This window comes from Cornus florida, unplaced genomic scaffold (genome assembly GCF_030987335.1).
Source record: "Cornus florida cultivar Cherokee Brave unplaced genomic scaffold, ASM3098733v1 CherokeeBrave_3.0.0_Hap2_Chr06, whole genome shotgun sequence".
Classification (NCBI taxonomy): Eukaryota; Viridiplantae; Streptophyta; class Magnoliopsida; order Cornales; family Cornaceae; genus Cornus; species Cornus florida.
Window position 1 is genome coordinate 80,626,828 of NW_026775576.1, and position 144,179 is coordinate 80,771,006.

At 35.7% G+C, this 144,179-nt stretch overlaps 9 protein-coding genes and 2 pseudogenes across 13 annotated transcripts; 7 read left to right on the top strand and 4 right to left on the bottom strand.

Annotated features, from left to right (window-relative positions):
- The first annotated feature begins 6,904 nt into the window (after positions 1–6,904).
- LOC132315233 (small nucleolar RNA R71) lies at positions 6,905–7,002 on the top strand (annotated as a pseudogene).
- Positions 7,003–31,231: 24,229 nt separating this feature from the next.
- LOC132312281 (desmethyl-deoxy-podophyllotoxin synthase-like) lies at positions 31,232–37,191 on the top strand (annotated as a pseudogene).
- A 41-nt stretch (positions 37,192–37,232) lies between these two features.
- LOC132312282 (uncharacterized) lies at positions 37,233–41,874 on the top strand. Of its 2 annotated transcripts, none has more exons than XM_059810584.1 (3): positions 37,233–37,795; positions 40,233–40,300; positions 40,417–41,874. In XM_059810584.1, the coding sequence occupies exons 1-3, from the start codon at positions 37,696–37,698 to the stop codon at positions 41,350–41,352; spliced, it is 1,104 nt and encodes a 367-aa protein (XP_059666567.1). In that variant the 5' UTR covers positions 37,233–37,695; the 3' UTR covers positions 41,353–41,874. The 2 variants fall into 2 exon arrangements, with proteins under 2 accessions (XP_059666567.1, XP_059666568.1); XM_059810585.1 differs by having other exon boundaries at positions 37,234–37,795; positions 40,420–41,873.
- A 4,881-nt stretch (positions 41,875–46,755) lies between these two features.
- Positions 46,756–70,390, top strand: LOC132312280 (E3 ubiquitin-protein ligase UPL1-like). Its single transcript, XM_059810583.1, has 16 exons — positions 46,756–47,185; positions 51,861–51,956; positions 52,034–52,240; positions 52,460–60,484; positions 60,558–60,875; positions 61,269–61,470; positions 61,562–61,848; positions 61,946–62,232; positions 62,475–63,606; positions 63,784–63,930; positions 64,028–64,102; positions 64,303–64,528; positions 64,618–64,757; positions 65,134–65,240; positions 65,367–65,538; positions 69,919–70,390. Exons 1-15 carry the CDS (start codon positions 47,153–47,155, stop codon positions 65,467–65,469), a joined length of 11,385 nt encoding a protein of 3,794 aa, XP_059666566.1. The 5' UTR covers positions 46,756–47,152; the 3' UTR covers positions 65,470–65,538; positions 69,919–70,390.
- Positions 70,391–71,597: 1,207 nt separating this feature from the next.
- On the top strand, positions 71,598–74,756 carry LOC132312283 (protein NOI4). 2 transcript variants are annotated; one of them, XM_059810586.1, is made up of 4 exons: positions 71,598–71,736; positions 73,635–73,817; positions 73,964–74,038; positions 74,417–74,756. In XM_059810586.1, the coding sequence occupies exons 1-4, from the start codon at positions 71,731–71,733 to the stop codon at positions 74,459–74,461; spliced, it is 309 nt and encodes a 102-aa protein (XP_059666569.1). In that variant the 5' UTR covers positions 71,598–71,730; the 3' UTR covers positions 74,462–74,756. The 2 variants fall into 2 exon arrangements, with proteins under 2 accessions (XP_059666569.1, XP_059666570.1); XM_059810587.1 differs by lacking the exon at positions 73,964–74,038 and having other exon boundaries at positions 71,601–71,736.
- A 1,192-nt stretch (positions 74,757–75,948) lies between these two features.
- On the bottom strand, positions 75,949–80,836 carry LOC132312284 (cellulose synthase-like protein E1). Its single transcript, XM_059810588.1, has 8 exons — positions 80,473–80,836; positions 79,753–80,071; positions 78,760–78,900; positions 78,530–78,661; positions 77,906–78,118; positions 77,576–77,800; positions 76,915–77,262; positions 75,949–76,699 (listed from the first exon to the last, which is right to left on the bottom strand). The coding sequence occupies exons 1-8, from the start codon at positions 80,745–80,747 to the stop codon at positions 76,148–76,150; spliced, it is 2,205 nt and encodes a 734-aa protein (XP_059666571.1). The 5' UTR covers positions 80,748–80,836; the 3' UTR covers positions 75,949–76,147.
- Positions 80,837–83,512: 2,676 nt separating this feature from the next.
- Positions 83,513–93,338, bottom strand: LOC132312285 (cellulose synthase-like protein E6). The gene is made up of 8 exons (XM_059810589.1): positions 93,035–93,338; positions 89,496–89,814; positions 87,870–88,010; positions 87,636–87,767; positions 85,774–85,986; positions 85,399–85,623; positions 84,963–85,310; positions 83,513–84,134 (listed from the first exon to the last, which is right to left on the bottom strand). Exons 1-8 carry the CDS (start codon positions 93,319–93,321, stop codon positions 83,583–83,585), a joined length of 2,217 nt encoding a protein of 738 aa, XP_059666572.1. The 5' UTR covers positions 93,322–93,338; the 3' UTR covers positions 83,513–83,582.
- A 4,496-nt stretch (positions 93,339–97,834) lies between these two features.
- On the bottom strand, positions 97,835–104,014 carry LOC132312286 (cellulose synthase-like protein E6). The gene is made up of 8 exons (XM_059810590.1): positions 103,673–104,014; positions 101,784–102,102; positions 100,286–100,426; positions 100,051–100,182; positions 99,658–99,870; positions 99,259–99,483; positions 98,829–99,176; positions 97,835–98,708 (listed from the first exon to the last, which is right to left on the bottom strand). Exons 1-8 carry the CDS (start codon positions 103,957–103,959, stop codon positions 98,160–98,162), a joined length of 2,214 nt encoding a protein of 737 aa, XP_059666573.1. The 5' UTR covers positions 103,960–104,014; the 3' UTR covers positions 97,835–98,159.
- A 7,368-nt stretch (positions 104,015–111,382) lies between these two features.
- LOC132312288 (cytochrome c oxidase assembly protein COX15) lies at positions 111,383–116,561 on the top strand. 3 transcript variants are annotated; one of them, XM_059810593.1, is made up of 8 exons: positions 111,634–111,758; positions 112,497–112,634; positions 112,826–113,124; positions 113,347–113,572; positions 113,674–113,919; positions 114,003–114,113; positions 115,611–115,742; positions 115,912–116,561. In XM_059810593.1, exons 3-8 carry the CDS (start codon positions 112,853–112,855, stop codon positions 116,080–116,082), a joined length of 1,158 nt encoding a protein of 385 aa, XP_059666576.1. In that variant the 5' UTR covers positions 111,634–111,758; positions 112,497–112,634; positions 112,826–112,852; the 3' UTR covers positions 116,083–116,561. The 3 variants fall into 3 exon arrangements, with proteins under 3 accessions (XP_059666574.1, XP_059666575.1, XP_059666576.1); XM_059810591.1 differs by lacking the exon at positions 112,497–112,634 and having other exon boundaries at positions 111,383–111,758; XM_059810592.1 differs by lacking the exon at positions 112,497–112,634 and having other exon boundaries at positions 111,621–111,758; positions 112,849–113,124.
- A 4,724-nt stretch (positions 116,562–121,285) lies between these two features.
- Positions 121,286–123,932, bottom strand: LOC132314425 (disease resistance protein RPM1-like). Its single transcript, XM_059813293.1, has 2 exons — positions 122,175–123,932; positions 121,286–122,071 (listed from the first exon to the last, which is right to left on the bottom strand). The coding sequence occupies exons 1-2, from the start codon at positions 123,930–123,932 to the stop codon at positions 121,286–121,288; spliced, it is 2,544 nt and encodes an 847-aa protein (XP_059669276.1).
- A 3,719-nt stretch (positions 123,933–127,651) lies between these two features.
- Positions 127,652–134,811, top strand: LOC132312290 (probable amino acid permease 7). The gene is made up of 6 exons (XM_059810597.1): positions 127,652–127,915; positions 128,189–128,298; positions 132,346–132,435; positions 133,237–133,451; positions 133,631–133,764; positions 133,877–134,811. Exons 1-6 carry the CDS (start codon positions 127,886–127,888, stop codon positions 134,138–134,140), a joined length of 843 nt encoding a protein of 280 aa, XP_059666580.1. The 5' UTR covers positions 127,652–127,885; the 3' UTR covers positions 134,141–134,811.
- Positions 134,812–144,179: the final 9,368 nt, after the last annotated feature.

The window sequence follows — 144,179 nt, forward strand, 5'->3', positions numbered from 1 at the left end:
CGCTTATTCTTTTCACTCATATATATTATTTTTTTTTTAAATTTTTTTTTTTATTGAGGATCAAAAATGGAAGTATGGTGCAATGTGTTGATCTCTTAAGCTTTCTAGCGATTCATGAAATCGAACGTTAGGTCAATGACTCCCAAACTAAACGACTTTAGGGCATTAGGTGTTAAGATACCCCTACGGACTTACAAGCTCAAATCAACTAGGCTACAAATCAAGACAACAACCATCTAATCATTTCCCACTTCTCACCTTTTGGGAGATGTCTCACTTTTTAGTTTGGGCCCTCTACCTTTCAGCGCGAGAAGTTCAGTGCTTGATGAGGCTAGAATCTCGGCTACTTAGTGAAAAGGGGTTGTTATCCACCTTTATCAAGAATGAAAGCTTTCAATGCACTACTAGTCCAATTGGGATATAACCAATTCAATAATCAACAAAGCATGTAGCCCACAAATGAATGCTAGTGTGCACCTGTGCTATTGTAGAATCCTAGAATGAATCTCAAAACAAGCACAAAATCAGGATGATGTGGACCACAAATGCAAGTAAGATATCAATCTTTCAAAAAATTTACTCCTAAATGGAATTCATAAAGCATACAAGGAGTATTGGACACTCAAGTTAAGCAATTTTTAAATTTTAAGCAATATAGTCCTCAAAAGATCAAAATCATGGCTAGATATGGACCAATCATAGAAATATCCCTCAAATACACAAGTCATGCTAAAAATTTGAATTTAAAACTAACACTGTAGAGCACCATTCCCCCCAAACTTAAATTGCACAATGTCCTCAATGTGGAAAGAGAACAAAGGAAAGAGTATACCAGTGCAACTAAGCAAGAATGATCGGGACTGAAGTTTCCGAAGTGGGTGGCATGGCCCCCCCAAACTTGGGATGAACTGTGGTCCTGAAAATGGCACTTGGATAAACTTATCAGATAACAAAATGGGATAATCAGTGCACAGTGAACATGCAAGTGTAAATGGGATGAACAGATAACGAAATGAGAGAGGTATAAGGGTGGTCCTAGAAATTAGGTAGCACTCTCTCACTGAAGTCACTGTGATGCACCTGATGGAGTCAAACATACATATATGAGAATACAATCATATGACATCCATAGCAAAAATAGATATATAACATAGAGAAAGTGCAGGTACAACAAAAATATCAAAGCCGACAGATCGACTGTAAAAATAATACAGTAACAATAATAAAGTATCAAAAGGAGAGAGGGATTATAAGATAGAAAAGAGTGGGAGCTCAGGAAGATGAGGTGGGACGGGCAGGTCTGGCTCCGCGGATGTCTCTAGATAAATCTCTGAACATGGTCGCGACATCCATGCGGAAGGTAGCAAACTCTGCTCTGTGGGCCGTGAGGTCAGCTCTGATGGCAACAACAGTGTCTTCGAGCATCTGCAGACGCACTCCGAAGCCGGGGGTCAAGTCTGGTATGGATGAGTCAGAAGACAGCTCCTGCTCGTGAATAGGTGACCCGGCTGGAGAATGTTGAGCTGCGTCATCCGCTGAGTGCTCCAAGTCAATGTCTATATCAATGTCATCATGCTCAGCAGCTGGATCGATTGGTGCATCGTCTGCTGTGGGAGCTGCTGCTGCTGGCTCTACTGGTGCCGGGCTGCCTGTGTTGCTGCCTTCTCCTCTAACTCCAGCTCTGCAGCCGCCAATACGACATGGATTTACAGGCGAGTGATAATAGCTCTGTAGCTCTTGTCCCAGTCCTTCTTGAGAAAATGACAGGAACCTTTCTCAGGGTCCTCCTGAGGGTGGATAGGATAACGCTGGTCAATGAGAATCTGGGTGATGAGGTGGCTGAATGGAAGAGACTTGGCCCTTCCGGGCGCCTCTTTGCTGACATACTCATCGTAGAGCTTCCTTATCACGCTCCAAATAAGCGCAGGAATAGACACCCAGTGGCCGGTATAGAAGGCGTACAGGGCTGCTAGATAGTCGCCCCGCCTCTGAATTTTGTGTCCCGCCATGTATATGTTTCGGTAGAGCACTGAATCTGTAAACCACAGGTCATCCGGCAAGAATGTCCAGGTGGCGAAGGTCTCGCCACCGGCATGGTGACCTGTAAGAAAAATGGCCATATCGGCGTAAGAAGGCCTGTGGAGCCTGGGATAAGTCTTCTAAAGCTCTGGCGGGCACCGATGTGGATAGCGAGTCGAACGAGCTAGAGTATCCACTGTAATGGTGATCTCATGGCCATCGATAGAGGTAATGAGCTCGGCTGTAGTGCGCGGCGACGATCGGAGGTTCTGGTAAAACAACCATACCAGTCGCAGGTAAATCGGCTCTGTGATTGGGGCAAGAATAGCTGAGAGGCCCCACTGAATGATGTCCTGATAGGCAGATCGAGTCAGCACCGATCTGGAGAAGAATGCGGTGTCGAATGCTGACTCATGCTCGATAGTCATGTGTGCATATCTAGGCGCGAGTCTGTCATGCCGTAGAGGAGCTGGCTGGGCATGTGGAGCCGGCTGAGCTGGCTGCTCAGTGTCTCGATATGGTGGTGACTATGATAGAGTAAAGGCTGGATAAGCCGGCGACTGGGGTGGAGTGGGATGTAGTGGCTCCTCTGTATGGGAGGGCTATGCAGCCTCCCCAGTCCGCTGTCAGACTCTCCTCGGTGTATGCTCTGAACTAGGATCCCTGACACGAGATGAACCGACTCCGTCATCAAGTCTATGGCTGGAGCCGTGACGATGTTTGTGTACTACTGTCTTGACGGGAGCCATAGTCTGCAAATATAAATTCAAGAGTTAGTGCTAGCATAAATTGAGTATAAAGCACAATATAAAAACATGTATGTCAAATAAGATAGACAAAACAAGATATGACATGAATCTATGCGAGTGACAGAATATAAAACATACTCAACAACGTAAGTATGAAATGCATCCAATGTGGAATATCACAGGCATTGGGCATATATAAGATAGCATGAATATAAGATAGGATGAATGAAGTGTGAGTATGAGATCTGTGAAATTCGATCGATCAGAAAAAGAAATGAGATCGATCACAAAATTTGGATCGATCGAAGGTGGAGTTGGATAGATCAAAAATTAGGTGAGATCCACCACAAAATTTGGATCGATCAAAAGTTAGTTGGATCGATCTCAAATCTTCGATCGATCATAAATTTGTTCGATCGATCGAACAGTGCGATGAAGAAACCCTACAGTCACAGATCTGTGACTGTTGAAGCATGGGGCCCACACGAATGAGTTTGTGGGCCTTCCAACAACACAAATGAATTCTAATTCCATCCCAAACATGGCCCAACATCTAAATCTAACCAAAATCCCCAAAACATATACACATATATATATACAAAGACATGGATGCTCAAGCTTGGAAAATGGCAGATTTAACATGAAAACAACACGATTAAGTCATTTAAAAACAGCTATTGATGCATGATAGTTCGAATCAAGGGAAGGATGTGTCGGATCTTACCTTAAGAGAATGAGAGAAGTAGAGAACGAGCTTGTGAAAAACTAAGATGAAGAAGATGAAGATGGACTGAGATTCAAGGTGCTTAGGTCTCGCCGGAGTGGTGGCCAGAGCTAAGGGAGATGATTTGCAGTAGAAGGGAATGAGAGGCTAGGGTTAGATGTGTTGAGATTGATCCAAATGATCGATCTCAGAACCCTTGGTTCTGTTTTAAAAAATATTTCCCGACTAGTTCGATCGATCGAAGATGGGTTGTGATCGATCGAACTTTGATGAACTCCTTTCAAAGTATTTTTGGATTTTAGGTTTTTGAAATTAGCAAAAATAAAATTAAAAATTGGAAAAGAAAGTAAAACAAAATATTTTTGATTTGCTTAAAAAAAAAATTAATATAATTAATCAAAAACTAAATATATTAATTTTTTTTTTGAATTTTTGAAAAGTTGTTGAAAATTGAAACAAAATAAAATGAGAGTGAAAATAGAATAAAATAAAAATGAAAATATTTTTGGATTTTTGAAAAGTTGAAAAGTCAAAAAATCAAGTCAAAATTATGAAATGCAAGAAGTGTGATCGATCAAAATAAGAATTCGATCGATCATAGAAAGGTAAGAATGTACAGGTTCTTGGTTCAAAAATTGGCTAACTGCTGGAACTTGAGATCGATTTAACCTCAAGGTTAGATCAATCAAAATATTCTCAGGTCGATCGAAAAATTTCCAGATCGATTTTGAATTGAACTCGAACGATGGGACCGAGAGCTGAAATATGTAGGTTTATGCAGGTCCAAAATTTTTCTAAGTGTTGGATGCAGAATGGAGTTCGATCGATCGAACTTGGAAGTTGGATCAATCGAAGATATATGATCGATCTAAGAATGAGTTCGAATGATGGGATCGAGAGCTGATTTTGGATGCAGGTGGATGCAGGTTCAAAATTTGGCTAAGTGTTGGAATACAATCCAAGTTCGATCGATCGAACTCCAATGTGAGATCGATCAAACTTTGCTAAATGCTCAATTATGGCATGAAAACTTATGCAATGCTCACCAAAGTTCTTTTCAATGCATGTGAACCTAAAACAAGTATCTAGACTTCGCAAGAAACAAAATGAAAGATAGAAATGGGGGAGGAATAGGGTTTTGACACCCTACGAATGTCTTTTTGTTAGTCTTTTACGTCTCTAGCAAGACATTGGGCACTTTTAGCCCGGATCAAAGATCTTGTAGTGCATCCCCTCCTTGTTAGGGTGATGAATGCTTTAAACTCTACCCAACAAATGGTCATTTGAAAAACTTGTTGAATCAAGCTCAAAAGAGGCTTTTGATCCTTTGTCTATGCCATCAAAACTTTTGGGCTTCCATGCCCTTTCAAAGCAAGAGTTTGAAACAAGACTTTTAGAATGCAAGGTTGAAGATGATCCTTTGGAAGTTTTGGTTTTACACGAAAGCTCATTTCCTTGGCAATGAAGATCATAACACTTTTCTACAACATTGACCTCTCCTTCATACTTGTCAAGTGAATTGGGTGTGGGATTAAAGATATTCAACTTCACCTTCATGTGGCCAAATGAAATCTTCATTATCCCCATCCTACAATTTTTGTTGGCATTAGCGGTTGCCAAGAAAGGACGGCTAAGGATAACGAGAATTTGGCTCTTAGGATTAGAAACCGGTTCTGTGTCAATGACAACGAAATCAACCGGGAAGAAGAATTTATCGATCTTGATCAAAACATCCTCAATGACACCCCTAGGTTTCTTAATGGATCGGTCGGCAAGTTACAAAACTACCGACGTCGGTTTCAATTCACCTAGGCCCAATTTAACATAGACCGAATATGGAAGAAGGTTAACACTTGCTCCTAAGTCAAGAAGTGCCCGATTAATGATATGATCACCAATGATGCATGATGTAGTGGGTGAACTGGGGTCCTTAAACTTTGAAAGAGTGTTATGTTGCAAAATTGAGCTTACTTGCTCGGTCAAAACCACTTTTCTTGGTGTTTGGCTCTTGTTCTTCTGCTTTTGGGTGCATAAGTCTTTCAAGAATTTGGCATAAGCCGGAATTTGCTTGATTGCATCCAAAAGTGGAAGATTGACTTTCACTTGCCTAAACATTTCCATGATTTCATTGGTTTCTGCCTTTTGCTTATCTTTTAAAATAGACCCTTTTAAGGCATCCAGAAATGGAATCTTTGGTTCAAACACTTTTTCAAAATTTTCTTTTGAACTCTCTTCAAAACAAGAAATTTTCGAATCATTTTGTTTCAAATCATTTTTCAACAAAACTTCTTTCTCAACATCATTTTTCAAGACTTCTTTGTCAAACACATTTTTTAAAACTTTGTCATTTACAAGATCATGTGTATGCAATGAAGGAGGAATGTGATGTGAAACAGGACGGGTGACAACTTGAGGTTGCACCGGTTCACTCTCTTCATTGGACATTTCAACTTGATTATCCACAACTCTACCACTCCGCAAGGTAGTCACCGCATTAACATGTTCAATGGTATGGCCTTCCGATGAGGAATGGGTTTCCACAACACATTGTTGTTTAAGTGGGGCATTAATGGGCATCTTTCCATTCTCTCTTACATTGAGAGTGCTTGCTATTTGCCCTACTTGGGTTTCTAGCTTTGCAATAGATTGAGAGTGAGAATGAAGCAATTGAGTGTTAGCCTCAAGAGTCCCCAAAGCATTTAAAACTTTTTCTTTAAAGGCGGGACTTCTAGTGTTTCCTTGGGAATAAGATTGGTTGGGAAAATGAGAATTAACAAATTGATTCCCTTATGATTGATAAGGTCTATAACCTTGGGATCCTTGGTTTTGAAGTGGAAGTGGGATGTATTTCCCTTATAAACAGCCTTGGGAAGGGTTTAAGCCTTCTCCTTGGTTTTTCCAAGAGAAATTCGGACGATTCCTCCAACTTGGATTATAATGAGTACCATAAGGATTGTTCCCTTGGTTTACAAAAGCCGCATTGACTTGTTCATTAGGTTCATTATGCACTTGTCCATGAGGACAATGAGAAGTAGAATAAAGAACACTAGAACAAGTCATACATGTTTCATTTGATGCACGATGAGAATGGTTAGGAAAGGAAGATACTTGGTTCGCCGAGTTTTGGTTAATCAAAAATTAATCAAACCTTTGAGACAAAAACTTCATTTTGGCGGCTATTTCATTTGAATGTTCGACTTGATGTAAGCCTACGCTCTTCCTACCTTGTGAATTTCTACCATTCTTGGATGATAGTGTTCTATGCAAAGAATTTTCACTCATGCTTTCATAAAGACGCCACACGTCGTTCTCATGCCTATCAATGTAAGAGCCACCCATGGAAGCATCAACCATACCCTTATAGTTGTCCGATAAGCTCTTAAAGAAGTATTGAACTAATTGCCATTTGGGAATGTCATGATGTGGACACTTCCTAAGCAATTCATTGAAGCGTTCCCATGCCTCATGAAATGTTTCTCCATCCCCATGTGAAAATCTCGAATTGAGGTCCTCATGGCATTGGTCTTAGAAACCGGATAGTACTTCTTCAAGAACTCTTGTTGCATTTCAGCCCAAGAAGTGATTGAAAAAGGCCTAAGATTGTTAAACCAATACTTTGCCTTGTCTTTTAAGGTGAATGGAAAAAGTTTGAGTCTTAAAACCTCTTCCGGCATGTCCGTATATTTTTCGGTGGAACATACTTCAAGAAACTCATCCAAATGCTTGTAAGGTTCTTCACTAGGAAGTCCATGAAAGTTAGGAAGCATTTGAATAGTTTGCGCTTTAATTTCATAATGATGTGCTCTAAATGGTGGCAATTGAATGCATGTGGGTGCATTGTATTCATTAGGCACATAGTGATCTCTTAAAGCAAGAGGTGGATTAGCTACTTGAGGTGCAACATGAACACCTTGGTTATGAATTCCTTGATTAATGATGGGAGGTTGTGGAGCATACATTGGCCTTGGCATTCCATACGGAACATGGCCTTGTTGTTGTGGTGGTTGGATGAATGGCCTTGGCATGCCTAATGGTACTTGCATGTTTTCATTGTGCACATTGGGATGAAGGATACCTTGTTGGTCTATGTGACCAATGTCCTCAATATGGTCATCATTATGGTCATCCATTGATAGATTAGTTTTATTTGAACTTCCTCTTCCCCTAGGATTTCTAACGATAGATTCAAGATGCAAATCAAGAGGGGCAAGAGTTGGTCTCAATGAACGACGTCCATGCATGCACAATGCAAAACAACAAACACAAAGAATGACAAACTTTTCAACTTCACAACAATGCAATTAAACTTCCTCCACAAACACTTAACCCATATTCCTATGCTTTAACAAAGATGATGCAAAGAGCAATAAAATTGCCTCTACGCGGGCTCACGATTTATCTAAGAATTGAATTACAAGCCTCCACGCGGGCCGACTATTTAACTAAGGAATTGAGTAAAGAAAGTCTTACAAAGGTCCTTTAGCACTTCAACTCCAAATTTTAAAGCTTAGCTTGGCAAAAAAAAAATTAAGTTTTTAACATTTTTCCTTTCTTTGCTTGCTTGAATTGAATGCTCAATGGCTTCTTTGCTTGCTTCTTCTCCAACAATGCACCTAGTTAAGTAAGAACAACACAATAAGTAACCAAAACGAAAAATAAAAATAAAGTAAAAACACGATCAAAAGAGTACTAATCCTAATCAATTCCACAAATCCAACGTGCCAAATCTAATCAACAAATCTCCGGCAATGGTGCCAAAATTTTGACGGTTACTTCCAGTGGCCATTCCTTACACGCCAAAATTGATGTAATGAATGTGCGGTTCAAGGAAAGCTTTTTGGGTCAAGTTTAAATTTATAAAAACCACTACCAACACTACTACTAACGTAGCAAAAGTGAGTAGGGATCGTCCTAAGGGATTATGGGGATTGAGCAATGTCGGAGTTGATTGTGGAATCGCAATTAGGGCTAGTAGGTCGAGTGATCAAATAATTTGTTGGTTGGTTGATTAAAGAGAAACTAAATTAAACTAAGTAATAGCAAAAGAGTGCAATTAAGAGTAAGAAAGAGAGAGAAGAGTCTTGGGGTTTAGAGATCACCACCAAGCAATACATTTCTATATTATTGACAAGTGATTAATGAGGGCAATTAGGGTGTTGCAATATTGGTGTGTGTGTATTTGGTTGATTCAATAAGTAAGGATGACTAGTTAAGCATATATTGTCTAAACATCATGTGAAAGGCATAATATATCTAAGCAATGAAGCATATATTGTCTAAACAACATGTGAAAGGCACAATAAATCAAAACAAGTCATTAATCCTTTCATTAGGCTCACAATCCAAATACAACACAAAATTAGAGACATATGCTACTTGTATTCAAAAGCTTGGAACATCAAACAACAAGCATGTATTGTCCTCACATTAACACTACTCTACAACTACACTAAGTCTACACTACTAGCATGAAAGTAAACTAGGGGAGAGGAATAATCCATCAAGGAATAAGCATGAACCATCAAGAGAATTACAATAGCATTCCTTTAAGCACTATGTTATGACAATCTCTAAATCTATGGCATCAATACACATAGACATGCATCAACAACATAAAATCTAGAGACAAGAACATGAACATCTTATTCTAGCATACATAGACATATGGATAGAATGAAATGATCAATTAAAAGCATTAAACCACATAAATCATTGAATAAACAAACATATCAAAGTGTCAAAACATTAATTACAACACTAATCCCTCAATAATACACAAGATAAAGATATAGAAAGCATGTTTGGGGCTAACTCTAGCCCCAAGAGGATGTCTAGCCACTCATGGTGGGGATGCTCCAACCCTCAAGGGCTAACTCCATGGAAGAGATTTGCTCCTTGTTGATGAAGATCTCCAATGGTGTCTCTAGCCTCCTCCTCCTCTAAACTTCCTCTCCAAGAGATGATATGAAAATAAAAATGTTCCTCTTTGAAAAAGCAATCCTTATCCTTATATAGGTAGGTCAAAATGACATCCAAAATGAGTTGGGGTCGTGCACACAATATTCCCTAATGATTGGATAAAGGGCAACTTTCAATAAGATATAATTTTAACTTTTTCGCACTGGAGGAAGTTCGATCGATCGAACCTTGACTTTGGATCGATCGAACTTGCTGAGATCGATCATATTGAGGTTGGATCGATCCATCTGGCTGAGCTTTTTGGGAAAAAGACAAATTCGAGATATTTTGGGAGATATTTGTGGGAAAAGGACAAAAGTGGTTAGTGGGTGGACAGCTACGGATAAGATCAATCATTTGGATAAGGACAAAGGTGTTCAATCGATCGAAGAATGATATTGGATCGATCGAACTTGGAAGTTATGCTTATGGGTCAAGGCTTAGATCTATCAAGAAATGCTGAGATCGATCAATGTTCAATCGATCGAACCTTGGACTTGGATCGATCGAACTTGCTGCCTTGTTTCCTTTTGCTTCTTCCTTCCTCCACTTTGCTCCTTTATTTGTTTAATCTCAGAATTGCTTCAAATAAGCTGTTATTTGGCTGAGTTAGCTTATTTTCGGGATAAGTGCCTGAAAATGGAAATAATACGAAATCAATCTAAAACGGCAAAGTAAGATAGATAAAGGTATTAGAATGCCTAAGCTTAAGGGGTTTAAATATGCACTTTTCAGTGCTCATCACCAGACAATATCCTATAGCCATACAAGGACAAAGACAGGGATAGGGACAGCATGTGCAGCAGGGGCAAAGGGCGCCAGGGCCTTTGCCAGCTCCACAGGTTCCACGGATTCAGGGACAGACATATCCGACTTTACTGCACCGCCGCAGCCTCAGGGACAGGCACCGCAGCGGTTACATTATGGTAGGGTGTACAACCCTATGCCACAGGATATGCAGTCACCTCAGGCTATTGAGGGTAAGTTTTTTATTCATGGTTTACTTGGACATGTTTTGTTTGATACGGGTGCTACACACTCATTTATAGCTAGGACTTTTGTTGCTTTGTCTCGGATGATGACTCGGGTATGCAGTAGACCACAGGGTATTTCTACACCATTGGGCGATACAGCCATTTTACATGAGAGTGATGGGCCTGTGACACTAGACATTGATAGACTCAGAATGTGATACTTGAGATGGATTGGTTATCTCACTACCATGCCCAAGTTAATTGTTTTGATAGGTCTATTGTGTTTACCATACCTGGTCAGGACATGTACGTCGTTGTTATGCCACGTTCTAGCAGGGTCACTAGTACCTATTTGTTTCATATGTAGGAGGAAACGGAGGAGGGGATTACTGTATCTTTGGATAACATACCAATTGTATAAGATTTCCCGGATGTATTTCAGGAGATTCCAGGGTTACCGCCTAGTCGCGAGATCGACTTTGTGATAGGCTTATCTCAAGGCATTACGCCTATTACTAGGGCACCGTGTAGGATGGCATTAGTGGAGATGCGCGAGCTGAGGGATCAGATTCAGCAGCTACTCAGCCAGGGTTTCATTCGCAGGAGTACTTCACCCTGGGGAGTATTGATTTTATTTGTGAATAAGAAGGATGGTTCGCTCCCCTTGTGTATAGATTATAGGGAGTTGAACAAGTTTACGATTTGTAACAAGTATCCTTTGCCCAGGATTGATGACTTGTTTGATCAGTTAAAGAGAGCTACTTATTTCTCTAAGATTGATCTGCGGTCTGGATATCATCAACTTCGGGTTCGGAAGCAGGATGTTCCAAGGACAGCGTTTCTCACTAGATATGGATCTTATAAGTTTCGGGTGATGCCGTTCGGGTTGACTAATGCACCAGCGGTTTTCATGAATTTGATGAACAGGGTCTTCAAAGCCTATCTGGATTAGTTTGTCATTATTTTCATTGATGATATCTTGATCTATTCTAAGTCTGAGGACGATCATGCTAGACATCTACGGATAGTTTTGCAGACGCTTCGTGCACACCAGTTATATGCCAAGTTTGAGAAGTGTGAATTTTGGCAACGGGAGGTGAAATTTTTGGGTCACGTGGTGTCAGAGAGGGGAATAGCGGTGGATCCAGCCAAGGTATCAGCGGTGGTTGAGTGGGGACAGCCTACATCCCCTACCGAGATTCGGAGTTTTCTCAATTTGGCAGGATATTACAAGAGGTTCATCCAGGGGTTCTCAAAGATAGCAGGACCACTCACTCATCTGACTAAGAAGGGTGTACGGTTCGTGTGGGATGAACATTGTTAGAAATCTTTTGATGAGCTGAAGACTAAGTTAACTTCTGCACCAGTTTTGTCTACCCCACAGAGCGGAATAGAGTAACTTGTCTACACAGATGCTTCTTTGCAGGGTCTTGGATGTGTTTTAATACAGGAGGAGTGATCGATTTCGTATGGATCTCAGAAGCTTAAACCTCACGAGCTTAATTATCTAACACATGATTTGGAGTTGGCAGTTGTGGTCTTTGCCTTACGTATTTGGAGGCATTATCTGTTGGGTGAGTCCTTCAGATTATTCAGCGATCACAAGAGTTTGCAGTATTTGTTCACTCAGCAGGAGTTGGATATGAGACAGCGCATGTGGTTAGAGTTTGTGAAGGACTATCACTTTTCTATACAGTCGTCAACCTGTCGGTAGTCTTTCCGTTCTATTCAATACTGAATGGAATGCATTGAAGAAGGTTGATGAATTGTCGGATGCTTTCATGGCTTTCATAGTAGTTACACCTTCTATCATTCACAAGGTTTTGAAGGCAACTAACGGATCAGCAGTGCATTGACAAAGTTGCAGAGATAGCTTCCGCAGAGGTTCCATTCTACTATGTTAGGGCTGATGGAGGTTTGAGGTACAAAGGACGGTTAGTGGTACCTTCTGCTGATGATTTGAGGAAGGATGTGATGACTGAGACTCACCACTCTGAGTTTTCTATTCATCCAGGAGGCGACAAGATGTATCAGGATATGAAGCGGCAGTTTTGATGGGCAGGTATGAAGAGGGACATTGCTCTTTTTGTCTCACGACATAGTACTTGTCAGATGGTTAAGATTGATCATCAAAGGCCGACAGGAGCTCTACAGCCACTGCCGATACTGGAGTGGAAATGGGAGAGCATTTCCACGGATTTTATAGAAGGGTTGCCAAATTCCTTCAGGGATCACAATTCCATTTGGGTCATCGTGGACAGATTGACGAAATCAACTCATTTCTTGCCTATTCACACTGACTACACTTCGGAGCAGTTGACAAGACTTTACATTACCGAGATTGTGAAGTTACATGGTATTCCATTATCTATTATATCAGACAGAGATTCGAGCTTTGTGTCTGGATTCTGGAAGAGTTTTCAGCAGGCTTTAGGTACAGAGTTGCACCTTAGTACTGCTTATCATCCTCAGACTAATGGACAGACTGAGAGGGTGAATCAGATCATGGAGGATATGCTTAGGTCGTGTGTTCTATATTTCAAGGGCCATTGGGAGGATTACTTACCGCTTGTGAAGTTTACTTATAACAATAGTTTTCAGAAGACTATTGGGATGGCACCATTTGAGGCGTTATACGGCTGACCGTGTCGATCGCCTATTTATTGGATAGAGGTTGGCAAGAGCAGATTATTGGGTCTAGAGTTCATTAAGGATACTTCTGAGAAGATCGCTCTTATTCGGGATCGCATGCGCACTGCCCAGAGTAGGCAGAAGAGCTATGCTGATCGTCGCACTCGTGCTTTAGAGTTTCAGGTTGGGGATTAGGTTTAACTCAAAATGTCTCCTATGAAAGGAGTCATGCGCTTTGGGAAGAAAGGGAAATTGTCTCCGCGATTTGTCGTTCCATTCATGATTCCGGATCACGTTAGAGCTGTCGCTTATCCGTTGGCACTTCCAGATAACTTGGATCGCATCCACAATGTATTCCATGTTGTGGAAATTTCTGCGAGATGAAGATCGGTATCAGCATATTGATGTTGGGGAGATTGAGCTGCATCCGGATGCAACTTATTTGGAGCCACCGTGTCGGATTGTCGACCATCGGGATCAAATCCTTCGTAATAAGGTTATCCCGTTGGTCCGTGTTCAGTGGAGTCACCACAATGAGGCTGAGTCCACTTGGGAACGGGAGGATGTCATTCGCTCACAGTTTCTTGATATTTTAGAAGAAGGTAAGAGCGAATTCCGATAACAGAATTCCTTTTGTTATGGGGGAAGAATGTAATACCCCTAATTTTACAAAGGATAGTCCTGGAATTTTATTAATTATTTAATTGCAATTTTTAATGGTTAATTGTGATTCTTTGATTTATTTAAATTACTTATTATTTGAATGATGTGTCAGTTTACTTGATTATTTGTTTAATTGATTTTAATTGCATTCATTGTTTACGTTAATTAATTAATGGTTTTATTTGGGTTTATTTAATTAAATTTCATTATTGTTTTGCCTTAACGTGTCTGTTTATTGTTGCATATATATAGTCACATTAGGTTTAAACTTTATATGGGTAGCTGACGTTGTTTATATCACAGGAAGGTTTATGGGCCGAGTTGGGCTCTATCTCTAATCTTACAGGGATTAGGGTTTTAGGGATTAAAGCTTATAAATACATCGTAATAATATAAGTCAAAGCACTTAGTTCACAGACGTAACCTAAGTTCAGTAAACACATAATGTGATACCCCTCAGATCCGAGATGCTGGTTGATCAGGTCCGAGCCCAAACCTGAGGGATATCAAACAATTAAAGTATTCTATAACGAACACGTAGTACAAAATGAATTAAGAAATAAAAGTAAATAGCTAAAAGAAACTAAATTAATAAACCTTGAATTATAAATATTTTAAATCCGATAATCCAAACCACCAATCCATACAACTCGGGAATCCTTCTAGAGGACCCTTAATAAAAAGTCTCGAACTGGAAATAAAACATAAAGCTAAACATAGAGAGTGGTCCTACGTAGTCGGTGGAATGGAAGTCTGTATCTGCTCTGCACGATCAACCTCTAATTCTGAAACTGCTGAGCACCTGAAAAATAAAGGAGTGGGTCAGGCCCACATGCAAGTCTTGATCTACTACGATCCAAACAGTAATCCGATACGCAGATACATCCTAGAAAGACTCAACAATATCTAGAGTAGCCCATATATATATATATAGTACATACTATAGGACGCTCACTAGTCCAGTAGGTCTGTCTCAGCCTGAATAGAAGGCAACATGCGAATACGCACCCAAAGGTAGGCATGAGTACCTAGACCTACCAGGGATCAACACCTATGTCCAGTTATCCATCCTAGGCGATATACGCGCCCTAACCATGGTCTTGAGACTCAAGCTCAAACCATGGCACATAAAATAAATATATAAAGTCCGTACTCCTATCACAAAATATCAGCCATCTATGTAGTGGTCTGATATATGAAAAACTCGATCTTGAAACCATAGTAGATCATTCAATTTATTTGATTGACATGACATAAGTAGGTGATGAACTTAACCTTTATGATAAATCCATACCTGAATCCAAATTGGGTCGGACTTAGTGTTTTGAACTAATCCATTCCCCATATAGGTAAGTCTTAGTGTTTTGAACTAAGCCATCCCTAATATGACACCGTCCCATACCGGTTCATATACATCCATATAAGTGGGACTTAACCTTTTTATTGTTAATCCAACTCATTCCAAATTAGGTAGGATTTAGTGTTTGAACTAATTTATACCTAATATGTCACCATCCCATACCGGTACATACAACCCTCCAGTTAACATAGTTGATAAAACAATATTAGATGCAAACCATCCATACTCCAGTATAAGCGTACATAACAATCTAACAGGTGTAGTATCGAATTATGCACTCAATATAAGGTTTAGAAGTCCTAAACCAACCCTTTAAACTGATCAAGAATAACTGATCATTTAACTCCTCCGAACTGCGTAGTTAATTAAACCACACTATATAATCAATATCCATCCTCCAAAATATGCATCAATATATATACATACATATATAACAATGGAAGGTAATCACAACAGAACCTAAATATCATACTCCAACAAATTTAAATAGCTAGAATCAGTCATAGCATTTAAATTCTCATGAAATCCATAAATTGATAAAATTAACAGAATGTATATATCAATTTATTTTAAATCAAGCACAAATGATTTCAAGAACTTACCATATTTATAAATCTGTTTAAATATAGTTAAACAGAAATAAATTATATACCACAGAAAATCCAAGTTCCAAAAATAAATTTAAGTATTCAAAACCGTACGCAACCTTCAAATTTTCCATAGGTTCATCCTGATTCTTTTCTTAGTCCAGTTAGGAATTAATGTTTTCCAAAGTATTATAGGTATATTACAGTCTCAAACCATATTTAAAACAGTTTAAAAGCCATGCCAATACACTGTATAATCTAAACCCACGCCCAAAACAACATACTGTATGCAAAACTGGGCAAGAGCAGGCTCTAAAAAAATTGAGCCTACTCTTTTATTGATTGAGCCGGCTCTAAGGCTGCCAAGAGCCAGCTCCATCCCTTGGGAGCCAGCTCTAAGGGTTACAGAGCCGGCTCTGTCCCTTTTGGAGCCTGCTTTCACTAACTTAGATGTCGTCAACCGTTTCTGCTTCATCTTTTTCGACTCCGGTGTTTTCCCAGGTCTCTGTAATATTTTTAATAGTTATTCTAATCTTTGTCTAAGATTAATCCTAACCCACTGATATGCAACCATGTTCTAAATTAAACACCAGTTTTGAAACAACGATTACAGAACTTCTGATAGCAACTTTAAGCAACTTACAACAGATTTATTTAGTAAAAATCAAAACTGTTTTAAAATCCTGTTCTAGAGTTTAATCTTAAACTCATATCAATTACAAGGCATCCATTATGATCTCAATTAATCAAAACTAAAACGTATCAATAAAAGGAAGCAAATAACAGAGCATCACGAATTTTGCAAACCAATTAATTCAACGAGGTAAATAAAATTCATTCATGCATAAAAGACTTGTTATATGTTTGTTTAATTCGTTTTAGTTTTTCTTTAATCCCTGGAGCCTACCTTGGCATGCACAGAACACGAATTAAAGGGAAAGAATAGAACAGAGACTTGCCTGTAGTTTCAGATTTTGAAACTGTAATCCACCGTCTCTTAGAGTTTCTGACAACGTCCTAAGCTGCCGTTCCACTCCTCCGGTGTTCTTAGTTTAACCCAGAAGCACCCCACTCCTTCCACCTTAAGCCTCCCTGTAAATTTCTCAAACTCCCTCTCTGTTTCTCTGCCCTCACACTCTCTGTATGACTCTGTTACGTGAATAGGGTTAACAAACCCTTGGCAGACGTATGTTTATATTTATAGGTTTTATATGAAACCCTAAATTAAATCCTAAACCAACTATATGTCGGCTTCAATCCTAGACACAATGTAAAACATAAAACCCTAATTACCAAAACAGTGAAAACACCTAAGCACATAATTAATTAACTTGAGAAATATATTTAAATTAATGAAACAAACCAAAACACAAATTAAGCAATTAATTAAAGAAAACACAATTTAATTGAATTAAAAATAAAGTAAATCAAATAAGCAAATAATTAATTAATTAAAACAAACAAATAATCAATTAATTTAATAAAAAAAAATAATAAATAATTAAATTAAATGCCAGGACTGTCCTTTTAAAATTAGGGGTATTACACATAAACAGGGGGTTGAGAACAGAGTATTGAAAGGTCTGCCAAGGGGAGAAGTCAGGAGGGCAACGAGGAAAGGCTAAAGGCAAGTTCTAACCTCATCTCTTTGCCTTTTACTCGTATTCTTTGCATGCGTAAGTAGTTCCAGGAAATCATTAAACAAAAATAATTGACTATGCATGTTTAGAACTCATTACATCAGTGTGTGTTGAAACTTGTTGTAAACTGTTTGTCTTGTGTTCAACTGTGTAATTGTTCTTTTAAATTACTGATAATCAATGCATAAAGGAGGTAGATGGGTTCTCTCTGGGTAGGACTAAACATAAATAAAAGTGGTAGAAGTTGTAACAGAGAGGGACGGAAATAGTGGAGTCAACCGAAGACGAAACAAGCAGACAGATGAGAGGAGGAAGAGAAGGTGGCTCCAAGGGATGATGGAGCCGGCTCTACATGGTTAGGAGCTGGCTCTACCATGTTTGGAGCCGGCTCTACCATGATTAGAGGCAGCTCCACTTTGTGGGAGTCTGTTCTCCTTGCGTTTGTTCAGTTTTTTTTTTAGTTTTGCGAGTTTTGGGCTGGTTTCTGACATGGTAGATGTGTGTAGGAGCTGTGAATGGGAATTGTGGTTAATGTCTGAGTTTAACTTAGGTCTTCAGAGGGCTTGTTAATACATATTCAACCAATTAATATTATTGTTTGGACGGTATACAATTTCTAAGAAAACTAGTAGACTATTTTGGAGACTTAGGATTTAAACTACACCACTTTAGGTGTAGCAGTTTTATTTAGGAATGGGGTTAAGCTATGATCATGGTTCTATAATGGACTATAAGCATGCAGGAGTATAGAATGAACTACATGTTTATAATGGATGAAAGATGTATACTTACATTAACTGTTTTATTCACTCCGGAACACCTGTGTAGTATTATAGGATAAGTATGTAAATTTGTAAAACAAATCTGTCATGCATACTTGGATTTAATTAAGGGTTATATACATGGTCTGTATTATCTATCGTGGAACTGCGTGGAGGAGTGTTGAATAGACTTGTTAAATAACAAAGTTTTAACATGTTTAATGTGAAGCAATTGATGTTTACAATTGAGTGATTTACTGTCGATTGTTGGATATTCTGTATAGTTGATAATTATTTTTATTACTCGCATTGTCAACTGTGGATGTTGGATTATTGTTGGATATACTATAGTTGATAATTACATTTATTACCTGTGTTGTCAACTGTAGATGTTGGATTACATCCACCGGTATGGGACGGTGGCATGCCTAGGTTTGGATTAGTTTCAAAATACTAAATCCTACCTACACGGAATAAGGGAATGGATATCAAAATAAATCCTACTTATAATTGAGTCAAATAAGCTACATAAGCTGAATGACTACTCGGATTACTCGTAAGTTATGTTAAGTCAAAGAAGTTGCACAAGCTGAATGACTAACTAGACTTTTTATGGTTAGGACGGACTTTAAGTATATATTATGGTACTGCGATCTGAGCATGAGTCTCAAAGTCGTCGGTTAGGGAGCGTATATGCAATAGGATGCGTAGCTGGATATGTGAGGTTGAGGTATACCTTATTAGGTCTAGGTATTCATGCTCACCTTTGGGTGCATTTTCGCATGTTGCCTTCTATTCAGGTTGAGACCCCCTCCGTAGTCCAGTGAGAGTCCTGTAGTGTGGATATAATTATGTATCGGATTATTAGCTATTGTTGAATTGCTTAGGATGTATATTCGTATCGAGTTTCTGCTTGGATTGTAGTAGGTTAGAACTTGTTCGTGGGCCTGACCCACTTCTATTTTTTCAGGTACTCGTCAGTTCCATACTTAGGCTTGATCGTGCTGAGCAGAGACTACTACTCACTCTTCCAACGACGTAGGACTCTCTCCATAGTTTATTTTTGGATGTTCCTTTTAGTTATCATTATTTTTAATTTGGATTATTATTAGGGATCCACTAGAGATGGATTCCCGAGTTGTTTAAACTAGTGGAGGTATTTAGATTATTGGGATTTAAGTATTTATTTTAAAGAACTTTATTTTAGTTTCTTCCAACATATAATATTTATTCTTAATTCATTTTGTCATCTGTGTTCACTTTTAAAATATTAATTGTTTGATATTCCCTCGGGTTTGGGCCTGGCCTGATCAACCCGTGTCTCGCATCCGAGGGGTATCACAGACCTCCAAAACTCCTTTTGGATCTTTTTCTTCAAAACCCTAAAAGCTGTCATGAGAGAGAGATATGAGAAAATCTATGGATGAGAGCTCCCCTTTTCTGTGGCCTTCTCTCCTTTTTTTTTAGTGGAGAACAAGTCCCAATCCCCTTTGGATTGGTTTTCTACCTTTTGGTAACAATTGGGCCATAAGGAAATAAAAAAATATGATTTTTGGTAATTCTCGAATGTATTTTCAACTTCCAGGACGTCCAGGCTCGAGCTTTTGGGTTCAGGCTCGAGCATCACCTGCCAGCTGATTGTTTAGACTTTGTAACGCGATTTTAACCCATTTAGAGTGCGAATCTCGAGATGGCTATTAGAGATAAAAATATTAGGCTTCAAGTCTTCTTTCCATAGCTACTAAGTTTGCTTAATTTGGAGTTCTGAGTCAAAAGTTATGGCTAAATACTAAAGTGAGTTCAGAGTTTTTAGCCATGCTCGAGCCTAAAGTGTTGGTGCTCAAGCTTTTTGATTCGTGCTCGAGCCTTAAAGCTCAGGCTCGAGCTCTGGGAGAAAAATTATTTTGAAACGTCTTTTTATTGATGGTGTTCAATCCTCTCTTCATGGTGATCGATCCCAAGGTGTTGGGCTCGAGCTTTGGGGCTATGGGCTCGAGCTATAGGTGTTAGTGTTCGATCCCTGAGGCTTGGCACGAGGTCCTGGGAGCTTGGATCCTTTAAATTCCGACGCCTTATGCTAGAGCTTAAGGATCATGGCTCGAGCACCCTATGGTCCGGCTCGAGCACCCATTTGGTCCAGCTCGAGCCTAAAGGTACAAGGCTCGAGCTTTGGATATTGAACTCCTCCAAACTTCACCATTAAAGCTCTCGGCTTGCTCTGAATGACCGACAACGACGTGGTAAACTTCATTATCATTCTTTTCATCATAAAAGTCCGATTTTAACTGATTCTTTGGGAAAACACCTGAAAACATGAAACAAACATAAATCAGTATAAAACAGGATAGATATATCACTTTAGGTCTTAACATATGCATATTTAGGAGCTCGAATATGCAATATTTAGCGCTCATTAGTGCACACTATATGTTGTAAGGGGAGCTCTCATCCCCCGTACTAAAGCCATACCCTAATTGTAACATATTACAATGTCCTTGTAAGCTTTCCTAAAATCATCAAGTTGTGCATCAAGGTATAATACATATACACAATATATTAGTCAACTACCATGCACAAACAAGTCAAGTAAAACACACAATATTCATCTTAGGTCTTCAAGCTACAATGACTTACGACATGTCAAATATATAATGTGTATATAAGTAAGTTATACTATAACTTCTACTCATGGAATACTATAATGTAATCATACAACAAGTTTCAAATTTATAAGTTAAGCATGAAAATAACTTCAATACCTAACTACTTCAATGGAAGCATATAATGGAATTTAATTAAATTAAATAACTAAATTCTCAAGATTACATAGTAACTCCAAATATTCTAAAACTAATACAAGTCAAAGGTCATAGCAAAAGCTAATTTAATAACACTTTACAAGTTATTTCTACCTAACTCACAACTAGGTAAATTAAACTTTATATAAGAAAATAATTAAATAAAGTTCTCCACACTCATTCAAATATTCTCATTTTCATATATGTTAATGAACATATTAAGGCCTAATTTGATATCACATTGTAAGTTCATTTCAAGCTAGGTATAACCATGTGGATTAAATTCCATACAAAGAAAATAATTAAATAAAAGTCTCAAAACTTATTTAATTATTCTCAAATTAATGTATATGATAAAACATGCCAAACTCATTAATAATATCAAGTTAAAAATCTAATTAAGTGAGTAGAACACTTAAAAATAAAATTAATTGACCTAATTAATTAATTTTCTCTAGATGTTAAAACAATTCTGAATATTCTCAAATTCACCTATGTTAAAGAACATACTAAGGCCTAATTTAATATCACATTACAAGTTGATTCCATGCTAGCTACACCCATGTGAATTAAATTTTCATACAAGTGAATGATTAAATAAAAGTTGCAATACTTATTCAAATCTTCCCAATTTAATATATGTTAATGAACATATCAAAGCTTAATTTAATAACATGCCACAATTTAATTCCAAGCTATATACAGCCATAAGAATTAAATCTTATACAAAGAAAATAATTAAATTAAATTATAGATTAATTACAAAGGCATGCATACATGTTATATAAGCTTATAAAAGAATCAATACAACAATTATATAAGCCTAAAACATCCCCTACCTTACTTTGAGAAGAAATCTCAAATCCCCACCGAAAAGAAATCGCTCCAAATCCGACGATACTTCTAGGTTATGTCAGTGACTACGAGGGAAGCAACTTTAACCCTTTAGGCACCATAAAAATCCAAACCTGAACTCAAAAATGGTCGGAATCAGCTTCTAATGAGGGGGAAAGGAGCGCTTCGCCAAGGCCTGCGATAAACACTAAGGTACTAAGGCATTTTACAAAAAGGAAGAAGGTTAATTTGGGAAAAGAAGGGTGGCAGCCATGAAAAAGCTTGAAGATCAGATTTGCAACAATGTAGAAGAAGGGGAAATGAAATGATTTTAATTTTATAACCCCCTATTTATAGTAAAACCCTAAAAGGGCCCCGAAAGAACCCCGCCGAGTCCGAAAAAGTGAAATTTGCGCAGACACGCTCAAACGGTAAAACACCGTGAATGAAAAAGAACCAAAATGAAAAGAAAAAAAAAATGAATAACGGAAGAAACAGCATTGAAAACTGAGTCCTGTGCAGAAAGATATGCCCCCAAACAAATTCGGCGGCAACTAGGGCCGAAAACCCTAAAACTGGGGAAAATGACCGTGAGGAAATTCTAAGAGTACACAACTAGCCATAAAGTGAAAATAAATCCCATACGAGGATCCAGGCTCAAAACGAGGCATTTTGCAATAACTTTCATTAATTACACAATAACCCCTATAAAAAGGGATAACTGCAAAACTGCCTAGAATGAAAATATCTTCCAAAAGATATTTTCTTAAAAACCCCTAATCAAAATATGTCCAAAATATATTTATGAAAATGCCCCAAGAAACATCAATGTTTCTGAAGAATCCTTTCTTCCACGCCCTTGCGAGAGAAAGTAACAACCGGCAAGCTTTTCTCCAAAAGTAAAGCTACGCGTTTTGAGGAAATCAACTGAAATGAAAACTCGTGAAGTTAAAACTCAACTCCGAACATGAAGAGTGAGGTTGTACCAACAAAGTGACAAACGGGAAAAAAAAGAAAAATGAATAGTGTCCAAAAAAAAATAAGAATGTGGAAATAACTCGGTCCTTAAAGGAAGTTATCAATCCAAAGGAAAGAGTCTTGGAAATCATTTTCAAGCACTCGAGACGACATTAAGTGATGAGTAACCGAACTCAGAAAGGAAAATTCCACAGAAAAAATGTATCCGTAAAATTTGAGGAAAAAAAAAAAGGAAGGAAAATGACTAAGTCATTACAGTTACTAATGCCATGTATTGTTGATTCTATTATTTTCCCCGTAATAGCATGATCCTCGATCTTACCTAGTTCTCCCTATTCTATCTGTGTTTACTCATAAGACTTTAAGAGCCATGCCTTAGGCATACTCTAATGAGCGGTGGTGTTCACCCTTTTACTTTAAACATTTTTCAGGAAATGAGTAGTTTGGGAAGACTTTTTGAGTTGAAGACTCGATCACTTTAAGTCATTGTGGAGTTAGATATATTTTTGATGTTTATAGAATTTAATGTATGTTTTAGGGATTTCAATTCCTATGTTGCACTTCATTTCCTTAGCAGTTGTAATGAAACGAGCTACTTATGTATCATGTATATATAAGTGACTTAAAGGCAATATAATGTAATGTATTAAGGCCATAACGCCACCACTATTTAAATGGGTGCGTTGCTTCCATCCTATTTTCATGCTTTATAACATGTTTATAGGGTGTTTAGGATGAGTTTTAGACTTAGTTTGTGGCCATGGTTCATACCAATGAGGTTCCCAAGATTTTAGGCACCTTAAACAGGCATTTTGGGGCATTCTGGTGCCCTTTGAGCACTCCAAGGATAACGGACGAGCTCTCCATAATTCCAGCAGTGCACTAGGGGCTAACCTTGAATGCTCGCAGCTCAATTCACGAGTGCTTGTAGCCCCTGACTCAGTCTCAGCACTATCGCTACGACTTTAAACAGTGATAACTCCTTCGTTTTAACTCCGAATTAGGTCATTCTTGTGTCTAAACTCACCACGTTGAAACGATATTTCCAATGGTGTAAGTATTATCCAAAGATTCTAAACTCAGAAAGAGTTATGTCTATTTTAGTGAAGACTGGTCATGTTTTCTATATGTTAGGAAGTGCCAGTTTGTTTCTAAACCATTCCTTTTGGGATTAGAACTCTATTAGAGGTTCCCTTATGTTTTCTATGACTTATGTAGACCTATTAGGTACTCCACTTAGGTCAGTTTTGCCATTTTTATTTCATTTAACCATTTTTGCCCTTATGACCTTTGGACTTCCGAGTTGAACTTTAAGTATAACAATGGGTCTTATTCATTCAAATGTCATCATAGCAAATCAGTATGGCACTAATGTGGGTTCTAAGGCCTCAAATAATTTAGAATGATGGTTTTGCCCCTAGTTGACCTCGGGTTTGGGTGAGGACCAGTGTGACGATTTGGACCCCCGAGTTCGGGTTGTTACACTGTTCGATTGTTGCACACTACAAGCTTACTCCTTAAATCCTTGAAAAAGGGTTATTGGTAGATCACGAACACTCCAAGAATGCTCTAACCCCTTTGTAGCTCGACCGATTCCTCATTTTCTTCAAATCTGAATTTAATAAAGATAAAATAAAAACCCTGATAGTCTGAACGGAATTAACTGAAGCTTCAATATACTTGAACTCCTATCAGATTGAGAACATCACCATAAGATCACTTTCGTGTAATAGTGTGTGCTCTCAAGTATATAAAAATATACAAAACAATCAAGGTTATTTTCTGTAGAAAAATATTCACAAAAAGCTGTAAATAGTCAAAATATTTTTCTCTTTTAAACCCTAATTATTAATGAGAGAAAGAGAGTTTATATAGACTTAGAGAATCCATACAATAGGTAAAAAGAGATTTCAAAATCGTGCAAGGATTACTCTACAAGTTTGGGTAAAAAAATGAAACTAAAAAGTTACCAAATTTTGAATTTTCGAACATTCAGGCAAATGTAACGGATTGGACTTGAAGTGTAACCGATTGGAGAAGCAACGGGTTGGACCTCAAATGCAACCGGTTCCAAAAGGCCAGAGGGCTGTTTTTGCTCAAAAAATACAACCGGTTCTAAAGTGAATCGTAACCGGTTGAACTTTACTGAATGTTATTTCCAACCTAAGCTCTCATACCCAACTTTAAAAATACTCATAAGTGTTCCTCACTCACTTACCTATTTTAAATGATGTTCTTATTGGATCGAAGTATGTTTACATGTTGCAACACTTGTAGTTCCGCTTCCAACATCAAGACTCAAAGTAAAACAAAAAAAATTAGAATTCGATCCGACACATTTTGACACCAAAATTTGTCAATTACAAAATTTATATATGATATGACTTAATTTCAATATCTACTATTCGGTGTTGGAAGGACAATATGTCTCTTTTCGGTCAGTTTAGCTAATTTTGAGCTTGCACTTGCAAATTTATTATATCACTTTTTACTGAAAACTTCCTGAGGGAGAAAAGCAAGAAGATCTTGACATGACTAAGGCCTTTGGCGTAGCAATTAACTGAAAAGAGTATACTTTAGTTATTGAGGTTTTTACTGCAAAGTTTGTTTTGTATCTTAATCACAAAAGCTTAGCTCTTTAATAAGTTCAATAAACCTCTAAAACAGTTGAACTTTACAAGAATCTTATCCATGCTTAATAAAGAGAGCTCGTACAACTCCTTACATTCCATTACTAACCGGAGATTTGCCAAACCTTTTGGATAAAAGAATATTATTTATTGAGTAATTTATGTTCTATATAAATATTAAATACAGAAATGATAAATGTCTTATTTCAATTGCATACTAAACAATACTAAATTAACTAAATGTCCTATCCTATAAAATATTCTATCAAATATCTGTCGAAGGAATTAAATATAAAAATTACATTCTCTTCCATAGTTTAAATTTTTAGAGTAAATGATTGTTTTTTTTAAAAAAAAATGGTAGAGTAGATGATTGTTAATAGGTATAAGATCTTATCGTCACCTTTGATAATTAAAATTAAAAACATATGTTGGACCAAAAAAACGCCATGCATGAGGAGACATGTAGAAGAATTTAAATGTTAAAGTGACACCCTCTCGCTTCATATATATTTTTATATATATAAAGATTACACAAATTACTATCATTGTGTTGGTGTAATTTTTATCTAATTAAATGCATTAAGAGTAAAATAATATATACTACACTAAAAAATAAAATTTGAGTTCATTAAACTTCTTAGGATGCATTTAGTTAGACATGAATTACATTAACATAATAATAGTAATTTGTATAATGTAATCTTATGGCAATCTCTCTCTCTCTTCTTTTTTTATTTTTTTTTATTTTTTTTATTTCAAGCTAATTTAACCAAAGGGCTTCTACCCAATGGTATAATTTCCCTATCCTCAAAGAGGAGGGAAGAGGGAGGGAAGAGGTTCGAATCAGCGCATTGGCAAAAAATGTGTGTGGGTTTGTTACACTAGGATATGGACACGAATATAAATTTATTTTGTTTTATATTACTGTGTTACATAAATATATGCACATTTTTTTTCCCATCAATTTGTATGAAAATATCTTGCTTAATATGAAAACTGGCTGAACACCATTGTAAATATATTCAATCGGAATATTATCAATCAAATATTAAGTTGCTATATTTCTTATTTTATTCCAGAACATCTGGATTGAAATTGCCCTTCTAGAATGAATATTTGGCTCTATTGTTGTGTGACATTGGACATAATATATATTCTATTCGTCCCAAAAATTTTGACCATCTCCTTATTTTTAGATGTTCCAAAATTCTTGAACCTCAATTTATAAAAGTAATTCACTCCTCAAAATATCCTCAACTTTTTTAAAAGGTACCCCCAACAAACACAACTTAAATGAGGAAAAATGCTTTAAAAAATCACCAAAGGAATTTCTTGATTTTATCACCACTGATGTGGCTAAAAAAAAAAAAATCATCTTGCAAATTGTGTTGCCTTGTTCATCTATATATATATATATATATATAAGATGAAGGGGTTACGTGCATTCAGAATGTAATCTAATTGGACGGATGGAAAATCAAAACAAATTCATAACAAACTCCAAATTACGCAAATGATTCATAACAAGTCTCTTTTGATTACAGGATGAGGTGTAGATGTAGATGAACCAGATACTCATTTTCGATCCGAAAACATTACATCTATATCTGTTTGTTCCAGAGACCATTTTCAACACAAACACTACTTTGTTATTCAATCTAAACTAGGGTTACGAAGATCTAGATGAAGCATCGAACAATAAAAATCATATATATACATGTGTGTATGTATATATACATAGAGAGAAATAGATTGGGTGAGATGGGAGAAAAACAAGTTAACAAATTAATATGAGGACTGTATTTGCGGTTTCGTGATACATGCCACGAAAAAATTTTATGACATGTAACACTGCTCTTAAATGAGTAGTTTTGTAATTTTAATGGGAACAATGTATTAAATGTTTGTCTCCTTTAAAATTTGGAATCAGGAAGAAGCTCGAGAATTTTGGGAGTAATTGTTTTTGTAACAGTCCTCACCCTACATAGACACAAGAAAGAATTGATCGATCAGCAAGTGAAGGGGCAAAGTCAAGCAAGAAAAAAAGATGTGATGGGTGCGCAACCCATCCTGATACTACTCCAAATTAAACACGCTTAACTTCAGAATTCTGATGAGTTTATGGCCACCATTACTTTTCACAAGTTGTATGAAAGAAGTGTTAAACCTTACATATAACACTTTTTCTTCCCCAAGTGATGTGGGATCGTAGTGTTCTATAACATGCAAGTGTGATAATTTGTCCAATATCTCACACCTGTCCACATTACCTCTGCCCACAAAAGTCATCATTGTTTTATTATCATACTCAATGGAACTCATAAACTGACATTTTTCCTTTGTAAAATTGTGGAGCTGATATATATTGCCGACATTTTCTTTGTAAAAGTTTACAAAGAAAATGTCGGCAATATATATCAGCTCCACAATTTTGCAAAGGAAAAATGTCAATTTTACAAAGAAAATGTTGGCAACGGCTATACCTGGCCATCTTTCTAAAAGTCATACATTGGACTGGACTAAGAGGAATTGATTACTAAATTTTATTTTAACTTTCTCCTATAAAAGTCATACATTGAACCGGACATTCAAGAAGAAAGAACAAAATGTCACATTGTTTGAAGATTTTAAAAATAAGTCGAAGGTTTAAGCCTTATGTATTTATGACAATTTTACAAAGAAAATGTTGGCAACGGCTATACCTGGCCATCTTTCTAAAAGTCATACATTGGACTGGACTAAGAGGAATTGATTACTAAATTTTATTTTAACTTTCTCCTATAAACGTCATACATTGAACCGGACATTCAAGAAGAAAGAACAAAATGTCACATTGTTTGAAGATTTTAAAAATAAGTCGAAGGTTTAAGCCTTATGTATTTATGACACATGGAACAAATTGAGAGCCTAGATGAAGTTCCTCTTTCTTATTCTTATGCAAGTCAGATATATAAATCATATTAAATTAAGCTCAAAAAGTCAGTGCTCGTGACAAAGAAAAAATATATATATATATTAAACTTACTTTTCCATCTTATCCACCGAATTGAAATGGCGTGTGTTGCTCGCAAATATCTGTAGGGCAATAACATTTACAAGTATTGGGTCAGGATTTTCAACATAGAGGGAGAAATATATCAACGAGCTATATAGTTTTTGAAAAGAGTTATGATTGAGTGGCTATGATATTATTTGTAATAGATTACTTCTATGATATATTATTTAGAGTGTGTCAAATAATATATATATATATATATATATATATATTTTCCTTCCATACCAAGAAGAATATATACAATGTATTCGGTGCACCGGGCACATCGTAACCGTCTATGTGGATTGTGGACGTGTGTATAACAGGAACGGTTACGATATGCCCGGTACACGATACACCGAACACATTGTATATTTTTTCCATACCCAAACATAAGAGGATGCAGCCGTAGTTTGTTCATGCTTGCCCCCACAAACTCATTTATGATTCACTTAAATAACTTATTTAAAAGTCAATAATTAATCGGCCAGTTTAAGAGAATTGACATTAACACTCTGAAATGTTTGAATTTCCTTTGAAAATAAGGCGGTAACACGACTAAAGACTTTTTTAAAGATATGTGGGAGCAATTGTCTCCCCTCAACTGCTTAATTTTCTACTATTCAAACGCACGATACATAGAATTTTTGGGACTGATTACTATTAAATTGTTTTTATTTCTTTATTTGATATAGAAATTACTCTCTTATTTTAGAACACATTCCGGCTATTAGTCATAGCGGACGGACACGACTGCTCAAAAAACAATATATATATATATATATATATATATATAATTTTTTTTTCTTTGAAAGAGCCACATTCAGTCAAGCGAAACAATGGTCATATCTATTTTCTGCAATCCACAATCAGGGCAGCTCGAGCCTTAAGCGACTTAGGCGGTCGCCTAAGGCCGCAGCCAATAGAAAGGTCCCAAATTTTTAAAATTTCCTTATATTAAGTTATACTATAATTATTTCTTAATACGGTAAAACTCCGACAAATATAAAATTTTTATACTAGGCCTCAAAAATTTATATCCTAAAATTTTATTTTATTTTATTTTTTATTTTTTTTGTCTATCCCACTCGTTTTGATTATGTATTAGGCCCTCAAATATTTATATCCTAAAATAACTTTTCTTTTTTTCTCTTTTCTCTCTCTCCCCATTCATTCCGATTTTATAGTAGGCCTCAAATATTTATATCCTAAAACAACTTCTTCTTTTTTCTTCTTTCGCTCTCCTCCTTCTTTCCATTGAACTCTAATTGATGCATAAATTTAATATTGGGCCCAAAGATTTATATCCTTGTATGACTTTTTTTTCCCTCCCTTTTTCTATTCTCTCATATATGTTTTACAATAAATCCTAACCAATATAGAATTTTAATATTGGTCCCAAAAAAATATTGTATGATTAAATAAGTTGTTTTCCCTCTTTCTTTGTCTCTCTCTCTTTCACGTTTTTTACACCAACACTAAAAACATTTTTGGATAAGTTACAGCAACACTAAAATATTAAATATCTATTTAACATTGTTGTTTGGGAAAATGACAAAAACTTTCCATATATATTTTTTTTATGTTTTATGTTTTTCTTTTTCAGCAAGTTTTCTCCTCCACATCTCATTACAAGTTTACAATTGTTATGAATACATTTTTATTCTATTGAAAAATTTGTAAAAGTATTGGATTTGAGTTTTCTAATTCAATGGTTCTTTTTCTTTAATTATTTTTTAATTTTATTAATTTTTGTTATTATAAATTTGTGTGTATATATATTTGTATATTTTGTTTTTGAGTTATGACTAATTTTATTTATATTTTTGAAAAAATCACTTTTTATTTTTGGCCTAAGACCCCAAATTAGATTGAGTCGCCACTCTAGCTATTCTATCTTTCGATATTGGTGGGGCTTCTGTAGCTATCATACTAAGTCTAGGTCTTCTAATAATTTCAGGCAGGTCTTAGTCTTATCAGTAAGCGCGTATTCTTAACCATGCAAATTATGAAGAGGGAGAATATGGACTGAGTAACATCCAGAAAGCATACCTGGACTGAAAATTATAAGTGGATATGTTTGTAATTACACAACTCTCTATTGTATCTTTCTATATTGGTAGGGCTTCAATAACTATCATACTAAGTCTAGGTCTTCTAATAATTTCACGGACCCTTCTTAACCATGCAAATTATGAAGAGGAAGAATATGGACCGAGTAACATCAGAAAGCATACCTGGACTGAAAATTATAAGTGGATATGTTTGTAATTACACAACTCGTATCTTTCTATCTTGGTAGGGCTTCTGTAACTATCATACTAAGTCTAGGTCTTCTAATAATTTCTCCTCATTCACAATTTTTTTTTTATCTAGATTTTGTAAAACTTTCCATATTTTTATTTTAACTTTTAGCTCTTTGTTTTTTTTTTTTTTTTCCTTCTAATTTCTGACAAATTTTTCATTTCATTAAGTATAAGTTGCATGGCTCTAAGATCAATTATGTGACAAGAAAGATTAATTGAATTGACTATATATATATATATATATATATTATATATTAAAAGGCCACTTTTATATTTTTCCCTTAAGCCCTTAAATTATATTGAGCCGCCCCCGTCCACAATGCATGAAAATAGGCAAAACAATACATGAAAATAGGCCAGACTTTCATGATGAAATAGCTATTCTCCACTCTCTAAAAAAAAAACCTTATCTTAAATAGTATTTAATCATCTAAGGTAAATTTAACTATTTCATATATACCGGAAACTTTGTTTTAAATGTTCATATTACTATATATATATAATTCTCAAAGATATATAGGAGCCACACACCATTCATGATACAAATCCTTAATTTCTTTCAAGATGCGTATCACTGCTAGTCTTATTAACCTTGTGCATATTATCATCCAAAAACAATAAAATAAACAAATAAATAAAAAACAAAATTTGTACACTCTGTCTATTTCTCTATAAATACAGGGCAAAGTTCTCTCTATATTCACATTCGCCAGAGACTTTGTTCTCTGTTTCTCCACTCTGCACCGAGGAGGCATGGTAACTAGAGCTCCAGCTCATTAGAAGTAAATCCCCAACCGTGTGAGTCCTTCTCTCCTCTTGCTCTCCCCATGCATGCGTGCATTTTTTTGTTAATATATATATATATAGTATATATTTCATTTATTATAAGCAGAGAAAGAAAGTAATAAACAATAATATTCCAAGTTAGCTAAACTAATTTCTCATCAGGCCACTAGTGTGGTTAGTATAATTTCTCTTCTTCAAAAGGGAAGACAAAAAGTTCCAGTCCGGTTAGGGACATGTTAGGGGTGTATACATTTTCTTTTAAAAAAATTGAAAGTTGGAGACCAAAGCACTCATAAAGGTTACGAAAACAAACAACTCTTTGTGTTTTAGCGACTGAGAAAAATTTAAATCGAATTTGATTATTCCGTAATTATTAATTCGAACCAATTCGAACTGAATAGGAGTGGTTTTTGACTTATATTGATGTTGCAGTTTGGTTCATAACTAGACCATTATCAAACGAAGTACTCCCTTACTTTCATAAAAAGTGTCGATTTTTTTTTTTTTTTTGTCCCAAAATAATTGACCAAATTTAAAATGTAATATATATATATTTTTATTTTATAATATTTTATTTCACTCTTACCTTGATGTTATAAAAGCATGTGATGTAGGGTATACTTAATAATTCATTCTCTATTAATATAATAAAAAAACATTGAAAATTTTACTCTAAAAAAGTTAAATTTCTAAAAAGAGACACTTTTTATGGATGGAGGTAATAGAATGAGCTACTTATTAGCTACACTTCTCTCTATAACTAACAGAACTGACTTTTGCCTTGAGAGTTTTGTACTTAGATTTTAAAATTTATATAAACCAATAATTTGTACCGTCTAAAGAAAACACTGAAAATTAAGTAACGTCATTAAATTTGTTTATTTGTTTATCCTTAACTTCAATCTTTCTCTCAAATCTGTAGAGTTTACAAGTAAATAAAAAGGGTAATTTAGCAATTATAGTCTCTACAATAGAAATGATAACTTAAAATTATGTGAGAAAAGGAATAACATCGTGAAAAAATCATCATATTTAATGACATAACGATGATTTAATCTCTACTCACATCAAATACTCAATAAATTCTACTCTTCAATTACTTATAATTATTTTTATAATTCTTATGCCCATAATATGCTCCTTCGAATAAATCTTCTGAATCGACTTTTACTTCTGGACATGTCTGAACTACATATGCATATGCTTTCAGCAAGAACTTCGATGTATTTATAGAGAAATAGACAGATATGATTAACCTGTTCATGCATACTTCATTTGTAACATGTATCTAAATGTCTTTCTTGATTCAAAGCTAAACATTTACATATATATTTGAATATGAAAAATAATGTCAACAACTTAGAGCATCTTTATTCATAAAACAAAGAAACCATGCAGACAAGCTAGGAAAGAAAACTGAAAATGCTAAGAATATCTTGCAGAACTTCAAGGCTAGCTCTACAGCAAGCATATATCTGGATGGAAAGCAATTATTCCACTGAGACAGGGGAATTCCCGAACGCGGCTTTACAATTGATGATGGAGTTCTCATTCCTCTCCTTCCCAATGATTTTCACATTCCTGCTCTTTCTGCTCATGGTATTCAAAACCAAGATCAGTTCAAGTCCTCCAAAACTGCCTCCTGGGCCATGGAAGCTACCTATAATAGGAAACCTTCACCAACTTGTTGGATCTCTACCCCATCGCGGCCTAAGAGATTTGGCCATGAAATATGGACCTCTGATGCACCTGCAACTAGGACAACTTTCTATTGTTGTCATTTCTTCGGTAGAATATGCCAAAGAAGTGATGAAAACACATGACGTTGTCTTTGCTAGCAGGCCGCCTTCTCCCACTGTAAACATTATGTTTGAGAATAACATTGTCTTTGCACCTTATGGGGATTACTGGAGACAACTTCGAAAACTTTGCATATCGGAGCTTTTAAGTGTCAAACGTGTCCAATCATTCCGATCCATCAGGGAAGAAGAGACCTCGAATTTGATCAAATCTATTTGGATGCAAAAAGGATCTCTCATCAATCTCAGTGAAATGATTTTCTCATTGACATACAGCATCACTGCAAAGGCAGCCCTTGGTAAGACATTCCATGGGGAAGAAGAATTCGTCTCTCTTATCAGGGATTCCTTAGTGATAGCAGGAGGTTTCACGGTTGCTGATCTCTTTCCTTCAGTACAAATGCTTTCTTTGATAACGGGGCTGAGGCCTAGAGCTGAGAAGATTCATCGAGAATTTGATAGGATATTAACTACCACCATTGCTGAACATAAAGAGAGGAAGATGGAAACACAGACCGGTGATGGTGAAGCTGATCATGAAGACCTTGTAGATGTTCTTCTAAATCTTCAATAGGAGGGTAACCTCAAGATTCCCTTAACTATGACAAGCATCCAGTCAGTTCTCTTGGTTAGTACATTTAATTACTTTCTACTTCTATCAATGATCAATTAAGTTATTTCCACAAATTACGTACTTTTACCTCTAGCTCAGCCAAAATTCAAAACCCTTTTTAGATACTAAAATTTACTTTTAGACGTTTGATCTTCTCAAACACCAACTTCCACATTGTGTCAAAAATGGCTAATGCCCAAAATTGCTTCTGTTAAGGGCAAGCTCTCAAAGTTGCAGATGATATTCATTGAATTGTTCTACATATATTATATACTCAATCTATTCTTTTAACTCAGTTTTAATGCTCTTTTAGGACATGTTCACTGCTGGGATTGAGACATCATCTACAACTTTAATCTGGGCAATGTCAGAAATGCTAAAAAACCCGAGAGTTATGGAAAAGGCACAAGCTGAGGTGAGACAGGTTTTAAGTAAAAAAGGAGATATTGTTATTGAAGATGACCTCCATGAATTGAGTTACTTAAAGTTGGTTATCAAAGAAACTCTGAGGTTACATAATCCTCTCCCCCTCTTAGTTCCAAGAGCGAGTAGAGAGAGATGTGAAATCAACGGATATGAGATACCTGCGAAAACCCTAGTCTTTGTCAATTCATGGGCAATTAGTAGGGATCCTGAAAATTGGAGTGATCCAGAGAGCTTTATTCCAGAGAGATTCCTTGACAGTTCAATTGATTACAAGGGAACTCATTTTCAATATATCCCATTTGGTGCTGGGAGGAGAATCTGTCCAGGTATGTCGTTTGGGATGGCTAATATTGAGCTTCCACTTGCAAATTTATTGTATCACTTTGACTGGAAACCTATTGAGGGAGAGAGGCAAGAAAATCTTGACATGACTGAGGTATTTGGTGCATCAGCTAGCAAGAAAAGAGATCTGTGTATAATTCCCATTGCTTATACTCCTTCAATTGGTGAATAATATATTAACACAAGAAGGTAGAAAGCATTGGACGATAATAAAGAGAAGATGGATGTTATGTGTTCTTCCACAAATAATTGAATAAAGAGTAGGCTTCACTTATTGTGTTTTTTAAAAAAAAGTTTTAAAATGTTTTGATCTCAGAAGCCATAGATTTTTATGCATGTGTAAGTAAATTGAAAAAAATCTTATTAGCCTTTACGTTAATAGAAATCTCATGACTTTTGTCAAGTGGGTGACTTCATTGTAGCTCCACTTTTGAATTTGGTGCGATGCGTAGTTGATCATACAAGCCATACATTCCATACAATGAGCAATGATTCTCTAACTGAAATCTGAGATTTTTGACAAACTTTCTGGGTAAAGAATACTGAGTAATTTATGGTCTACATTAATAATTTAAATTACAAAGCGTATTACTATCTTATTGCAATAGCACTTTAGAAATATAAATAATTAAAATAAATGTCCCATCCTATTAAATATTCTACCAAATATCCGCAAGTGATCTCAAGAAATTAAATATTGTCTCTTCAAAGGTACACAATATTATTTTCATATTCGAAATATTGTTTCTTATGTGACTTTTAGACTACAGTAAAGCAACCTTACAAATTTTGCTAAGACTCACTCTTAATTTTTCTACATAAACAGTAGAATAATATTTTAATACATGTTAGACTAAAACACATCATTTGAATTCATTAAAACTCTTAGGATTAAAAGCTTAATCCATTTAATTAGATAAGAATCACATTAAAAAAATGATAGTAGTTTGTATAATGTGATCGTATGACAATATCCCATTTTTATTTCATATTCCAAGCCCTACAAGACACTATTTAAAGTCAATTACTCCAATAATTGAGACATACCACCTAATCTCGATATGTTATAATTTAAAATACAGAAGTGTCCAATTTTTTAAGGATAGGGATACATGGGCCAATGATTTTAGCCGATTAGTTTAGCAGAATTTACGTGGCAGTCCTGATAAGCAACTATTTTTCCAACGTAAAAACTACGGGACTATTATGTCTGGCGATGAAACTTTCTTACTGAGGTAAAAGGATGACGGCTTACTTAGCCGTGTGGATGTAGACGATGGGAGTTGTGTCTATTAAACACAACCGGCGGCGATCTGGGTTTGGTGTTGCAGAGAAGGTTTAATTTTTTATTTTTTTTCAATTGGAGTTGGCTTTGTGATGGGAATAAGTGGTGATTGTGGAGGAATCGGCTATGGAAGGCTCGGCTATGGATGATCTCTGCCGTGATGGAAGCGGACTGGCGCAGTGATGGCCGACGGTTGGTGCAACGGTCCAGACAATTTATACTCAGTCAAAAACCTACTAAAGCGAAAGTTACAGCTTGAAAATAAGCACAATTTCTTAAAAAAATTTATATATAAAACAATGTAGATACTTCTTGTCCTGGAAGAGTCAAGAAGGTCTAGGAATATACCACTCAGCAATATGAAGAATGCAGAAGGGTAGGAAGACGGGTGAGAAAACCAGTCCAGAAAAAGAAACTTGAGCAATGGTATGGAAGGAGCTGCCGTCAGTTCTTACCCGATTCTTTTTGTCACTACCTCCTTTTATAGCCCTAGGTCATCTAATCATGCCTCCTTGGGTCATGTTGCCCTAATCCCTATATTTTTGGATCAACTGCCAAGTGTACCTTTCCTGTTGAATAATCCAAGAATGACAGGCTGCAAAGGCGATTGTACTATTCCAGCTGTCCTTTGCTCTTATCCTCAAACTGGGTCTTGCCTTAGTGGGCAAGACATTGCTAATTTCCCATCCTCCATTCCAAAATCCCTTCAATATCCCAGTGTCACTAGAAGAACACTACCATAGCTCTTCGTTGCTTGAATAAAGGCTCAAAGCCCATCAATTGATGATTTGCTGCTACATTGATTTGAGGCTCAGGATATGTCGGTCGTCAAACTGTGACAATCACAGGCCCAAGGCCCGTCGCCTAACAAGCTGTGAAGAGGTCGAATCGAGGTTCAAGGCCCGTCGATCGACAAGCTGTGAAGGGGTCGGATCGACGTTCAAAGCCCGTCGATCGACAAATTATGATAGAGTCAAATCGAGGTTCAAAGCCCGTCGATCGACGAATTGTAATGGGGTTGGATCGAGGTTCAAGGCCCGTCGATAGATGAATTATGATCGGGTCGGATCGAGGTTCGAGGCCCGTCGATCGACAAATTGTGATGGCGTCGGATCGAGGTTCAAGGCCCGTCGATCGACGAATTGTGATGGGGTCGAATCGAGGTTCAAGGCACTTAATAAATTTTATTAGTTTAGGAGTTATTTTAATTCGATAATTTATGCAAGGTTTTAATAATAGATGGAGATTTTATAATTTTAACTCTATTATTTACTAGAGTTACTCTCTCTCTCTCTCTTTATAGCATTGCGCGCGCGCGCGCGTTTATAGCATTGCTCTCATTCATCTCCCTCGGTCCAACTTGCTACCGAAGATTGGTTGCTTCATTTAATGAGACAATATAGATGGTGGTCCTATATCATTTGGTATAGGTGACTATGGGCTGGGCTAGTCTTTACCGTCCAATCTGGCCTTGTGGGCCTATACACAAAGCCCAGACCCTGTGATAGACTTAGTAGCGTTCATATGGTTATGGTGTGTAATAAATGGAACCGGTCTATCAAGCCATCAGATGAGACAGTGCTGATTGATTCGATGATCTCTGACAATTATGGACGGTTTCGATTAAAGACTATCTAAACAGACGTTGAAGATCAGTGGACCCACAATTAGTGGACCAAAATTTAAATACTCCAAAACCTTCCGTGTAAGTGACTCGCGCAGAATTCAGTAGAAGAGGAAAGTAGAGAGAGAGAGAGAGAGACCAGAGGAGATCATTCGGCGTTCTACGCCTTCAATGGGTTCAAGTGTTGAAGTCCCAGTGTTCGTGGACACTAACTTGGGCACTCGTATTGCTATGGCTATTAGTCCAGACATTACAGCTTGTGATTTCAAAAGTGAGTCATATTTATATTCATTTATTTATATGTGCCCAGCAATGTAATTTTTGGTAAAATTATGTGTGTGTGTGTGTGTATATATAGTCTTACACATTAGCATATAATGAAAATGGGTTCTTTATGACAGTTGGTGACATGGGTTGTTTCTTCTATTATTGCTTTGGTTGTGTAAATTATGAAACATAGCTTTAGTTTAGCCCTTTGAAAGTGAAATTTATATAACAGTGTGAACCTTTTTGGGTCATTGCAGTTTCTATACCTAACACATGACTTTGTATTTTATAATGGGTGTTTGTTTATGTTGATTCTCTTGCATGTGTGTTTTTGTTGTGCTGAATGTGATGAGATTTGCTCCGGGGACTGGCCTATGTGGCTAGATAAGCATATGTTTGAGGAATGACAATTGGAGTAGAGTTTTGAAATTAAGAAACATAATTTGTAGGATTTTCTGAAATAAATTGTAGGTTTCTTATATATATAATATGTGGTTCCCGCCATTTTAAGGCATAGGGAGAGGCTGTTTCCTGATTTGAACCCGTGACCTCCATCCAGTCAAAATGGAGCAACCTTACCGACGGTTTTGAAGTTTCATTTATCATTTCATTAATTATTAATTCAATATTTATTCATGATTCATTGTTTGTGCATTAAATTTCAAGACCTGATATAGTATCCAAAACTTCTAAGATTTAGCATTCAGTTGTATCATTTATGTAATCGACAATGTCAATGTGGCAAAGCGGGTTTGGGCATTAGACATATTTGTGATGATGATCTTGTAGGAAGGGTGTTAAATCTACAACACTTAATAAATATTTATACCGATTCCTTTTAGAGTTGCCTTGGTGCTTACTACATAGGCAAAGATAATCTGTAGAGTATCTCCTCAAAAAAGAGAAATACCGGAAGAACTCTGCCTTTTTAGTTGGATTTCACCATTCCAAATTCTTCTACTTGGACATATTGTCAAGCTCATGACATCCAACTTTATGTCTTTGCTTTAAATCCACCGTTGGTGAACATGCTAGCGCACTTATCTGCTCTGCTCAATTAATTTTCTCCAACATTCCCGGGCTTATCTACATGCAATCTCACTCATTATTCAACCAACCTCTTGATTAGAGTGAATCCATCAGTGTAAGCTTAATAGGCTGGATACCTAGATTATGGAGTCGAACAATGGGTTAGGGCACTAACTTTGATTTAGTTATTTTCAATGCCTTAACCACATGCACGGGTGCCCATATGCATATGACCAAGGTTGAGAAATATAAAATGAAAAGCCTAGTACTTTGGAGATGTTTCACCCTGACAAAAGGTTAAGCTGTCAAAAAAAAAAAAAAAAGACATAAGGTTAAGGGATATAAATTCTCTCATCATGCCTCACACGTTAATGTTTCTGCCAGTGTCTTATTTGAGTCGTTTCTCAAACTTGATGTGACCATGACTTCACGGCACTGATCTTTAGTGTGCACAATTGAACCAAGCTTGCTGTCTGAGATTTGGCTTGCTGAGTAATTTGGCCTTGTGAACAGGCTACCTAATATTTCAACCTCCATCAGTAACTAATACCGTCTATTGGCCCAATATCATGTGAAAGGACCATAACTTATATCTTCTTCTTTTTTTGATAAATAGAAGGACTATTAACTTATATCTAGACAATGTGGCCGTCAATGTTGGCAGATGCATATATTCAAAAGTTGAATAGTTACTATACCACTATAGAAAGGATTGGCTAATGAGTCGTGCAAAGTTCGGCATCCATGACATTTTTCTTCTTTTTACTTGTAGAACCTTTAACGTGCTACAAATCACACTGCCTCAACAGCTGTCCACACTGTGGCCAAATTCATGGATTGGCTTTGCCCGAGGTGTATATCCGCCCTAGTGGGCTGATGCAGGAGTATAGGATTTATAATTTATAGAGTAGAAAAATTGTCAGTTTGTCACTAACACTACTGCTTCCACCACTCCTGGGAAAAGGACTCGCTAACTCATATAAACCTCAGTGACAGAATAGAAATTCAAACTTACAACAGTCCCCTATCAACTTTTATGACGGTTTTAGGTTTGCAGGTGGATCCTTGTAGTATAGTTACATCTCCCTTTCATGAAACTGCATACTTGCCTCTTGTTTCATTTTTGCTTTTTGGTTGTTTGTTTCCGTAATGTAGCTTCTTGTGCATGCCATGGTCATGGTGCCACATCTTATCCTATTTCAACTCATTCAAAAGATTTCCGTACTTAACCTCAGCAATAGAAGGGATATTTTCATAATTGTTTGTAATGAGCTATTTGTTTCAGTTAATGATGGTGGTGAAAGAGTTCAAATATAGTGACACTACATAATTTTTTTATCATCCTATGCTTGTTTGACTTTAAAAATAAAATAAAAAATCAGCATCACCATTCATCACTGCTCAATTTGTAGGAGAGGTTGAGAAAGCGCACTTGGATTGTTTCCCGGAACTTGGAGAGATCAGGGTAAATGGATTAATGGTATGTTTCTAGATTGTTTTTTCCACCATTTTAATGTTATTATCAGGTTATCTATTCTATGCTCTTCTTGGAACCAGTTCATTACATTGAGCGCTTCATTTTCTCGTTGCTTCTAGCAGGTGAAGCGGAAAACATGCTTTTACCACCTGCCTGAGTCGTTGCTCATTAAGCATGCTTTCCAGAGTTCAAAAGGGACATGGTTTCTTCACATGGAAGCATATCCTTGGAGTGCTTCTGATAAGTTGGGTTTATGCGAATGTTTGGCTGCAGAAGTCGGGCATAATACTTCTAATGGTAGTGATATTACTGATTCTCAGGAACCTGAGAACCATGCAACTTGTACTAGTAAGAATCACAAAAGGTACAAGAGAAAGAAAACGAGGAAGAAAATATTTTCATGTCCAACTGTTGTCCTCCATGAGATTCTAAGAATTATCCACCTTTTGAAGAAGAAGAAGAAGAAGAAGAAGAAGAAAAGGAGAAAAGTGAAGAAACATCACTTCCTAAGTAATGAAGTTGTTACTGCTGAAGAAAAGTTTGTTTTCTTTGCATCTACAACTGAAGGTGAGCACACAGAAGAGTGGCATGCCAGTCCAATGGTGGATAACCCTTGTGAGACATCATTGGAAACTGTATCAGTTTCAGGCATCATCAAGAAATACTTTTCAGATTATGATGAGGTGATTTCAAACTCTGATGATACCTCTAGAGCAATCAAAAATACACCTGAAGAACAATTGATCACCAGAAGAGGCGATAATTGCACGAACATACAAGTTGATGCGACGGCACAAATTACAGCCAAAACACGTCCAAGAATGTTACCTTTTCCATTGTCCACAGACCCAAGTTCTCAAACCTCAAGGGATAAGCTGAAGGGAGCTGAAGTTGGGAAACGTCTTCTCGTGGCCTCAAATAATCTCAGCATTTCTGGGAGCAAGCAAAAACCTGTAATTGCCCTCCACAGATTTAGAGATGGTAAATCGTCAGAGCCCAAATCTTCATCTCTCATTAGAAGAATAGTCTTTGAGATCAGCGACAATGATGACTGAAGAATTCTGAGGTGCGTCCCTGGTTGGACTGCTGTGACAGTGCGATAAAATGCCTGTGCTCGTGCAGAGAAGGTCGGTCACTGCAGAAAGCCGGCTATAAATCTGGATCGGAAATGGACAAATATAATGCACTTGTAAGTTTCTAATGGTGCTTTGTGAGTTCTCTTCGCTAATAGTTTTTGGCTTTCATCAAGGTTTGAGCTTGCAAGTCTTTGGTTTGAGATGCAATCTTGGAAAAGAGAAGGATGGAAAGTGTCAGGAAGATTTTGAAATTGTCTGTGTAATTGTCTCGTATTGAACTTTGAAAAAAGTACCATAACAAAAGTTAGATATGTAATTCTTTTGGTCTCAAAGACTCAAAGTCCTTCAATTGTTTTTATGAATCTGTAAAACACATCTCTTTGTTTTTATTTTTTTCATTTTCCTTAACAAATCACCCCTCCCCCATTTTCGCCTTTCGGGACTTTAACTCTCGATTTTTCGCTTTGGTAAAGTCCTCCATTTATTTTTAGTTGGATATATTACTAGATTATAACCCTTGCTGGATTTATGAAGTTCATTGTTGTCTAAATCATACATTAGTGTCATTTCTGAATCACTGAAGCCCCAAAGGAAGATAAAACCTAAGCCTTCTGATGGAATTACTCTATTTCATCTTGAATTATGTTACTATTTTACTCTTCTTGTTCCTTTTCCATTTAATTTACCTTGGTGAGTTCTCTTATGCCATCAAACAGTGGAACCGACAATGTATTATATTTACCCAAAATCCAATTTCAGTATCTATTACAAAGTTCAACGTTGCTCCCTCTCTCTCTATATAGTGTGTGTCTGTGTCCCAATGGTGAGAAAAGTAGTTGAAATTTTGCTTTTGATATCTTTCTGTACTCCCTTGGTGAGAAAAGTAGTTGAGTCATTTGACAAATTGCTTTTGATCTCTATGTGTACACTGCATTCCCTTTGTGAGAAAAGTAATTGACAATTTGATTTTTTTTGTTTTTTAATAAAATAAATGAAATTTGATTGTTTTTTATTTATAAAATAAATTATTGATATTATTATTTTTTTACTTCAAGAAAAGAGAAAATACCATTAAACCTTCAATATTTGGCTTACTATGCATACAAAATCTTATGGATACATACGATTAGGGGCGGAGCCAGTGTGTGCCCAGAGGGGGCACATGCCCCTGGCCTGTCCCGCCAACTATAAAATATAATTTTTTTATTTTATTTAATTTGTACATTTATAAGAAATTTTTTATATAATGCTCCTTCTAAAATTTTAAATTTCTAAAATTGTCTTCTAATTTTTTCTTTTTTTTTTCTTTTGCTCTTAATATTCCTTTGATTTTCTTAAAAAAAAATTAAAATTTCCATTCTTTACTCGAACTTTAATTTTTTTTCCTTTCAAATTTCTCATTTTTCATCCCTTTTTCTTTTTCTTCTTCTTCTTCTTCTTCTTATTATTATTTATTTTGGCCCCCTACTTCTTAACATTCTTTTTTTTGCACCGAAGAATAATGTATATAATATGTATTTTTTTTTTTTTTTTGGTTCTTTTTATTTAAATTATAATAATTATTTTTTACACTGCGTCTCCTCAAATTAAAAGCCTAACACCACCCCGCATACAATACATATAAACTTTGTTTAACGTTTGGAGAAACCCCAAAAACCTCCTCACAAATTCAAAAATGCGTTTTGAGATATGATCAAAAAAAATAACAATGTCGTCAGTTTTGGAATTAGCATATTTGATTTTTAAAGTCTTCGCCTCAAGAAAGGAATAATGTGCCTTTCTTGATCACCCCCCTTTTCTTGTCCCCCTTCCAAAGAAAAATAAAGTGACTTCGAGGAATCAATTTCCCAAAGCAACACGAAATCAATGGATTCGTTGGAAAAGTTTCAAATAGTATTATTTCTTTAGGGAATTTTTTCACTTTTGGTTGACAGCTGGTAACTTTAATTAAGGAAATGAGAGGTCTAGTTCGAACGGATAAATTATTAAATGATTATGGATATTAACACTTTAATAATTTAAATATAGACTTTTTAAATGTATTAATATATTACAAAGTGTTGTGATCATATCATTTTCATTAAATTTGTTCGTCAAAGTGTCAAATAGACCAAGACCAAAACATAATTAGATTGACAACGCATGTTAAATAGTTGATACATAATCACAGTTAAATTCGATTGATTTTTCACACGGTTTTACACTTGAAAAAATTAATAATAATAATAAATGAATGCATTTCTGCTTAATGGGTTCCAACAAGTGGTGATGATCACAGTTCACCATTTCATAAATGTACTGTACTTTTAATGCACTTTACTGTATTTTTATTGTCCTCGGTATAAATGTCAAGTGTTAAAAAACTAGCCTTATATGTATTTGCTTTTTATTTATTTTTTGCTAGGGCTAATTATGTGCCTTCCATTTATATTTAGGATTATTTAATATCATGTTGCAAGAGAAAAGTTCTCATTTTCATATTTTCATTAATGCACTCTACTTTTAGTATCATTTATTCATTTTCCTTCACTTCCATAAATACAAATGGCAAATGTTAAAAACACTTGCATCATTCACTTATGTCACGTAAAGTGAATTCAAAAGTTTTAAGTTGTTGGGTAATGTCGTTTATTTGTTCTTACAAATTTAATATTTTTCTCATTTGTATCTGGCGTGGGATAAGAACTTTTACCTGAACTCGTAACACCTTTTTTGAGGTCAGATTACTTGCATATTCATGTTCTTAATAACAAAAGAACCTAATAATGATTCAGACCCAAATATCACCCGAGTAGATATTTAGCGTGACACTGGATCACCAACTAAATTTTGGCGTGACTATGGATTAATTGACTGAATCTGTTGTTATATATATCTCTTGTACGAATTAAGCATTTGCCATTAAAAATAAATAATAATAATAATTAAAAAAAAATCTGAAATTATTGAACAATGCTGCATATTGACGTATAGTTAAAAAAAGCTAGTCTTTTCGGAGAATTTAGATGGACACATTCACGTGTAGTTAAAAAATGCTATACTTTTTAATAGTGGACCCAATTGGTCCAAGCCCGAGACCAAAATGCGATGAAAGGCCCAAGCCCACTCTCTTGGATCCTTCTCTATCTTCATACTTCGCCTCTAAGAAAACCCCAGTCACTGTACATTGCTTTTATCAACAAAAAGAAGTATCTATTTTAATTTGTATGAAGAGAAGCAACCAAACGGGGTAACTCCAACGACGTCGTACTAATCATCCGCGAGTCAACGACGCCGTTTTTATATGGGATATATATTTTCCCATGTTAATCGAATAAGGCTAGTTAAACAACATATCGCACTAATTCGACTTTGACCAAACTGCCCTTGACTTGGGTAGTACCATTCTTTCCTTTTTTTTTTTTTTTTGTAAAATTATTTTAAAACCCTCTTTTGGTATCATATTCAGGATTATTATTTTTCAAGGCATCCTTGATCAAATTGCAATTATAAAATGACAAATGTCATGTCACTAAAAATAAATATAAAATTATCCTCCACACTGTTGAGACCCGATTATAAAATGAAAGTATGGCGTTTGAATTTAAAATAGGAAAAACTACACTTGCATAAAGTCAGGAGTCTTAAATAACAAAATGATATATTTTAAAAATTTATTTTTTACGTTAATTGAATTAAGTAAAATAATTACATATGCATCAATAACTATTGTTTAGGTCCAAAATACTCTCCAAATTATTCCAAAATACTACAAATTACTCTGCCCCTAAAATCAAGTACTTTCTTTAAATAATTTATTTACTTGAAAATTTTAAGAAAATAAGACATTTCCTTTAACTTTTAACCATATTGCTGCAACTTTTATACACACACACGAGAACTTATACACATAATAAAAAAATTCAATATAGTAAAAAATGGGACAATCAAAGGTTAGTCCCCAAAATAAAAATTATAATTAAACTTAATAATATATAAATCGTATTTAGTGTGGTGTGATCATCAGTTTTTTTTGCTCAAATAATTACACTTGTTTTATAAATGAATAAAAAAAATTTGATTGTTGGTGTACCATTCACTGAAACAACCATTTAGTTTTTTCATGATCTCTCTCTACCATGCGTGTGTACTGTATGTGTAGAGATATATGAATTAGGAGATATGGTTAAAATTATGCATATATATATATGATGAATTAAATTTTTTTGCACAAATATATATATATATGCTGTCTTTTATTTTATTTATTTTGGTAATATATACACCATATGCAAAATGCCAAGTTGAAAGTCAACTTAAATCTTGTTTTCCTAAATTTTATGAATGAAATAATTATTTGATTTAGGAAGGATATTTTGGTATTTTAAAATAAGAGTTTGGAGGGTATTTGGACATAAATAATAGTTATTTATACATATGTAATTATTTTACCTAATTCGACAAAATTGAAAAATTAACTTTAAAAATAGACCAATTTGTTATTTAAGGCTACTAAATCTATTAAGTATAATTTTTCCTTACTACTTTAAAATTACGGGAGGCTACTTCACACCAGTGAAGAGACAAATAATGTCTTATGTTAAACTACCATCTGTGTTGCTTATATATATATTACCGGTAATCTCTTCTTATTTAAATGGAAAATAAAGTAATATGTTACAAAAACCTATTAAAAGAACATGCTTTTTTTCCCCAATTTATAAATTATAATGTTGGATAGGGATAGAATACAGTGGGCAATATCCTTGATGGCATGCAATTTGCTTATATATGGTTAATTGTATCATATATATTATGCATAGGTTCATGTTCTACTTCTACCAAGTTTTTCTAAGAATTTTAAATGATATTTAATGTTTTTCTTTCATGTGCTATTTGATAAAATACACACACACACATATATATATTAAGTAATTGTCGATATTATAAAATGGAGATATACGAAAATAATATATTTAAATAAAATGACTTTTTTTATATTCAAAATCACATTTCATACTTATCAACCCAACATTTTGATGATAAAATTATAGTGTTGTTGTACAAACTCTTCACTTATAAATTTAATGTTGAATGATAAATCAAATATAAAGTTTCGATATAAAAAGTCTAATTGGATTATTGTAAAAAAATCCATAATCTACCCAAATAGGGCAATCATTCTTCAGGGTTCTCATTTCATAAAAAAAAAAAAAAAAAAAATGCAAAACACATAAAGACTTGAGGATTATTTGTAATTAAAATAAAAGAAAATCACTTTTTACAAAAAAAAAAAAAAATGAAAGTACTGCATAAAGGGTATTTCAGTTAATAAAGTAATAAAGATAATTGTGTGGTATTTTACTTTTATCTCTCCTCTCCATCTCTCCTCCTTCCGTGCTGTTTTCCCTTCAATTTCTATCTCCTATACATATCACGTATAATATACACACACACGACACTCGTTAGCTTCCGCTGAGTAATTCTATTCCCAGTTCTCTCTCTACGTTTTTCTCTCTCTATATCTATGATCTATAGGCTATCGCCGATCAATACCAAAACCCTTCTTTGAAAACCCTAGAAAACTTGATTATCGGACCTTCTTGGTATCTTCATATCCAGTCCAATTTTGTCTTTGGTCACAGTCTCAATTCTCTACCTTCCGATCTATTTCACTTCGATTCGCTCGAACCTTCAATTATCAATAACAGGTTTTGATTCGATCGATTCTCAGTGGAGGGTCGATCGGTTTCCCGCGTGTCTTTGATTCGTGCAATGGTTTCATTGGGTTGATTTCAAGATGAAGTTAAAGAAAAGGAGGGCATCAGAAGTGGTTAGCGATACGTTTAATTTTGACATATTTGATTATTTCTTTATCGTGCAGTGGATTCTTGAATTGATTTGTAGTGGTTTTATGGTTTATGTATTAATCGATTGTTTATTGTCTGTCACTTTATCATCGAAGTAATTTTCAGTTATGAATGATCAGAAAGTGATTAATCCCAATTTATCTTAGTTTATCTGGTTCAAAGATCGTTTTTTTAAACTGATTTTTCGATAAAATTTGATACTTTGCTATTATAATCTGAATAATAATAATAATTTTTTTTATTATTTATTTTGTTTTTTATGTGCCTTTTTATCTAGGCATTGTCTTTTTTGGTAAATGCAACTGAAGAGTCTTCCAAACAACTGAAAGGTTTTTGTTTGTCATATTACTTCTTCTTATGTTGTTGTTCTCTATTTGTGGTTGTATTTTTTCTTTTAATTTCTTATTTTCTTCACGATATCTTGGTATAAAATAAGGCAAAAATTAGTGTCGTTAAACAGAACTATCTTTCTTTTTATTCGTATTTATCTGGGCTTTATATTGATTGAGAAATTGGTTTAAATCAGTTCAATTGTCAATCCTTTTGATATATAAGGCATTCTCTGGATAGTTTTTTTTATTTTAAATAAGGCATCCTCTGGATAGTTCAATTTGAAGTCACCAGATAACCGACTTGGGCCTATATGATATGACCAATCAATAGGAATATTCCAACTCTACCTTTGTCATATATTTGTTACATCACACTAGATAGATGTCATGATTTGGTTTACTGCAGCTGGAAGAGTTCACTCATGTTGCTGCCTTGGAATTGGAAGAAAGTTAGTTCAAAGCTTGTATTAAATTTCCTCCAATTCCAATTCAAAGGCGCTGATTCGGTGCTCGCAAACAAGCTTCGGGAATTTAACCACCCCTCTCTCCCTTTCCTGAAAAATAAGTGGATTTAAAGTATTTCTAGGATGATAATGCCATCTAATCTTGTGCTATTAGAGTGGACATCTGCAGTGTATGTGCTGCAGTATCATTTTTTCCTCAGTGGTTGGGGAAGTACAGGTATATTGATTTTTTTCCCTCTTCAAATATAGATTTGGTTAGATAGGCATTAGAAAGAATCCTATTTTGGGTATCTTTTTGAGAGGGTAAGGCATTTTGAACCATATATGAGTATTTAATTAGTAGTTTTTAGTAAAACAGAATATTAGTTTGGGATTTTGGTTGATTTTGGAATATGTTCGCCAAATCGCTCAATGAGTGGTAACTGTATTTGTGTTTTGTGGCAAAGGAGCCTTTTCTGTTGAAGTTCAATACTCACGGATTCACTTGCAATTTGTCTGTTGTCATGAAGAATGGGATATAAATATGTGTTATATTTGTCATGGCTACATTATGAAGTTTAGTCAAGCCTAGGACTGAGTCTGGTTTATGGATTTTGTTTCTACTGGGCTGTATGTGTAATTTCTATATTGGGGTTACTTGAGGGTGAATACATTGTAAATTATAAGGCAAGTTACCTGGGAGGTGAGGTTATTTTAGGACACAATTAAGACAAATTTAGTGAAAATTTAATATATCACCATGACAAATTATTGCGAAGTTCTTGGAAAGAATAACTTCCCTCTCCCCCCTCTCTCTCTCACCCAGAGCTTGATTTTGATACCAATTGCTTGTGGTAATTGAGTTTTCCATTCCTGGAATTTGCAAAATCTGCCCTACAACCAGCTTTGCAAGTTGTCGGGCCTTAATACGATCCATCGGATTTAATAGGTTTGTACCCTGGGTGCAGGGGTCAAGGGTTGCCATGGTCTATGGATATGAAGGGTTGACTAAGTTATGTGGTAGGGCAAGGTTGTGCGGACCTTTCTTCGTAGTTCCCCCCCCCCCCCCTTTCTCCCTCATAGGCTTTAGTTTTAGTGCATTAATGCGCTATAAAACCATTTGGATTTTATTTTGGTTGATTATATGCTGGTTGGCACTGACTTTGTTGTGATTTTGCTTGGATTTGTGAGAGAGGCTCTATTGTGGATTGGGTTTTCCAATTTCAGGATATCCTTTTTGGTCCTTGATATGTACTTATATTTGAGAAATAATACTCTATATCAATGGTCCTGCTTATGCCGAGGCTATACATAAAAATTCAAGACCATTCTTCCCTAGCCTGATCCCTTCCATTGTAGTTCATTATTTTGATTACTTTCTGTAAAGTATTGGTCATACACAATTTAACTAGATATCCTTTTTGGTCCTTGATATGTACTTTAGATCTGCCTTTGAGGTTTCTTTGGGTATTACCAAGTGAGCACAATGCCGTCAGGTTCAGTGGTGTGCTTTGCTAGTGTGCCCTAGACCATGAGCACCCTAGCTTGGCAACATAAATTCTTCATTGTTTTGCAAAGAAAATATATGACCAATATAAATAAATGAATATATATATATATATATATATATATATATATATATATATATATATACATATTTTCTGATTGTTAAATAACACACACAAGCATTATTGTCCCATTGGGGACTTGAGCCCTCTACCTTCCATTTGGAAATAATGAAAGGAGAAGGAGATACCACTTGGGCTAAGTCATTAGTGGTATACAAAGAATTTTATTTATATGAGGCCAGTATTATCAAAGGCTGAAGGCGCATTAAAACGCTAGAGGTCCTTTGGAGCCTAGGCGCGAGGCGAGGTGCGCGCCTGAGTGAAGTGAATCGCACTATTGGAAAATTAAATTTCTATTAAAGCATATTAATATTCCATATAAAAAGCACAAATGCTGTTAAAGGCGCACCTGGAGGCTAGACGCGCCTTTAACAACATTGTTAATGAGGGAAATATACAATGCTGAAGGATGATCAATATTTTTGGAAAAGGAAAGGGAGTAACATACTGAATAAAGCACAAAAGTGAGACTAAGTTAACCAACATTCCACCCAAAAAAAATAAATAAAAAAAAAATTAAAGAAAAAGAAAAAGAAAAGGAAAGATCAAGGAAAATATGAATTATTTTTGGTACAAACAGCTAAAGATTCCCATTTTCTTTTAAAAAAAAATAGAGATTGCATCTTGTTAAACTTTCTAGGATCCCATACAATTTTTGCCTAACGTACCCTCTATTTAGGGGACTGTATGGCCACGAACCAAGTGATTCAGCTTTTATTGAACTCATTACCTTCTTCAAATCATCCTCAATAAAGCGAGGATGAAGGTTCAAACAAGAAACTTTTTAGAGTCTTTGGGAAGTCTCTAATTTGTGTCGACCATAAAGCCATACATTACTGAATCAGAGAACAAGAAGAAAGAAGTGGTCGTAGCGGCATCCAGATAGGCACCTTCAGTTTGGAAGTTATCTGAATTAGCCAGGATTATATCAAATTTTGTTTCACTTTCATATGGAACACACTAAATCATGGCCGGCCTCTTTGACTCCGTGGGCATAGATTCAAAGAGAAGAAAAGCAAACAAATCCTACAGTATGCACATACAAGGAAATCCTTTGGCCATCGCATGAAGTGTTTGGTAGTGTGTTTTACATTTATGACATGTCTTAGGTTTTCATTTACTACCTCCATCTACCTTTGTCCGGTAATTTGCTTTAATATGTTTCAGGTTAGTTTATCATATTCACTTACTATTGCTTCCTCTAATTGGTGTTTATGACATGTGTCAAATCTTCACTATCCCTCATCCTTAAACCTATTGGTCTTACAACTAAATGTCGCAAGTGAATTTTTTTTTTTTTATATACATTTTATTATTGAATGGAGTTGTTTTTAATCATCCCAGCATTTTATGCCATAAAAGACACACTATTTTACAGCATTGGTAGAAATGAATTTCAAAGGGCATATTTTGGTCTCACGACTGCTCCTAACTTGTTGTCTTTAATACATCCTCTATGATTGATTTTTGGATAGAGGTCTGATTTTTTCTTTATATTCTGTCACCTGCCTATGATATTCTTCTTTTTGTATTCCTAATTTCGCCAAAATGACACCCTTAAGAGTCTTTTTAGCTGTCTTTTTTTAGTCTAAAAAAAAAACTAATCTAATCATGAAGGATATTTCTTCTGTTATACACTTAGTTTAATATTTGCGCCTATTTTTAAACCCTCCAATATTGTCAATCTAGGTTCAACTTCTATATATCTAGTGTTCTTTTTATCATGTATATGCTACATTCTCAGTTGTAAGGTCTTGCATGCAAATTTGTGATATATGGGTTCTCACTTAGATGCCCAGTCCTTTACTTTTTTAGTGAAAATGCCTTAGTACTAGATGTAAACATCTGATATCGTTTTTCTATTTACCATTTAAGAGTGTTTATCGACTCAGCAGGGATTTTGGTAATAATTGGAGCAGACTATTTTGGGATGTACAAGACAGTTTTGGATGTTACTTGCATGAGCACCTACATACTAATTGGGCCTGTGGTAACCAAAGAGAGAAATCTTTTTGTGATGTACAATTCTGCTGAAGATTGCTTGCATGAATCTGTATTAACTTTTAATCTGATTGTTTTTTCACAATGACGAGGCAACTGAATCTTACAGTAGTTCTTTCTCTATTTTTAAATTTTTTGCCTTGTGTATGCTCATCTTGGTGGCATCATTGAGATGTTCTGGAACAGGTTATGCTTGGAAGTATAGTAATCATCTTCTTGTTGTTTGTGTCTCAGCCTCCAAAAATTAGATCCTTTATCAACGTTGTCACTGCTACTCCACTTGAAAATGTGGAGGAACCCCTGAAAGGTTTTGCTTGGGAGTTTGACAAGGTGCATTTACAACTCTTACCTGACATTAGTTTAGATATTATGCAGTTCAACTGATGCAGATTCGTTTCTGATGCCAGGGGGATTTTCATCATTGGGTCGATCTCTTTAATCATTTCGATACATTCTTTGAGAAGCACATAAAGTCAAGGAAGGATTTGCAGGTTGAGGACAACTTTTTGGAATCTGATCCTCCCTTCCCAAGAGAGGCTGTTCTTCAAATTCTTCGTGTTATAAGGATAATATTGGAGAATTGCACAAATAAACATTTCTACAGTTCTTACGAGGTATCTTCTTCCCCTTAAGATATATATCAATTGCCTTTTCTGATGTATGCTCTCGTTGTATTCTATTCTGCATGTCAGAGTACTTTGTGCTTGTAGCATTTCCTTAATTTCTGTCGATTTTTTTCCTCCAACTACTGTGATGAAAGTCTATATTTTAAAACTTTCTTCTCCTACTATTTCTTTGCCTTTTCTTTATTTATTTTTATTGTGTGGATGCAGCATCATCTTTCATCTTTGCTTGCTTCAACCGATGCGGATGTGGTTGAGGCTTGCCTGCAAACCTTGGCAGCTTTTTTGAAGAAAACAATCGGGAAGTATATTATTAGAGATGCTTCTCTTAATTCAAAGCTATTTGCTTTTGCACAAGGATGGGGGGGAAAGGAGGAAGGCCTTGGATTAATTGCATGTGCAATAGAAAATGGGTCCGAGCCGACTGCTTCTGAGTTAGGTTCCACCCTCCATTTTGAGTTCTATGCAGTGGATGAGACATCAAATGTACACCCAGCCTCTGAACAGTCTTCCGAAGGTTTACAAATCATTCATTTGCCTAATATTAGTACTCGCCAAGAGTCTGATCTTGAACTTTTGAATAAGTTAATTATAGAGTACAAAGTACCCCCTAGTTTAAGGTTTTCTCTTTTGACAAGATTGCGGTTTTCAAGGGCTTTTAGCTCTTTAGCTGCCCGGCAACAGTATACATGCATTCGCTTATATGCCTTTGTAGTGCTTGTTCAAGCATGCGGCGATACTGATGACTTGGTCTCTTTTTTTAACACTGAGCCCGAGTTTATCAATGAATTGGTGTCACTACTGAGCTATGAAGATGAAGTTCCTGAAAAAATACGAATTCTTAGTCTGCTTTCCTTGGTTGCTCTTTGTCAAGATCGATCTCGCCAACCGAGTGTGTTGACTGCTGTAACATCCGGTGGTCACCGTGGTATCCTATCAAGCCTTATGCAGAAGGCCATTGATTCTGTTGTCAATAACTCCTCAAAGTGGTCTGTTGTTTTTGCTGAGGCCTTGTTATCGCTTGTTACTGTTTTGGTTTCATCATCGTCAGGTTGCTTGGCCATGCGCGAAGCGGGATTCATACCAACACTTCTACCTCTACTTAAAGATACAGATCCCCAACACTTGCATTTGGTTAGTACGGCTGTACACGTTCTAGAAGCCTTTATGGATTATAGCAATCCAGCTGCTGCATTGTTTAGAGACTTGGGGGGTCTAGATGACACCATTTCACGCCTGAAGGTAGAAGTGTCTTGTGTCGAAAATGGTTCAAAGCAGCAAATCACTTCTACTGAGCTAGACTTTTCTGATTGTAGCAGCACACAGGTAGTTGCAGGCACTTCCACTGAGCTAGATAATATGCAGCCTCTTTATTCCGAAGCTTTGGTTGCATATCATCGGCGATTGCTGATGAAAGCTTTGCTGCGTGCTATATCTCTCGGAACCTATGCCCCTGGAAGCACCGCTCGTATTTATGGTTCAGAGGAGAGTTTGTTGCCGCATTGCTTATGCAGTATATTTAGAAGGGCCAAAGATTTTGGTGGTGGGGTGTTTTCTCTTGCGGCAACTGTCATGAGCGATCTCATCCATAAAGATCCTACCTGTTTCCCTGTCTTAGAAGCAGCTGGACTTCCATCTGCGTTCATTGATGCTATCATGGATGGTGTTCTTTGCTCTGCAGAAGCCATAATATGCATACCTCAGTGCTTGGATGCATTGTGTCTGAACAATAATGGTCTTCAGGCTGTGAAAGATCGCAATGCTTTGAGGTGTTTTGTGAAAATATTTACTTCCAGAATGTATCTACGTGCTCTTGCTGGTGATACTCCTGGATCCTTGTCTAGTGGTTTGGATGAACTAATGCGCCATGCTTCCTCATTGCGTGGGCCTGGAGTGGACATGCTGATTGAGATTTTGAATTCCATTGCAAAAATTGGAACTGGTGTTGAAGCTTCTTCCTCGTCCACTGATTCTCCAGGTTGTTCAGCTTCTGTTCCCATGGAAACTGATGCTGAGGAGAAGAATTTGGTTTCATCAGATGACAAGGAATCGGGCAAGATTGAGAGTACTGAGCAGCCCATTGAGACATCTTCTGATGCATCATTGGTCAACATTGATTCTTTTCTTCCTGAATGTATAAGCAATGTCTCTCGTCTTCTTGAAACAGTTCTTCAGAATGCTGACACATGCCGGATATTTGTTGAGAAGAAGGGAATTGAAGCTGTTCTGCAGTTTTTTACCTTGCCTCTAATGCCTCTTTTAGTGTCCATTGGTCAGAGTATCTCTGTTGCATTTAAAAATTTCTCCCCCCAGCATTCTGCGTCTCTCGCTAGAGCCGCATGTTCATTCTTGAGAGAGCATTTGAAGGCAACGAACGAACTTTTAGTTTCAGTCGGAGGAACACAGCTTGTTCATCTGGAAGTTACAAAGCAGATGAAGGTCTTGAGGTGTCTTTCTAGCCTTGAAGGTATCATGTCTCTTTCCAATTCATTGTTGAAGGGGTCTTCTACCGTAGTCTCTGAATTGGGCACTGCAGATGCAGATGTATTGAAAGATCTTGGGAGAGTTTACAGGGAAATACTCTGGCAGATTTCTTTGTGTTGTGATCTAAAGGTAGATGAGAAGCGGAATGTTGAACCAGAGCCCGAAAGTGCAGATGCAGCTGTGTCTAATGCTGCTGGAAGAGAGAGTGATGATGATGCAAATATTCCAGTTGTGAGATACTTGAATCCTGTTTCTGTTAGGAATAATTCTCAGTCACATTGGGGTGCAGAACGTGAGTTTCTTTCTGTGGTTCGTTCTGGTGAAGGGTTCAACCGTCGTAGTCGACATGGGTTGACACGCATACGCGGTGGAAGGACAAGCAGGCATCTGGAAGCTTTAAACATAGATTCTGAAGTTCACGTGAATGCACTGGAGACTTCCTCCCAGGATACAAAGAAGAAAAGTCCCGATGCTCTTGTTTTAGATAATCTTAACAAACTTGCTTCCACATTGCGTTCTTTCTTCACGGCTCTTGTGAAAGGGTTCACATTGCCAAACCGTCGTAGAACCGATTCTGGGTCACTGAATTCAGCTTCAAAAAGCATTGGGACTGCCCTGGCTAAAGTTTTTCTGGAGGCTCTTAGTTTCTCAGGTTATTCTACCTCTGCGGGGCTTGATATGTCACCACCATCAGTTAAATGTCGCTATCTTGGGAAGGTTGTGGATGACATGGTTGCACTCACATATGATAGTAGGCGGCGCACCTGTTATACGGCAATGGTTAATCATTTTTATGTCCATGGAACATTCAAGGAGCTACTTACCACATTTGAAGCGACAAGTCAATTGTTATGGACGCTCCCTTGTTCTATTCCAACATCTAGTATCGATCAGGAGAAAACTGGTGAAGGAAGCAAATTGTCTCACAGTTCATGGCTTCTTGATACATTGCAGAGCTATTGCCGTCTGCTTGAGTATTTTGTTAATTCATCTGTTCTTTTATCGCCAGTCTCTGCATCTCAGGCTCAGCTGCTTGTTCAACCTGTTGCTGTGGGTTTGTCAATTGGGTTGTTTCCTGTTCCAAGGGATCCAGAAGCGTTTGTTCGAATGCTGCAAGCACAAGTTCTGGATGTGATTCTTCCTGTCTGGAACAACCCCATGTTTTCGAATTGTAGTCCGAGTTTTATCACTAACATTGTTTCTCTTGTTACTCATGTGTACTCTGGTGTGGGAGATGTGAAGCGAAATCGCAGTGGTATGTCAGGGAGTACAAACCAACGGTTTATTGCTCCCCCACCTGATGAAGGTACTATTGCTACCATTGTGGAGATGGGTTTTACAAGGGCAAGGGCAGAGGAAGCATTGAGGCGGGTGGAAACAAATAGTGTTGAGATGGCCATGGAATGGTTGTTTAGTCATGCTGAAGATCCCGTTCAAGAAGATGATGAATTGGCTCGTGCACTTGCTTTATCATTAGGAAACTCGTCAGAAACATCTAAAGCTGATAGCGTTGACAAATCAATGGATGTCCTGGCAGAAGAGGGACAAGCAAAGGCACCCCCTCTTGATGATATTCTTGCTGCAGTGATGAAATTGTTCCAGAGTACTGACTCAGTGGCGTTTCCATTGACGGATTTGCTTGTGACCCTATGTAATCGGAACAAAGGGGAAGATCGCCTTAGGGTGACTTCTTATCTTATTCAGCAGCTAAAGCTTTGTCCATTGGAGTTTGCAAAGGACACGAGTGCTTTGTGTATGATATCACATATTTTAGCATTGCTTCTTTCTGAAGATGGATGTACACGAGAAATTGCCGCTCAGAATGGTATTGTTTCTATAGCAATAGATATCTTGACAAATTTCAAGGATAGAACTGATTCTGGAAGTGAGGTTCCGGTCCAAAAATGCATTAGCGCTTTACTTCTTATCTTGGATAATTTGTTGCAGTCAAGGCCCAGAGCTTCTTCTGACAGTACAGAAGGTATTTTAGCTGGTTCTTTACCAGTGTCCTCAGAAGAGCATGCTTCATTGTCAGTCTCAGAAGCAGCTACAGAAAGAAAATCAACTTCAGAAGCCCATGAGAAAGAACCTGGAACTTCGTTTGAGAAGATATTTGGAAAATCTACTGGCTATTTGACTATTGAGGAGAGTCAAAGGGTACTGGTTGTTGCTTGTGACTTGATAAAGCAGCATGTCCCGGCCATGGTGATGCAGGCTGTTCTACAGGTCTCTGCTCGTTTGACAAAAACACATTCTCTGGCTCTGCAATTTCTTGAGACTGGAGGTATGGTTGCTCTTTTTAGTCTTCCGAGAAGTTCCTTCTTCGCTGGATATGATACCCTGGCATCTGCTATCATTCGTCATCTCCTTGAAGATCCTCAGACACTGCAAACGGCTATGGAACTGGAGATACGGCAAAGTCTAAGTGGCAATCGTCATGGCGGGCGTGTTTCCCCTCGAACTTTTTTGACGTCAATGGCTCCTGTTGTCTCCAGAGATCCAGGGGTCTTCATGAAAGCTGCAGCTGCTGTATGTCAGTTAGAATCATCAGGAGGGAGGAGTGTCCTTGTGTTATCAAAAGAAAAGGATAAGGATAAGGAGAAATCAAAAGCACCCGGTGTTGAACATGGAGCATCTTCCAATGAATGTGTTCGAATTCCTGAAAATAAGATTCACGATGGTCCTGGTAAGTGTTCCAAAGGCCACAAAAAAATACCTGTGAATCTTACCCAGGTTATTGATCAGCTTCTTGAAATGGTATTGAAATATCCTTCTGCAAAAAGTGAGGAAGATTGCACAAGCTATTTAACTGCAATGGACGTTGATGAACCTACTACCAAGGTAAAGGGTAAATCAAAGGTTGATGAGACACGGAAGATCGAGTCCGACTGCCTATCAGAAAGATCAGCAGGGATAGCTAAAGTGACTTTTGTCCTCAAGTTATTGAGTGATATTCTTTTGATGTATGTGCATGCAGTTGGGGTTCTACTGAGACGAGATTTGGAAATGTGCCAACTCAGGGGATCTAATCAATTAGAATGTCCTGGGCATGGTGGAATACTGCATCATGTTTTACATCGGCTTATTCCCCTATCCACAGATAAAACTGCCGGACCTGATGAATGGAGAGACAAGTTATCTGAAAAAGCTTCTTGGTTTTTGGTTGTTTTGTGTGGTCGTTCTGGTGAAGGGCGTAGACGAGTAATTAATGAACTTGTGAAAGCCCTATCATCATTTTCAAATTTAGAGAGCAATTCTTCCAAGAGCAGTTTATTGCCAGATAAAAAGGTTCTTGTTTTTGTTGACTTGGTATATTCCATTTTGTCAAAAAATTCATCCTCAAGCAATTTACCTGCTTCTGGGTGTTCACCCGACATAGCAAAAAGCATGATCGATGGTGGAATAGTTCAATGTCTAACCAGCATTCTTCAGGTGACCGATTTAGATCATCCTGATGCTCCCAAAGTTGTGAATCTTATACTTAAGGCTTTGGAAAGCCTAACACGGGCTGCAAATGCTAGTGAGCAACTCTTTAAATCAGATGGACTGAACAAGAAAAAATCCATTGTTCCGAATGGGAGGTCGGATGATCAGATTATTACAATGTCGGTCAGTGAGACAGGAGAGCCTAATGAGAATAGGAGCAGTCAACAGGAAGTTACTGATGCAGCTGCTGCTTCTGTGCAACAACAGCACCCAGGAACATCTCGGGATGCAGGTCATCATGATGCAAATCCAAACGAGTCCTTGGAGCAAGACATGAGAATTGAGGTGGAAGAGACGATGAATGCTAATCCACCAATGGAGCTTGGGATGGATCTGATGCATGAAGAAATGGAAGAAGGTGGTGTTTTACACAACACAGACCAAATTGAGATGACTTTCCGTGTTGGGAGTAGGGCAGATGATGATATGGGTGATGAAGATGATGACATGGGGGATGATGGCGAGGATGATGAGGATGATGATGAGGGAGAAGACGAGGATGAGGATATAGCTGAAGATGGGGCTGCTATGATGTCTCTGGCTGATACAGATGTGGAAGACCATGATGATACTGGTTTGGGAGATGAATACAATGATGATATGGTTGACGAGGATGATGATGATTTTCATGAAAATCGTGTCATAGAGGTAAGGTGGAGGGAAGCCCTTGATGGTTTAGATCATTTACAGGTACTTGGGCAACCTGGAGCTTCAAGTGGTCTCATCGATGTTGCAGCTGAACCCTTTGAAGGGGTAAATGTGGATGACCTTTTTGGTCTTCGTAGGCCTTTAGGCTTTGAACGCCGCCGTCAAACCAGTAGGACTTCCTTCGAGCGATCTGTTACAGAAGGAAATGGTCTCCAGCATCCTCTCCTCTTGAGATCATCCCATTCTGGGGATCTGGTTTCAGTGTGGTCTTCAGGCGGGAATGCGTCCAGGGATTTAGAATCCCTTTCTGCTGGAAGCTTCGATGTGGCTCATCAATTCTACATGCTTGATGCTCCCATTCTTCCTTATGATCATGTACCGTCTAATCTATTTGGGGACAGATTGGGTGGTACAGCACCACCACCATTGGCTGATTTTTCTGTAGGTTTGGAGTCATTGCGTTTACCAGGACGAAGAGGTGCAGGTGATGGTCGGTGGACAGATGATGGTCAGCCACAGGCAGGCGGTCTAGCTGCTGCTATCGCGCAGGCAGTAGAGGAACAGTTTTTATCTCAATTACGAAGTGTTGCTCCTGTTAATAGTGCTGCTGAAAGGCTGTCACAAAATTCAGGACTGCCGGAGCAACAACAGTCAGATGCTCCCATAATTAATGATAGTCAACAGGCAGTAGATGGCGTTATTGGTGGTCACCAGACTGAAGGTCAGCTTCATGAGAATGATGACACAGCACATCATGAAATTAATCAGTTGGTTGGAAGCGTTTCATGCCCAGATCAAGTTGATCCAGTGGAGATTGAAGAAACAGGTGAACGCCTGCCGGCACATGAACCTATACCCAATCATACCCGCATGGTAAACGATACACCGAATGGTCTTGATAGCATGGAAATTGGGGAAGAAAATGGCACTGCCAGAGAGCAGGTTGAGACAACGCCGAATTTTGTTGCCTCTCCTATGTACCCTTGTGGTCAGCAACAGTGTGAAAGGGGTTCTGAAGCACTTGCAAGTCTACCTGATGTGGCATTTCAAGATGCGGGTCGTGATAGATCTCCAGCAGCAGATAGCCAGTCTAGTAATCATGCATTGGTAACTTCTGGTTTAGATCTGTCTAATTCAGGCGATTGTCTTGCTTCTTCAGTTCAAGGGGGTGCTGATGTTGACATGAACACTGCGGTCACAGAGGGTAACCAAATTGAGCAACCGCCAGATCCTTCTGAAGTTGGTGTAGATGAACCATCATCAAGGCAGACCACTATGGTTGCTCAAGATGTTAGTCAGACTGATGAAATTGGTCTGAACAATGAGGCTCCTAATGCGAATGGTATAGATCCAACCTTCTTAGAGGCACTTCCTGAGGATCTCCGGGCAGAAGTTCTAGCTTCCCAGCAAGCTCAGTCTGCACAAGCTCCAACTTTTGCACCACCTTCAGCAGAAGATATTGATCCCGAGTTTTTAGCAGCTCTTCCTCCAGATATTCAAGCAGAGGTTTTGGCTCAACAACGAGCGCAGAGGGTTGCGCAGCAGGCTGAAGGGCAACCTGTTGATATGGACAATGCGTCAATTATAGCAACATTTCCTGCTGATTTGCGTGAAGAGGTTTGCATCTTGAGTTCTGTTACTCATATCTAGCTGAATTGTAATAACTTCTTTTCTGTTACTCCAATTTCAGGTGCTTTTGACTTCTTCAGAAGCAGTTCTATCAGCTCTGCCCTCTCCATTACTTGCTGAAGCGCAAATGCTCAGGGATAGAGCAATGAGTCATTATCAGGCTCGCAGCCTTTTTGGAAGTAGCCACAGGCTTAATAATAGGAGAAATGTTTTGGGGTTTGACAGACAGACGGTGATGGATAGAGGAGTTGGTGCTACAATTGGCAGAAGGGCATCTTCTGCTCTTGCAGATAGCTTGAAATTGAAGGAAATGGAGGGGGAGCCACTTTTGGATGCAAATGCTTTGAAAGCATTGATCCGCCTCCTAAGATTAGCACAGGTAATGCATATTCCATCTAATGTTGATTGGTGAAAGTGGTGGCCTAAGTCAGGAAGTGTTTGCTTTCTTTACCCGCCAATCAGTTGTAAATGGTTATGGAAAATATTAAATATGTAAACAGATGGCTGGAGAATATGCATTTTAGCCATCTTCTAATTACGTCAAATTTTGTGGGGAGTTCCTACAAATTTTCAAATCATTGAATTGCTGACAATGTCAGAAAATTTCAATTGGCTATAAATTAAAAGGAAATCTCTATCTTTTTTTGAACATTTTACAAAAAAAATAAAATAAAAAAAATTGATGGTTCACTTTAAATTTCTTTTGGTATGTGTTGTTTACTTTACTTGATTGTCTTTTTTTTTTTTTTTTTTTTTTTTTTTTGCTGTTAAGCCTCTTGGCAAAGGCCTTCTGCAGAGACTTCTGTTGAACTTATGTGCACATAGTGTTACGAGATTAATTCTAGTTCGTCTTCTGCTCGATATGATCAAGCCTGAGACAGAATGCCCAATCAGTGGATTTAAGATGATTAATTCGCAGAGGCTTTACGGTTGTCAATCCAATGTTGTTTATGGCCGATCTCAATTGTTTGATGGTATGGTTTTCTTCCAATGCAAAAAGATTTATTTCTGTGCTTTCATATTTTATCAATTATTGATTTTTCCTACAATTTTGTTCCTTTACAGGTCTTCCACCCCTTGTTTTACGTCGGATTCTTGAAATTCTTACTTTTTTGGCCACCAATCATTCTACGGTTGCCAATATGTTGTTTCACTTTGATCCTGCACTAGTTCCAGAGTCTTCAAGTTCAAAATATTTAGAAATAAAAAAAGACAAAGGAAAGGAAAAAATTGTGGAAGGAGATCTATCAAACCCTTCTGCATGCTCACAGGGAGGGGATGTTCCTTTGATACTGTTACTGAGGCTCTTGAGTCAACCACTCATCTTACGGAGCATAGCTCATCTTGAGCAGGTATGAGCGATCTCCTTCTGAAATTGGAGCCATCTTTCAGCCACATGTTTGGTTGCATTATTGTTCTTTTAGTTATTTATATATTTTTATGGCGCAGGTCATGGGTCTACTTCAAGTAGTTGTCTATATTGCATCATCAAAGGTAGTCTCTCAGTCACATTCTGAACAGGCAGCCGCCAGTTCCCAAAATCTGTCTGGCAACGAAGCTGCTAGTGATGTTCAGAAGGATACTCCTTTGTCAGAAATGGAAACTAATCAAGATGATAAAAGTGCGAGTGCTGAGATTTCAACATCAGATGGAAAGGGTAGCAACTTGTATAATATCTTTTTGCAGCTCCCGCAATCTGATTTGCGCAACTTGTGCAGACTACTTGGTCATGAGGGGTACAATTATGCTTTAATTCTTACTTTGAAAGTTGCATAATATTCTGTATTATTTGTCTTCTCAAAATTTTTGGAAGCTAATTGCTTGTCAATCCATCTTTATAATTAACTTTATTTACACATTTGAATCTTATAATCAGTATTCCCTCTACCTATATATATATATATATACGTATATATGTTTTACCTTCTTTTTTGCTTCTGCAAGGACAGGTGTTTAACCTTATTTATCTATTCATTAGGCTTTCAGACAAAGTTTACTCACATGCCGGCGAGGTGCTGAAGAAGTTGGCCATGGTAGCTGCTCCCCATTTAAAATTTTTTATTTCGGAGCTTTCAGATTTAGCTCATAGTTTGAGCAGTTCAGCTGTCAATGAACTTGTTACACTGAGGAATACACACATGCTAGGTTTGAGTGCTGGATCCATGGCTGGGGCCGCTATCCTTCGTGTGTTACAGACACTTAGCTCTCTTACTTCATCTAGTATTGATGGGTACAAGGGTCTGGAGAGTGACAGGGAACAGGATGAGCATGCCACTATGTGGAAGTTAAATGTCGCACTTGAGCCGTTGTGGAAAGAATTGAGTGACTGTATAAGCACGACAGAGACAGAGCTTGCTCAGAGCTCTTTCTCTTCAGTTATGTCAAATGTAAATGTGGGGGAACATGTACAGGGGCCATCATCTCTTTCTCCGCCTCTTCCACCTGGGACTCAGAGAATCTTACCATTTATTGAGGCTTTCTTTGTTTTGTGTGAAAAACTACAGGCGAATAATTTTAACATGCAGCAAGATCATGCCAACATAATTGCAAGTGATGTCAAAGAGTTTGATGGGACTTCCGTTCCATTATTCATGAAAAATGTAGTGGATTCTCAGAGAAGGCCTGATGGTGCTGTCACATTTGTGAAGTTTGCTGAGAAGCATCGCCGGCTTCTTAATGCTTTTGTCAGGCAGAATCCTGGTTTGTTGGAGAAATCACTTTCTATGATGCTGAAGGCGCCAAGGTTGATTGATTTTGACAACAAAAGAGCTTATTTCCGCTCGAGAATTAGGCAGCAGCATGAGCAACACCTCTCTGGCCCACTGCGGATAAATGTTCGGCGGGCATATGTTCTAGAGGATTCATATAATCAATTGCGGATGAGACCTAATCAGGACCTGAAGGGAAGATTAAATGTACATTTTCAAGGTGAAGAGGGTATAGATGCTGGTGGTTTGACAAGGGAGTGGTATCAACTGCTGTCAAGGGTCATTTTTGACAAGGGAGCTTTGCTTTTCACTACTGTGGGTAACAATGCGACTTTCCAACCAAACCCCAATTCTGTCTACCAGACTGAACATCTTTCTTACTTCAGATTCGTGGGTCGCGTGGTAAAGTTTATTGTTTTATTTTAACTTTTTCTATTCAAAGTTCTTAGTTTATAATTAATTTTTAAGTATTTGTAATGCAATTTGTTTTATAGATTTTAAAAGCTTGGATCCTCTTTTTATATGTTTTATTTTTTATTTTATTACTTTTAAATGTTTGTTGTTCAATCCCTTCTATAGGTTGGTAAGGCGCTGTTCGATGGGCAACTATTGGATGTTTATTTTACTCGGTCCTTCTACAAGCACATTCTTGGTGTGAAAGTGACTTATCATGATATAGAGGCTGTTGATCCTGATTACTACAAAAATTTGAAGTGGATGCTGGAGGTTTGTGTCTTTGGCATATATGGTCCCTTCTATACTTTTATCCACACATTTTTTTGAGGAGTAATTCTTTGTCTTTTTTGTCTTTTTCCCTTATCAGAATGATGTGAGCGACATACCTGATCTGACATTTAGCATGGATGCGGATGAGGAAAAGCACATCCTCTATGAGAAGGTTACATGCTAACTTTTGCAATGAACCCTGCCGATTGTCAGATGATTTAGTACCTATCAATTTACTTCAGTTCAAAGAGCTGCATAATTTGAACTCAAATCCCCTTCCCCACCCTTTCAACCATAAAAAATGAAATGTCTCTCTGTTTATCTATGTAACATCTAACATCATACTCATTCTTCCAATTGTACTTCTAAAAGGTTACTGATTTTGAGCTTAAACCTGGAGGAAGAAACATAAGGGTCACAGAAGAAACAAAGCACGAGTATGTGGACCTTGTTGCTGATCATAATCTCACAAATGCCATCCGCCCTCAAATTAATTCCTTCCTAGAAGGTTTCAATGAACTGGTGCCACGGGAACTTATCTCTATTTTCAATGATAAGGAGCTTGAGCTACTAATAAGTGGGCTTCCAGAAATCGACTGTGAGTGAGCTTACCTTTTCAATTTATAGGATGTGTGCAATATTTTTGTGCTTTTTAAAAATATCCATGTGATGTTATTGTCCTTGCAGTGGATGATTTGAAGGCCAACACTGAGTATACTGGCTACACGGCAGCATCTAGTGTTGTTCAATGGTTTTGGGAAGTTGTCAAAGCTTTTAACAAGGAGGATATGGCAAGATTGCTGCAATTTGTAACCGGCACATCAAAGGTATTTTGATGCATCATTTAAAATATTCCACCTAAAAACCATGTTTTCTAAAAATTGATATGTATGACTGGGATTTTGTGGGACCCCCCCCCCCCCCAACACACAAAGTAGATAGTTCATGAGTGCCTTATATAAGACTCGATTCCAAATATGCAAAGGTTTAGTTTGTTTGAAAGCATGTGCAGGGGTGCTAACATTTTTTGTTACTCAATTTCTTTCCATTCCACTGACAAGGCTCTATGTTTCTACTTTCGATTATACCAGTAGTGTTCTACTATTGAAGGTTGATATACAGAGCCTTGAGATTGATGTTTCTTTTTATCGTCGATCATTCCCGTCCTTTGCAACTAAACATCTGTGATTTTTGGTTTCTTAGGTTCCTTTGGAGGGTTTTAAGGCATTGCAAGGAATTTCTGGTCCTCAGAGGTTTCAGATTCACAAAGCATATGGGGCCCCCGAGCGGCTGCCATCGGCTCATACCTGGTCCGTGGTTTACTCAATTTCTATAGTGCTAAGAGTATGGATTGTACTTTTTTCTAGCAGCCAGATGGTTGCCTAGAATTGCGAAGTTAGCCCTGATGTATTATTTTTTATTTTTCTATTTTCCAGCTTCAATCAACTAGACCTTCCTGAGTATACTTCCAAAGACCAGCTTCAAGAGCGCTTGCTACTTGCTATCCATGAAGCTAGTGAAGGGTTTGGCTTTGGTTGAAGAAAACTTCTTTAATCATATTATTACCTCAGCGCTGCCAGCACCAGTATTTCCAAATGCCATTTGCATGTTAGTTTATACCTTCTGCTTTTATTTAATATCATATTTTAGTGTTCAGTGCAGTAGTTTCTAGATCAATAGGCATATATATTGCGTCTCATGTAGATTTTGAACATGCTTCTAATTTGATATGGGAACTTAAAAAGAATAACCTAAGAAACAAAAATGAGGTTTGTCTATTGGAAAATAATTGTACTTCTGTTCCATATTGTGTACACAAGGTTTGTTTAAATGCTACCAAGTGACTGAGTGGACTTGTTTGAATGCTTAGGAAAACTGTGGATTCATTGTTATCTTAATTAAAATTTCCTTTCAATCATACCTAGATGATGCAAGCATTATTTGTTTTAAAATGCTAAGAAAAGTTTGTGTATCCATTTTTTTTTTTTTTTGAAGTAATGGTCTCGGGCACAAATTTATGTTGTCTGAGTATGTCTTTGAAAATGTGTACCGTTCTATGAACTACGGAAATTAAAAATATGTGACGTTAATTTTATTTATTTTTTCCCCTTTTCTTGGGAGTAACATTCTGGACTCATTGTGCATTATTGATTTGTTCTTTTTCAACTGTGTCTTTGATAACAGTATGTCATTTTTAAACATACTCACCTGGAAATTTAACTAAAGAAAATTGAGAATATGATGGTAGTTATATGGTGTGTTTATTTTTGTTTTCTAGAAAGTAAAACTATGGGCTCATTGTGCATATATGATTTGTTCCTTCACAATTTTTAGTGCTAGCACATTGTGTGTGTAAAAATTTCCAAATAGTGGCACTGAAGAGGACATCCTTTTGATTTTATTCTAAATGGGACTGAACAATAAACTTAATGAATCTTCATTCATATGTTTTAATTTGTTTATAATTATTATATAAAATAAGATGGAAGAAATTAGCTTAATGTATTGTTAATTTGTGTAAATTAGAGTAATTTGGTTAAAAACCATGAACCAAGTTTGTTATATGTAGATTGTAGTGACCATTACCCAAGGCTCTGTTATGTAGTGAGCGGTGAATTAGATCTTGAGTGGGGTGAATATGTCTTATAGATATCAACTTTATATTTCAATTATTTGTTAAGTAGTTATGCTGATTGTGATTTAAATTTTTGTTTATATCCATTAATTTTTTATTTCAACCATAACATACATTGCCATGCATCCATCCATAAAAAAAAGGTAAAGTAAGAGCAGTGACACCAATTTTTTAAAGTAGAAAACTGTTTAGGGAAAAGTCATGGGACCTAGTCCAACTAATAACAATCCACTATATGAGAAATAAGTTACAACAAGGTCAGTAGGTCTCAACCCCTAGTTCCCTCTTGACATAGACTGATGCCTAACTCTTCAGTCTCCACCAAGTCTCCAGTCTCAAATGGTTGTCCCTCCTTCTACTGAAAAATCAAATCGATTGAGTTGAATAAAAACCTCTTTTTTTGTACCTTGTTCTTCTCTCAATATGTTTCTCTCATTATGTTGATGAAATCTTCCTTGATGAATACTTGACCACATATGATGTTGTCCAAGGAAATCCTAAGTTGAGTAATTTTAAATTTTACAAGGATTTTTTCACTCTGGATAATTAGAGGCTTAAAATCATACTCTAGATTGACTATAATCCTATTTATAACAATTATAGGTAATCCGTACGTTTTGTTTAGTTAAATCATTGTAGAAATCTGTTTTGAAAGTTTGTTAAAAAATTACATTTTGCAGTGTCACCTAATGGTCGAGCTTCGATCGATTGACGCTTTAATCGAGGATCGATCGATTCTCTTAGGTTTTCACCCTTCACCTTCGACATTCAGTTGGTCCATGACCTTTCTTGATGGATGAAGCCATCAATCTATTGTTATCCGTTTTTCAGCAAACATTCATACTATTTTACGATTTGGGTGATGACCCTACTGCTAGAGGCTGCTTGTTGGTTCTTGTTGACATGTGATTATGAATGTATTGTCAGTTAGTCATTTATACTGTTTGTTGTTGGATAAAAAAATTGTATTTAGAAGAATGAAACATTAAGGAGATACGAGAAATCAAAATTTTCTTTTCTTAGGATCTGCTTTAAGAGCGAGCAAAACAAGAGGGGCTTTCTTAAGGACTATGTTCCATCCCTATGGACGTTTGGTGGAGGTGTTTACGAGATGAGGTTGTGTTTTGGCTAACAAAATTGTTTGTTAAGATCATAGTGAATAAGAAAATGCATGATGAGTGGTGCATAAATATTCTATTATATATGTATAAAATTAGAAAGAGGTTTGAGGCCTAGTTTGGTACACAGAATTCTTGTTCACCACCACCACCACAACAGCCATCACTGCCTTCCACCGCTGCCACCACCTTCTGTCTCCGGCGCGCCACCTTCCACTGCCACCACTGTTGCCACTGCCTTCCGCTGCCACCTTCCACCTTCCGCTGTTGCCTCAGCTGCCACCGCCACCGCCGCCTTCACCTTCCACCTTCCGCCGCCACCATTGCCACCGGTGCACTGCCTTCCGCTGTTGCTTCCGCCAGTGCTTTCCACCGCCTTCCACCACTGTCGCCTTGCACCACCACCACTTAGAATGGTGATTATCATTTCATTCCTACATCATTTCATATTTGCAACCAAATAATAGAATGAGAATGACCATTCCATTCCATTCTCATTCCACTTCATTCCTGCCCACAAAACTAGGCCTGAAGGTGGTGCAAGTTCTCTCGGTATAAGATGAATGAGAAATGATTGGGCACTAAGACATAAATTACATTGGAAAATCAATTTGGATTTTATTACAAAGGGATCAACAATGAGAGTTATTTACTTACTGGTGAGGTGTTTTTTAGAATTTGAAGAAAGCTCGCGAGGGGTCTGCAGAGACAATATTGTGGTTTTATCTAAGAGAAAGAGTGATAAATAGATATATTGGCATGATGAAGACATGTATGAATTGAAATTGTAAGAAAAAAATGTAATAGAAATAATTGAGTTCTTGATTATCTTAGAATATTGGCTCAATACTTGAGTTATAAATTGAGTTAATAATTGAGTTTTATATATTGGTTCTTGATTACACACCCCTCTTATGGGGATGACATAATTACACTGATTTCATTTATTGTTTGAATAATTGCATTGACCTTTCCTGGTAAACATAGTCTTATGATAGATTTCCTTCCATTAAAGGTCCATAGCAGTCAACAAATAATTTCTGTTGGGATTAACATTTTGAAATTTCAAAATACCAATTTTGCCCGTGATGCATGCCAATTATCCTTAGTAAGGCACTTGAAATTAGGACATGTAAATGCATATATAGAAAAACATGTATGTTCATTTGAAAATCCCTAATTAATAATGGATTAACGACTATTTTTACAATCTTAGTTTACGATTCATGCCCTGTTCATCTGTTCCTGTACTCTCTTTTTTTTATAGAGAGTTGGCCCAATTTCATCCTCATCCTCCTTGCCTCTCCCATACGAATGGGGTCGGTCACATTATTATTATTATTATTATTTCATTCTATCCTATTATATACCACTTCTCCTAGTATTTATCCTTTAATATATATGTATATATATATATATATATATCTTTTAAAAATAATTTTTAATTACTTAATGTAATGTAAATTTTGGTTGGTCTCTTTGTTGTTTACGTTCTAAGCGGACAACATTTATTAGACTTGCTTGTTCAGCCATGATTTCATTGGGGATGGGTTGCCCTGGCCTGTTATCACAAATATCAACACAGTTGATAGTGACGTTTAGTTTGTTAAATAAAAGTTGGAAAAGAAACTGTAGCAGAATTATTGACCATTATTTTCTTTATGGGGAGAAAGTGAATATTTGGATGGGATCCTACACCCAAGACTTTTTTATAGTGTACTTTGTAATCATGTAATTTTTCTCCTTTTCTTTGATTTTACCTTATATGTCCAAGTTTTTCTATATGAGAATGGTGACTCTTACAGTTTAGTTGCATTAACGCAATCAATATAGACTTTTTGTGCTATTTATTGTGTAAAATTATTTTTGTTATTTTTGTCCCGCAGCAATTGAAGTTTATTCAGCAACTCTCTGCTTTTAACATGCGTGACTTGTGTTTCTTTTATCTCGTGTCTGTTATTTTGCTGATTATTTTACAGGTTCAGAAGCTGTCAGTGTGATGAAATATAATGTTTTCTTAAGTTTATCTGTTCCATCTGGATGGCAGTATAATTTTTGACTAATGATTCACATTTCTGAACAGTTAGAAATTAAAATTTTGATTAGTTAAATTCATAAATACAAGTATTCCTCGAGCGCTAGAGATCAACAACCTGATTTCTTTGTTGTCACTATTTTAACTAGTAAGGCGATAAGTTTTTTGTTTTTAACATTTGTTATTAATTCACTTTGCAGATAAAGAGCGATTGATTCAGGCCTTCTAGTCGGTGTCATGGTTTTTTGAGGGGAGAACGGTGCTGGGAATGGAGTATAACAACTGAAATCCATGCAAGGATCGCCATGCCACTAGGGCTTCGCCTAAATTTCAGATGATATTTAATGCATTCAAAGAAATGGCGGGTTCATTGCCATCAATGGCGGTTGTAGAGACGACTGAGTCCTTATTAGTATCTTCCCTCATTACAGATAATCCAGGGTATACAAGCTCCAGATAGTGTAGCCCTTTTGTATATCATAGTTTTTAGTTTATATTGTTCTTTATATTATTTATTATGTCTAGTGCCAATCTGGTTTTGGATCGGTTTCTGCTATCTGAAACTTCATTCGTATTAAAGTTGGTATTTAAGTTTGTAGATGCTGTTGGCACATGATGAAATCATCCGAGTTTTCGCTGCCATGTTTATGGAGTTGTAGTTCAATGTTTAAATGCTGCAGTGATGTTGATATAAGCAAAATTAGTATCTGAACATGTGTGTGTGTGTGTGTGTGAGAGAGAGAGAGAGAGAGAGAGAGGGAGTTGTCTATTGAAAATAAAGCTTTGTAGCACGAAACAGTTTGTGGAAGGGGTTGTCCCCGCGCATTGGAGTTAAACCCTAGCTTGTCTTATGGGCCTGCCATGGATGACCCCAGTTTAGGACATAAGTTTTAAGTGGGTTGTTATGGAGGGCACCAAGTGAATGGTGTGTCAATCAACCCTAGCAACTTGCAGCTCACAGTGGAGACATTTGGCTGACTGAATATGACAATCTTGTTATATGTTCCCCTCGATTGACTTTGTAATGTTTATAGTCTCTGATCATGATTATTTCACTCAGTATCAGAACACTCGCTCTGAATAAATTACTAAGTATGAAGTTAGGTCTTATGCCCTTAATTGAGAGTCAGATGGGACGACTCTTGTTGAGTTTGGAAACATCAAATCGAAAATTTTGAGCCAAATCTTATTCATTTTGAATTGGCGCCAATTAGGTGCTTCTCAAACTAATTTTAGACTCTTAGGCGGATTAGGAAAAATTTTGGTTCAATTTTTTGACTTGGTTGTTTTCAATTTCAATTCTAAAGCAGCAATTTCATGCCAAACATAATCATAATATAATCATAATGATATTTAAGGTGTACTTGCATGCTTGATGCTTTTCACTTCTAAAATCAAAATTTACCTTACTCAAATTTTTAATTATTTTCTCTCTCAGCAATTCGAATTTGGTATCCTTATCCTTAGAACATTCTATTTAATCATTCCAATATACCGATTAGTGAAAAATGTAAAAGTGTTCTCTTTGTTTCAAACGTCAATATCTACCTTACCTTCTGTTTCATAACAGATTTTTCTTAATCAACTATTTTGCTTTTAACCTCTGAAATGACAACAAATATTTCAAGACAAAATAATAAAAAAGTTACTGACCCGGTAGGAGGGATTTGTGGTAGAGTGCGAAACTCCTGAATTGGTGTCTTCGTATTCGAGTCACAAAATATATATATATAGGAGAATAGAAATGGTATATCAACAAATTTCCGTCAAAACAGTGTAACGAAAAACACCGTTCCGTTATTGTTGGGGTCAACACCCAATATTCTCTGGGTTCACATGTCAAGGGTGGGGACATTAGATATTATGCTCTTATATAAAAGCAGATACTTTGATAATAGTTTTTTAACTGGGTGTACACACAGCTTTGCACCCATATATATATAGACCGGCCGCTTTCTCCTACTGCTGTGTGGTCATTTTCTGCCCAGAGGAAGAATCTCTACTGTGAATTCATGTCGGTATGTGGACGAATTTCTCTCTCTAGTAACCCTAAATTGTTAATTGCATCTGATTATTTTGATATCAACTTCATCTTTTGGTCATTCTCTAGCTTGTTGACGATGATGATGATGATTATGATGATGATGATGTAGTAGTATATAATTGATTGTGTTCTCCTATATATTTTCATCTTATGCATGGTGTAGCTTTCTCGATCTGATTTTGCTGTCTCTAGATATTTTGATTCCATCGTTTAGGTGTTTTGGATTTGGGTTAGCTCAATTTGAGCTGCAAGGGTTTTCAAATGTTCTCTGTGTGTTGTCAATGTTAAGCTGGTTTATGTCTAATTATTCTTTGTAATTCTATTTGCGTATATATAGTTGAATTGAATAAGTTTTGCAACTGAAACCTGGTTTTGCTCCTCTATAGGGTGAAGTTGGGGCTAATTGGTTTGTTTTTCTCTTCTTTTGGAGTTGCATATATTGTTGCGTATTTTTCATCAATTATTTCCCTAATATGTTAAGTCTTTTTAGTTCATATTTGGTAAAATATATATTTTTCCTTGCTGTATTATGTAAGCTAAAACTGATAGTTTGTTCAATTGCATTATTTATGTTGTGTAAAAATTTGGTGAATAATTTTATAATCTGATTTCTTTTGCATAATTCGAGTTTGTTACTCAGTGGGGGGAGATCATATTATATTGGTCAAAGTATTTTATATTGTGTTGCTTTTAAAATTGTTGGCCTATTCACTGAATAATTTTATTATCTGATTTCTTTTGCGCTATTTGAGTTTATTAGTCAGTTGGGGAGATCATATTGTATTGGTCAGCTTTGATAAGAATGTTTGAGACCTGACAATTGAATAGACTCATGGAGAATTCCATCAAATGGATATTATGTCCTATCTCAATTTTGAAATTACATGTTTGTGTAACAGGATGTGTTTTTTGTTGTCCAATTATCTTCTGATTTGCAATATGGATTTTGAACACCATACATTAACTTTAGCTGCCACAAGAAGCTGATGATGGAGAGGAGCTTGGTTGACGATTGTATAACTCTCTATGACTTGTCAAAACAAATGAAAAGAAACTGATTATATAAGCCTTAAAACCTCAATTTCTTTGATTGGGTTTAGACTAGTTGACTTCTGGTGATTCTATTTTCTGTCCTTCCCTTTTCTGAACATGTAAGGTTGTTGCTGGGTGCCTGACTTTACATTGATTTTCAATGTATAATCTAGGGGCAATGTCATGTAAAAATTTTAGTATGTGATCATTCATTTCTAAATGAAGGTAAAAGCTTTATACATAATACATAAGTTACTGCTTCATTTCTCCTGTTTGTATAATCCCTGTCTGCTTTGGTTTAAAGCTACCCTGCCTTTCACTCACTATGTGGGGTGCGGAAAATTATTAGTAGAGAGCCACTAGTGCTTTGGTTTAAAGTTATTTTCTTTGTTAGTTATCCGGAAGAAAAAGAAGAAGAAGATATTTTCTTTGTTGAAAATATCTTATCCCCATTTTTTGGTACAATGTTGGGGGGAAAAATTAGTGGAGAGAAAAAAAGAAAGAATTGATACATTAAGACTCCATTTGGATCAAAGGATTTTGAATGAATGGATTTAGCTTCAATTATCAAAGAAGTATAGTTTAAATGAAGATTTAAGTTTTGAAAACATGTGTGAATTAGTGAGATGGAAATTCTGTTTAACAAACCTTCGGAATCTTACCAAAGGCTGAGCCTAGTGGTATTTCCTCTACCTCCTAAAGTGGCATGTCCAGGGCTCAAGTCCCATTAGGGAAACAAGTGGGTGTGTGAGTTTCTTGCCAAGGGGAAAAAAAAAAAAAACCTTCAGAATATTTATATGGGTTTTTGTATTGAGTATTCATTCTTCTTTTATCTGACAGGAAAAGGGACAACCGTTACCAAAGTTTGGTGAATGGGATGTCAATGACCCTGCTTCTGCTGAGGGATTTACTGTAATATTTAACAAGGCCAGGGATGAGAAAAAAACGGGTGGCCAACCTGAGTCACCAGGAAAGGCGGATCCTAATTTTAAGCATGGAGTGGATAATGTCAAGCCTCAGACTGTAAGTAGTTTGATTATTCACCGTTGCACTTCCGCTTTTCCATAATTGAAAAAATTTCTGAGGCTGTCAATTGCCATGTTTACTTGGCCTTCTGTATCAGTTTGCATTATGCTAGGTTCTTTTCCTTATATCTATGATGGTAGCAGTATCTAAAGAAGTATCGCTGCATTTGTCTATCCCGGCCTGGAGGATACCAGATACTCTTCCTCAGAAGTAAACTAGTAAGATGGTCCCAATCCATACTTTCTGTGACGATAGTTAGGAGTCACTGGTGCAAGATGACAAACTACAAAGCAAACGAATGGTCAATTTGCAGTCTAATTACTTAGGAAGTGACAAATGTTAGTGTCTGTGCATTGAAATCTTCCTTTCAGGTGCAATTTTATGGCTGATTCTATAAACTGGCTTTGGTAAGGGAAAATTTTTAGTTTCCTGAGCTATGATTGATTAATGTCTAATAATAGTAAATTAACTTTCCCAATCACCCGAATACAGAAATTGCATCGGAATTCAATTGGTTGGCTGTCATTTTTCCCTTGTGTTTTTCTTGAGCCTATTAATTTACCGTCTTTTGATGTGGAGTATGTACTTATTTGCAGAAAAAATGGTTTTGCTGCATGCAAATACCACCTGCAGAATCTTGACAGCGCCCTCCCTATGTAGGAGCTTTAGTAGATGAGCATGTTATTCTCCTTAAGATGGGAGCTTTAGACCAGTGATGGAAGCTGCTGCATCCAGTTTGTGTGCTGTAAAACTTCATCCGTTCGTGAAAGTGTAAAGATGAAAGAAAAACAAACTTTATTGTATCTATATATATTGGTTTGATTAGTATTTGAAGCTAAGCTTTTTGTTTGTCTCAACATGGGCTGAAGCGTTTGTCCATGGTACTTTGTTGAACCATCATTTGTCATATATGATTACCGGAGTGGTTTTGGTTTACCTGTGTGCTTTTGTTGGCTATGACTACTGATCTTGACTTCTCTTTTGGTTATTCATAAATCCTTGGGAAAAATATAGGTTGAACTATAGTATTTTTTTGGTTGTTGGATGGAATCAGGATTGTAATGCATTTAGGCGCTCATATTTTGACTAGGCTAGGTCAACTGAAGTTTTGCTATGTTACAGCTTTACAAGATGCAAATTGCAAAGCATATATAGTTGTTCTTGCCATTTTATGATGATTCATGCTGCTAGAACAATGTCCTCTAAGAGGGTAAAAAAAATAGATTAGGTTATGCAAGAATGACATAGTTTTGGTATCAAGATTAGGGATGGCAATTTGCCTCGCCTCCGCGGATACTCGGCCTGTGCCCACTCTCTGTTTTTGGCAGTTTTGGGAGACTGTTTAAGCTTATTTGGGCGGAGATGGTTTGATGTAATGAAAACCCGCACGGGTTCGGTGCGGGGGCAGGGGGAGGTCGCCCCGCCCCTCCCCGCCCTGTTTAGATAGGTAAATCATTTAAGTATTCTTATTTCATTAGATAGGTAAACGGAGAACAATGTAATTTGGCTTGTTTTGTTTTTCCTCCCGCCTCGTCCCGTTTAAATAGGTAAATTACTTAAGTACCCTTATTTCATTAGATAAGTAAACGGAGAACAATGTAATTTGGCTTGTTTGGTTTTGGTATGTTAATACTTTTGTTAAATTGTTATTAGAGAATGTATTTAATGTTGAATTTTATGTTAAACTATTTATCATCCATTTTTTTTAATGAATCTTTTCAATAATTATATAATTTTAGTTGATACAAAAAGTAAATATGGAGGAGAATTTATGATCTTAAACGGGGCAAGGTGGGTACCTGCGGGGATAAAGATTTTAAATGGGGGCGGGGATGGGGTTGAAAGTCCCCTCGTTTTGCGGTTTTGGGGGTGGTGTTTTTAAGCGATTGCAGGAGTGGGGGAGGGTACACCCGCCCAAACCCTCCCCCCGTTGCCATCCCTACTCTACATCTTGAATTAAGATGCAGGGTAAATAATTTTTCATGATAATCTAATCTTACCACCAAATTTTGTATAATTTTGAAGTGCCTTGACAAGCTGAAACAACTAAAATTGTAGTGATCGATAAAAAAGAATACACCACTTTATGAAATCAAATTAAACTTCATGGATCCTAAAATATGGAATCTTCTTTTAATCCACAGAATCAAATGGTGTGATTGAATAAATCCTCCTTGATTTACATGGAAATTGAAAATTACATAGAAGGGGAGGGGGGTTACATTTGTAAAGAAAAAAATGGAAAATTAATATTACACCCTATATATTTCTTGTTACTTCTATTCATTGAAAGTTGTGAAGTTTACAATGTGAATGTCCAAAGCAATTTAATATAAGAATGCAAAACAAGTACAAACAAATACAGCTAACACAACTGACTTGAATGTGACAGAGTAGGGCATTTTGCCTCTGTCCTTCCTAAGAAAAAGAGCTTGGTACAAAGGCAGATTGATTAAAACCAGAAGTCCACACAGAAGAATCTGCAGAGCCATAGTCTCATAAAAAACAGTCCCCGCATCTGTGACCACCATTTTCACCAACCAAACAAAGCAAATCAAATTGAGCATGGCAACCAATCCTAAAATGTTGAACATGGTGGAAGAGGCTCCGAACTCCATGGTCTCTTGCTCGTATCTCCGGGAAGTGTCGTCATCGGTCACTTTGGTTGAGATCACAAATGCTAAATCAGAGAACCCAATGAACCCCAAAATGGTGTCAAGCAAGGCGAAGAAGTAGGAGGTGGTTCTCTTGTAGAGCCATATGCGTTGGTCGTTCCACCAACCCAGGGCAGTGCCACCAGAATAAAGAAACTCAGCGAAGCTGCAACTGTACTTGGCAACTATCACATATGCAAATGGTAGAAACCATGGGCTTGATATCTGAACCAGAAAAACAGAATCAGTTTGTCATATCATCTCAAGGAATTAATTTGATGACATATATGATCAATGGATGAGGAGCTGTCAGTTGCGACTGTAGCTAGCAGTTCCTGTAAAGATCTTAAACGTGGATTTACACTTTTCTTAGTTTTCTAGATAAATAATACAACAAAAAGTACTTCACACACACACACACAGACACACACACAATGTACCTGTGGAAACAAGGGAATGCCTTTGAGGAGGTAAAGGGAAGGGATGATAGAGTAATATAGTGTTGCCAAGCTGTTTGGAGGCCATAAACAGTAGACGCAATAACCCAATAGAAGGCCTGGATGAAGCTTTCCAAGGCCATACCATGCAGGACTGTACTTGGACAACAGAATCTGTAGATCACCTTCAGACCATCTCTTGCTCTGCACAAGTGTCTGATCCAGTGAGGTTGGACCAACACCTAAGAACCCTTTTCTCTGTGGATTAAAATACACTGATTTCCATCCCTTGTACTGAATTGATAACCCTGTTATCACATCTTCTACTGGACACCCATATTTCAAACCCATCTGCAAATTGTCCAAATTAACACTTCATTCTCAAATCAATACATACATATATAGGATAATGCTATTCAGACCTAATAGTCTAGCTGAGAATCCTAACAGAGTCCTTTTTGGCCTTATCCAATCAATCCCAGGAATAAAAATCCCTCGGTTAGGATTCTTGATTAGACTAATACGTTTGAGAATCATTATCCGTTTATATATATCTAAAACAGATAGCCCAGTACACGAGACTCCCACCACTGTGTCAGGGGAAGGTCTGATATACGCAGACTTACACACACACACACACATATATTTTGAGAGAGAGAGAGACCTCCTTTCCCCATTGAGTGTTATTTTCATATGTGCAGCTTGCAAGATCCTTGAGCCTTTCTTCCTGTTCATTTACACTTTCTTTTATCTTTATGTCATTCTCACTCTTCCATTCACTCCCATTTGCCTTAGTAAACTTTCTCCCACACAGAGTATCTCTTCTATGAAAGCAGCCAGTTCCAATATATAGAGGACCTCCATGGCCATCCAAACCATGGAATTCCACCTTGATTGCCAACCATCATGCATAAATATTAGCAAATTAAGGAAATAACACATTAAGTAACTTTCAAATATTTTTATGAATTATAGTATATATTTATATACTCACCTCGCTAATTACTCTCATGGAACCACTGTATATTTCATTCTTCGTAATATTTTTAAAATTCTGTGGAAACTGCACAAAAGCGACCTCATTTCCATTTTCTTCATCCATGAAGAAGCACAGAGCGTCGCGCACTGATTGAGAATCATTTGAGTACATATCGCAGTCTACATTGAGAATTATCGGTCCATTGCTTATCTTTGATGACACCCTTATCTGCACATTCGATCAATCACTTTTTTTATACCAAGTAAAGAAATGATGTAAAATTATGTAACAAACTATACATGAACACACATCACTCGGAGGATATGTGTGACATGACCAAGCAACATGCACCTAGCAAGCATTATCCACTAATTCAAGTTTATTATATATAATTGTATAATCAATTTTTTCAATTTGTTCCCTTTGTTAAATTATTGCTAAAATGAATGAAGTCTTTATGCTTTTTTAGTTTTATTTTTATTTTTCACTCTAGAAAACAAAAGAGTACTAAATTATATGAATATTTAGCCGTGTCCCCTTTTATTGAGTTGGAGATTTGTCAAATTTGACACACAGAAACATATCTAAACCCAACATATGTACCCGAGTTCATGAGAGAAAATGAGTAGTCGACATTACCAAAGCATTCATAGCTCCAGCTTTGAAGTTATGGTGATGTTGGGGTCTCTTCTCCCTGGCCAAGTATACCAGAGTAGGCAATGCACAACCTTCAACATCCACAGCAACCGGATCTTTCCCATCAATTAATATCTGGGAGAAGAAAATGAAAATGCATGAAACACTTGCGCGCGGCGCGCACACACATATCTCTTGAATTTCTTTACAAATAAAGTGCAAATTTGAAGTACTTGAAGGATGGTGTCGTGGTCGCGGCGAGATGAAATTGAATTCCACTGAGAAAATCCTTTATGTTCAAATTTGATTTCTTCTGAGATTCTTCCCAGCTTTGTTGCAGTCTCAATTCGGTTCTCCATATCTGCGTATAATTTCTACATCAATGGAAAACAGAGCTGGCTAAGAATAATTTCATAAATTGAAACAGAGTTCAAGATATATATATGGAGAAATCACTACTTTAAATTGTAGATGAGGAGCTTTCAAATTTAGCATTGTACAAAATAACTAGTACTCCCTGGTAAGTCTAAACATTAAAAGGAATGAAAAATCATCCAAACGGATGACATGCTGGGACCCACCTCATTCAATATTGGAGAATCTCAACCACATCATTGTTAGTATATATTTAAAGAAAAATAATTTTCAAAGTAAATAGTTAGTCTCAATAGCCTTGCCGAATAACTTATAACCTCCTTCAGATGCATTAAAGTAGATTTGTGGTAAGTGAGATATCTTATGATTGTAACCTCTTTCAGATGCATTACAGTAGGTCTTTGGTAGTACTCAGACATCTGATGATTGCAATTAATTAGGTCAGGCTAGCTATTTGTCCTTACTATTCACTTTGAATAACATTGCTCATATATATTATTATTATTATTATTATTTTCGAAAATGGGGTATCCGAGGCTTTGCCCTGACTATCCCAAGACACCGTGCAAAGGGCCCCCCTTCCCGGGTTGGTAAAGCTCGGGCTTTCACCCGCATATGTGACCTCAAGGAATTGTTTGCATCAAAGGAAGTAGAATATTAGACCTTGATGCTTCATGAAGCACCAACACCAAACAAGTCCAAGTTGCTAACCACTTGAGCCAACCCCATAGGGTTAACATTGCTCATATTTTAATGACAAATGAGTTGACTAAGAGCACTACACTACAAGCAGACGCCACATTTATTCCAATTCCAAAATGAGAAATGTTAAACAAATGTAAATATATTACCTTGATTAATAGCAACTCTTTGGCATGATTATCATCAAGTGGGTCAGACACAGAGTCAAAATAAGCAGCAGGAGACCTAGGCTCCACTTTGAATTTCTTGCAATAAGGTATCCAATGTTTGGAAAAATGGGATGCCTGTAAAAGGGCATAGTAGGTAAGATCTGACCCACCATCGTCGGAGAGATACACGGCAAGTTTCTCCGGCGGGTAGTCGTATGCCATGACTGATAAAACTGTGTTGATCACCATCATGGGTGGCTCTATTTCAGGGTCAGCTGTGCACACAAATATGTCCACTCCGGGCAAGTCATTCCCATACCTGTTTAACAATGTACCTAGTTTAGCACTTATAGAGATGACTCATGCATGACTTAGTTATATTCTTGTAATTTGAGACTGTTCTCTTATTACTTTTAAAAAAAAACATATTTATGTTTCAAAAACACAATTACACTATCCACCATTACTTATTTGTATTTTTTTTTTATTTATTTGTTTTAGAGGGTGTCTGAACACACTATACCATTCATTCTCATTTCTTAGACAACTCTGCTCATTTAAATGAGCTGATAGCCAAGGTTTTGAGATTGAGTGCAAACAAAGTGAAATAGAAACATAATGAAAATTTTGAAAATTTAGAGGAAATAAAGAGAAAAAAAAAAAATTAATAAAATAGAAAGAAAGAGATAGAGAGGGAAAATAATGAAGTGGAGAGAGAACCTTAATGAGAGCCTGTCCTTGAAGGTGCGTCGAAAGATTAGGTTCCACCTAACCGATTGAGTGACAACCCAATAAAGACCGAACCACAGCTCAGCCCCAAACAACCCCATCCAGCCCAATCTTCCATCTTCACTCCATGTTGGTACATGACTTGCTCTGTAAACCCAAATCAAAACTATACACACAAACATAGATGTCGCAAATATTCTGTACATCATCCTACCCTTTCCTCTCTCTGTCTCAAACAAAGGAACGTAGTACCCATCGCTTCCCATCCTTTTTTTTTCTCTCTCTCTCTCAAACACACCAACATTAAGCGCTCCCTCTCTCTCTCTCTCTCTCTCTCTCTCTCTCTCTCTCTCTCTATATATATATATATATATATATATATATCATATCACATATTTTAGTATTATATTTATGAAGTAAGACCTTGGCGAGGTGAAGTGCATCTCATCTTAACTTGTTCAATAAAATACAAAGAAAGAGGTGGTGGAGGGATAAGACACTGTCACCTCAAAGGGGCGCCACCTCAACGAGTGAGCCAAACATTACCACAACATTATGCTTGGATTTTTAATCGCTTATGTAACAACGACATAATGAAATAATTATATTAGATCCGCTTATGTAATAACGTTATTGTTAATTCATAAGTAATGTATTATAGTATGTAAACAATACAAGATGCAAACACACCAAATAATTCTGATTCCAGTGTTACCCGATAAGCTTCAAATAAAGAGAAAATTGCATTAAGATGGAGCTTTTTTTTGAGGCAAATGCAATTTTAAAGAATGTAAACTCCAAATCACCAACACTATTAAAAAGATGTTAGGTGGTGTAGCATATGATGTCGAATTTAGATCGAATGTCATAAAATAAGTATCCTATCCATCCTCACTTGACAATAACTGATTTTCACGTTAGATGGCAGGGTGTCATACCCTCAAGTTTGAAATTGGTCGCCTGTTAATGGATGCAAAGTTTGAAGAGAGATGCACTTTTTATGTTGTTGTCCCATTACTTTTTCTTTTTCCCTTTTGATTTAGAGAAGTGTTACTTATATACGTACAAATGTATCAATAACAGAGTAATATTATTATTATTATTATTATTATTTTAATAATAAAATTATTCAAATTGAAAATGTAGAGCCAGTGCAAAATAAAATGATAGATGTGAGATCCAAATTCTATAATTTCATCAATTTTAAATTACAAAAGTTGTGACAATAAAAATTGCCAAACTCCCCCAACCGAGTAAGCTAATTAATGAGTTATTTGAGTGATTTAAAAAGACTTGTAATAAATTTAAAATGTCAAAGTCAACCCTAATTGTGATACCACTTAGCCAATAATTAATTTAATTCTATAGTTGAATGAGTCTTATTTTCTATTATTCACATTTTATGATATTTAGAATATAATATATCTTTCACTTTGAAATGAGATTTCAAAGAGATATTACTGACTCAAAAGATATTGATTTCTAATCACATTGTTTACTAAAACGTTAAATATATATTTTAAAAAATAAATAAAATTTTTAAGTAAAATATTTTAATTTTAATTTTTTGGTATTTGACAAAAGTCTTGATTGACGTGAAGTCCATCGAATGGGAGTGTAAAATAATTAATAAAAAAATTAATGAGTAAGTTATTTTTCTTAAATTTAACTATTTTTTTTTTTAATTTATAAATGCTTCAAAATTTTAAAAGACTGTCAATTTGTATATAGTAATAAATGAATAATTCATTCGAATCTATAAAAACCAACTCTATATTATGAATTAATGGATTATAACCGCCTACCGTTTTGTCCGTCTATACATTAAATTGACATTTTAAACAAATTTAACAGACTAACTAGCTGTTGTGAATTAATTAATTAGGGCTTTTAATGTCAACCCATAGAAATCAACTTGAGCATAACTAATGGTAAGATGCTATCAAACTGTTAAACTAACACTCCCTAATCCCAATAATTTACCTCTTTGACACCCGGATAGAATTTGCCCGGTTTTTGAGCGACACCCGGGGATTTAATTAGAAGAGACACAAAATAATACTTTACAAATTATATACCTATATGTTTAATAATAATTCAGGCCCAGGGGTGTTTTAGAAAGAAATAAATTTTAAGGGGCCACAAAATTGTTTTTTACAAATAATATACCTAAAATCATATGGTTATTTGTAGTTACCCAAAATCATATGGTTATTTGTAGTTACCCATTTGCATTTAAAACCTAAAATCATATGGTTATTTGTAGTTACCCATTTGCATTTAAAATTTTCATTCTCAAAGTTAGAATTGGCCTCTAAGTTGGATTGTAGCTTCTTCTTCTTCTTTTTTTATTTTTTATTTTTTATTTTTTTTTCGTTTTTCCAAACCCCTGTATTTTGGTTCTTGTCAAAACAACAACAATAATGGGTCATATATATAATTATATACGTATATATGTATGGTTTTCTCATTCATTTTTCAGTCTTATTTATCCATTATCTTGCATCTAAGTGGGTTTGACAAAATTTTGAAACCCCCTTAATTTGAAAAACAGAATTAAAACGGGGAATGGATTTGGCAATAAAACCAACTTTTATTTGAACAGTTTACAATTGAACTACGTGAACAAAGTTATGTCTAGAGGGCATTCCAAGCACTCTCACTAATTGATGTGAGACAGTGTGTATCAATATTTTTTTGACAAATTAAAACAGAAAATCAATGAAAGATAATGGGATACTTACAATCAACCAGGGATGAGAAAAAAGAAAAAAAAGAAAAAGAAAAAGAAAATTAAACTAAGATTTAAAAAAAAAAAAAATTAAGAGGAAACAATAATGCTAGTTATGTTAACATATAAATGAAGTTATTTACCACCCAAAAAAAAAACATTTATATAAAGTACGCAGTTCTTACTAAAATCATTAATTTTTGCTAGATTAAGTTATTTCAATATGCATCAGATTTCGTAAGGCAACACTTGTAATGATAAGATTGCTTCTTTGTGATGCGAAAGTTATGACTTTGCAAAAATGGAAAAGATACAGGGGAATTAAGATTGAGTAAATCTGACCATCTGTTCAATGGATTTGACCTTTGTTTTAATAAACAGGCACGAGACATGCCAGTGAAGCTATGGTCACAGACTTTAACATAACTGATGATGGTATGCTACCCTTGTCACTCCTGAGGAAGAGGGCTTTGTAAACAGGTGAATTAATCACAACTATTAGCCAGCACAGAACAGCATTTGGGATCAAACCTTCAAGACCAGTACCATTGAACTCCATATCCCAAACAATTCTCTTCATTCCTCCAACAAAACTGAAAAGGTTTAGCAATGCTAGTGTTGCTATAATGGTTGTCATGACAGATGAGCTTCCAAACTCTAAGATCTCTTGCTCGTATCGCTTCAACACATCATCATCGATCACCTTAGCTGTGATGGCGAATGCTGTTTGATGACAGCCCAGTTGCCGGAGAATGTTGTCGATGAATGCGAAGAAAAATGAAGTTGTCCTCCTAAACATCAACATTCTTTGTGTGTTCCACCATGCTTGGAGTGTATCTCCACAAATAATGGCCTCAAATATGCTACAAACATTCCTGGCTACATATACATATGCAAAGGGCAGGAACCACAGGCTGGAAACCTGAGATATACACAAGAAGCCATTAAACCAGGGGTATCTCACACACACACATACACACACTTAACACTAGATAGATGGATATAAGCTTGATAGTTTTCTAATAAAGCAATTGAAGTTGAGTAGATTGTCACTCTCTTTGCTTGAACAGCGGTGGTATTTCGTGTGTTCACCTATTATGTGTGCTGTAGCATGACCATTAGTATCATGTTATATAGGTTGAATGACACGATTAAACAAGTGACCCAACACAACTAGTGTAATATGTTAAATAAATAAATTAAGAGTTGACACTCTACGATCAGGCAAGTCTAATTTAAATTCTTCAATACTATTAGTGTCATTTAAAACAAAAGCACTGACATATTTAGTTTTAGTTTAGAAGAGTGATAAATGTTTGATTAGTCAAATATAACACGTTTAATTAGAATGTCAAATCGGATTAATATAATTACGATCTGAACACAATATAATCAAATTTAAATTCAAACTTACTTGTCTCGTATCGTGTTAGCATGTCGTATCAATGTTGGAGGTACATGCTCACCTAAGAACGCCTTTATATATAATATAGCTTTTTTCTTTGAAAATACTCCCTCTCTCCCAGTTTAAGTGTCGTCAATGAGATTTGTTGTGAGTCACAGTTCTCAATGATGATATTTAAATTTGGACGGAGGGAGCAATTGTCAAGGAGTTGTTCATGCTCAAATTTATTATTAAATAAACCTTGAAACGAATACGAACTGAGACTGAACTATTCATCCGAACCAGTATTTTAAATTTTATAACATAAAAAAGAAACAAATAATAAAAAAGAAGAAAGATTGGTACCTTTGGGAACAAGGGAATGCCATGGAGCAAGCAAAGAGAAGGAACAATGACATAATACAATGTGGGAAAGGAAAGTGGAGCCCACAAAAGGTAATTGCAGAGTCCCACTTGGGCACCAAATTTGATCCTCCCATGCCCATAAATGAAAGGGCAATACTTGGAGAAGAAAATCTGAAACAAGCCCTCAGACCACCTCTTGAACTGAACAAGAGATTGATCTAATGTAGCTGGAGCAAGACCCAAGAAGGACTTTTTATGTGGATTATAGTAAACTGATTTCCATCCCCTGCATTGGATTGCTAACCCTGTTACCATATCTTCCACTGGACACCCATATATCAACCCCATCTGCAACTCCATATAAACAACCACTAAGTCATCAAAATTATATTATATTTTGTCATAAATATACACAGAGAGAGAGAGAGAGAGAGACCTCTTTTCCCCATTGAGTACCAGTCTCATAACTACAATTTGCAAGAACTTTTGATGCTTCTTCCAATTTATCTGCAGTTACATCTTTAATTGTATCAGTCACATTGTCCCATTTTGCTCTATAATCCTTAGAGTACTTCCTTCCACAAAGACCCTCTCTCCTATGAAAGCATCCAGTGCCACCATAAAACGCACCACTACATCCATCTAAACCAGCAAGCTCAATCTTCATTTACAACCAAGATCATTAAAAATAAAATAAAAAATAAAAATGTCAGTATGTCAAAATAATTAATTTGAAAATATATAGGTTGATAAACCAATGCAGAGTTAGTCTTAAAAAAAAAAAATTTGAACAACATTTTCGAGTACAAACCTTATTAAGTGCACTGCCTACACTAGAATAGATATCGTTCTTTGCGATGTTATTGTACCATTGAGGATACTGTACGTATGAGATTTGGTGGCCTCGCTCTTCATCCATGAAGAAGCACAATGACTCCAATATTGCGTCTGAATTGCTGGAGTACATGTCACAATCCACGTTCAGGATGACCGGTCCATTGCTTATTTTTGATGACACTCTAATCTGCACAATCAATGTTTCTTTTATGCAAGAAACTGAATCCCAGTTTTCACACAGTGAACACTAAACTAGCTTCCACCTCATGTAGATGATATTTTATGATATCCATAATGAGGTTATTATGTAATGCTTTCAAAACCTGAAATCAGTACAATTAGAATGTATTGAAAGAAAAATTATAGAATCTGAAAACTTCCTATTATCTATTGAAACCATCTACTAACTCCGTTTTAAAAAAATTCCTGATATAACATAAACTATCACATTACCTCCATTTTAACATAAACTATCACATTATCCCCATTTTGTGGAAAGGTGAAGTGTCTGCGAAATGACTAGAATGTCCTTAATATTATATTAATATTAATATATTATTATTATTTTTTTAGGTTTCTGATGAATTCCAAGTGGCTGATATTTCTACGGCAATGGTTTCTGGCTTTCTTGGTTCCCCGATTAAATTCGAAGTGGTCGGAAAGTTTCTGCAACAATTATTTGTGGGTTTCTTGTTTTTCCGATCAATTCTAAGTGGTTGGAAAGTTGCAACAGTGATTTTTTTGAGACAATGGTTTATGGGTTTCTTTTTTCTCTGATTAATTCTAATTGTCCAGAAAGTTACAAGATTTGTGTTTATTCCTCAGAAAATTGCAAAATTGGTGTTTCTGCGGCAACGGTTTTTGGGTTGCTTCCTTCTCCGATCAATTTGAAGTGGACGGGAAGTTACAACATTGGTATTTCTACGACGTTTCTTCGGTCTCCGATCATTTTGCAACATTGATATTTATGCGACCATTGTTTCTGAGTTTCTTCGTTCAAGATTGGCGTTTCTCGAACAATGGTTTATGGATTTCTTCCTTCTCCGGTCAATTCGAATTCGCGGGAAAGTTACAAGATTGGTGTTTCTCGAACAATGGTTTATGGGTTTCTTCCTTCTCCGGTCAATTCGAATTCGGCAGTGCTTGCGGCGGTGATTGGAATGGTGAATTGAACTGCTAATGATGGTTATGTCCTGGGTTTGATCATCGTTGCTGCAAAAATGCAGCCACGGTGAGGCCGTGTGCAAAGAGTTGTTTCTCCATCCTACGTCGGCCGTCCGTCACATATTGATAGCCGTCCTTCCGGCATAGACGCCGTCGTTTTGTACAGCGACAAACTATTCGCGACCATGGCCATTGGATTTGTGAAGACAATGTTCATCTTGGTGGCTACGTTTTTGCTTGACTGGACCGGTCGATGACCTGTGCTTCTCACCAACGTGGTGGGTCTCTGACTTTGTTCGTGGGTCAACAAAAGGGTATTTTGGTCATTCTAATACAATACATGGTGCACGCGATTCGTTAATTTTAGACCCCCAACTAATGGGGAGGGGGTGTGATATAAGGGGGTGTGATATAATATATTTTAAAAACCATTGAGGGGTTTTATGATAGTTTTCGTACTTGAGGGAGTTAGTAAATAGTTTTTGTAAACAATGGGAGAGTTTTCATATTTTAGCCCAAAATTATATGTATAAGTTTCTTATTGATTGTTTTTGTTTCAAAAAATTTCTATCTTGTTTCAAAAAGTTGTAACATAGATAATCTGCGCAATGGTACACTTGGTTCTACGAGTTAAAAAAAAAAAAAAAAAAAAAAACCTAAAACATTGATTACCAGTGCATTCATGGACCCAGCTTTGAAGTTATGAGGCCATTGAGGCCTCTTCTCTCGTGCCAAATACACTAATGTTGGCAATTGATGTCCATTATTATCCACTGCACTGGGGCTCCTTCCATCAATTAAAATCTGAAAAAAAAAAAATTAGCAATGATTTTTCTGGTGATAAAATTATATATTCAAATGGTATTAAATGTTTTGAGCACTGAATATATATGTTCTAAACATTACCTGAACTATTGACTGGTGATTGTTCTTTGCTACTTCAGAGCTCCATTCTTTGAACCCTTTATGTTGATCCCTTATATCTTTGGAAATACAACCCTTTTCAATGGCTGTTTCGATCCGGTATTTCATATCTCCATATAGTTTCTGAAATAAATAAAAAATAAAAAAACTCCATTAATATTTGTTTGGTAGGAAGGATGGAAGTAAGAGTTACAGAAAGAAAATAGGAAGAAAAAAATAAACTTCGTAGAGATGATGCAATGACATTTACAATAGGAGGGATATGTCATCCTCCATGCTTTATAACAAAAAATAGGCTAAAGAGAAGAGGGAATAAAAAGTTTTAAATTAATAATATGCAAAAATTTTAAATTATAGTATTAGTATCTATAAATTACAATATTATAGATATTACTGGATAAAATGGTAAAAATAATTTAAATTTTATATTTCCTTCTCTCCTAACAAACATTCTCTCCTAACAAACATAATAAATTGTGAGCTTATTTTCTTCTCTTCCATCCAACCGAATAAAAAAAAATAAAAGATACAATCTCTTCCTGAATGTTTCATCCATTCCTTTTTCTCTGATCGCTTCCATTCAATTTTTTTCTTTCCTACTTAATGGAGCAATAATTAGTGTAATTCTCAAAAAAAAAAATTTAAATAGATAAATTATGATTACTTCAGATCATGGATCGTTAGATTTTTTTTGATAAAGTACCAAGTTATGTTGAATTCTCATGGCAAGAATTATACAAAAAAATTAGTGTTCATGTAAATATAATGACTAAATTGCTCTTGCTGAAATAAGGCACCACTTTTAGTGTGTTGACAAGTAACTTATGAGTTATGCGTACATTGAAGCATCAATTTTATAGTCCATAAATGCACTAATTTTATTCCGGACTTAAGGGCTACAAGGGTAGTTTGGTCACATACTTGGATGAAATATGATTTTTCATATAACCATAAATATATATAACTTTGCATTTTCGAATAGTTGTAGTTTCAGAGCCTAAATGCATATTTGGGTAACTTTCCCAAAGAATAAGTATATAAAACTATCAATGAATACATATAAATTTATGCATGTGGATAGTTTGTATATGTCGTACCTTGTTCACACACACACACAGACCTACATAAATTTGTGGGCATACACTTATTTTTCTATTTATTATTTTAAATAAATTGCACTGATCTCTCCTTTTGAATATCTAAATAACATGTACCTCTCTTATAATTTTAAAAATAATATTGACCTTCTTTGTCAATATTGTCTATTTACCAAATTAATGCATTAAATGACAATTATATTCATTTTGTACTTTTTTGGTTACAACACATGGACAAAAATATCTTTTCAATCGATCCAAAGATAAATTGATTTTCAATTTTTTTCAAGCACAACATCAATTAAAAATACTGGCGGATTTTATAACTGAGGTGGTCAGCGTTACTTTGACCGGCATTGCATAGATGTTAGTATTATTTTTAAAACTAAAGAGAAGATCATTATCATTAAAGCATTTGATCGGAGAAATCAATATAATTTACCATATTATCTTACGTTTAAGATAGTAGATATATTAGTAGATACATTGGTTGAATAATCTAGTATGTTACCTTAATAGCCAACCATTCTTGTTCGAATGCCATGTCTTGTGTGTCAGAATTCCGAGAAAAATAGGCTTCCGGAGACCTTGGTTCAACCTTAAACTTGTTGCAAAATGGTATCCAATGTTTAGAGAACATAGAGGCCTCTAAGAGAGCATAGAATGTGAATTGTGACCCACCATCGTCGGAGAGGTAAACGCTCAATTTTTCCGATGGATAATTGTACGACATGACTGATAAAATGGTGTTAACCACCATTGTTGATGGCTCTATTGTGGGATCAGCCGTGCATACAAAAATGTCAACTCCAGGCAACTTGTCCCCATATCTGTGGTAATTAACATTTTAATATATCAAAGAATGCCAAAAGCTGCCATTTTGTACAAAGTGTTGTTCTTTGAATTAAACAAAATCAAGACAAGAGATTGATCTAAAAAGTTGCCATTTTGTACAAAGTGTTTGGATTTATTACAAATTTCTCACCTCTTTTTAAATTTCAAGAAAATTTATTAATTTAAAAATGTAAGATCTTCTCACTCAGAGAATATAAAAGATGAGTAATTATTAAATCTGTTTAATTAAATAAAAGTATATGAAAAAACAATAGATTGATTGATGTAATCAAATCATGTGGTTGAATAATAATAAATAAATAAAGCAAGTGGCGAGAATCCATGGAATAGATGGTGGGAAAATTACACTCACATTTTCTAAGGGTACGTCATATCACTGTTAGATGAAGAATTTATTTTTAATTTTTATTTAAATTTAAATTATCAATTTAATATTTCACTAATACTCCAAATTTCAACTTTTAATAAAGCTATAATACTTTTAAGATGTTAAATAATTATGCAACCTTTTAACATGTTATTGACTATTTTTATAACCAAATTACCCCACGTACACATTTCTTCTTCTCTCTCCTCCTCAGACCATCATCCAATTCACCTTTCCTCTTCCTTCCACAGCATACCATTTGGTCCCAACTCCACCCATCAATCTCATCCATATATATAAAATATATACACACATATATATCTAATGACCAACATCCAATTCACTTTTCCTCTTCTTCCACAGCAGACGATTTTGGTCCCAAATCTACCCATCAATCTCATCCATACATTTATACACACACACACATATATATCTATCTATAGACTATATATATACACACACATACAAAGTAACAAAACAGGGGGCGAGCTCGGAACGACCCATCCGGCATAAGATGGACCGCAAGCTCACTGCCGTTCAATCCCGCCGAGTCTCTCTCTTTCCCGGTGGAGAAGTCGGCGGAACTGGCGGTGGGTGACGGGGCTGTGGAGAAATCGGCAGGACTGGCGGTGGCGACTCAGCTGCGGCAGTGGGCGACGGGTTGTTGAACTGCGGAGTGGACTGGCGTCGAATGTGATGTTTGTCAACTATATATATATATAAATATATAAGAAAGTGATAGTCTAAAGAAATCATAGATGAAGAATCTGAAGAGGATTGGTCTGGAGGAAGAGGAGAGCGAAGGAGTTGATGTATGCATTTGGATGGTTAGGATTGCTTGGGATCATAGATGACGTGGGGGACTAAGTGTACAAATAGTATGTATATATATACACACACTGAGGGGCCTCCCTATCATTCAAGATTATATATATTTGGGCAGGTTATACTGTCTTTCTCTTTTGTTTGTCAAAATAACAACGACGGCGTCCCCTATAAGAGTTTTTGGATTGACGGCGTTAACGATTCTAATGAAATTATTTTTCTACCCTTTTATATTTATATGGTATTTTATTAAAAACATAATGTAATTTGAAAAGACAAAAATGCCCAAAAATCCTAAACACTTGTGAATCCCTGCTCCATCCGTTGTCGTCGTAACCCATGCCATCATCTTCACCATCGTCGGCCCATCAAACAACAGCCATCGTCGAGCACAAAGCTCGTTGTATTCTGCCGGAATCACGACATCCTTTCATATTCCGTAATTGCCCCTCGCCGTTGCAGAGCGTGAGATGTCGAAACCCGTCGGACTTAAGATCTCCCTCCATGTTTTCAGCAAGCTCTACCGCTACCGATCTGATGCCGGAGCTTAGTTTTTCGGATTCTGATGAACCGAAACTGATCATAAACAAATCCTTTCTACCCACTGTTCATCCTTGCTCACGGTTAGCACAAATTCATATTTTGGGCACAAGAACAAAATTTCTGCACTCCACAGACCATGGAACCACACTAGACGATTTTGTGTTTGGTTTGAGTTTTGAACAATCACTTGTTGAGTGCCGGAGTTAATGGAGTTTTTCGTCATCGGACTGCTAAGAAAAGCTCCCAATTTGAGATATTGGGAATATTCGAAATATATGAGAGTAATTTATTAAGATAGTCATTACCACTTTGTATTTCTTCCTTCTTGCTTCGCATTGGTATTAGCCACCACATTTTTTATACCAGTATTCCTCAAAGCAATCGGCCCGATGCTGGTGCATTTGGACTGCTCGCGCGAGCAAGAAGAACGGCACGGGGCTGTTCAGCAACGGCAGTAAAAAGAGGTACAGTGGCGACAAGCAAGGATGCCGGCGGATTGACTGAACGGCGTTGAAAGCTTGGTTATGATGCTGATGACTGGTTTGATTGTTTAGTTCGGTCTAGACAGAGATGTCCGGCAGTGAAGCGGACGGATCAGCAGTGGAGCAAGGAACTTATCAGCGAGGAAATGGGTCTTTCTTTCCCGGCGAGCAAGCGGCTTGGAAATGAACCAGCGATGAACAACGGTGTGCACGGGACATCAAGGAGTTTGTACCGGCAACGGAACCATTTCCGGCGAATAGGGACAGAATTGATACGGCGCTTTACACTTTATTTTTTGGGTTTGATGGAGGAAAGAGAGAGGAGAGGAGAGAAAAAGATATTGGAGAGAGGATTTGAGAGGAGAGAGGATAAATAATTATGAGGGTATTTGGATATTTTAGTTAATTTATTTACATTTCTTTGAGGGATAGAATAAGAATTTAAAAATAAAAAATTGATGATATCATTATTTTTTATTAGTAACAGTATTATTATTGGTTAATGAAAGGGAAGTCCTTGTTATACGTATATAATTATCGAGAGAGGTCATTTTTATTTGACAAACAAGGGGAGGTCAATATAATTTGTCCTATACATTTTGTATTAAAAATTTAAAGATAAAAGAGTCCATCCGCATGTAAAAAAAGTAAATTGAGATGCAAGTGAAAGTTAAAAACAAAATCTTAACATACTAATTTTATAAAATAATTTTAACCATATTTTAATAGACTTCCGAAAGGCAACATAAAAGAAAAAATTAAAATTAAAATTATATATATATATATATATATATATATATTGACCGGACATAATATAGCCCGCGTACCAAAGTGTTTAATTGGTCTTGCGAATTGAGTCGGCCCTGTCGATACTCTGGAGTACCATGCAATACTTAGTTGGTGTGGAACTGTGGAAGCCATGGTTTTGTAAATTTTTGTGTGTGTATTTGTGTGTGAGAGAGAGAGTCAAGAGAGTACCTCTTGGAGAGCCTGTCCTTGAATGGGAAACGGTAGATAACGTTCCAACGAACAGATTGAGTGACGATCCAGTACAACCCGAACCACAGTTCGGCCATGAACATGCCAATCCAAGCCCACCGTCCAGCTTCTTCTGCTGTTGGGATGTTTGTTAACCTGTACACCCATATCAAACATATACCTGTTAATATTGTGGACGATAAGATCCTATATGCAACTCTACCCCTTGCTTCTTTTGTCTCGAATAAAGGAAGAACCTCTTCTTCCCCTCCACCGTGACTGCCCATCTCTCTCTCTCTCTCTCTCTCTCTCTCTCTCTCGCACACACTCACTCACTCTCTCACACAAAAACACAGAGTGAGATTTCATGCATGACAAAGTTTCCCTTTTTATATTGGGTACCCATATATAATAATATAAATATATATAATTATTTATTTATCTTGTCATCTCTTCTTAGGGTAGTGGATCACATATATTGTTGAAAATATTTACGATAAAGACTTTCTTGTGATGATAAGATCCGGAATCTAAAAATCTAATAATTATATCTGATTTAATACATTTTATTTGATTTAATACGACTTCACACATTTATTAATAGAATATGAAATAGATCAACAATTTCACCACCCCCAATGAAAATGTTGGATTTGGGATAAGCTTGCATGTGAGACCAGACGCTGAATTGGTCAAACAATGGACACAAATTATAACATTATTCACAACGTTGTGAGAAGTTTAAATTTAGTCTTCAAAACTAATATACACACATCTCTATGTATATACAATAGTGGTTGCGCAATAGAATGGTTGTTGAAATTTTGAAATGGCTATTTGATTGTTGCTTTAATGAGTATATAACGTGGAACGAATAATTTTAAAGATTAACTCAACTAAAATAAATAACTAAAAGACAAACAAAAAATAATACTCTACTAATAATTGAATAAAGACAGACTAGCATCAATTACAAAGGTCATTGTTGCAATCTTTTTATTGAATTTATGTCCCCATTTCTGATTTTTCTTTCATCACCTAGATCTCTCAAATGATGCCACTAGTTTCTAAAAAATTTGCAGAGTGTCAAATGTTTTTGTCCTTTCAGGATGTCAGCACACGTCATTTCATTCATCAATTGATAATCACAATTTTTCAAAAAAGACTAATTAATAATTGCCTAAAAAGAAGGAAGAGAAAAATGGTTTTGGCAACAAACATGTGAAATTAGAATGCGATTTTGAATTTAAGTTTTATGTTTTCATCATAAGAAAGAAAAAAAATTTAATAGATGAGAAAAAAATAGATGAATGAGACAATTTTAGATAATAGATTATGTAAATATTGTGGACAATTAATAAGATCCTATATAAAACTCTACCCTTTGCTTCCTTTGTCTCGAATAAAGGAAGAACCTCCTCTTTCCCTCTACCACCACCACTGCCCATCTCTCTCTCTCTCTCTCTCTCTCACACACGCACTCACTCACACACAAACACACACTGATATTTCTTGCAAGACAAAGTTTCTTTTTTTATATTGGATACTTTGAAATTTTTTTTTATACTGGATACTTTGAATTTTTAAATGTATACATATATAATAATAAATATGTGTGTATATATATATATATAATTATGTATTTATCTTATCATCTCTTCTTAGTTCTCAGTCACCACATATATTTTATTATTTTGTTACTTACTGCATGTCCTTTAATAAACTGTCTCTGCTTAATTTCTTTCTACTATAAAATATTGGGTGAAGTGCAAAAAACGTCCGAACTATCAGCTAATTGCAAAAAACTCTCCTGATCTAACAAATGCCCCCTGAACTATTGTGATTGTGTCACTTGTGCAATAGAACGGTCGTTGAAAATTTGAAATGGCTGTTTGTTTGTTGCTTTGATGATTATGTAACGTGGAACAAATAATTTTAAAGATTAATTCAACTAAAACAAATAACTAAAAAGACAAACAAAAAATAATACTCTACTAATAATTGAATAAAGACAGATTAGCATCAATTACAAAGGTGGATTGTGCAATCTAAATGAAACATAACAAAATTGGACTCCTTTGAATATAAAATTAAATTATTTGGACGTCAATTCTTTTATCTTTTTATTCAATTTATGTTTCCACTTCTGATTTTTCTTTTCATCACCCTAGATCTCTCAAATAATGCCACTAGTTTCTAAAAAAATTTGCAGAGTTATGTCACATGTTTTTGTTCTTTATTGATATCAACACACATCATTTCATTCATCAATTGATAATCACAATTTTTCAAAAAAGATTAACCAATAATTGCTGGTTTTTAGGAGATATGTTATGACCACTTAAAAGTTGCTAATGTTGAAAATATTCACAAACAAATAAAAGAGGGTCAAGATAAGAAATTTAAAAATCGAACAACTGTGTCTGATATAATGTGAGGTACGGAGTGTACCACATTTTGTTTTGGTTGTTCTGATTATAATGGAGTTTTTGGGCGTCAACAATTTCACCACCTCCAATGTAAATGTTGGATTTGAGATAATATTAAGTTTGCATGCGAGACCCGACACTGAGTTGGTCAAACAATGTACACAAATTACCACTAAAATTTGGTCTAGAAAACTAATATACACCTCTCTAGTTTATAATTATATATAATAAGGAAATTATTTTTGAACAGAGTAATTCCAGTGAATTGTTATATTTATTTTTTAATTGATTAAATATATAATAAATAAGAAAGTAAAATTTTCTATTTAATTATATTTGATATAAATAAATAATTAAAAATTATTTAATTAAACAATTTATAAATATTCGATATAAGAATCACTGCTTATATAATAATAGTGCTTGTGCAATAGAATGGTTGGTGAAATGGTTTTTTTGTTGCTTTAATGATTATATAACGTGGAACAATAGCTTGGTTAAAGAAACAAAAAATAATACTAATAATTCAATAAAGACAAACTAGCATCTGTTGTGCAATATGGGTTAAACGTAACAAAATTGACTACCTTTACGTATATACTATATAAAATTAAATCATTTGGAGGTCAGTGGCGTTATCTTTTTATTTAATCTATTTGTCCATTTCTGATTTTTCTTCTATCACCTAGATCTCTGAAATACTGTCACTATTTTTAAATTTTTTTTTTTTTTGCAGAGTTGTTATGTCACATAATTTTGTTCGATCACTAATTTTTTTAATTTTTTTATTTTATTATTATTTTTTTTTATGATGATAGCGAAACGTTCCATTCATCACTTGATAATCACAATTTTCCCTAAAAGACTAACCAATAATTGTCTGAGAAGAAGGAAGAGAAAAATGATTTTGGCAACAATGTGTAAAATTAATTCCCGTAAGTGGGTCAGAATAAATTATTACGTATTTTATATATGTTTATGAAAATGTTAATTGGATTTCGAAGATAAATAGTGGATTAAATAAACTCATTTTATTGGTTGTGATGTCAATAGTTATACCATAATTATATTGTCTAGATTGATTAGTACTAGGATTTATCTGTACATTTATAAACTTTTTGTAACAATATTTATTCATTTTGAACTTTATATATGATGTGCTGTTTTATCATCATTAATAGCTTGGAAGGTAACGATTGAACTCCAAATGAAACAATATAGCGTGTGAGAGAGTATGTGAATATGTTGCTAATTGGTGGTTATTTGAAAGTTATAAAAAGTCACCAAATTTTTTAGTGGAAGGACATTGGAAAGGGAAAAAATCAACCTCACTGTCTAATTATCATCAACTCTATTTCAATCAATTTATTTATTTTTTCTTTCTTTCTCTGAAAGTAATTATTTAATTTAGAAAAATAAAAGTTAAATTTAAAAATAGAAAGCCAGTCAATTACTTTATCTTTGGTATTATTATTATTATTATTATTTTTAAGTTAAAGTAATTCCGAACACACCCCTACCTCTACTGAGATTTGAATCCCCGACTTTTCTTTTGAAGAGTACGGGGTGAAACCACTGGACCATTTGAACCTTTGGTTATCTTTGACATCATAACAACCCAGATAAGTTGCCATTATTTATTTAAAGATATTTGGATATGGGTTGTGGATGTTTTTAAAATTGAGGCAAAATCTAGGATCATATTATGTTGGCCTAAATGAATTCCTTACGAAACAGAGATGTTCTTTGTTTGTTAGTCTATGTGGCTAACGGGCTTTGGATCCAAGATGACATAGGCCTGTTCAACAAAGATTTTATCTTTGTTTTTATACAAAAGAAAAAGAGAAGTAGAAACTATCATTTTTATTTAGCTTATATAATAATGTTTAGAAACTGTATTTTAAAAGAGCATTTCATATTAGAAGAGTTTTTCTGTTTATTTGGCAAAACGTTTGCTAAAACTCTTTTACTACTAATATAACTATTTTACCCTCAGATGAATTTTTTTTTCTTAAGGAAGAAATATTTGAAAGTTCAATTCGTTTCTCCGTACATTCACATGACCTGTGTGTAGCCCACTCCCACACAATGGAGTTAAATTCCAACTCTCCCTCATTTCTCCTGGTGACAATCTAAGATAAAAAAAATGGAAGAGGTTTCAACTTTCAAGAGGTTTCTATTCAAACTTTAATTCCAGAATGGGATAAAATTAAATCACAAAAATCATCCATCATTATCATATGAGACAGTGTGTATCAATATTTTTTGAGAAAATGAATGAAAAGATAAGGAGATAGTTACAATCAATAAGGAATGAGAAAAAGAAAAAAGAAAATAAAACTAATATAGATAGATAGTTACAATCAATAAGGAAACAACAATGCTACTTATATTACTAGATACATGAATGTATTTTACCCAAAAATAAAAATACAAATTATATGAAGTACTAAAGAAATTCTCATTAAAATCACTAATTTTTACTAAATTAAGTTGTTACACCAGACATACAAGGGAAGGCAATGCGGTAAAATTGTTTCAATAAACTTTATATGAAGGCGAGCCTTAGTGCAATGGTAAAGGTTACTCCATTGGGACGTAGAGATTTCTGGTTCGAAATAAGGATACATCCTCTCTCTATGCCGATGTAAGATTGTGTAAATCTAACCCTCCTTGCAATGAATTTGCCCTTTGTTTTAATAAACAGGCACCAGACATGCCAGTGAAGCTATGGCCAGAGACTTGAACATAACAGATGATGGCATGCTACCCTTGTCACTCCTGAGGAAGAGGGCTTTGTAAACAGGTAAATTAACCACAACTATTAGCCAGCAAAGAACAACATTTGGGATCAAACCTTCAAGAGCACTAGTGAACTCCATATCCCAAACAAATCTCTTCATTCCTTCAGCTAAACCGAAAAGATTTAGCATTGCTAGTGTTGCTATAATGGTTGTCATGACAGATGAGCTTCCAAACTCAAAGATATCTTGCTCGTATCGCTTCAACACATCATCATCGATCACCTTAGCCGTGATGGCGAAAGCTGTTTGATGACAGCCAAGTTGCCGGAGAATGTTGTCCATGAAGGCGAAGAAAAATGAAGTCGTCCTCCTAAACACCAACATTCTTTGTGCGTTCCACCATGCTTGGAGTGTATCTCCACAAATAATGGCCTCAAATATGCTACAAGCATTCCTGGCTACAAATACATATGCAAAGGGCAAGAACCACAGGCTGGAAACCTGAGATATACACAAGAAGCCATTAAACCAGTGGTATCACACACACACACACACTTGAAACACTAGATAGATGGATATAAGCTTGATAGTTTTCTAATAAAAAAGAAGAAAGATTGGTACCTTTGGGAACAAGGGAATGCCATGGAGCAAGCAAAGGGAAGGAACAATGACATAATACAATGTGGGAAAGGAAAGTGGAGCCCACAAAAGGTAAATACAGAGTCCCATTTGGGCACCAAATTTGATCCTCCCATGCCCATAAATGAAAGGGCAATACTTGGAGAAGAAAACCTGAAACATGCCCTCAGACCACCTCTTGAACTGAACAAGAGATTGATCTAATGTAGCTGGAGCAAGACCCAAGAAGGACTTTTTATGTGGATTATAGTAAACAGATTTCCATCCCCTGCATTGGATTGCCAACCCTGTTACTATATCTTCCACTGGACACCCATATATCAACCCCATCTGCAACTCCATATAAACAACCACTAAATCATCACTATTATATTATATTTTGTCATATATATATAGAGAGAGACAGACAGACCTCTATGCCCCATTGAGTACCCTTCTCATAACTACAATTTGCAAGAACTTTTGATGCTTCTTCCAATTTCTCTGCAGTAGCATCTTTACTTTTAGTAGTCACTCTGTCCCATTGTGCTCTGTGATCCTTAGAGTACTTCCTTCCACAAAGACCCTCTCTCCTATGAAAGCATCCAGTGCCACCATACAAGGCACCACTACATCCATCTAAACCAGCAAGCTCAATCTTCATTTACAACCATGATCATTACAAATAAAATAAATAAATAAAAAATGTCAGTATGTCAAAATAATTAATTTGAAAATAGGTTGATAAACCAATGCATTCTATTAAGAAGTTGGTCATAAATATATATATATATATATATATATATATTGAACAACATTTTCGAGTACAAACCTTATTAATTGCATTGGCTACGCTAGAATAGATATCATTCTTAGTGATGTTATTGTACCACTGAGGATACTGTACATATGAGATTTGGTGGCCTTGCTCTTCGTCCATGAAGAAGCACAATGACTCCAATATTGCGTCTGAATTGTTGGAGTACATGTCACAATCCACGTTGAGGATGATCGGTCCATTGCTTATTTCTGATGACACCCTAATCTGCACAATATTATTCAGTTCAATGTTTCTTTTATGCAAAAATTATATGTATAAATTTCTTATTGATTGTTTTTGTTTCAAAAAAATTCTATCTTGTTTCAAAAAATTGTAACATAGATAATTTGTGCAATGGTACACGTGGTTCTACAAGTAAAAAAAAAAAAAAAAAACATTGATTACCAGTGCATTCATGGACCCAGCTTTGAAGTTATGAGGCCATTGAGGCCTCTTCTCTCGTGCCAAATACACTAATGTTGGCAATTGATGTCCATTATTATCCACTGCACTGGGGCTCCTTCCATCAATTAAAATCTGGAAAAAAAAAAAATTAACACTGATTTCTCTGGTGATAAAATTATATATTCAAATGGTATTAAATGTTTTGAGCACTGAATATATATGTACTAAACATTACCTGCACTATTGACTGGTGATTGTTCTTTGTTACTTCAGAGCTCCATTCTTTGAATCCTTTATGTTGATCCCTTATATCTTTGGAAATACAACCCTTTTCAATGGCTGTTTCGATCCGGATTTTCATATCTTCATATAGTTTCTGAAAAAAAAAAAAAAAAAAAAAAAAACAAACAAACAATAGGAGGGATACGTCATCCTTCATTTTTTACAAATTTTTATCCATAAAAAAATAGAATGAAGAGATGAGGGAAGAAAAGTGGACTATTATACAATTTTTAAATTAATAGTAATATCCTAAATTACTCACATTTTAAATTATAGTATTAGCATCTACAAATTACAATATTATAGATATTACTAAACATAATGGTAAAAATAATTTAAACTTTATATTTCCTTCTCTCCTAACAAAGATAATAAATTGTGATTTTATTCTCTTCTCTTCCATCCAACTAAATAAAAAGAATGAAAGATACAATCTCTTCTTAGATGTTTCATCCATCACTTCTTCTCTCTCTTTCATTTAATTTTTTTCTTTCTTACCCAACGGAGCAATAATTAGTGTAATTCTCAAAAAAAAAAACATTATGGTTACTTCAGATCATTGATAGTCAGATTTTTTTTGATAAAGTACCAAGTTATTTTGAATTACACACAAAATTAGTGTTCATGTAAATATAATGACTAAATTGCTCTTGCTGAAATAAGGCAGCACTTTTAGTATGTTCACAACTAACTTATGAGTTGTGTTGAAGCATCGATTTTATAGTTCATAAATGCACTAATTTTGTTCCGGACTTAAGGGCTACAAGGGTAATTTGGTCGCATGATTCACATATTTGGATGAAATATGATTTTTCATATAACCATAAATATATATAACTTTGCATTTTCGAATAATTGTAGTTTCAGGGCCTAAATGCATATTTGGGTAACTTTCCCAAAGAATAATTTTTTAAATTCTCAATGAATACATATAAATTTATACATGTGTATAGTTTGTATATGTCGTGCCTTGTTCATATATATATATACGTACATAAATTTGTGTGTGTGTATATATATATACTTATTTTTCTATTTATTATTTTGGGTAAATTGCAGTGACCTCTCCTTTAGAATGTCTAAATAACATGTACCTCCCTTATAATTTTAAAAATAACATTGACTCGCCCTGTCAGTGTTGTCTATTTACCAAAGGCATGAAATGACAATTATATCTATTTTGCACTTTTTTCGTTACAACATATGGACAAAAATATCTTTTCAATCATTCCAAAGACAAATAATAGATAATTCAGACAAATTTTTTGAATGATGTAGTCAACGTTACTTTGACTGGCATTACAATGAATGTTAGTGTTATTTTTAAAACTAAAGAAAAGATTATTATTATTTAAGCATTCCATCGGAGAGATCAGTGTAATTTATCATATTGTTTTTCATACATACGTATAAGAGAGTAGATATATTGCTTGAATAATATAGAATGTTACCTTAATAGCCAACCATTCTTGTTCGAATGCTGTGTCTTGTGTGTCAGAATTCCGAGAAAAATAGGCTTCCGGAGACCTTGGTTCAACCTTGAACTTGTTGCAAAATGGTATCCAATGTTTAGAGAACGCAGAGGCCTCTAAGAGAGCATAGAATGTGAATTCTGACCCACCATCATCGGAGAGGTAAACGCTCAATTTTTTCGACGAATAATTGTATGACATGACTGATAAAACGGTGTTAACCACCATTGTTGGTGGCTCTATTGTGGGATCAGCCGTGCATACAAAAATGTCAACTCCAGGCAACTTGTCCCCATACCTGTGGTAATTAATATTTTAATATATCAGAGAATGCCAAACGTTGCCATTTTGTACAAAGTGTTGTTCTTTGAATTAAATAAAATCAAGAAAAGAGATTGATCTAAAAAATTCCCTTGTTCAATAAATGATGTGTTTGTCACATAACACAAGACAATTAAGTTCAGATTTTATAGAAATGAATCTGGATTGGAATAAAGCATATATTTTTTTTAAACAATTCACCAACTTTATGTCGCAATTACCAACTGAGATTTGATTAAATATTGAGTATAATGGAATTTTTATTTTTATTTTATTTTTTTCTTTTATTTTTATTTTTTATTTTCCCATTGAATTGAGAATAATATTGAGTATAATGAGATGCTCACTATTTTTCTTCGTAAAAAATATTTGGTGGTGGTACCCAAGAAGGCTCATTATAAGTTAAGGGCCTGAAGGCAAAACTTATTTCACTGAATATTTATTAATTTTTTTATTTTTATTTATAAGCCATTATTGTTGCTTGTTGAAATACAAAATTATTAATTTTGTTAGAAAAGTTGATTATTTATTTACTACATAGCTCCTTATTTTTTAAAATTAATTAATGTACCTCACAATTTCTTTTCTTTTTTAAAAATTATTAATCCAATTTCACATTTCCTAAGTTAACATATTTATAGATAATTTTTCTACTATTATCGAAAATGTTTTGATTTATTACGAATTTCTCACCTCTTTTTAAACTTCAAGAAAATTTATTAATTCTAAAATGTGAGATCTTTTCACTCAGAAAATATAAAAGATGCGTAATTATTAAATCTGTTTAATTAAATAAAAGTATATGAAAAGACAAGAGATTGACTGATGTAATCAAATCAAGTGGAGAGGAAAACTGATAAAGATTCTTAACATTAAAAAGACAAAAATAGGCCCAGGTTGAGAGAATATATATTAGGGTAAAGTACACTCATGAGGGTTAAAAATAAAAGTTAGAGGGTTAATAATGTTAATTCATTATTATTAAGGTGTCTTTGATAATTCTGAATGCCTTTATCTCAAAATAAGTAAACTTTCTTTTCCTTTTCTTTACTAAACCACGTAATAAGATTTTTCTAGTCTAGCTGCCCATTGGATGAGCCCGAAGTTAGTATGGCGGGGTCAATAAAAATTAATAGTATAATAATTAGTCGATAAGAAATTATACATTCTTGTAAGATTATTTTTTCAAATTTAGAGTTTTGATTGAAATGATCCAAATTCCTTTAAGAGTAGTTTTCAAAAATAAATGGAACTAATTTTATAAAATGATTTTGATCATATTTTAATAGTGATCCGGAAGGCAACATATGAAAAAATGAATAATAACTAAAAAATAATGTATTTTTATTGACCGGACATAATATAGCCGACGTATAATGCAAATATATATATATGTCTAACTGTTTAATTGGTCTAGCGATGAGTCGGCCCTGTCGATACTTTAGAGTACCATGCGACACTTTCTTGGTGTGGAACTGTCAACTGTGGAAGCCATGGTTTTGTAAATTTTGTGTGTGTATTTGTGTGAGAGAGAGTCAAGAGAGTACCTCTTGGAGAGCCTGTCCTTGAATGGGAAACGGTAGATAACGTTCCAACGAACAGATTGAGTGACGATCCAGTACAACCCGAACCACAGTTCGGCCATGAACATGCCAATCCAAGCCCACCGTCCAGCTTCTTCTGCTGTTGGGATGTTTGTTAACCTGTACACCCATATCAAACATATACCTGTTAATATTGTGGACGATAAGATCCTATATGCAACTCTACCCCTTGCTTCTTTTGTCTCGAATAAAGGAAGAACCTCTTCTTCCCCTCCACCATGACTGCCCATCTCTCTCTCTCTCTCTCACACACACAAACACACACTGATATTTCATGGATGACAAAGTTCCCTTTTTTATACTGGATACATTGAATTAATAAATGTATACATATATTATAGTAATATAAATATATATATATATATATATTATATTATGTATTTATCTTATCATCTCTTCTTAGGTGACCACATATATTTTGTTATTTTGTTACTTACTGCATGTTCTTTAACAAGCTGTCTCTGCTTTCTTTCTACTATGAAGTAGTATTAGACAGATAACTTAAGTGGTCTACATCTCATCTGATGTGATATGTGACGGTTTATTTATTTATTTGTTTGATTATTATTATTATATTATATTTTATTTATTTATGTAAAACTTAAACACTTAATTTTTTATTTGGAAATGAGAGATCATAGGATCTGATTAGTGTTCACTTATTAAATTTTAGTAGAATTTACGGGATTAGATTTTTTATTACAACAGAAGTAATCTATATGTGTAAATGATATGTTATATACCCATAAGAGTTGCTAATGTTGAAAATATTCACAAAAATATAATGATGCGAACATATAAAAGAGTGTCATGATACGAAATTTAAAAATCAAATAACTGTATCTGATGTAATGTGAGGTATGAACTGTACCACATTTTCTTTTGGGCATCAACAATTTCACCACCCCTAATGATATTGTTTGATTTGAGATAAGTTTGCATGTGAGACCTGATGCTGAGTTGGTCAAACAATGTACACAAATTACCAGTAAAATTTGGTCTAGAAAACTAATATACACCTAGCTCTATGGTGTGTGTGTTTATATATATATATATATATATATATATATATATATATATATAAAAATTATATAATAATAGTGGTTGTGCAATAGAATGGTTGGTCAAATGGCTTTTTGTTCCTTTAATGAGTGTATAACGTGGAACAAATAATTTTAGGGCAAATTATACAAAGGACGCCTAAAGTTTTTAACTTATACATATAGATATAAGATGGGCACAATATAACATAAATGTCCAAATTAACTATTTGTGGTTAGCGAATTGATATGAATTTACATTTTTATCCTTAGAGTTAAACTATTTGTTTAATAAAAAATTTTAAATTTTTTTGTGTATTGTTAAAGTTATAGTTTTACCCTAAGACTCCATCACCAAATTGTAAAAACCACAAAATTATTTGCAACAGAACTAATCACAGACCCAAATACAATATTTTTTTATTTTTTATTAAAAATAAATACTTTAATTTTAAGGTTAAAAGTGTAAATTTGTATTGATTTTTTTTTATCAAATGGTTAATATGAACCTTTGTGTAATATTGCTATAACTTCTATCTACATGCACAATATCAAAACTTCGTGAGTGATTTGTGTAATTTGCTCATAATTTTATAGATTAACTCAACTAAAACAAATAACTAAGCAGAAACGAAAAATAAAACTAAAAGACAAACAAGCGTCTGTCGCAATGTAGATGAAACGTAACAAAATTGACTACCTTTACCTATACTATATAAAATTAAATCATTTGGACTTATCTTTTTATTTAATCTATTTGTCCATTTCTGATTTTTCTTTGATCGCCTAGATCTCTCAAATAATGCCACTATTTTTAAAAAAAAATAATTGCAGAGTTTTGTCACATATTATTGTTCGTTCATTTTTTTTTTTTCTTTCTTTTATGATGATAGCTAAACGTTCCATTCATCGTAATTTTTCCCAAAAGATTAATTAATAATTGTCTGAGAAGAAGGAAGGGAAAAATGATTTTGGCAACAATGTGTAAAATTAATTCCCATAAGTGGGTGAGAATAAATTATTACATGTTTTATATATGTTTATGAAAATGTTAATTCGGTTTCGAAGATAAATAGTGGATTAAATAAACTCCTTTTATTGGTTGTGAATATGTGATGTCAATAATTATATCATAATTACATTGTCCAGATTGATTAGTACTAAGATTTATCTGTATATTTGTAAGTTTCTTGTAATACTAGAATTATTTATTTGGGTAAAGTATAAAAAACCCCCCGAACTTTACTCTCTCTTCCTAAAAACCCCCCTGAACTATTTTTTGTACAATTAACCCCCTGAACTATCAATTTTTTTGCAAAAATTACACACCGGCGAAATTCCGTTTGATTTCTCCGGCAATTAGGCGCGTGATGAATACATGCCAGCAATATATTTTGAAAATGACAAATCTACCCTTATACTATTAAATGTATAAAATAAAAATAAAAAAATCCCATATTAAAGCCCTAAAAAAATCACAGCGTCGGTGCGGTGAGGGATGGATTTGAGAAAGAGGTGGTCGCGGTCCTCATCGCCGTCGGTGCTAGAGAAGGTCAGCGTCCTCATCGCCGCTGGTGATAGAGGTGTTCGGCGTCCTTATCGCCGCTGATGCTAATTTTCTAAAAAAAAAAAAAACCCTAACCCACTTTTGTTTCCCCCTCTCTCTCTCTCCGCGATGCCGGCAGTTCACCCACCTTCTCTCTCAATTTCACCACCGCCGCATCCTTAGCCCACCTTCTCTCTCTCAATATCGACGTCGCGACCTCATCACCGCTGTGAACCTGTTGTCGCCGCCGAAGCCGCCATCGTCATCGCTACGAACTAGCCGTCAGCGCGCGTCTCCATCTCGTTCTTGACATTTCTTTCTTGTAATGGCTGACTCATCTGTCATAGTGTCACTATAGGGTTCCGAACTAGCCGTCGTCCATGGTGACTGTTGGACTATGGATTTGTGATTTGCCGTGGTCTCACCGATTTGCCTCGTCTCCAATTTTAAAGCTGATTCGCTGCCGTCCTGAACCACTGTGCCAGTTCCATCTCCTCCCTCGAGCTCAACCTCCGTAGTTGCCGCCACAACACCACCATCACTAGACCCATCTCCTCCCCGATTTCAATGGCTTCCTTTTCTGCACTGTGTGGCGTGAATAAAAGAAAGGCTTGTCCAAAAAATAAATAAATAAATAAAAGGAAGGTTGAGTTACCCTAGCAGAATTTCTCAGCGGTCTCGAAAGTCTCAGAGCTTCTACGTCTTTTGGTCTTTTCCGGCCGCCTTCCACGGCGGCATTTGTGTCATGCGACTTCCCGATCGTTGAATCTCAAATCGGAATTCGATTTGAAGTCCAAAATTTTCGACTTTGGCCTCGTGAGATCGATTATTTGGGGTTTTGATTCGAATTCAAAGAAATAATTTTCAATAAATATGTGTCTGTATGTGTATATGTAGATATATATGTGTCCGTATGTGTATGTATAAATATATATGTGTATGTTTTGATTTTTTGGAGAAGATGAACAGTATTCTATAAAACGGTGCCGTTCAAGTAGAGGGTAATTTTGTAATCTTGATTTTCCGGTGCTGGAGTCTTGCCTGATGTCCTTAAATGCAACTTTTTAGTAGTTCAGGGGAGCATTTGTTAATTCAAGGAGGTTTTGTGCAATTGGCTTATAATTCAGAGGGATTTATTACACTTTACCCTATTTATTTATGCTAAACTCAATATATCATGTGCCATATAGCATGTGCCCTTTTAGCATCATATCATCACCAGACCATTGGCCTAAGTGCTACGAGCTTGGAAGATAACCGATTGAGCTCCAAATGGAACAATATGGTGTGTGTGAGAGTGCCTGCGTTGCTAATTAGTTATTTGAAAGTTATAAAAAGTCACCAAATTTTTCAATGGAAGGACATTGGAAGTCAACCTCACTGTGTCTGTCTATTTACCATGAACTCTATTTCAATCAATTTTATTTTATTTTATTTTTTCTTTCTAAAAACAATCCTTTGATTTAGAAAAATAAAGTTAAATTAAAAAATAGAAAGCCAGTCAATTACTTAATCTTTGGTCTTAAATTACTTTTGAAACAGAGATGTTCTTTGTTTGTTAGTCTATGTGGCTACCGAACTTTTGATCCAAGATGACATACATCCCTTTGGTAAAGTTTTTACTTTTACTTTTATTTGGCTTATATGAAGTGTGGTAGTCTGTTAATTAGGACTATATGATATGGTATTATTTGCTATGGTATTATTTGCTTTGAACGTGAGTTCACACGGTTTTGCTCTTGAGTTTTACTCCGAAAGGCCTCATACCAATTGGAATGACACACTTACATATAAGCACTTCACTTTTCCCTTTTCCAGATAATGTGGGATTGTGCACTCGTAACTCGCCATTGTGGTATCCAATCAGTGTCTTGCACCCGTCCACAGGGTCATCACATGTATTTTAAAAAGGTATTATAATTATTTTACCCTTAAATGAAATGTTTTATTTATTTATTTATCTTTTTTTTTTTTTTTTTTTTTTTTTGGAGTGTTTATCAACCTAAAAAATTAATTAAATGAGCATTTTTATCGTGTCAACCGATGAAATAAAGGTTCAAAACACTTACCAACCATCCCAACCGATGCAACCAAAACTATCATATTCACAAACATATATTTGTGAAAGAAAAAGATCTGTCACCCATCTATCATGAATGTCATGAATGAATTTTTATTTTTATTTTTTTTACATTGCTGATTGTGGAGGGAAAAATCCCCCTCCAGCAAGAGTCGTCCACGTCTTCATATTACAAATTTATATTTGCAGTTCTAATTCAGGTCGGGCCAAAATTGCAGAAGCCCAATCTGGATAGAGCCCAACGCGAGTCTTCCTTTAAACTAAGGTTGTTGGCACTTATCTTCCGGCCCATTATACAAAGCTCCGCTGGCGATTGATATGAAGAACTATTGCTAGAATTATAAAATGCTTCTGGTTTGTGTTTAAAAAAATAAAAAAAAAAATTCTTGTCCTTCTGTCGTCCAATTTAGGATTGTTGCAGTGAGTATATGAATTACTTTGGAAGTGAAGGTGAATGAATATTTTACTAAGGTGATTTTTGTTTGTTTAGACATAAATGTATGTATATGTATTTATATTTGTAGTAAAATCCAAAATTTGATCAGTCGATTCCACTTGTGTCTAATGTGCAGGCTAAAGACATTCGTTCAACAAAGCATCAGTACGCATTTGTTATGCGCTGGGTTGCTCTAAAAGCACTAATGAATCTGCAACTACTGACAAAAGTTGATGTGGGTATGATAAATGTACCGGACAGTTTCTTTAAAGTTCATAAACCAAAATAGCATTATTTCAAAAAAGAATAAGAAAATATTCTTGGACATATGTATAAGCGTGTGTAAATATTACCACACATTTATCGTAAGAAATTTGACAAAAATAAAAAAAAAATAAAACAAAAAATATGATCATATATTTTTATGAGTACATTCAATGTTAGATTTAAAATTTACCTACTACACATCTCAAAATATTATATATATCGTGTACTGTTGAAATCGTAAATTTTAAAATAAATAAAGTGAAAGTAAGAACAAGATCACTTATAGAACTTGAGATCGGAGCTTCATACGTCCACCACCGGAACCAGATTGAGGGATCGGAGGCTTGGCATCATCTCGCCGCGCCTCCAAAACTCACCGGATTGCTTTGGCGTAGACATCGCTAGTCTACATATTTAGGCTACAAATGTTTGGTCAGTGTATTTGCTTCCATCTTGTATGGAGTTAGGGGCTTCGCTCTTTGTCTGGGCTCCAAATTTGGGCTTTGTTTGTTGGGGAACCCCAACTTGTTTTTGTTTATTTGGGCTTTGGCCCTTTTGTACATCTATTATATTTATACAAGAAGTTTATACTCCGAAAAAATTAAAAAAAAACATGTTTTAAAAAATTGTGGAAATTATGTGGTAGTATATTTTTAACAACTCGTCATTATCAGACCATTGGTCTAAATAGTATGATCTCTACGTTTTAAAAGAAGTGTGTGTGTACGTTGCGTATGTAATTGGTTAATTGAAGTTACAAACAATCATGAATTTTTTCTTAGTGGGAGAACATTGGAAAAGAAAAAATCAACCTCACTGTCTCTGTCTAATTATCATCCACTCTATTTTATTTTTTTCATTTTCTCTGAAAACAACCCTTTGATTTAGAAAAATAAAAACTAGATAGCCAGCCAAATAATTTACATCATAATAACCCACAAACTTGCAATAAAATGTAACAAATGGCAAACAAAGAGAATTACAAATTTCTAAATATGTTTGGGTATGGGCTGCGGATGTTAAAAAGAAGAAAAACTAAGGATCATATTATGTTGGGCCAAAATGAAATGGTTTCTGAAACAGTGATGTTCTTTGTTTGTTAGTCTATGTGGGTAACGGGCTTGGGCTCCAAGATGACATAGAACAGATTGGGCCTAGTAGAACTTATCCTCACAAAACTTTGGGAGGTCTGGGCCCGTCTAAGGATTGGCAAACCCAAATTTTTTGACAGAGTAAGTTAACAGCAACTTGGGAAGTCCACTATTGATCTTCTAAGCTAAAACGTTAATTCAATAATCAACATTACAAAAAGATAATCAATAAATTTTAATAAGCAGATATTAGGTGGGACACATGACAATCTAAACAAAGACAACAATAATGAAAGCATAAGTTAACCAAAAAAAATAATAATTAGAATGAGGAGCATATGATATATACAAGTGTGGTTAAAAGTTATTAAATTATTATATTCAAGTATGGTTAAATTATCTTTTTCAATAGATAATATAGTCAATTCATTTAATCTTTCTTATGACATAGTTGATCGTAGTTGTTATTTTATCAACTTTAAATTTGAAATACTTCTTTTTGCTGCAGCAACGGTTAATACTTGAAAAGTTTAAATAAGATGTTGGGTCTAAAGGCCCGATTCCATTTGACTTAAAGTTGAAGTGAACAGGGCAGAGCCAATTAAGGCCATGATGGAGTGGAGTGAAGCTAGCAAAATAAATCGTAATACTAACAAGATATAACTAGTTGATGATGTTTATAGGAGCAAAAGTAATTATATTAGACAATTTTTTGTCAGAAATCACAGTAAACACTTTATATTAACCTTTCACCCAATTTTTTTTTTTTTAAATCAAACTGGCTCAATATAGTGCATAAGAAAACTTAATCTTTATGTAATTTGATAAAGACTTGTAGCGTAGTAATACTTTTGGACCTTTCTTAATAGAAGGTCTTATGGATTCGGTATGTGAATTTGTTTCTTGCTAAAGTAAAAATAAAAAAAATAATAATAATAATGAAGGTAAAATTAAAACCAAATTAAAATAATTGCTCACTAATAATTATAATTAAAAAATTCACTAAAAACATAGTCCAATGATAATTACGTTTTTCTTTACACAAATCTTATTCAACTCAAATTTTGTAAGTCAGATTAATTTTTCTTCCACGTCCTACTTAATAATTCGTTCCCAATATCTATGATCCAAAAAAATAAAATAAAATAAAAAGTTTTACCAATATGTTTCGATAAAAGATGGCTAGCGTTGTGTAATTTTGATGGTTACTGTTTACTTTAGGCATCGTTTGGAGACTGCAATATGTCTCTCCACAAACCCCATTTGAGTACTGACTGACTAAAATCAGCTCGCCGTTGGAGAGAGAGAAAGAGAGGAGAGAGAGAGAAACAGGGGCCCATGGTTGGGAGCAGACTTGTATCATCATTTCTCAGGAGGAGCAAAGCCCTAAATAGTAGCATATCCTGCAATGTAAGGGGATCATCAACTAGGGTTTTCAATGAACCATCTCTAAACCCTTGCATATTCTACTCTGTTTATGTTGGTGCTCGTAATACAACTAATTCTGTTACGGCAAGGAACTTCATTTTCTATGGCTTCAGATCCATTGTTTATCATCATCATCATAAGGTTCGATTTCTACCTTGTCATGTCGCTTCATTTCTTCATTTGTTTTTAGAATTATATGAAAAAAATTATTATTTCCTTTGTTTGATGTTCTGTTTTCATTCCTCTTTATCTGAAGCTTTACCTGTCTTAATGAGCTATGAATTGAGTAAATCACGTAACGAATATGCGTGTCTATATATGTATATATAATGTTGGAATTTCTTTTAAGATGATTTGGGTTGGTTTTATTCTAAAAAAAGAGGTGAAAGTTGTACCTTTTTTCTTTTATTTATTTCTATTGTTTCCGATGTGTGGTCTTGCAATTTAGTTTCAAATGATCTTGTTTATTTATGGATATATTATGTTGGATTTTCCTTTATATTTATTTGGTTGTTCATTGTAGAAAAATTCGGTGGAAGTAGTAAAATTTTTTATTTTATGTTTTTTTCCCCAGTGTGTGGTCTTCTAATTTAGATTCTAATGATGTCTTGTTGATTTGATTAATGGACTTGGATTTCATTGTGTGCTTTTTATTCTTGTAGACTCGCATTAGATAGATCCATTTTATATGCTTTGTTTGAAAAAAAAGAAAATAAAAACCCTACCTTGATCACCTGTACTCTAGTTTTTGTTCTTTTCTCAAAATGATATGTTGATGCTTACTTTTTGTTATTGCTTAGATCCTTTTTGGATTTCTTAGTCTTTCAGTTAGAATAGTTGAAAGTCTTCTTATTAGGGGATTTTCTTTTTTCTTATCAGCAAAGAGTTGGAACTTAGACTTGTAAGTTGCAAGTGGACCAGTGTGAAGCTTTAACCTCCTTGTGAGCTAGACAGAAGTCATTCAACAACTGCATTGCAAAGCTACTATTTCCCTTAGAAGTGTTTATCTTTAACCAAGTTAGCCTACTAATCTTGGGACATTGAAGTAGATAGACTTCTTTTTATCAACTAGAAACTTCAAGCATCAATTTTTTCTTCCTTTCCTTGTGTTTGAATACTTTTTTTTTTTAAAATTTTTTTTTTATACATATATATTTTAGTTTTGTCTATAAATATAATAAAAGGATCAACATTATATGCTTTTTCAGGAATTTTCTATTCCATCTTTTAGGAATATGTGTACCACGGCAACTACCAATATGATAAATAAGGAGGGTTTAAAGCTTCTGGTTACTGCTGGGCCCCATGCACAGAAAGCTGTTGGAATATGGCTTTTTGCTTCAGCTGCCTGGGTGTTTAGTATGGTGGTGCTTGGGGGTGTCACACGACTTACTCGATCTGGTCTTTCGATGACTGACTGGAAATTCACCGGTAACCTTCCTCCTCTATCAGATGATGACTGGTTGATTGAATTTGAGAAATATAAGCAATCCCCTGAGTACAAGCGGTTAGTTCAAACAACACTTAAGTGTCTCTGTAACTAATATTTGTTTATTGTGCAGCTTGTGCCTGGAATTTCATTTTATTTTTGTCAGATTTTTTTCATGATTTGTAACTCCAATTTTCATATTTGAGTCTACCAGTGATGTTGCTTTGTATTTACAAATGATGTAGAAAATCCAAATTTTGTTGGTTACTGGTGACTTATTTGATTTCTGATATCTTGTAGTGTAAACAAAGGGATGAGCATTGAAGATTTCAAGTTCATTTATTGGATGGAATATGCACATCGAATGTGGGGAAGAGGACTAGGTATCATGTTTGCACTGCCATTTTCATATTTTCTTCGTAAGGGATACATTACTCTGCGACTTGGAATGAGACTCTCTGTTCTCTTTGCCCTTGGTGCTGGACAGGGACTAATCGGTTGGTGGATGGTTAAAAGTGGTTTAGAGGTAAAAAAAGCATACTTAAAAGTTCTGTTTATGGCACTAAAATTTTGTATGAGTTGTGAAACTCTTAAATAGGTTTCATCTCTTCCGTTCTTCTTTTAAAGGAGCCACCATCTGAATATTCTCAACCTAGAGTAAGCCCTTACCGCCTAGCAGCTCATCTTACGTCAGCTTTTGTTATTTACTGTGGCCTGTTTTGGACTGCTCTATCTGTTGTTATGCCTGAACCACCTGCTGAATCAGTTGCTTGGGTTCGTGGGGCAGCAAAAATTAAGAAACTTGCCCTTCCTCTAAGCATCCTCGTTGGCATCACTGCTGTATCAGGAGCATTTGTTGCAGGGAATGATGCCGTATGTAACTATCTTACTTTTTGTATCGTAATGCTTTGAGAAAATTTGTGAGATGAATCTTTGTTTGAATGCTAAATTGCCAGGGACATGCTTTTAATACTTTCCCGAAGATGGGTGATACATGGATTCCAGATGATATTTTTAGCATGAAGCCACTTGTCCGCAACTTCTTTGAGAATACATCAACGGTTCAGGTATCTTTCGAAGTTCTTGGTCACCGTATACTATAGCAGACTTATATGCCTTTCCAGATGAATGCATCAATAGCTATTAACTAGAATCGAGGTTGATTTAGCTGCAGATATGAGGAAGAGCATAATGATTGCGATGTTAAAACATATTCAAAGAGGAATACGAATTTAAATTTTACCTTACGGAAATAAAAGGTGCGATTTCATAAAGCTGGACGCCACCTTCGAATTTCAGCCATTTTCCAAATTCATTATCTGATTCACCACTGAAATGACTTTTACAACATTTCATGAAGTGACCAAAACAGTCACACCTGAAGCAGATCTCTGGTAGGCGCTCATAGCATAATGGAGCCGTAATCAACCTTCCCCCCTAGTTGAGTTTTACAAACTGTCTAATGGGTTTGGTGTATTGTTGAAGGCGAACATTTGGAGTTTCCATACACCCTTTATTTTCCCTAAATCTCCCCAAATTGAGAGTTACTCCTATAATTTAAATGAATAAAATTATCTAATGTTGTTTTCAGCGAAATCAAATTAGGGAATTAAGATGTTAAATATTATTTCCTTTCGTCCCTGCTTTTTTGCACCAAGTGTAACCTGTACTTATGTCTGTAGAAGATTCTTGTAACTGTCAGGTATTTTTTTGATGGATTTGGCATTATCAGTTCCTCCCCCATTTTTGTGCCATTTTATCAATACAGGGGAACACCAGGGGAGGGGGTAAGATGAATTGGTGTTTTGGAACAAACGTTGCCATTACAAGCTGTTATAAAACTCTGAAGTGTGTCTTTAGATTTTTTCGACTACCAAAAGAGGAGTACTACGAAAATTATTTTTATATTCAACACAATCAGCATATGTGTTGTTATGGTTGAATAGTTATATAGGGGAAACTGTTACCTTCAAATACGAATACCAGTTCATATGTTCGATTGGAAGCACCATTGCTAGAATTGTTTTGGCTGTTCCCACAACATTTAGTACCACTCATTAAACATTTTTGACTTGAAACACTGCAGAATCAAACATGCGACTGAATATCATGATTCCATTGTTCAAACAGAGAATTAATTTCTGAAGGAGTTTGTTTCCAAAAGTTACTTTTTTATAACTTTGTTGGAGCCACATAATTCTCAAGCCATTTACGAATTACAGCTGCATGCAAGGCTTGATTCTGCATCCATTGTTTGATACATTGAGAATTTAGGGGCCCTACTTGGCCCTCATGTATCTTTTGATGGATGCGTTCCTGTTTGAACGCTTTCTAATTAATCTTGCTTACTTTCTAATTAATCTTGCTTAATAATAAAAAACGGTGTTAAATATAGCTGGTTTCAGTTATACATTTGTGTACGTGTTATTGCTTGAACTTCCTGAAGATGTAAAACAAATAAATTTTAATTGAATTAGAAAAATTTATGTTCTCAAGCACTAATTTATGATACTTTTCCAGAGAATTTTTTCTTAATGAGTTCATATATCCTTTAATGCTTACAGCTTGACCATCGTATCCTTGCGACTGCAACCTTAGTTTCAATTGGCAGTTTTTGGTGGTGCACGAGAAACCTGGACATTCATCCGGCCATACGATCTTTAATCGGAAGCACCATGGGCATGGCTGCTCTTCAGGTAATTTTAGTTTTGAGTTCTTTTAAGTTGTTTGTTTAAACTATTTTCAGTTATGAGTTCTTTAAAAATTGTGTTGGTAGTTTAATCATTTTTGTAGTTTTGAGTGTTTTCTTATTGTCTGAAAATTAGTAACTTCTTGGTATCTCAATTTCATTTTACCTAATTGCAGGTGACTTTGGGGATATCAACCCTTCTATCTTATGTACCTGTTTCGTTAGGCACTGCTCATCAGGCTGGAGCTTTAACTCTTTTGACACTTATGATACTGCTCAATCACACTGTGCGAAAGCCTTCATTGTCGCTTCTAAAAACTCTGCCTAAGGTTGCAAAGTCGACCTGATAATTTCAGCTTAGGGATTTGTATCAAGGATTAGGCTTCATATAATTATTCATCAAGGTCGACTATTCATCAGTTACCCATTGTGAAGGTCAGTGGACATTTTATCAGTTGCCCATTGTGAAGGTCAGAGTCCACTTTGCCATATCATACAGAAATACATTCTTATTTGGATCTCTTAACTGAATACATGCTCCAGACTTAGGAGCCCTGAATATTTGTCAGGTGAAGAAAAATAGTTTCAAAGGTTTCTATATTTGGTCAGTGCTGGTCCGCCTACAGTGTGACAAAAACGTTAAAATTTTGATCATATTATATAAAGTGATTGCTTTGATACTCGAATCAACTTTTATCATTGCATCAAGTATTGATACGATTAGAAACTATTTTTCCTTTTTTTCTTCTTTTGGCTGAATATGGCAATTGGGACAACATTTTAGATATGTTTATGCAAAATAAAATGAAGTTTTCCTTTTCATTGAGTTTGAAATTACATAATCTGTGTCGACTTCAATTACATTAGCCACTCAATATGGTATTGCATCACTTGTTTCTCTTCAAGAGTGGTATAAATGCTCATTTTCTTTTCCTTGAGTTTAGATCCTCTTTTTGGTTCTAGCAACTCTCTCTTACTATGTCTGAATTATTATTATTATTATTTTTTTTTGTGTGTTATGGCATTTAACATACCCATCTATTATCTCTCTATGGAGATTTGAATCATCAACCTCCTACCTTAAAGTAGAGAACATACCATTAATCTACTACCATACCATTGATGGTGGTTATCAGTTTACGAGCTGAAGATTTATATTGCAATAATATACGACTTAACAGAGCATTTTCTTAACTATTTAAGGTCGGCTATATAAATCTTGTTTTGCATTGCCTCTAAAGTTATTACCTCATTTAAATCATGGAGTATATTCTATCATATACAGGATATCTCCCTGTTTTTCTTCAACCACTCGACCACCTAGCAGTACCCCCAATGTTCCTCGAGGGGTGCAATTATTGGTCCTTTGCTCACGGTTAAATTATCTTAATCACTTTGCTCTTGTTTTATCTTCAATTAGTGTAACTTCAACCATCTTTCAAATGTGTTTATTTCTATTTTTATTATGCTTTTGGATTGGCATACATATCCCAAGAGTCACATTTTGATCAGGGGTGGTAAAGTTTGACACGACCCACTAACACGACTCGAACGCGACACGAGTTAAACGGGTTTGTATTGACCTTAAATGGGTTCGGATCGTAAACGGGTCGACACGATTAACCCGTTTAGTTAATCGTGTCGTGTTTGGGTTGAGGGGTTCAACCCGTTTATTCCTGTTTAATTATACCTGTCATAAGTAAATTTCTATTTAAGTTCCAAAATAACTATCTAAACTTGTATCTTATAATTTATTTTTTTGTAGATTAGAGAATATTTAGTAATTTGGTTGTATTGAAACTTATATTTTTCTATTATTTAATGTTTGACAAACACACATGTGGTTGAGGTGGTGGATAGGGTGAAACACGGTACATTTTTGTGTTGAAGGAAACATATTCTAAGGAAAAGAAAGTAAATGGAAAACATATAACAAAAGCAAACAATACCCCGTAGTATAATACCTTAGAAAACGAAAGCATCGGTTTGTGGTTGGAAGGCTAGTTGTTCCAGCAACACAAGTTAATTTGTCGAGGTTGCCATGTCTGTTAAATTACACACCTGAAAATTAAAACATGAATTTGTAAAATTGAAGAGAGGTGGTCGATAAATCTTTGGAGCCCAGGAAACATGATTCTGGACTCTGGATAAATTGACATGCTGCTCTTTGAACGGCATGGTCTGTTTGAACTTGATCTTGGACTTTCGGTCCAAATTTCCCCTTCTCTGTCACATTAACAAAGCATGAGGGGTGGTCTCAAATGATTAAAAATTCTATAATTCAATTCCTGAAACAATATCAATTTATTCTGGTCAGAGTTTGAAGTTTGGAAATCCAGTCAGTTCAGTTGCTTGGTGAAAATGAAAGAAATGTTTAATTAATATGCTCCCATGCACACTGTATTACTCAATGTATGTCCCAAGTCCCAACAATCTGCACAATGGATGAACCCATTAGAAATGGAAATATACGACTTTGCCCATTGTCAAATAATCATATGATACCATTTTATGCTTTCTTATTTGGATCCCTAACTGAGTACATGCTTCATCAGACTTAGCAGCTCTGAATATTTGTCATGTGAAGAAAAATAATTTAAAATATCTCTTTATGAAATTAATTATCTTGAGCTTTGATCCTCTTTTTGGTTCTACCCACTCTGTTTCAATGAGGTTGCAGAGCTCTTGGTGGAGGTTGTCACAGACAAGGCAATTGTCACAGGCTTGCAGGCTTTCTCATCCAATCCTCCTCCTCATCCCCTGCCTGCCATGGATACCGGGCAAAATGTTCAATGCAGTGCGAATTACTCGCGCCGCCCATTTTTGCAAAGGTGTGTGTCCAAGGAGCTCAAGGTGTTTCAAAATGAAATCCAATGCCACCAGCCATTGCTTGTCCTGCCCAATCAAGCCATGCTTCTGCAAAAAGGGGCATGTCCTTGCCTACTCCCTATCAGTCATCCTCAAGCAACCTAATCATGCTTCACTTGTATGTTCCTCTCCTCGGCTTCTGAACATTCTTCTGCTTTTAAGCAAGATGAACATACTCATGAACACAAATCAAGGAATTGGCCATCGGTTGCTCAGAGCCCCTCCACAGATTGGGATTTTGAATTCTTTAAAACTGCTGGTAAGGACCATGAGCTCTTGGTTGATCCTCCTGATGAGATGTCTATGGGCTTCTTTCAGAGAAGAATGCCTTTCAATCTCATCTCAAAAATGGCTCACAAGCTTGTGGCGAATACTGAAGGTAACCTATTTTTAGGTTCAACTCTTGTGACACTCCCAAATTTTCACATATAAGTTGATCAAGCTTATATATAAAAATTAAAAAATATCAATCACATGGTAGTAAACAAACATAGAATATAAAATGTAATAAAGAAAGAAATAAAAGCGAAAGGAAATACTAGAATCAAATAAAACTCAATCATTCATAAATCTTTAAAACTCCATTTAATACAACTCGGGAATCCCGTCAAACAAAGGACCCCTAAATATAAAATCATAAAGACCATCCATAATCTCAAGAAAGACTATAAATAATAATAATGAGTCCCTACACTAAAATAACCGAAAGGAAGGACGATCACGACAAGCTAAGGAGTGCTGAGTCCTCAACCCTGTGACTAGAACAGGCTGGGACCTGAAATCAATAAAAGGTGTATTAAACTCATAAACAAGTCCTCTCTACTACAACCCTACATAGAATCGATAAACAGATCATCTCTAATCAAAACCAACCCAATAACAAGATACTCATAAACATGTGATCAACATATATAAGCATAAAATAATAAACAACTCACTCATGCCTCGACAAATCATGCCAATAATTTAGACCTCCTATTTAGGCAACTCTACCATGCCAATGGTACTAGTGAGGCTGCATTAATAGTCAGTCAATAGTGGTTCCACAACACATTTCACATTATAATAAATAACACAGATAACATGAAATTATTTTATCTTCTTCCATTGTTAATTTCAGCGTAGCATAATGCCTTATGCAAACTAGATTAACGTTGAGCATAGGGTCAGGGAGCGTCGAACCAGAAATATGAGTTGGGAAAATCATTGAATTTAGACATGCTAATCAGAAACATGGTAAACTAATTAATATTAATCAAAATAATAATATTACATGTACTTGTGACATTAAGGAACTAATGATTGGGATTGTTTCTAAGTTAAAAATGATCGAAAACTAGGTTTTTGCAACCTAGGATCGATCTTAAAAATAAGGCTTAACCAGAAAACAACATAAGCCCACCAAAGCCCAAATAGAAATCCTAGGCTGACCGAAGTAACCCATGGTCCATTAATACTAAATTCAACCCAAAGTATATAAATAAACTAAATGGAATGATTCAAATACACCTAAACAATTTAATAAATAAATAAATTAAAACACACATAACAATTAATAAATATATTAATGAACCCAGATAAACTAAATAAAATACATTTAATAAATCCTTTAAAATCACTTAAACCTATCTCTTCTAAGCTTTGACAGCTTGATCATATGAATTGCCAAATACCTTATCCATAGTTACACGAGAATTTAAAATATCTCATGACACTACATTATCTCTCAATTCTTATTCTCACAAGTCTCTGGGTGTCTTTAAATTCTCATTCTCGTCTCAACTACTAACATAGGTATAGGTATCTTTTTATAGAAATCTACTCAAATTATAAGAACAAAAAACATTGAAAAGCTGCCGCCTTCCCTGTCACATTAACAAAGTATGATGGGTGATATCAAATAATTAAAAACTTTATAATTCAACTCCTAAAAAGTAAAAACAATATCTAAAAATAAACTTCAATATCTGACACACACAGCCACATATTACGTTACTTGCAGAAAGTTGGGCTTTGTGCATTGTAATATATTCTTACAAAAATATAGAAATATGAATAAAATTCCAAGATAGCCATTAATATACTTTAATAAAGTTTATAAAATATGAGTTTTTCCAAGGAAAAGAAATTAGATTGAAATGCAAGCATGAATTTGCAAGTTACCAAGGTTAGTTGTTGCCCCTTGCCGACATTGCGGCAGTTACAATAAAACATGAATTTGTAAATTGAAGAGATTTGGAATAGAATAACCAAACAGTTGTAAACGATGCTATATGCAATATCTACAAGAACCCACAAAAGAAAAAGAAAAAAATAAAAAGAAAGAAAGACGGATAGATGAATTTAAGTGGCCGCCTTTTGAACATAAAGGGCTACGCGAACGAAAGAAAGAAAGAAATCTGGTCCTCACATTCTCTGTCATATTAACAAACCATTAAAAATCTTATAATTCAACTCCATAAAAGTAAAAACAACAATTAAACATAAACTTTAATTTCTGCCACACACACCACTCTAGAAATATGAATAAAATTCCAAGACAGTCATTAATATAATTTAATAGTAAATTTTATGAAATATGAATAATAATTTGCTTCCTTAATATAACATGTTAATTAAAGTAGTTTATTTGTTCACTAAATATAATCATCGCTATTTAACAGTGTAGTCAGTTAATTTTATCTAAAAGATGAAAATATTACCAATTTTCTCGGCAACCTCCTCCAGTCTTGGGCATTCCAAAATATTCGCAAATTTCAAGAGAGGCGGTGCTCCTGTGTCGGCTTTTACGGAAATTAATTCAGGCATGAGTGAGAGATAAAGTCGTTCAAGTTTCTGAAAACCTCCTTCAAAATGCAAGAACTTGCCATCATATGCACGAACTAGCTCAAGTTTTAGTAAACTGGGCAGAGTTTGAAGGAATTTTAGGGGATCCTCTGTCAGTCTTGGGTATACCAAACGTATACTGATCAGATTTTGATGTTTGGAAATCCAATCAGGGGACTTCTCTAAATGCCCAATCAAGAAAAGACGTTGAAGAGAATCTGGCGGAGATGAAATCTGTTGTACATCAAGAATGCCAAATAGAGTTGCCTCTACACTTAAAGATTGAAGGTGGCTCATATTCTCAACCGCAATGCACAGATCCTTCCCGTCTTCACGTTTCAGATTCTTCATACCCAATTTTCTCAACTGCCGTAGCTTTATTAGCTCTTTAACTAGGCTTCCTCCATCATCATTTGCCTCCACTGACTTTAGCACTTGCAAGTCCTTTAAACAACCAAAACCTTCGGCCTGTATCTTTACCGCCCCAGACTCAGAACGTATCACATCAGGTGATCGATTGGACGCAAGAAGATGCCGTAATTTATGGAGCTTGTTGATCTCAATAGGTAGCACAACCACACGGCTTTGTTTCAGATCCAATGTCAATAGGTAGCGTAGCTTGCCGATGGACTTCGGAAGAACCTCCACATTTGTATTTCTCAAACTTAGATACCTCAAATGGAGTAGATTTCCGACTTCTTCAGGCAGAGAATCTAGTACCCGAGCATCTTCAAAATCCAAGTACCTTCAAAAGCTTGAAATTTGCCATTAATGTGCCCATGAAAGACTCTGGCAATTCATCTCTCATAAAAGTGATGCCGGAACGTATTCTAGACTTTGTAATCCTATTGATCATAACATTATCATTTGTTTTGTTGTGAATGGATAAGCATCTAAATTGTCCATCGTCAGAAATAGAGTCGTCGTTTGCCAAAAGTACTAAATCCTCGTATTTTGAGAGGATGATCTCACGCATTATATCATGGACTTTACATGGTCCAACTTTTTTACGAACTTTGTAGTCTAATGGATCTTGGACCACCATTTGAACCAAACTTCTATGGATGAGCTCCTTCAAGTATTCTTCAGCAATCTCTTCCAATGTTTTTCCACTCTCTTCTTTTACAAAACCTTCTGCTATCCATAATCGAACTAGCCTTCCACATCTAATGGGGTAGTCTTCTGGAAATATGCCAAAATACAAGAAACAAGCTCTGAGGTGGTATGGCAAATCAACATAACTTAAGAGAATAATTTTCTTGACATCTTCGAGGTGGGGGTTACTTTTTAACTCAGAACCCAATCTATCGTGAAGCCTTTGAAACTCCGATACCATCTTATCTTTGTTCGACAATAGACGACCTATTGTTACAATAGCAAGTGGCACTCCATTACATTTTTTGACAATTTCATGGCACACTTTCTCCAACTCTCGAGGACAATCAGATTGGAATGCGCTTTTGCAGAAGAGTTGCCACGCTTTGTCGTCTGGCAAGCGTTTGAGTTTATAAATCATATCAAAACTAGATTCTTTGGTAGAAGTAGCCACGTCATTGTTTCTTGCAGTGATGTTTACCCGACTTCCTTTTCCTTTCTTATTATTATTGGGTAATACTGATCTTATGAAATAACAGAATTGTATTTTCCTCACATCATCGAAAACAATCACGCACCTTTTGTCTTGTAAATATTCTCTTAGCTTCTCGATGAGTGATGACTCGTCCGTGGTTTCCAAATCACTGGGAGGAGACTCTTCATTTGTCTTGTAGAACTTCGTCATTAGAGTCATCAATAGCTCCTTTCTGTTGGGTGGTGATTGAGAAACAGTGATCCAAGCATGGCAGGCGAACTCCTTGGCTGCAATTTGGTCATCATACACTTTCTTCACAAGAGTGGTCTTTCCAAGTCCACCCTCGCCGACCACTGAAATTGCCCTCCTTTTTGATGATACGTCCTCTTCCATCCAGCTTTTCAGTTGAGCTCGTTGAGATTCGATGCCCACCACTTCGTCATCGTCAAGGAAAGGAAAAGACACTCGAGGATCATGCCATGTCTTGCTGCTTGATCCTTCCTCTTTGACTTGTAAATTGTATCTATCGCGTAGTTGGTGGATCTCACGAATAGTTGCTTTGATCTCTTGAATCTCAGAGGCTATCTTGTGTCTTGGTCTACATTTGATGATCGATCGAGCAGCTTTGTAAAGGCAACCGATGAACTCACGACGCTGGTCGGAGCGTTGTGTCAGCACTTGAAGTATGTATTCATCAACCACATCTTCTATCCGGTAAGAAACTTTCCTTACTTGTTTCACCAAAGCTTTTACACCATCATTGCTCTCTCCTCTTTCCAGCCTTTCATCTGCATCCTTCAGATAAGGCTTCATGAGCTCTAATTCAACTTTGATGCTTTCAAATTCTTTGTGAACACCTTTCAAAAGATTCACCTCTTCTTTAAGTAAAGGGACCAAATTGTCGATCACTAGGTTCAAAACAATCTCCGCCATTTCTCTTCTCTTCTCAATGCTTCAAACTCTCTCTTTTGTTTTAGCCTGACTGAATTAATTTCAGTATGTGTTCACGGTGGTTTTTAATTTTTCAGCAATTTGAGGGTATTTTTCTTTGGCTATTGTGTGTTAGCTTATTCCCGATTTTGGGCTTTTTTTTTTGGTAAAAGAACGGTAATGTACGAGATACAATTAGAACATTCACTCTCCAAGTTATTCCAATACAAAGCCAGAAATTTGAAGATGCTTTTCTGTCGCAACTGTTAAGCTTGTTCTCGATTTTGGACCTTCTTTGGTAAGGGAAGAGTAATGCACAAGATATAAATGGAACATTCATTCTCCAAGTTATTCTAAACCAAAGCCAGCAATTTGGGGGTGCTTTTCTTTGGCTATTGTGTGTTAGCTTATTCCCCATTTTTGGCCATTTTTTTGTAAGAAAAGGGTAATGTATGAGATACGATTCGAATATTTACTCTCCAAGTTATACTAATACAAAGCCAAAATTTTGAAGATGCTTTTCTGTCACAACTGTGTAAGCTTGTTCTCGATTTTGGACCATTCTTTGATAAGAGAACAGTAGTGCACGAGATATAAATGGAACATTCATTCTCCAAGTTATTCTAAAAAAAACCTACTTGTTCCCTCTTTTGGGTCTTTCTTGGTAAGAGAATAGTAATGAACGAGATGCAAATGGACCATTCACTCTTCAAGTTATTGTAAAGCAAAGCCATCTATTTGAAGCAAGAAGATGCTGCTTTTCTTCCATGAGTGTGTTGACACATGCATGTGTGCTTGATCCTAATTTTGGGTTAAGATTTATTATCTTTATAAAACACTAACATTAGATAATAAATAAATAAAAATAAGTCCAATCAATGATATCACACGTTTCAGACTTATATTTTGTTAATTATAGAAATGAAATGATATCCTCTCAGCCCAATTTTAGCTTAGCTTCCAACCGTTCAATCTGCATCCTAGAAATGAAATTCCAATTTTTTTTTTTTTTAATTTTTTGAACAGTTAAGCAAATGTATAAATATGAACATAAAGAATACACTGGCCCAAGGGCCAAAGATACAGGCTTTAGAAAAGGAGGCCATGGCAACCAAGGCTGAAAGGCTGCCCAAACACAAAAGAGAGAACCTTAATCACTAAAAATGGAGAAGAGCCCAATCACAGGCCCATCAGATAATTAAAAAATCTAACATTTATATAATTGGATTCCTCCGATGGGCTTTTCAGTTGTGTAAGAGCTCAGCCCCATCAATTCCTTCCAACTAGAAGGATGAGTGTAAAGAAATTATATGTGATGATGTAAAAAACACTAAACTTGAGTTTTCAATAAAATAATTACTAATTTGCTTAAAATTTTATTGACCTTGGTATAATATGCTTAGGAGATAACAATTTAAAATAATAATAAAAATAAAAATTTATTGACCTTGTTTGCTAGGAAGAATATGAATCAATTGATTAGGCGTACCTTGTATTATACATAAATTGTCACAAAACGAAGTACAAGGGAACTTCATGTTTTGATTTGACTATTTTTTAAAAGCCAAGAAATATAAATGCAAATGGAATTAGAAGGATGATTATCACGATCACACTAATAAAAATCAACTCTTGTAGTAAAAGTAATAAGTGATTTACCAAACCAATTGTTAGCCAAACTACTAAAAGTTTAGATATGATTACATAGCTCTCCAAGCAAGAAAGTAAAATTGAGTTCCCAGAGTTTAGATATGATTACATAGCTCTCCAAGCAAGAAAGTAAAATTGAGTTCCCAGAGTTCTCCAGATAATTTAGGTTTATATATCAATAAAAGAAATTAAAAAATGGAGAACAAGAAATTCAATTTGAATCCCTAAAATATGAGGAGAGAAATATGTGAAAAAGGATTTTACTGATTAAATTAGTTTAAAAAAAAAAAAATTAGTGAATTAACATAATGCTTCATAATCACACAAATGCAATGATGCACCATCACTACTAATTAATACACCCAAGGAAAACATACTTCATTGAAAGGTATAACACTAAGTCCAAATCAACAAAATTGATGTTATGGTTAGGATTGGAAAATTCCAATCACAATTTTTCGATGATATTGTAATTGGACTCTATTTATTATAATCGCACAAAAAAGTCAATCAAACATTATAGCATTGGAGGAGAACTCTAAAGGCTTGATGTGACAAGGGTCATTTATCCCATATCAGATTCAGATAGAAAAGTGATTGGTTATGTAGCACTAGCCAATAGTTTGAGTTTTTGGATAAATAGACAAGCACCTACCCATTATAGTTGGTGTCAGAGTTAGACTTAGTCCTTGGCCCGATACCAGGCCAAGCTTCTGGCTCAAAAGGCGTCCGGGTAACTCACCCGGGTAAACAGAGTGGTCCGAGCCACAACGAGTTACGAATATGGATTGAGGAGAATGTAACAAGAGTCATTTGTCCGGCATCTAATTCGATTAAAAAAATAATTAGATAAACGAATATGCATTCACCCATTACACATGACCATTTATTACTCTGATACTAAATCAAAGTTAGGTTAAGTATGATTGAAGCAACTAAAAGAATTGGCAGCCCCATAGGTCGGTGTTGGTGCCCCATTTGATCTAAGTCCCAATCCATGGGACCATATACAACTAAATAATTTTACAAATCGTTTTCATCACGATCCCAGATCCACATATAATGCTATTTATTTCCCAAAATTGCATTCATTATCAAACCTCAATATCTCACTCTTTCAGTCAGACCAGTGGTTCAACGAGCCCTTCTAAACTCAAATCTCTAATTTTTATTTCTCATCTTCACATTTGTTTATTCGGATTTATAAAAGTTCCTGAATCATAAATAAAATTCAATGCCCAACATTATGATGCTTGGGCATTATGATGCTTCTTAGTAAAATTTATATATATATATATATAATTTGTATGCCTCGAAAAAAATGTGATATATTAGGGTAACGTGCAAGACAATGAAAGAACGTACGCACAAATTTATTTTTAATTTTTCCCAGCAAATTGTAGTAAGCTGATTAAACCTAAAATAAAGTATTGAATCCTTAACTCCACCCTTTCCTTAAGATACCGTATATATTTTAAATATTTTTTCTTGGAGATGTTAATTACGTTGAACCACACTTGATGTAGTGTAATTTGGGGAGTTTAAATTTTTTATAGTTTCAATCAATGTAAAATGAATCATTTTTGTTTTTATTTATTTATTTATTTTTATAGTATTATAATTAAAATTGTCAAGAGAAATGCTATTGTTATTTGGGGATTTGATGATTATGATCATTTGAGTTATAATTATATTGTCGAGAAGGAATTTGGATTAGAAGGTGTACAATAAAGATGATCTCATTTCATGTGAGATGTGAATTTCATGTATATAGTGAATTCTACCTCTTTTAAGATGATTTACACTCTTTATAATAAAAATTTATTGTCTTTTATTGTGTGATCATGAAATGATTAATTTCAAATCAATTGCCACTCTTGCTACGCAAATAAATATATTTTTTTACATCATTGATTAATTATCCTAAACGACTTAAATATTTCACTAAATTACAACACCACAAACGAACAAAATTCTAAACAAAACAACACATTTATTTGTGTATGGAATTGTAGACCATGTAAAAATGTCTGTAGAATCCAGCACCTATGTGCTGAAAAGTCAAGACACAGTTTAATTATATGCATATTATTATTGTTTAAAAGGATGAACCTAGTTACCCAACAACTTACATTCAGCAACTGACCGTTTGACACAGAGAGAGACCAACTACATATAGCAATTGACACACACACACCCACACACACACACACACACACACACACACGCAGAGAGCTAGAGAACCATGGGTGGCGAAGATGAAGAAGATCAGGAGGGCCCATTACTGAGAAGAATCCAGTCATCTGATGATTCTCAAGAACCTCTCAAAAGAACTGGTTAGCTCCTCTTTAAAGCTGTTCGATCAACACCCAATTCTTCTACTTATATATATATATATATATATATATATATATATATATATATATGGTTCTTATTTAATTTCTTGTTTCTCGATCCATTAATTAGCTTAAAAAGAACATTTCTAATTACACTATTTTATTATCATCCGCAAAAAATATTTAGTATAGAAATATAATATATAGACTATTTATATATTCACTCCAAATGTTATGTTGTGGCATATCCATGGTGGGATTGTTCTGCTTCAGAAATCCAACAAATTTGATTCGAATGTGAGAACGGTTGGTTGGCTGGTGAGCACCAACCCCTCACATTCAAGTTCGGATTTTTCGGTCTGCAAACCATTTTATTTTCCGAGGTAACATTATTTTATGATTTTGACTACAGTTAATTTACTATGATTAACGTGATTGATTACATTGTTATTTTTATTTACAAGAGATTTGCAATAGGTTGAGGTACTGATAAAAGAATACACATTTAATTTTTGATATTATTTGTACGCTCAAATTTAACTTGCACTTGTTGTTTCGAATTTGAGAAAAGGGTGTTCCGTTCGGGCGCGAATCAGCTGCAGTGCAATTCCCATGCAATTTTCTGCAGTGAGCAGTAAGTGACCTTGGTTTGGCCACGTTTTACTCCACTTAATAAATCCGAACATTGTGTTTGGCAATTATACAACTATTTATAAGTAATACTTCACCACAATTTTTAAGTAACGTCACATAAATCTAAAAATAATATCACATAGTCTAAGTAATATTACCACCATTTATAAGTATCTTTCACCCTCAAAACGTGGTGATGTTACTTTTTAAACTATGTAATATTACTTTTAGACTTATGTGATGTTACTTATAAATGGTGGTGATGTTACTTTTTAGACTATTTTTACATTTCACCACTATTTATAAGTAACATCACAGAGTCTAAAAAGTAACATCACCATTTGTAAAAGGAAATATCATCACTTTTAATTTCAAATAATAACATAAATGATATGTTGAATTGAGTTATGTTTATATGTGACATTACTTTTTAGACTATGTGATGTTACTTATAAATGGTGGTGAAATGTTACTTTTAAATAGTGGTGTAATTGGCCAAACACGGCCTTAGTGTCCGTTAACTGAAAAATGATGTGGCGAAATATGGACCACTTAAAAGTTACAACAGGAAACTGCATGGGAGCCTCACTGCAGGTGATTCGCGCCCGTTCCATTCATATCCATTTTTTCAACATCCATATATTTGGTTCAATTTCGGAGATGTGTTTTCTTTATTTTCTTTTTCTTTTTGATTATCGAAAATCAAAAAAATTGTGCAAAAAATTTTAATTTTTTTTTTTCTTTTATAACTTAGTTACTTGGCCAAAATTTGTACTCTATAAATTTGAAGGGCTCGTCAAAAGTCGATTGTTTAACATTTTTTAATATTTTAATGCGTTTTAATTGGTTGAATTGTAATTTCATGGATATATATATATATATATATATATATATATATAAGGAACATATGGACTGCAATGGTGCATATAATAACTGGAGTGATAAGAGCAGGTTGTTGACCCGCCCATTTTCAACCCAATTCAAACTCGACCCAACTCGTCCATTTACCACCCCTTAGAGCAGGTATGCTTTCTCTTGCATGGAGCATGGCTCAACTAGGGTGGATCGCAGGTCCAGTGGCTATCATAGTCTTCGCATTAACCACCATTGTTTCCACAAACCTCCTGTGTGATGGCTACAGATCTCCTGATCCAGACATTGGGCCCACCAGAAACAGGTCCTACATGGAAGCTGTCAAGTTTTATTTAGGTGAGAGAATTTTGTTTCTTCACTCCATAATCCTCCATATAGAGAGAGTCTAATAATCAGAGAGTCCCTTTCAACTAATTTTCGCCGTTCAAATTTTCCAACATAGCGGTCCATTTTACACCAGTAATTGGGCCTAGAATGTGGGCCCATTTGAGCTATAGCCAAACCGGGTCTTCCACAAATTGGAATCCTGGTTACAACGTGGGTTTGGTGTTGCGCGCAAGTCTCTCTTTGTTGCCATTTAAAACCAGTAAAGTCATCCATTGAAATTTTATTTTTGAACTACTCTCACAGTGAAATTGAAATTGTGGATGCACAATAATAATAACAATAATAAAGGTTAAGTGCATTAAACCTCCCTAAATTATTCACCCTATTGCAAGAAATTCTCTTAAACTATAAAAGTTGCAAAAAACACCTTAAACTATCATTTTTGTTGCAGATTGCTCCATTCGGTACAATATTGCGGTAAAAAATATCACGTGTTGTCACATGAAATAAATTTTGAATTTTTATGACAATAGTGCCCTTTAAAATATGAAAGGACAATAAGGCCCTTCTTTGTTACCGTTACACAACGCAAACACGCCTTATGCCCAACTGTCCCTATTCATCTTCTTCAAGGTGCACACAGTGCTCCAACTTCAAAAACCAAACATATAAGGCTGGTTCAGCAAAGAAACTTGCATGCCACACATGGAGAATTCTATGATGACATGTTATATATATATATATATATATATTTTTTTTTTCTACTCTGTTGTGAATGTTACATTGCATCTATAACACATTGAATTCTCCATATCGAATTCTAAAAAGTCAAAAAATAACGCGAGAAAGAGATTTGTTTGATATATAATTTATATATATATATATATACACATACATATGTGCATATATGGGATTTAGCGAAGTTTCATTTATTGATTTTTTATTAGCAAGTTTCCATTAAAAGTTTCGCATGAAACAAACATGGTAAATCAAAAAGATCCACACGTGCGTGTGTGCGTGCGCGCGCGTACACACAAAAAAAATTCCAATTCTTTAGAGCAAGTGGTGTGTGTGTGTACAAAATATTCTCTCTTGTATATATATACACACAAAAAAAATTCCAATTCTTTAGAGCAAGTGGTGTGGGCTTACAAGGTTATCTATCTACTTTTTAAAAAGTAGAGTGTCACATAAGCTAAAAATTGATGATGTGGTACTCTATTTTTTTTTTATCCATATGTTTCATGGTATGGAACTCAATTATCTCATTCTCTATTATTATTTTATTAATTTAATAGCTAAAAAGTGATGATGTGCCGTTGCAAGAGCCATTGATCTGTGTTGTACTTTAAGACAAAAGCTACACAATCAATTACGCAAACAAAAATTTTTTTAGCGAATTGTCCAATGCCCACTCTATCTGCAGATAACTCCATATAGAGTAATTGTAGGGCCACCAAAAAAGGCCCTCTACTTGCTACTGCGTACCAACCCCCTCTCTCTCTACACTGACACAAAGTCACTCTAAAATAGCTTGCACCCCGAATGCTCTTCGAACCCTACTATTAGAAAATTCCAAAATTGCTTCCCCAAATCAAACTCACTACTCTCAGAAGAAGATGATCATGGGACTGAAAAGGCTAATTCGTACCAAGAGAGTGGATTTGAAAAGATTGATTGAGAGTGTGGATTTGAAAAGGTTCCAAGTGGATGATAAGAGGTCGTGTACATAACAACAAATAACACCCGCATGTCCTCCTTTTGCTCATCAGCCTTATCAATGACATGAAAGATTATGATGATGATCTCAAAGGTGTTGCCCCTGTGATGTTTTTCTTTTATTTCGTCTGTTATGCCATGGATGCCTGTAGTCTCTTCTCTTTGTCTCCCTTAAAACTTTCCTTTTTGTGTGTAATTGTGCTTCTTGTGGTTTGGGTTGTGTTTGTGAACGGTGTAGAAGTACAATAGATTTTTTTTCTCTCTTTTTAACCAAAGGCCAAGACGAATTAAGGGTGTAAGTTTAAATGACGTCCTATTTTAAAAGGGTACGCTGGTCTTTTCCATTTTCCGACGTCTAAAGCTATTGTGATCGGGCTAAATGCGAAGAAAACATAGTTTAAAGGGATTGTTTTAGTTTAGGTGGGTTTCTTGCAATTTGATTACAGTTTAGGAGGGTTTAATGCATTTAACCCTAATAATAATAATAATAAATCAAAATTTTATTAACTACTCTAATTTTTTTGATAATTCTATATGCATATATAGTAAATAATTATGTGCATAATGATCCTCTCAAAAAAAAAAAAAAAAAAAAAAAAAAAAAAAAAACGCAATAATAAAAATTATAATAACAGTTTAGGGAGTGTTGTGATTATTATTGCAAAAAAGATTATATATATATAGAGAGAGAGAGTTATTATGTGAGTGTTAAAGTTAATGAATTCTTTTGAGAGTGTCGAATTGGTGTTTTGGAATATGTGAAAATTTAGTTTAAAATTTTAATTTCTCCTAATTTGGGGGTAATGTGGCCACAATTCATTGTTATATGATGTTGTAATTCACTAAAAGGTGAAAATGGGTGTTAATATATATTTCAGGAGAGAAGAACCAAAAAATGCAATATTTGTGAATGAGAGCTTATATGGTTGTGGAATCGCATATACCATCACATCTGCTGCCAGTATGAAGTACGCTAGCTGGTGACCAACATGTTTAACATCATACTTATAGTTTGTTTTAAATGTTTAAAGAATTTTTGGGTAATGTGAAATTGTAATCCTTATAAGTAATTGGGAGTTAGCACTTTATATATATATATATATATATATATATCCACATACAATTATTAGAGTTTTAGTTTATACTTTGACAAAATGAGATTGATAGTGATGTACTATTGTGAAGTAGTGTTGGAGCTAGAAATATTTATTTAGGAGGGCCAAACTAGTAATATGAAATTAAGAAATTTTTTTTTTTTAAATTAAGATTTAAAAAATTAAAAATTTAATATAATTTTTTTAATAATAAAATTCTTAACATATAGTTTTAAGAGAGTGTCTATCATGAGGATACTCGAGCTTGCATTTTTATAACAATTAGACTAATAATTGACCTCATAACCTCACCATCCAATGGTTGGTTATAAGGGAGCCAAAGGAGGTCAGCTTAAGGAGACTCATTATCATCTTTTTTTATTCTTAGTATAACCTAAAAAAGAATAATACACTTAAATAAACATAGACTCAAAATTGATATGACAAGAAAGGAAAAAATCGAGAGAACAAATTGTCTAGTGTCCAGCATTCTTTATTTTTATTTTTATTTTTTATTTTTACTTTTGAATTCATACAGATAACAAATAATGTATGTGTGTGTGTGTGTATGGAGTTTGATATATTATAACAAGAACTACGACAATAATGGATACTCTGTTTTTTTCACTAGATTTGAATTTTAAAAGCAAGATGCAGCATGTATTAATGATGCAGAGCAATTCAGAAATCAAATTGTTACCATAGAGAAGGCCATGATGCAGCATGTGAATATGGGGAAACTTTATATATGCTGATATTTGGAGTCACTCAGATTGTGGTGTCCCAGATACAAGATTTCCATAACATGGCATGGCTCTCCATTGTTGCTGCTACCATGTCCTTCACCTACTCTATCATTGGATTTGCCCTCAGCTTTGCAAAAGTCATCGGTATATATGCCTTCAATTTATTTATTTATTTATTTTTTAATTAAATCCGAAAGTTCAAACAAACGCACATACATTCGCAATATTACTCCTAATAGGGCTCGAACGCTCAACCTCCCCTGTAGGGAACAGAGACCATACCATCTGAACTAATGTCAATTAATACGTTTTTCCAATTTCAGAAAATGGGGAGATTAAAGGGAGCATTGGAGGAGTCCCAACTGACAGTATAATTGACAAGTTATGGTTGGCCTTTCAAGCTCGTGTAGATATTGCTTTTGCCTATCCATATACAATTATCCTTCTAGAGATACAGGTATGGATTCATTTCCTCTTTTCATTAACAGTACATCTTTCAAAACAATATATATATATATATATATCTCAAACTCATTTTCAAAATTGAATTATGATTCTTGAACATGAAGGATACGTTGAAGTCATCTCCACCAGTAATCCAGACCATGAAGAAGGCCTCAGTGTCTGCAATCTTTGTTACCACTTCCTTCTACCTCCTCTGTGGAGGCTTTGGTTATGCAGCCTTTAGGAATGATACAACCGGGAACCTCTTGACGGGATTCAGATTCTATGAGCCCTACTGGCTCGTGGACTTCGCCAACGCTTGCATTGTTCTACATCTAGTTGGAGGATATCAGGAAACTTCTTATTTCACATCAATTAAGCTGCTCTAGTACCTAATTTAATTTGCACAACTTAACCTCTTAACAACGCTTTAGCACCATAAAGCTAGTATCAGTTGATAGACTTCAACTTGTTAACGCTTTATCATTAGAGATGCTAAAAAATGAATATATATGGGTTTATATAGGAGACGACACGTGTGGAGAGTAAGTAAACTAACCATATATACATGGTAAACCTAAACCTTATATGATAAACATATACATACTAGTAATAGTTGTTAGACTTGAACTTGTTATTTCACGCTAGTCAATTCGAGCTTTTACCATTAGAGATGCTAATTATTGTTGTTTTTTTTTTTTTTTTTTTCTAATCACGAGCATTTCTTGGTTAGGTATATAGTCAGCCACTGTTTGCATTGATAGAAAAATGGTTTGCTGAGAAGTTCCCGGACAGCGGATTCGTAAACAATTTATGAGCATTCAAGCTCCAATTGTTGCCGGCTCTTCAACTAAATCCCATGAGGCTATGTTTCCGAGCATACGTTGTGTCAACTGTGAGATATATTTTTGAAAATTAGTATATTTCTGTAACAGAACAATCCTAGTTGAGTTTTATTTTTAGTTACCATATCAGGCTTGATATCGACTGTGGAATTCAGAGGTTTAATAGAAGAGGAAAGTATTGTTGATCATCGAAAAGGAAAGAACACACATTATGACTTCATTTCCTACTTAGGACATAAATATCTACAAGGTATATGTTCAGAGTTTCCAAAAATACAGAAAATCCAAGTTCAGTTGGATTCTGTCAAGTGGGAACCAGTACCTAAATTGGGAACCAGTTCCAGAAGTTAAGTTTCGAGAACAAACTTTGTCTTTTGGGAACCGGTACCAAGATTGGGAACCGATTCCACAAGTCCTAATTGCAGTAGGTTTTTCAGTTACCTTATTATGCTGAATACCTTTTTGATCCAACTTTCCTTCTATGTCCTATGCATGAATTTTCCTTTATTTTCTGAATGAATAAGACTTTGCAAACCTCTATATAAACCATGTCATATACATTGGTTTATTCACGGCTTTAGTTATACAGATTCATTATTTTTAAAAGCCTTAGGAAGATTATTTTTGCAGAAAATCAGAGTTTATTTTTTTGTCATCTTTCTAGAACACATACACATAAACACATAGTGAGTTTAGAGTTGTGGTGTTCAAATCCTGATTGTGATCATACAGTTACATCTACAACGATCAGACGAAAGCAGATCTTCTTCTACATCATTCAGACGAGTGAAAAACAGAAGTAAACGCAATCACACTTTGAAAAGGTTGGAGCATTCGAGGAGTGTTATCTGATCTACTTGCTACTCAACTAAAAATATCAAGCATAAGCCTGAGGTCAAGTTGCTGTTGGACGGAAAGTCGCAAAGCCAAAGGATTGTCAGCAATTGGTGTTTCGTAGAACGATAAGGTGTGACCCAGAGTCAAAATTCGGTATACTTTGTTTCAAACATAGTGGATTGGTTTACTTTGGACTACACAGTCCACGAGATTTTTCCCATAACAGTTGACGTATTTTATCAACTTGGGTTTCCTCGCTAAAATCCTGGTGTCATGGGCTACCCCCGAATCTCCGGATGCGAGTTGGCCAGGCCCATGCCCGATTACCCAAGGATATCATACCAATTAGCAATAATCAAACACAGAATAAAATATAATTAACAAGAATGAATAGAAACGTTGAAAAGAACTAAAATGATAAACCATTAACTTTCATTGATAATAAAAAAAAACTTCTGATACAAATCGTTCTCCATATTACAACTCGGGAATCCATCTAGTGGACCCCTAAAATATCCCATTGAACTCAAAAAAAACATAAAACAAAATCCTACGTCGTCGGTGGAGTGAATGATTGTATCTGTTCAACACGATTAAGGTCAAAGCCTGGAACTAACAAACACCTGTAAAAATAAGAGTGGGTCAGGCCCACTTACAAATTCTATTCTAACTGCAATCCATACAGTGACCCGATACACAGATACACCCTACATACCTCAACAATAACTATTTAGTCCATACATAAATAAATATCCACACTAAGGGACATTCACTGAACTATATAGGGGGTCTCAACCTGAATAGAAGGCAACATGCAAAAACGCACCCAAAGGTGGGCATGAATACCTTGACCTAACAGGGTACACCTCAACCTATCATAGCTAGCTACACATCCACTGCATATACGCGCCATAACCAATGGCTCTGAGACTCAAGCTCATATCGTGGTACCATAATCATATATTTAAAATCCGTTCTTATTGATAAGCGCCGAATACTGTATATTCAAGCGCCCTAAATTACATTAACAAAGTCCATTAATTGATTATTTTATGTAGATTATCTCCATTTGCATGTTTTTGTATATTTTCAGGTTAAATTGCAAAAAGGAAGCAAAAATGATGCCTTGTGGAATTTTGAACAAAAAGGGTGCCAATTCTGAAATTCTGGCAGCAGTAGAACCTGACTTTTGTCACCATTTTCGACCTAGAAAACTCAAGAACTGGACTTCCATCATAACATTAAAGATTTAGAGATCTGAATCAGCTTTCCAAATCTTCAAGCGGTTTGTCATTCGGAGTTTGGAGCAGAGAGTTATGATCTTCTTAACAGAGGTGCGCAGAACTGCCTGGCAGCACTGAAGTACTGCCTTTCTCCCCATTTTCGACCAACCACACTTGAGAATTGGGTCTTTATCAAAACATGAAGTTTTTAAAGTTCTGAATCAGCTCTCCAAATCTTCAAACAGATCATCATTCGGAGTTCGGAGCACAAATTTATGGTTATTATTCCACAGTGGGTCAGAGATGGGCAAGAATTGCATGTTGCTCATTACACTAATTTAGAGTGCTCGAGACCACCCTTCGAGTGCTAGAAATTCTGGCAGATTGCACTCGGAAATGGCTCAATTTCAGCCACTTGCACATTGGTTTCCTCAATGCCATCTTCCTTCTTTATGAAGTGGTTGGAGGTGTTCCTTGGAGGAGAGAAAGCCTTGACTTGAGCTTGATAAGAGAGAGGGAGGACCACACAAATGCATGATCCTTCATTTCTTACAAGATTAGAGGAGAGAGAGGAGAGCAAGGAAGAGAGTGTTCTTGAGTGCTACAGTAGAGCTCGAAAATGAAGTTGTATTCTTCTTCTTCTTCTTCCATTTTTGTATCAATGGAGAGCTAAACCTCCATCTAGGGAGGTGATGAAGCCTCCTCTTTTGATCATGTTCTAGATTAGGCTATACTTTTGGGGACTATAATGTATACTGTATGGTAGTTTCATAGTCTAAGAGCATATTCCTTCTTGTAATGAATTTTAATGTGTAAATGGTTGATGTAAGTTCATTGTCATATCTTTGATGATTCTTGGATCAATCTTATTGCTTTTATTTTCATAGTGACAATGAAAATATAGACTATGAATGTTTTTCAAGGCATGTTGATTTTAAAACTTGATATTCCATTGCTTAGGTACCTCATTTGATGGTTTATACTTGATTCCTACCTTCATGTGCTTCACCATTTGATTGAAAGCTTGATGGTCTTTTGCTTGAGATAGTGTATTTAATTCTACACCTTAGTTTAAGTAGTTCAACTATGGTAGCTTTTGATGGATCATTCTTGTTTTGATTAAGTGAACTTCTTGATGATTATTAAGCAACGGAGTTGCTTCATATTTCTTGACCATTGCAAATATGCTATTTATCCCCAAATTTAGACCTAATCTAGCATGTACTTAGGGTGTAGTGTGGATTCATCTCCCTAATCTTTTCTACTTGTATCTCACTTCTTCAATTTCATTGCAATCTATTGTTTTATGCATTTTAATTTCTTAGTTTAGTGACAAACACACAAACCCTTTATAAACTCCTCATCACTCTAAAATGACTTTAGATACTTAGGTTGCCTTAAGACTAGCGCAGTCCCAGTGGTTCGACTCACCCATCCAATAGCCCTATTTTACAATGATTCGTGCTATTGCGAAGAGGGTTGATTTATAATTGATTTCAACCGTCGATTAATTTTTGGCGCCGTTGCCGGGGATTTGCAAACGGTTTAGCAACCAAAGTTTAGGGTTAAATTTTAGTTTGATTGTGAATATTGTGTCTTGTGAATATTCCTTGTGTGTTTTGACCATCTCAATGTTTTTAAGTGTTGTAAGATTCTAGGGACTCGAATCTCGCCGTGGGAATGCTAGCAAAGCGTAAGTCTAGAGGACCCCAGGTAAGTTTCTTGACCTTTTAGTTTCACATTGTAAGATATCGTGCATGTGTTAAGCTTAGAAGTAGTTAATTTATTTGCAAACCCTTGTTGAGGCTATATTATTGTTTTAATTCTGTGTATAAGCATCGGTCCTTGTCGTGGCCATTTATTTTCTGTCTTGATAATTGAGGAGAAAGGGAACATCGTATGTGGAGTTGTGGATAATGAATTGCTTTGTTGATTATATTCTGTGCTGTTGATGTTCGGTCATAGGTCACTCTCTCTACCCACACTTGACTCGCCTATTGATATAAATTCACTTGAAAGAACTCTTAGAAGAAACTTTAGGGAATCTACTCTTACAAGGGATCTTGAAACTGAATTTAATACAATGGGAGATAACGTAGGAAATCCGGGGAATGAAAGGGCTGAAATTCCTAATCTAGAACCAATGACTCTTAGAGATCATTTCATCCCTACCACCTATGCTTCTCCTTCTTGCATATTAATGCCAAACATCGATGCAGCTCAATATGAGATCAAATCAAGCACCATCCAAATGCTTCCATCATTTCATGGCTTTGATAATGAAGATCCATATAAGCATCTTGATGAGTTCTTTGAAATCTGTTCGACCATCCGGTTGAGAGGTTTTCCGGACAATGCACTCCATCTCCATCTTTTCCCATTCTCCTTATGGATAGGGCAAAATACTGGTTGAACTCCCTCGCTCCCAATTCCATTACTTCTTGGGCTCAATTGCAACAAGAATTCCTTAAGAAGTATTATCCGGTGAGTAAAACCAACCAAATGAGGCGTTCCATTCTAAGCTTTTCTCAAATTGATGGAGAACAACTCCATGAGACTTGGGAAAGGCTACAAGATCTTCTTCGGAAATGTCCTCATCATTTGATCCCAAAATGACAATTAGTGCAAGCTTTCTATGCCGGCTTGACCGAAACCCATAGATTCATGGTTGATTCTTCTTGTGGTGGGATGTTCATGTCCAAGAATGCGGATGAGGCTTGGACCCAACTTGAGAATTTAAGCGAAAATTCACTTCAACATAATTCTCGTAGGGCTCCGACCTCAACCATTGCAAAGAACACCAACCCTTGTCAACCAAAATCAATAAGGGAGGAATCATCTCAAGTGGATGCCATCGCTCATAAATTCTACCAATTGATGGCACCACATCTTCCTCCTTCATTGTCTCAAAATTCGGCAAGTTCAGTTTGTGCTTCATGTACTAGTCCATTCCATCTCTCGGAAGATTGCCCCACACCGGAGCAATTTCCCAATCCCAACCAAGAGCAAGCTAATGCCATGTTCTCAAGGTCTTGGCATAACTCGTATTCCAATACATATAATCCGGGTTGGAGGGACCATCCGAATTTTTCGTGGAGGCAACAAGCCCCACAAAATTCCCAATTTCAAAATCAAGGGCCTCAAAATCAGCCCTCTTCTCAATATCAAGGTAGGCCTTTCCAAGCCTCTTCAAGCTACCGTCCTCCTTACAATCCAAATGTTTCCAATCAACCTCCTGTGTGTCCAACTGACGAGATAGTAGCTGTAAACAAGTAAATGATGGAATCATTGAACAAGCAAATCATAGATTCCAATAAGCAACTCTTGACATCTTTGCAGCCTACTCTCCAAATGGTTCACTCCCATACTCAATCCATAGCTAAGCTCGAAAATCAAGTGGGCCAAATAGCTAATTCGGTGAACCAATTGCTCCAAAAGGACAAGGGTAAGCTTCACGCTCAACCTTTTGAAAATCCTAGAGGAATGCATGTGATTGATGAAACCCCTCCTCCGAGTGGGCCGACTCATGAACAAGTTCAAGCTATCACCACCCTTCGGAGTGGTAGAGTGGTTGACAACAAGGTTGATGGAGACACAAGTGAGAAAAACCCTCCTTTGAAAAATCCAAATCCAAGCTCTTCTAATCCAAATCCAAGCTCTTCTAATCCAAATTCTTGTCCAAATACCAATCACGAAAATCCCACACATGTCACCCCAAATGTGGAAACTACTTATGAGCCAAAAGCTCCGTTTTCTCAACGTCTTCAAGAGTCGACACATTTTGGGAACAAGAATTGTAAAATTCAAGACATGTAGGAAGTTTTCAAGCAAGTGAAGATTAACTTGCCCCTCTTAGATGCTTTCAAGCAAATCCCTCCCTATGCAAAATTTCTCAAAGATTTGTGCACTCAAAAGCGCACTTCTAAAAATCATTTGCCAAAAAAGGTAAGGTTAACTGAAAATGTTAGTGCTATCATTCAGCACAGCACTCCTCCAAAGCACAATCTCTTGCATCACTGGTGACAGGAAAATCGAGAGGGCCCTCCTTGACTTAAGAGCTAGTGTGAATTTAATTCCATATTCAGTCTACCTACAACTTGGTTTGGGAGATCTTAAGCCGACTTCCGTGGTTTTACAACTTGCCGATAGATCGGTCAAGCATCCACGAGGTATTCTCGAGGACGTTATCATCAAAGTGGACAAATTCTACTTCTCGGTAGATTTTGTGGTTCTTGATACGGAACCGGTCCATGACCCAAAAAAGCACATTCCCGTGATCCTTGGTAGGCCATTTTTAGCCACGGCTAATGCATCAATTAATTGCCGAACCGAGGTGATGGACATTGCTTTTGGAAACATGCAAGTCAAACTCCACATCTTTCATGCAACTCAACATCCCTCCAATGAGGATGATTGTTTTCTTGTGGATGTCATTGATGAAGTGGTCGAAGAATCTCTCCCCATCATTCTAAGCAAAGATCCTCTTGAAACTTGCATGTCCCATTTTGACTTCTCGAACTTTGATGTTGATCAAGCCATTCAAGAAGTCAATTCCTTGCTTGATATTAATGCGATCATGGATGTACCTCCTTGGAAAATTCCAAAAGAACCACTTCCCCAACTTTCCACTACTCCTCCGGTCCCATCATTGCTATCTCCGCCGCAACTAGAGCTTAAGCCGCTCCCGGCCCATCTCAAGTATGTGTTCCTTGGTCCAAAGCAAACCCTTCCAGTCATCATTGCCTCGGACCTTTAAAAAGACCAAGAGACCAACCTTTTAGTGGTACTCCAAGAGCATAAAGAAGCTATTGGTTGGACAGTAGCGGATTTGAAAGGAATGGACCCCTCCATTTGTATGCACCGCATTCATATGGAGGATGACGCAAAGCCTACTAGAGAGGTCCAGCGCCGGTTAAATCCAAATATGAAGGAAGTGGTCATGAAAGAGGTGATCAAATTGCTAGATACGGGAATCATCTACCCTATCTCTGATAGCAAGTGGGTGAGCCCCACACAAGTTGTTCCCAAGAAATCCGGTCTCACCGTTGTTGAAAATTCAACGGGTGAGCTCGTGCCACAACGGACTACCACCAGGTGGCGTGTGTGCATTGATTACCGGAAACTCAATTCGTCAACTAGGAAGGATCATTTTTCACTTCTATTCATAGATCAAATCCTAAAAAGGTTAGCCGGCCAAAGCTTCTATTATTTTCTTGATGGTTATTCCGGCTATAACCAAGTGGCAATCGCCCCCCAAGATCAAGAGAAAACAACATTCACATGTCCCTTTGGTACTTTTGCCTATCGACGCATGCCTTTTGGTCTATGCAATGCGCCGGTAACGTTCCAAAAGTGTATGATGTCTATATTCTCGGATATAGTGGAAAAGTTCTTGGAAGTTTTCATGGACGATTTTTCCGTATTTGGCTCTTCCTTTGACTCGTGTCTCAAAAATCTGTCTCTTGTGCTCCAAAGATGCAAAGAGACAAATCTCATTCTAAGTTGGGAGAAAAGCCACTTCATGGTCCAAGAAGGCATTGTTTTAGGACATGTTATTTCTAAGCGGGGAATCGAGGTAGACAAGGCAAAAGTTGAGTTAATCTCTAATCTTCTTCCTCCGAATTCCGTCCGTCAAATTCGTTCTTTTCTTGGTCATGCCGGATTCTATCGTCGCTTCATCAAAGATTTTAGCAAAATCTCACGGCCCTTGTGTAATCTCTTAGCCAAGGATGTTCCGTTCAATTTTGATGACGCTTGCATGGAAGCTTTCATCAAACTTCGCACTCTCCTCTCATCCGCCCCAATCATGAAACCCCCTAATTGGTCTCTTCCCTTTGAAATCATGTGTGATGCATCCGACTATGCATTAGGGGCGGTTTTGGGCCAACGTGTGGATAAACTTCCGCATGTCATTTATTATGCTAGCAAAACTCTCTGCGATGCCCAATTGAACTACACCACCACTGAAAAAGAATTGCTAGCTGTGGTGTACGCCTTGGATAAATTTCGCTCTTATCTTCTTGGCTTCAAGGTCATCGTCTTTTCGGATCATGCCGCTCTTAGGCATTTGTTAGCGAAAAAAGAGACAAAACCCCATTTAATTCGATGGATCCTCTTACTTCAAGAGTTTGACATTGAAATCCGGGACAAAAAAGGGACCGACAATGTTGTCGCCGATCATCTCTCTCGCTTACTTATTGAGAAATCTTCAAAATTCGCAGCCATCCGTGATTCCTTTCCGGATGAGCAACTTCTTCAAGTTTCACATTCTACTCTTCCATGGTTTGCGGATATTGTCAATTATCTTGCGATTGGCAAAATTCCAACTCATTGGTCCAAACAAGAGAAGGACCAATTTTTCTCCCAAGTCAAGCATTTCTTTTGGGAAGATCCGGAACTATTCAAGTATTACCCGGACCAAATCATCCGGCGATGCATTCTTGAAACCGAGGCCACAAGCATTCTAAATTTTTGCCATACTCTTGCTTGTGGAGGCCATTTCAGTGCCAAAAAGACCGCTAACAAAGTCCTTCAAAGCGGATTCTTTTGGCCTACCTTGTTTCGGGATGCATACAATTTTTGCAAATCGTGTGAACGATGTCAAAAACTTGGATCCATGTCCCGAAGAGACATGATGCCCCTCACTAACATTTTAATTGTTGAAATTTTTTATGTATGGGGGATTGACTTCATGGGACCATTTTCATCTTCTTATGGCTATGAGTACATCCTTGTAGCGGTGGATTATGTGTCTGAATGGGTTGAAGCCGAGGCTACCAAAACCGATGATCATAAAGTCGTGATCCAATTCATTCAGTCTCATATCTTTAGTCGTTTTGGTATGCCCCAAGCAATCATTAGTGATGGCGGATCTCATTTTCGAAATCGTTATCTCAAATCCGTCCTTGCTAAGTATTCCGTCATTCATAAGGTTGCTACACCTTACCACCCTCAAACGAGTGGTCAAGTAGAGATTTCTAACCGGGAAATTTAGCACATTTTGGAAAAAACAGTTAGACCGGACCGCAAAGATTGGTCATTAAGGCTAAACGATGCGCTTTGGGTTTACCGGACAGCTTATAAGACACCCATTGGCATGTCACCATAGCAACTTGTCTTTGGCAAAGCATGTCATCTCCCGGTAGAATTAGAGCACCGTGCTTATTGGGCCCTAAAAAGGTTCAATTTTGATCTCAAACAAGCCGGCTCTAATCGTGCGTTGCAATTAAATGAACTTGAGGAATTGCGTAATGACGCGTATGAAAGTGCAAAAATCTACAAGGCAAAGACTAAAGCTTTTTATGACAAACACATCGTCAAGAAGTCTTTTGCCCCCGGACTAAAGGTTTAGCTTTTCAATTCCCGCTTGAAAATTTTTCCCGGTAAACTCCGGTCAAGATGGGATGGTCCATACATTGTCACTACCGTCTTTCCTCATGGAGCAATCGAACTTCATGATCCTGCAAGTGGATCACTCTTCAAGGTAAATGGCCAACGGCTTAAGCCTTGCATTGATGGCACAA

What these genes read in the sequence shown, in the direction of transcription:
- LOC132312282 (XM_059810584.1), top strand. Translation starts at nt 37,696, where the DNA reads ATGGGTTCAAGTGTTGAAGTCCCAGTGTTCGTGGACACTAACTTGGGC. An exon ending in TACAGCTTGTGATTTCAAAA is followed by an intron (nt 37,796 to 40,232) that starts GTGAGTCATATT and finishes CTCAATTTGTAG; the next exon opens with GAGAGGTTGAGAAAGCGCAC. An exon ending in TCAGGGTAAATGGATTAATG is followed by an intron (nt 40,301 to 40,416) that starts GTATGTTTCTAG and finishes CGTTGCTTCTAG; the next exon opens with CAGGTGAAGCGGAAAACATG.
- LOC132314425 (XM_059813293.1), bottom strand. Translation starts at nt 123,932, where the DNA reads ATGGCGGAGATTGTTTTGAACCTAGTGATCGACAATTTGGTCCCTTTA. An exon ending in CAAATTTCAAGCTTTTGAAG is followed by an intron (nt 122,072 to 122,174) that starts GTACTTGGATTT and finishes ACAAATGTGGAG; the next exon opens with GTTCTTCCGAAGTCCATCGG.
- LOC132312284 (XM_059810588.1), bottom strand. Translation starts at nt 80,747, where the DNA reads ATGGGAAGCGATGGGTACTACGTTCCTTTGTTTGAGACAGAGAGAGGA. An exon ending in CTGGAGCTATGAATGCTTTG is followed by an intron (nt 78,119 to 78,529) that starts GTAATGTCGACT and finishes TCGAATGTGCAG; the next exon opens with ATAAGGGTGTCATCAAAGAT. An exon ending in GCATTCCCTTGTTTCCACAG is followed by an intron (nt 76,700 to 76,914) that starts GTACATTGTGTG and finishes TTTCTGGTTCAG; the next exon opens with ATATCAAGCCCATGGTTTCT.
- LOC132312285 (XM_059810589.1), bottom strand. Translation starts at nt 93,321, where the DNA reads ATGGGCAGTCACGGTGGAGGGGAAGAAGAGGTTCTTCCTTTATTCGAG. An exon ending in CTGGGTCCATGAATGCACTG is followed by an intron (nt 85,987 to 87,635) that starts GTAATCAATGTT and finishes TTGATTGTGCAG; the next exon opens with ATTAGAGTGTCATCAAAAAT. An exon ending in GTACTCAATGGGGAAAAGAG is followed by an intron (nt 85,311 to 85,398) that starts GTCTCTCTCTCT and finishes ATGGAGTTGCAG; the next exon opens with ATGGGGTTGATATATGGGTG.
- LOC132312280 (XM_059810583.1), top strand. Translation starts at nt 47,153, where the DNA reads ATGAAGTTAAAGAAAAGGAGGGCATCAGAAGTG. An exon ending in GCATAGCTCATCTTGAGCAG is followed by an intron (nt 61,849 to 61,945) that starts GTATGAGCGATC and finishes TTTATGGCGCAG; the next exon opens with GTCATGGGTCTACTTCAAGT. An exon ending in AGACTACTTGGTCATGAGGG is followed by an intron (nt 62,233 to 62,474) that starts GTACAATTATGC and finishes TCTATTCATTAG; the next exon opens with GCTTTCAGACAAAGTTTACT.
- LOC132312290 (XM_059810597.1), top strand. Translation starts at nt 127,886, where the DNA reads ATGATTCTCAAGAACCTCTCAAAAGAACTG. An exon ending in AGAACCTCTCAAAAGAACTG is followed by an intron (nt 127,916 to 128,188) that starts GTTAGCTCCTCT and finishes GTTCTGCTTCAG; the next exon opens with AAATCCAACAAATTTGATTC. An exon ending in CAGCTTTGCAAAAGTCATCG is followed by an intron (nt 133,452 to 133,630) that starts GTATATATGCCT and finishes TTCCAATTTCAG; the next exon opens with AAAATGGGGAGATTAAAGGG.
- LOC132312288 (XM_059810591.1), top strand. Translation starts at nt 111,528, where the DNA reads ATGGTTGGGAGCAGACTTGTATCATCATTTCTCAGGAGGAGCAAAGCC. An exon ending in TGGTTAAAAGTGGTTTAGAG is followed by an intron (nt 113,573 to 113,673) that starts GTAAAAAAAGCA and finishes CTTCTTTTAAAG; the next exon opens with GAGCCACCATCTGAATATTC. An exon ending in TGGGCATGGCTGCTCTTCAG is followed by an intron (nt 115,743 to 115,911) that starts GTAATTTTAGTT and finishes ACCTAATTGCAG; the next exon opens with GTGACTTTGGGGATATCAAC.
- LOC132312286 (XM_059810590.1), bottom strand. Translation starts at nt 103,959, where the DNA reads ATGGGCAGTCATGGTGGAGGGGAAGAAGAGGTTCTTCCTTTATTCGAG. An exon ending in CTGGGTCCATGAATGCACTG is followed by an intron (nt 99,871 to 100,050) that starts GTAATCAATGTT and finishes AATATTGTGCAG; the next exon opens with ATTAGGGTGTCATCAGAAAT. An exon ending in TAGCCAATGCAATTAATAAG is followed by an intron (nt 99,484 to 99,657) that starts GTTTGTACTCGA and finishes TTGTAAATGAAG; the next exon opens with ATTGAGCTTGCTGGTTTAGA.
- LOC132312283 (XM_059810586.1), top strand. An exon ending in ATAATGTCAAGCCTCAGACT is followed by an intron (nt 73,818 to 73,963) that starts GTAAGTAGTTTG and finishes TGATGGTAGCAG; the next exon opens with TATCTAAAGAAGTATCGCTG. An exon ending in TCTTCCTCAGAAGTAAACTA is followed by an intron (nt 74,039 to 74,416) that starts GTAAGATGGTCC and finishes ACTTATTTGCAG; the next exon opens with AAAAAATGGTTTTGCTGCAT.